Here is a 144,179-nt window from a genome sequence, read left to right as displayed (position 1 = left end):
CTAAACCAGCCACCTATACCCCGATAGGTCAGCCTACACACTGCCGCTAAAATTCGCAGGGCTACCCACATACTGAAAACAACGAGAGAAACTATAGCTGATGCTTTCTCCAGATCCAGCCCACTTATTAAATCAAAAACTGCCTCCACTCCCACCTGGCTCGCCATTTGTAAGGGGGCGGGGGCTTCTTTTAACTGGTTTATGGTAATTTACCTGGCCAGCAGCCTTTGCCTCTGAGCTCTGACCAATTTCCAATAAACCAATTTTCAAACAGCGGTTTCGAATCGCTACCCCTCCTTCAGTTCTGAGTGGAGGAACTTATAATTAATGATATTAAAACAGACAAGTGGTTTGGATGAGAGAAAAATCAAGTTTTATTACCTAAATAAACTACAATCAAAAGAATAAACTATACCACACGAACACAGTAATTACAGTAAAACTATATAACAGGGGTTGCAGACGGCGAAAATGAGGGATAAAATGGCTCCAATGTTACTTAAACAATCTTAGCAATTACCCTTAAATCACCACCCCTTAACTCCTTGCTAGGTTGTCTTGTTGAGGAGTCAGAACACCCTGCTCACCTGTGGTCCAGCAAAGTAAAAAAAGAGTGATAGCTTCTCAGCAGCTATCTTATATACCTGGTGAGCTCCTGCTGTTCTGCCCTGCCAGGGCTGTGTGCAAAATTCCCACCCAAAGGTTCCAATACACAAGAGAAAGCTGTGATTGGCTAACTCAAAGTGGTTAGACTGGGTTAATGTGTCTTCCGGAGCTCCCTGGGCTGAAACAAAAGGGAAATACAACTGCTCTATTGTCCAGAATGCTAGGTGATTTAAGCCCATTCAGTTCTTAAACAGTTCCCATTCAAGATACAAAAGTCTCCTCTGCAGTTTAGATTTATCCACTCAATATACAAACAAATGCTAATAGCATTCAATTGCTTTGTTAACAAAGCATTGTCCTTTGTCTTCGGCCATGTGGTGACAGCCATTTTTATCCCTGGAAATTTAAAAGCACAACGCCCAGGGATTCTTTAATCAAAAAAATTAATCTTCAGAACTGTAAATGATTGCGAATTCTTACAAGACAGATCTAAAATTGGTGAGCTGCTTTATTTCACAGACAGCAAGTGAACATACAGACAAACAGATATATAAAATTCTATCTGCTTAGCTCAAGACTCTCGACACCATCCATGACAAAGCAGCCCGCTTGATTGGCACCCCATCCATCACCTTAAACATTCACTCCCTCCACCACCGGCGTACCGTGGCTGCAGTGTGTACCATCTACAAGATGCACTGCAGCAACTCGCCAAGGCTTCTTCGGCAGCAACTCCCAAACCCGCGACCTCTTCCACCTAGAAGGACAAGGGCAGCAGGCACATGGGAACAGCACCACCTCCAAGTTCCCCTCCAAGTCACACACCATCCTGACGTAAATATATCGCCGATCCTTCATCGTTGCTGGGTCAAAGTCCTGGAATTCCCTCCCTAACAGCACTGTGGGAGTACCTTCACCACACGGACTGCAGCGGTTCAAGAAGACGACTCACCACCTCCTTTTCAAGGGCAATTAGGGATGGGCAATAAATGCTGGGCTTGCCAGTGACGCCCATATCCTGAGAATGAATAAAATAAAATCTCACCTCTGTCCTCGAAAATGTGGGAAAATAATAAAGCCAATGCCCCATCCCATTTGTGGGCTCACTGACCTTCCGTTCAGATTACTTCTAACTGCAAAAACTGCATCGGATCTTCTAGCTCTGGACCAAGGGCTGCATCACCCCTTAGTCTCGGGGTTTAAACCCTGTCTGTCTATGTAACATTTGACCCTATGACAACAACTGAGATTGAACATGTCCTTACCCGACATCCACACACAGACTCCGTAGCAGCTGTGGCCAATTTCCCGCTCCCTAATTCGGGAGTGCAGTGCACAATTGTAACCCTCCTATCTCTGGCGCAGGCTAACTCAGCACAGACAGGGTGCAGGACCTGGGGACGCCCCGGTTTGTAGGGATCAGAGGCCGCGTCCTTTGATCCCTATAAAGATCCTCGGGGAGGGTGAGGGTTGGGGGTGAAATTCGACTTGGGTAGTGACGCAAAAACAGGTGGTGTCGCATCTGCTGCCAGTTATACACCTGCCCCATCGCGGTACTGAATGTCAGGCGGGACGCATAATGAGCTATTATAGAAGTGTTTTGCTCCTTCGGAGAAATATGCGTATTCTTATCTCCATGATGTTTGGACCTGGTGCAAAAATTCTTTTCCGAATTCTCCACAGGAAAACAAACATCAGCACGAAAGGGAAGTAAAGTTTACAGGAGTTGAAAATGGCCCTTTTACATTTCCATTCAGACCACTCATAAGTTGCACAAAATGTGCAATTATACCGAAACCCAATGACAACACATTGGCCTCGATATTAATGCCCCGCCCCTCACAATGTGCAGGAGAGGGTCGGTGGAGGGGGAGTTAAAGAGTTCAATGTGGTAAACCACTGTTATAGTTATCACTGTATATTGTTCTCACTGTTCTCACTGTCACATCACTACACGAGGTCGCCTCTTGTCGCACTGTTATACCTGGGCTGACCACCTCCGACTCCGCCCATTACCTGCCCAGGTATAAAGGTAGCTGACTGGCTAGTATTCCTCCCTGTTGGATCGGATCACCCACGAGGGTGGGCTCTGTTATTTAGCCAATAAAAACCTTCAGTTACGTTCTTAACTCGTCGCCTTTTATTGGACTAATTGATAGGCATATCAATTTTATTGACTAAATTTTAAAGATGTCTGATAATGAACAGCAACAGCAAGGAGCTCACCCAGCAGCACAGCAACAGCAGCCTCCAGACAATGGGCCACACCAGCCGGCTTGGCTGCAAGCCTTGAAACCACCATACCTGGATCTAAACCCACAGGCACCAAACGCAGCCCTCAACTTCAAACACTGGCTGGACTGCTTCGAATCCTACCTGGAAGAATCCGGCGCCCCGCAGAGATCCAAACTAAGACTTCTGAACGCCCAAGCGAGCCCGAGAGTATACGCACTCATACAGGACACGACTACGTACGAGGCCGCTATCAACCTACTGAAACAGCAGTACCGCAGCCCGGTAAATTACATGTACACCAGGCACCTCCTAAGATCCCGCCCGCAACAGCCAGGAGAGTCTGTAGCTGAATTTTTACGGGCGCTAAGAGCACTCGGCAGGAACTGTGACTTTAAAGCGGTGACGGCTGTTGAAAATACGGAAGATAATATCCGCGATGCCTTTGTGAAAGGCCTACGGTCCGACTACTCACGGCAAAGACTGCTTGAAGCTAAAGACCTCGACCTGGACAAAGCTGAAGCCCTCGCTCTCTCCCTGGAGGTGGCCCATCAGGACCAGGAGGCGTTTTCCAGGTACTGCTCGCGACCCTGGGACTCGGGCCCGACCCCTACCGCAATACCCTTCGCAGCGCCGCCCCCGGGACCTACCTCAGCGTCGGCGTCCCGGACCCGACCGGGCCCGCCACCCCCGGTACCGGCTCCGACATCGGGCACCCGCGATCGGGCCGCCGGCTGCTTCTTTTGCGGCCAGGAGAAGCACCCGAGGTCGCGCTGCCCAGCCAGGAACTCTACCTGCACAACCTGCAGGAAGAAAGGCCACTTCTCTAAGGCCTGCAGGAGCGGATCTTCAGAGGCCAGCAGTGCCTCATGCGAACTGTGGGGGCGGCCAGCTTCTTTCACGGCAACTGAGGCCAGTATCCCCACACGTGAGTCATGGGGGCGGCCATCTTTGATCAAGGCAACCGACCCCAATAGTGCCTCATGTGAGTTATGGGGGCAGCCATCTTCTCCGCCATTTTGTCCTACCTCGTGGGAGACGCCATTTTACACACCACGCCCGACTGCCACCGGGCCCCCGGACCCGACGACCGCCTCGCCCGCAGACGACAACGACTCGCTTACCTACACGCTAGCCTCCGTCACTCTGGATCAAGCCCGCCCACACCACCTGTCCAAGTCGATGATGGACATCAAAGTAAACGGCCACGCCACGACCTGCCTGTTCGACAGCGGAAGCACGGAGAGCTTCATCCACCCAGACACGGTGAGCCACTACTCCCTCCCTGTCCTGCCAACGCGCAACCGAATCTCGATGGCATCGAGGTCCCACGCCACGGACATTAGCGGCTACTGTGCTGTGACCTTGTCGGTTAAGGGTACAGAGTATAAAAACTTTAAACTCCTCGTCCTCCCCCAGCTCTGCGCTGCCGTCCTACTAGGGCTGGACTTCCAATCCCACCTCCAAAGTGTAACCCTAGCATACGGTGGACCCCTCCCCCCACTCACAGTCGACAACCAGCGAAGGTTAAACCGCCCACCGCGTAACACCTGCAGCCTATCCACCCTCAAGGTGCCGCCACCTTCCCTGTTCGCTAACCTCACCCCCGACTGCAAACCCGTCACTACCAAGAGCAGGCGGTACAGCGCTGGGGACAGAGCTTTCATTAGCTCTGAGGTGCAGCGTCTCCTGAAGGAGGGCATCATCGAGGGGAGCAACAGCCCCTGGCGTGCCCAGGTCGTGGTCGTTAAGACCGGCGATAAAAATCGCCTGGTCATCGACTACAGCCAGACCATAAACAGATACACCCAGCTGGACGCATACCCCCTTCCCCGCATATCTGACATGGTCAATCAGATTGCACAATACCGCGTATTCTCGACCATCGACCTTAAGTCGGCCTACCACCAACTCCCTATCCACCCCGAGGACCGCCAGTACACCGCCTTCGAGGCGAATGGGCGCCTATACCACTTCCTTAGGGTCCCCTTCGGTGTCACCAACGGGGTCTCGGTCTTCCAAAGGGAGATGGACCGGATGGTTGACCAGAACGGACTGCAGGCCACATTCCCCTACCTAGATAACGTCACCATCTGCGGCCGCGACCGGCAGGACCACGACGTGAATCTGGAGAAATTCCTCCGTACGGCCCAACGGCTGAACCTCACCTACAATAAGGAGAAATGCGTGTTTAACACAGCGCGCCTTGCCATCCTTGGCTGTGTAGTAGAGAACGGAGTCATCGGCCCCGACCCCGAAAGAATGCGCCCCCTCATGGAGCTACCCCTCCCCCACTGTCCAAAAGCACTTAGGAGAACCCTGGGGCTTTTCGCCTACTATGCCCAATGGGTACCCAATTATGCGGACAAAGCCAGACCCCTCCTGAAAACCACATCCTTCCCCCTCACGGAAGAGGCGTGCGCGGCCTTCTCCCTCATTAAGGGAGACATAGCCAAGGCCACAATGCACGCAGTGGATGAGTCAATCCCCTTCCAAGTGGAGAGCGATGCATCCGACTTCGCCCTAGCCGCTACCCTTAACCAGGAGGGTAGGCCGGTAGCCTTCTTCTCAAGGACCCTACAGGGCCCCGAGACCCGACACTCGTCGGTCGAGAAGGAAGCCCAGGCAATTGTGGAGGCAGTACGGCGCTGGAGGCACTACTTGGCAGGCAAACGATTTACCCTCCTCACCGACCAACGCTCGGTTGCCTTCATGTTTAATAACAAGCTGAGGGGCAAGATCAAGAACGACAAAATCTTGAGGTGGAGAATCGAGCTTTCCACCTATGATTATGAGATCTTGTACCGGCCCGGTAAACTGAACGACCCCCCTGATGCTCTTTCACGCATTACATGCGCCAGCGCGCAAAGTGATAGACTTCAGACCCTCCACAATGACCTCTGCCACCCCGGAGTCACCAGACTCTACCATTTCATTAAGGCCCGCAACCTGCCATACTCCATCGAGGAGGTCAGGACCATGACCAGGAACTGCCAGATCTGTGCTGAGTGCAAACCGCACTTCTATAAGCCGGACAGAGCAAGCCTGATCAAGGCCACCCGCCCCTTCGAGCGTCTGAGCATCGACTTCAAGGGGCCCCTACCGTCATCCGACCGTAATGTGTACTTCCTCAACATCGTTGATGAGTACTCCCGTTTCCCCTTTGCCTTCCCCTGCCCAGACATGACCAGTAACACGGTCATTAAATGCCTGAACAAACTCTTCGCCTTGTTCGGGTTCCCGAACTATATACATAGTGACCGGGGCGCCTCCTTCATGAGCGAGGAACTCCGTCAGTTCCTATTGGAGAGGGGTATTGCAGCAAGCAGGACCACCAGCTACAACCCCCGAGGGAACGGCCAGGTGGAAAGAGAGAACGCGACGGTATGGAAGGCCACCCTCTTAGCCTTAAAGTCTAAGGGCCTCCCAACCTCCCGCTGGCAAGAGGTCCTCCCGATTGCGCTGCACTCCATCCGGTCACTACTTTGCACTGCCATTAACACCACCCCCCATGCCCGAATGTTTGTCTTCCCCAGGAAGTCGACTACGGGAACCACCCTACCAACCTGGCTGACCTCTCCGGGACCCGTCTTGCTGCGAAAGCACGTGAGGGCCCATAAAACGGACCCCCTGGTCGAGAAGGTGAACCTCCTGCACGCCAACCCCCAGTACGCCTATGTGGCTTACCCAGACGGACGGGAGGACACTGTCTCCTTACGAGACCTCGCACCCTCACCCCCCCCTCCCAACCCCCCGAGTCCAGCCGAGGTAGACGGCATGCCGGAACCCCACGAGCCTTTGCCGACTACGCAGACACCAGCTTTAACACCGGATAATGTAACACCGCCGCTGCGACGATCGGAGAGGCTAACGAAGCCTCCGGACAGACTGACATACCAGAGCTGGTAATACACTTCACCCCGCCGGACTCTAATCTAAACAAGGGGTGAATGTGGTAAACCACTGTTATAGTTATCACTGTATATTGTTCTCACTGTTCTCACTGTCACATCACTACACGAGGTCGCCTCTTGTCGCACTGTTATACCTGGGCTGACCACCTCCGACTCCGCCCATTACCTGCCCAGGTATAAAGGTAGCTGACTGGCTAGTATTCCTCCCTGTTGGATCGGATCACCCACGAGGGTGGGCTCTGTTATTTAGCCAATAAAAACCTTCAGTTACGTTCTTAACTCATCGCCTTTTATTGGACTAATTGACCCAACACCCCACGTACGCGTCTACCGCCTTTTTTACGGTGGCGGTATCAGGCCGTCTGGGTTTTTGTTACGAACAATTCCTTCCTATTCACTCTCCATATAGAATCCTGATCGACCAAACCCAATCCCATTTACTCCTACTGCGGAATTGCAATGATCCAAACTCCTTCCCATTCACTCCTATTGTATTGAGTCCCAATGATCCAAACACATTAAGTGTCAGAAGGTTGTGTGTTCAATCTCCAGTCTCGTATTAAAACACTATGGGAGGGAATGTCCAGGGGGGTCTCACAACTCACCTGCCTTTAGTGGACGTACCCAACTTGAAGTGAGGCTCCTGTGCTCATTCTTGACTCGGATTGGTAAATCTGTTTACACTAGTTGCGATGCACTGGTACTTCCACTGGTACCATGGGGATTGGGCGGAGAAGTGGAGTTGAGGTAGAAGATCAGCCATGATGTTATTGAATGGCGGAGCAGGCTCGAGGGGCCGTATGGCCTACTTCTGCTCCTATTTCTTATTTTATTTTATGTTCCAGGTCATGAGCAACCTCACCAGTGGTTCTCAAAGGGGCCGCTGGAGGCTGCTCAAAAAAAGGATCCAAAACTTACAGGAATGTGATATTTGTGGAGTCGGAAGGAGCAGGAAGGTTCCTCCTGGCTCCACTAAACAACTGTGGGTCACTGTCGCCCCTCTCTCACTACCCTCCCCACCCCACCTTCTGATCACCTCTGTGCCGAGTGATATTGGTTAGACCCCAATAGGCGAGCTGCTTCGGGGATTCTGATTGGCCCCCACTCTCATCTGCATCATTCTGATGAGGCCTGAGGAACTTAGGATGGTCCTCGGGCCTCTCTGCTCTGGGCTCACCATGACTGCGCGTTACTGCTTCCCTTTATATCTACCCGAGTTCTGAGCTTCCTCCTGGTGGTGAGAAGTCAGAGGCCTGGGTTTTGTCCTCCAGTGGCACACCTTTGCCTGTGGCTGTGTGCAAGTTTCTCCTTCAAGGAGAGAGCCGGCCAGGAAAGCTATGGAATAGTGAAGTCTAGATGTAACAAAGGCATGGATGAGGGTTTCAGCAGCAGAGGAGCTGAGGCGGGGCGGAGTCGGGCGATGTTACAGTGGTGGAAATAGGCGGTCTTAGTGATGGAGCGGATATGTGGTCGGAAGCTCATCTCGGGGTCAAATACGACAGCAAGGTTGCAAACAGTCTGGTTCAGCCTCAGAGAGTTGCCAAGGAGAGGGATGGAGTTGGTGGCTCAGGAATGGAGTTTGTGACGGGGACTGAAGACAATGGCTTCGGTCTTCCCGATATTTAGTTGGAGGAAATGTCTGCTCATCCAGTACTGGATGTCGGACAAACAGTCTGATAATTTAGAGACAGTGCGGAGGTCGAGAGAAGAGGTAGCGAGGTAAAGCTGGGTGTCGTCTGTGTACATGTGAAAACTGACGCTGTGTTTTCGGATGATGTCGCCGAGGGACAGTATGTAGATGAGAAAGGGGGCCAAGAATAGATCCTTGGGGGACACCAGAGGTAATGGTGCAGGAGCAGGTGATTCTCTGGCTATGATTAGATAGATAAGAATGGAACCAGGTGAGTGCAGTCCCACCCAGCTGGATGACGGTGGAGAGGCATTGGAGGATGGTGTGCTTAACTGTGTCAAAGGCTGCAGACAGGTCAAGAAGGATAGGAGGGATAGTTTACCTTTGTCACAGTCACATAGGATGTAATTTGTGACTCTGATAAGAACTGTTTCGGTACTGTGGCAGGACGGAAATCTGATTGGAGGGATTCAAACATGGAGTTCTGGGAAAGTTGGGAACAGATTTGGGAGGCGACAACACGTTCAAGGACTTTGGAGAGGAAAGGGAGGTTTGAGATGTGGCGGTAGTTTGCAAGGACGGAGGGGTCAAGGGTTGCTTTTTTGAGGAGGGGGTGATGACGTCAGATTTGAAGGCGAGGGGGACAGTGCCTAAGGAGAGAGAACCGTTAACAATGACAGCTAACATGGGAGCCAGGAAGGGAAGGTGGGTGGTCAGCAGTTTAGTGGGAATAGGGTCGAGGGAGCAGGAGGTGGGTCTCATTGACAAGATGAGTTTGGAGAGGCCATGAGTGGAGATAGGAGAGAAACTAAAGAAAGATGTGAGTTCAGGGCTAGGGCAGGGGGGAACCTTCAGGGAAGTTTGGCCTGGTGGGCTAGGGGAAGGAAGGGAAGTGGCAGAACCAGCTGAACAGATGGTCTCAATCTTAGTGACAAAGAAGTCCATGAGCTCCTCACACTTGTTGTCAGAGGTGAGGGTGGAGGCAGGGGAGAGGGGTTAAAGAAGATGGATTGTAGTGGAGAAGAGAAGCCGGGGGTTATCACTGCATTCCAGGATGATCCAGGAACAGTGAGCAGTTTTGGCCGAGGAGAGCAGGACCCGATAATGCTTTATGTGGTCCAGCCACATCTGGCGGTGAATGGCTAAACCGGTTGTCCGCCATATCCGTTCAAGTCTGCGTCCCTTGGACTTAAGGAAGCGAAGATGAGGGCTGTACCAGAAGGAACGGCCAGGGAGAGAGAGAGTAATGGTTTTAATAGGGTCTAGGGCATCAAAGGTGGAGGTGTTGGGGTGGTTAAGTAGATCGGTAGCTGCAGAAATGTCATGGTGAATGGAGGGCTAAAAATGCAGTTATAAGTGAATTGGGAGGGTTTTTTTCCAGGGGTGGACACAGAAGGAAGTAGGGTTGGGAGGGGGGAGGGGGATGTGAGTGGACAGCGATACAATGAGGTAATCAGAGATGGCCTTATCTGTAGTGTATGCACTTTGCAGAAGGAACTATATTCTGCAGCCCCTGTATACTGCAGTACCAGTAGTGACCACCCCTGTATATAAGCCTGTGTAGTAACTTTGCATAGTAGTTCCAGTTTGTCTCCACTCAGTAAAGACCTGTTATAACCAACTCCTGCAGTCCGTGTCTCAATTACACACCGACATAATACTGGCGACGAGCAGATCCGAACTTACCTACAGTCTGCACCACCTCATGGGGATCCATCCCTGAAGCGAAGTTGTCAGAGGCCGAGGCCAGAAGAAAGAATTTTTAAAAAACGATCAGAAGAAACGGGCGTCGACCGTGGGGCAACCGCCTCTGATTCATCGGAGTGAAAGATTTGCAAGAGAGGCCGTCGAGAGCGGGGCTTGGTTATCTTGTCGAAGGTGTTCCAGCTAATCGGGCTGGTGGCAGGTAGTACACTGATCCTTCCTGGGCTGCGGTGGGCTAGAGCTCGATCGGGTGGCTTTTCAACGGGGCCGAGCAGCGTTGTCGGGAAGAGGAGAGAGAGAGAGAGGGTGGAGCACACAGGGCGCGGCTGGTGCTACGAAGCCGGGCAGCGTACAGACCTGAAAAGAGGGAGGAAAGTGTCCCGCAGGGTTGCTCCGACGACGGGGAAATAAAATAAATTAGAAGCGCAGAAAGCCGCGAGGAGCTGCCGTTTGCCATGGGAACCGTGGAGTGCGGCGTTAGCAGCAGTGCCGGGGGAAGTGCGCGAAGACCATAGGGCGTCACCATTAAGGCATGAAACGCCAGCAACAGCGCTAGCAGCAGCGGAGAAGACGGAAAGCGCGGGAGGCGCCATTTTGTTAAATCGGGGAAGAAGGCGCCATCTTAGATTTCCAAGATGCCGAAGACTGGCAATATCACTGCCTTTGATAATGCAATAGAAGACTGGACCACATATGTGGAAAGAGTCGAAGTATATTGCGAGGCAAACGAAGTAGCCGATGAGAAAAAGGCATCGGTACTACTAAACTTAATGGGCGCAAGAACGTACGGCTTATTGCGGAACCTGATTACTCCAGCCAAACCGATGGCGAAGAGTTTTAACAAAATTGTTGATATCCTACAGGAACACCTAAATCCTACACCGCTGCTGATAACAGAAAGATTTAAATTCCACAGGAGAAATCAGCATAAAGATGAGAGCAATGCTGATTACCTTACGGAACTACGCAAGCTATCAAAGCTATCAGGACTGGCAGATACCCTACGGGACAAATTTGCCTGTGGACTCCTGAGTGAAGGAACCCAGAAGAGGTTACTCTCAGAGAAAGAGCTGACGCTAGATAAGTCTTTCAGCGTGGCAGTATCGTACGAAGCAGCAGCAAGGGGAGCTGCGGAAATACAGCAAAAGCCACAGGAATACGGCACCCACGAAATGACACGGAGATTTGAAAAATGTTATCGATGCAGAAGAACAACCCATGACCAGAAGGACTGCTGGTCCAAGGACAAAATATGCAGGCAATGCGGAAAGATGGCACACATTGCACGAGTTTGCAGGTCTGGGAAGAAGACTAATGACAACAAAAAGGCTACAAAGGAACAGTACAGGAAAGTACAAAAGATGAAGGACAGTAGTTCCGAAGACCAGATGAGCGACAGTGAATCCGGGAACAAGAGACTAAGCTGTCTCAAACTCCACAACGTAATTGCGAAAGAGGATCACTGAACCATTTGGGTCACCCTCACGATAGCAGGATCCCAAGTCAAAATGGAATTGGATACAGGATCAGCCCTGACCGTCATGAATCTACGAGACTACGAGCGACTATTCTCACACATACCCTTGAAAGAGACATCCATTGTCTTGAAGACATATATGGGGCAAAAAGTATACCCCAGAGGGAAAATAAGGGTGCCTGTCGAATACAACGGCAAGGAAATACAGAAATTGTATCTGTACATACTGCAAGATGGTGGACCACCATTATTGGGACGTGAATGGATCAGAAAGATAAGTTTAGACTGGCACTCCATTCAGGCACTGACGGTGGCTGGTAAAAAGGATGAAGACGTCACACCTGGTCGATTGTCAAAAATCTTAGCTAATGCCAAAGAGGTATTTCAACAAGAACTGGGAACTCTTAAAGGCGTAACCACCTCGATAAAAATAGAAGAGAATGCAATTCCCAAGTTTTTCAAAGCAAGACCGGTACCATATGCAATTCACCCAGCCGTCGAGGCAGAGCTGGAGAATCTGAAGAATGCAGGCGTGTTATCTAAGGTAGACTGGAGCGAGTGGGCGACACCCATCGTTCCTGTCATGAAGAAAACGTTAAACAATAAGTCTGAGGAGCCAAGGAAGGTTCGCATCTGTGGGGACTTCAAGGTGACGGTGAACCCAGTCCTTCACACAGTACAATATCCTCTCCCGAGGATAGAAGATATTTTCGCCTCACTATCTGGAGGGAAGCGTTTTACAAAAATTGACCTAGCACAAGCATATTTGCAGATGGAGGTTGAAGAATCCTCCAGGAAGTATCTCACGATAAACACTCACAAAGGTCTTTACCAGTATAATCGACTGGTATTCGGAGTAGCATCAGCTCCGGCGATATGGCAAAGAGCGATGGAACAAGTCCTGCAAGGGATTCCGGGGACTCAGTGTTACTTGGACAGCATCCTAGTGACAGGTGAAGATGACAGTGAACACCTTGGCAACCTAGAGCAGGTGCTCACTAGACTAAGACAACATGGGCTACGAGCCAATCGCCCCAAGTGCGAGTTTTTTAAGAAACAGATATCGTATTGTGGCCACGTGATTGATGAAGAGGGGTTACATAAGTCCCCTGACAAAATTGAAGCGGTAGTTAAGGCTCCAGCGCCTGAAAATGTGTCGCAACTGAGATCATTCCTCGGATTGGTGAATTACTACCATAAGTTTTTGCCGAATTTGTCCACAATTCTGCACCCACTAAACGCCCTACTACATACTGGAGGAGCATGGAAATGGAACGATGAATGTAAGCGGGCCTTTCAGAAGAGTAAAGACCTAATCACTTCAAGAGAAGTATTGGCTCACTACAACCCATCACTACCGATAAGACTGGCGTGTGATGCGTCTCCCTACGGCATTGGAGCGGTATTGTCACATAAATTCCTTGATGGTTCAGAGAGGCCGATAGCTTTTGCGTCACGCTCGTTAACTTCAGCCGAGCGTAACTACGCCCAGATTGACAGAGAGGCCCTCAGCCTGGTGTGGGGGGTGAAGAAGTTCAATCACTACCTGCACGGTCAGAAATTTACTCTACTAACTGATCATCAACCTCTTGTCTCCATTTTCAACCCTCAGAAGGGCGTCCCGATAATGACAGCACAATGGCTACAGAGGTGGTCCCTTTTCCTAGGGGCACACCAATATGACATCGAGTACAAAGGAACTAAACAGCATGGGAATGCTGATGGATTGTCGTGCCTACCGTTGCCGACGGTGGAAGAAGCACCTGCAGTGGATCCTGTGGAGATATTCCACTTGACCATAGTCGAATGTCTACCTGTGACGAATGCAAACATAGAAAAGGAAACACGAAATGACCCGACACTCTCCTGGGTCTATGATTTAATGGTGAAGGGATGGCCAGCACATGGCGAACCACTGTTGCCAGCATTCTCGCCGAGAAGAGAACAGCTGTCAGCGTGCAGAGGAACCTTGATGTATGGATCCAGAGTAATAATTTCACCCAAATTGAAGGATAGAGTGCTCAGTGAGCTTCATGAGGGTCATCTGGAAGGGGTAAAAATGAAGAACTTAGCCAGAGCGTTTGTGTGGTGGCCGGGAATCGATAGAGAAATCGAAGAGATGACCAAGAGCTGTACAGGATGCCAGAAGGTCCAAAACGCCCCACCACAAGCCCCTCTACATCCATGGGAGTGGCCCTCATCTCCATGGCAAAGGGTGCACATTGATTTTGCTGGTCCATTTATGGACTCGATGTTTTTAATTGCGATAGATGCACATTCAAAGTGGCCAGAGGTAATAAAAATGTCTTCAACCACCACGGAAAAAACTATCACAGTCTTACAAACCATATTCGCCAGAAATGGGCTGCCTGAACAGATTTGCTCCGACAATGGACCACAGTTTGTGTCTGAAGATTTCCGGAGGTTTTTAAAGAACAATGGTGTTAAGCATTACACATCCGCCCCATATCATCCAGCCACCAATGGATTGGCTGAGAGGTTCGTTCAAACATTCATGAAGGCTATCAAGGCAATGTGTAATGAAGATATACCCCTACAACACACGGTGGATAACTTCTTGTTTGCCGACCGGAATGCGACACATGCGGTTACCAACCAAACTCCAGCCATGATGTTCTTCAATCGAAGACTACGATGCCGCTTGGATCTGGTCAAGCCAAACATCAGAAGAGATGTGGAGAACAGGCAGTTTCAGAATATGAATGAAAGGCCGACCAGGAGTTTTAAGATAGGTCAACCAGTTTTGGCCCGGGACTACCGCACAGAGAAATGGCAGCCAGGAACGATCTGCACACGGCAAGGACCTCTAATGTATAGCGTGGACGTTGGAGAGAGCATTGTAAGACGCCATGCTGACCAGATTCTAGAGTCACTGGAAAACGTCAATTCCACACCACGACTCGATACACCTGGTGATGAAACCGAAGTACCAATTGCATCTACCTCAGAATCGGGAATATTGGAAGCAGACGAACCCAACAACGACGTTGATTCCGAATCAACTCTGCCAGAAGAACCTGATACCCCAAAGAGGCGTTATCCAGACAGAATCCGGAAGCCTCCTCAAAGACTGAACTTATAATTGCTTAACTTCAGCTAATGTGTATGACAACTGGAATTGTAAATATGTTGTTTAATTATTAATCGAATGTTATGTACTGTTTAGCTAAAAGTGGAGGAATTGTAGTGTATGTACTTTGCAGAAGGAACTATATTCTGCAGCCCCTGTATACTGCAGTACCAGTAGTGACCACCCCTGTATATAAGCCTGTGTAGTAACTTTGCATAGTTAGTTTCCCAGTTGTCTCCACTCAGTAAAGACCTGTTGTAACCAACTCCTGCAGTCCGTGTCTCAATTACACACGGACATAATATTATCTGTGATTGACACGATGGAAGTAGCGAGGCCACGGGAGATGGCAAGGTCGAGTGGGTGGCCGTGAATATGGGTAGGGGAGTTTATATGGAGGGAGAGATTAAGAGAGGATAGGCGGCTAGTGAACTCAGAGGAGAGAGAGCATGATGAATTGAGATGGAGGTTGAAATCACCGAGGCTGAGGGAGGAAAGCAGTGACGATATCTCGATGTGAAAACTTTTATGGTACTTGGGTGGGCGATAGAGAACGAAAACTTTAAATGAGTGGTGAGAGGGTTGGAATAAGGTGAGATGCTCAAAGGAAGATTAAGTGCCAGAGGAATAGGGGGACAGACCAAGGTGTGAATTGGTGATGAGAGACACACCGCCACCACGGCGGTCTGAGCGGGGCAAGTGGTGGAATGTATAGCCAGGCGGGGAGGCTTCATTAAGGGGGAAGGTGTCAAAATCCCCTCAGCCAGGTTTCCGTCAAGGCCATGATGTTGATGCAATCATCCACAATGAGCTCATGGATGGCAAGGGCCTTGTTCACAAGTGAATGGACATTCTGGAGGGAGATGCAGAGAAGGTCAGTGATAGCTGATCCGCTGGCAGAGTCCACAGGGTCAGAACAGATGTGAGTGGGACGGGAAGGAGGTAGGAAAGGTTTGCCCCCAGAGGGCGTGCTGGGCGAGAAGGTCGGCGAGAATAGGATGGGGCAGCTGGGTTTGCTGCTCGTGAGGAGGCAGCGACGAGTGCCTCGATGGGCCCTTCGGAGGATGCCAAGAGAGGCACAGAGGGAAGCTGTGGGCTTATCGAAGAGGGAGTCAAGCCTGGGAGGGCGGCAGGAGATTTGGAAGGTCGAGCAGTGCTGAAGTGTTGGGTAGGGTTTTGGGAGGGCAGAGTACCGAGCGGGGAGGAATGAAATGATGCATGATGACAGAAGTGCGGGGTCTAGGAGGGGTAAAGAGAAAAGAAGTAAAAAAAGGGTGAGAAAAAAAGTGGAAATATAAGTGATGGGCTTGGGTCTGGAGCAGCAGCCAAAACGCACACGTGAATGGACACAGGGAAAACTCAACTTACATAGGCCTGGTTATGTAGCAATTATCAGGATAAGTACTACAGAAATTCCGGTCGGAGGCTTCCCGCAGGCATAAGCCCCTGACTTGCACAAACGAACTGCGCCGACCGTAATGCTCTGGGCCGGCGTAGAGTTCCATTGCTGTGCCTGCTCTAGCTGCCGGTGTGCAGTGCTCGCGTATCCCAGGGGCGCAGCTAGTTCACAGCGTCCCTGGGATCACGTGGGCCATGGGGAGCCAATCAGAGCAGGGAATCTCCGTTCATAGATATGACAGGAAGACCTGTCAAATCTATGAATAGAGATCAGCCCCAAAACATAAGCAAAACTTCAAATAATTTTTTTTTTAATCACATTTTTAAAATGACTATAAATTACATAATTTAGCTATTTTAAACAAAAATTTAAATTTTTGAAAAAAATAATTAAAGTTTTTAACGGAGCTAAATATAAACTTACCTTTCTTTTAAGTATTTTAAAATGATAAATCTTTTCTTTTACTTTCTTCACCTCTTACCTTGTTAAAAGCAGGCCTTGCGCCTGCATTTCCAGGCGCAGCTGTTTCAGACTGACCTGGACTGCAGCATAGTATGAAAAAAACGGAAGTTCCAGCCGCACGCGCTGCCTCTCCGGTGCAGGCGTTTGTCCAGTGAAGCCCTTTCTTTGAAGAACGGAAGTTTCGGTTTCCAGTGCATGCGCAGTGAATGCATAAAACCAGCACTTCCGTTGGCCCAACGGGTGAGTACACAGCGCGTACACACCCGTAGGGAACGCAACTAATGGACCCATATGTCCTGGTGGAAAAGGGGAATGGAGAGGAGACAATAGGAGGCAGTCCATGGTAGGATAAAGTAGACATACGTAGGGTGAAGTCGGCACGGAGCCTCGACGAACTTGTCCAAGTTCGGAGACAGGTGTTTTTTTCTTGTTCCTGGGATGTGGGCGTCGCTGGTTTTGCACACAGCTCTGAACATCCCATTATAGGAAGGGTATTAACCTCTTGGAAAGGGGAGAGTGAGGACTCACTAGATTGATACTGGGAAAGAGTGGTTATATTTAGGAAGAAAAGCTCAAAAAAGTGGGACTTTCTCATTGGGACAGTGAAGATTATGGGGGATTTAATCGAGGTTGTCGGAATTAGCAACGGTTTTGAGAGGGAAAGATCATCTTTATTTGTTGGTAAATTGCTAACAAGGGAAACAGACTGGGGATCATTAGAATGAGGGCGAAGTTAGAGAAATGTTTCACGTGGGGGGTTATTAGATAAGGGACTGCTTTACCACAAGGGCAACATCATTTAAAATGGAATTGGATAAGGATTTGAAAAGGAATGAGATATGAGATATAAGGAAAGGGCAGGGAAATGGGATTGGAGTACAGAGAGTAAATCGTTCCAGTTAAGGATCCAGCATTAGCACAGACACAATGGATTGAGTGACACCCCCTCTGGTGCTGGATTTTCTGATTTTGACTGCAGCTCACTGAAGGAGTTTAACAAAGAACCACACTGTCATCTGGTGGATTTGTTCAGTAATGCTCGCACCAGCTCAAGCCATTAGCTGCATCGCACCCCATTCACCCCATGTGATAGAGTAACAGAGGAGCGAATTGTTGGCCGTCTACTGTCCCGTTTATCAGAGTGAATGGGGCGGCACTGAATCCCAGTCAGCTACTTGATCATGGCGTTGTAACGGTAGAGCCAGAACCTAACCACACACACACACACACAGATACAGACACACACACACACACACACACACACAGATACACACACACACACACACACAGATACAGACAAAGATACACACAGATACACACACAAAGATATACACATACACAGACACACAAACACAGGTATAGACACACACAGATATACAGTTACATGCACACACACACACACAAATCCACATACATGCACAAACACATGCATGCACACATACATGTACATGCACCCCAAACACACATGCGCACATAAGCACACAACGCATATGCAGACACACACACATGTGCAAGCACACATACAGACATACATACGCAAACACATGCACACACAGACACACACATGCACACACACACATACACGCAATCACACACAGACAAACACACATGCACTCCATAGGACTATTCTGAACATAGTATTGTCCTCACCACCAGGCCTCTCTCACTTCCCCCACAGACACTTCCCCACTCCCTGTAAAAGCTTTCCCTCCCCCACCCTTGGCTCCCTTTTCCCAGAGATGCCTCTACTCTCTCCACCACCGCCCCCCTCGACCACCTCCCCTCATCGAAAGTTGCCACCCACAGCCCCATCCACTCCTGTGATTGCACTGCACATCAGAATTTAATTTATGTTCTTTTGTTAATTTCTGTTTGTTAAATTAAACAGTGAAGTGGGACAGAGGGGTTTCTCTTTTTTTGTTAAGAACAAGGTTCTCTTCAGGTTTCGATGTTCTTTTCCCGGGGTTGTTTTATTTATAGATTAATCAAATCCTGATGGCAGACACCTCTGCTCCTCCGCAGCTGGCACAGACTCACGGAGCGATTCGAGGGCAGCACCAGGTCACATGACATCAGAGGAAGCATTGAATTGCCCTCGGAACTAAATACTCCCACTGGCAAAGATCTCTCAGACAAGTTCAGCTTCAGTATTTAATACTTATCATATGTTACACAGAAAGGATCCCCAGTAGGAAGCAGTGCCATACTCAGCACATTCCAGTAAAAATGGTCTTTGGCATGAGGTTCCTACACTGTACTACAATAAATACTGAAACTAACATAGTAACCCTGACCCTGCTAAATAAACAGCAACTCCATATAGTTACACAGTGAGTAATCCTTACCCTGCTGAATACACAGCAACTCATAGAAACATAGAAGATAGGAGCAGGAGTAGGCCATTCGGCCCCTCGAGCCTGCTCCGCCATTTAATGAGATCATGGCTGATCATCCAAATTCAGCACCCTGTCCCTGCTTTCTCCCCATATCCCTTGATCCCTTTAGCCTAAGAAATATATCTAACTCCTTCTTGAATATATTTAATAAGTTGGCCTCAACTGCCTTCTGTGGTAGAGAATTCCACAGGTTCACCACTCTCTGGGTGAAGAAATTCCTCCTCATCTCTGTCCTAAATGGCTTACCCCTTATCTTTAGACTGTGACCCCTGGTTCTGGACTCCCCTGCCATCGGGAACATCCTTCCTGCATCTAATCTGTCTAGTCCTGTTAGAATTTTATAAGTTTCAATGAGATCCCCTCTCATTCTTCTAAACTCCAGTGAATTTAAGCCCAATCGACCCAATCTCTCCTCATACACCATTCCTGCCATACCAGGTATCAGTCTGGTGAATCTTCGCTGCACTCCCTCCATGGCAAGAACATCCTTCCTCAGACATGGCGACCAAAACTGCACACAATACTCAAGGTGTGGTCTCACCAAGGCCCTGTACAATTGCAGCAAGACATCCTTGCTCCTGTACTCGAATCCTCTCGGTATGAAGGCCAACATACCATTTGCCTTCTTAACCGCCTGCTGCACCTGCATGCTTACCTTCAGCAACTGGTGCACAAGGACACCCAAGTCTCGTTTCACTTCCCCTTTTCCCAATTTATTGCCGTTCAGATAATAATCTGCCTTCCTGTTTTGGCCACCAAAGTGGATAACCTCGCATTTATCCACATTATACTGCATCTGCCATGCATCTGCCCAATCACCCAACCTGTCCAAACCATACTGGAGTTTCTCGGCATCCTCCTCACAGCACACACGCCCACCCAGCTTTATGTCATCTGCAAACTTAGAGATATTACACCTAATTCCCTCGTCTAGATCATTAATATATATTGTAAATAGCTGGGGTCCTAGCACCGATCCCTGCGGTACCCCACTAGTCTCTGCCTGCCACTCGGAAAAAGACCCATTTATTCCAACTCTTTGCTTCCTGTCTGCCAACCAGTTCTCTATCCAAGTCAGTACATTACCCCCAATCCCATGTGCTTTAACTTTACACACCACATCCACTGGTTCTCCCTTATCTATTCTACCAGTTACATCCTCAAAAAATTCCAGTAGATTAGTCAAGCATGATTGACTTTGTCCGATCCTGTCACTGTTTTCCAAGTGCTCTGCTATTACATCTTTTATAATGGACTCTAGCATTTTCCCCATTACCGATGTCAGGCTTACTGGTTTATAATCCCCCGTTTTCTCTCCACCACCTTTTTTGAATAGTGGGGTAACATTAGCTGCCCTTCAATCCATGGGAACTGTTCAAGAGTCTATAGAATTTTAGAAGATGACCAGCAATGCATCTACTAGTTCTAGGGCCACTTCCTTAAGTACCCTAGGATGTGGATTATCAGGCCCTGGGGATTTATCGGCCTTCAATCCCGTCAATTTCCCTAACACCATTTCCCTACAAATACTGATTTCATTCAGTTCCTCCCTCTCATTAGACCTTATGTTCCCCGACATCTCTGGGAGGTTATTTGTGTCCTCCTTTGTGAAGACAGAACCAAAGTATGTATTTAATGGGTCTGCCATTTGTTTGTTCCCCATTATAAATTCTCCTGATTCTGACTGCAAGGGACCTACGCTTGACTTCACCAATCTTTTTCTCTTCACATATCTATAGAATCTTTTACAGTCAGTTTTTATGTTCCGTGAAAGCTTACTCTCATACTCTATTTTCCCCCTCTTAATTAATCCCTTTGTCCTCCTTTGCTGAATCCTAAACTGCTCCCAATCCTCAGGCTTGTTGCTTTTTCTCGCCAATTTATATGTCCTCTCCTTGGATCTTATGCTATTCCTAATTTCCCTTGTTAGCAACGGTTGAGTCACCATTTTTGTTTTATTTTTATGCCAAACAGGGATGAACAAATTCTGTAGTTTATCCATGCAATCTTTAAATGTTTGCCATTGTCTATCCACCGTCAGCCCTTTAAGTAACGTTCCCCAATCCATCCTAGCCAAATTGCGCCTCATACCATCGTAGTTTCCTTTATTTAAATTCAGGACCCTAGTCTCTGAGTCAACTACTTCACTCTCCATCTTAATGAAGAATTATATCTTATTATGATCACTCTGCCCCAAGGGGCTTGCACAACAAGATTGCTAATTAATCCTTTCTCATTACATAATGCCCAGTCTAAGATGGCCTAATCTCTCGTTGGTTACTTGATATATTGGTCCAGGAAACCATCCCATAGACACTCCAGGAATTCCTCCTCCACAGTATTGTTACTAATTTGGTTAGCCCAATCTATATGTAGATTAAAGTCACCCATGATAACTGCTGTGCCCTTATTGCACGCGTCTCTAATTCTCCGTTAATTGCCAGCCCCAACCTCAGCATTACTGTTTGGGGGTCTGTATACAACTCCCACTAACGTTTTCTGCCCCTTGGTATTTCTCAGCTCTACCCATACAGATTCCACATCATCAGAGCTAATATCCTTCCTTACTATTGTGTTAATCTCCTCTTTAACCAGCAATGCTACCCCACCTCCTTTTCCTTTTTGCCTGTCTTTCCTGAATATTGAATACCCCTGGATGTTGAATTCCCAGCCTTGGTGACCCTGGAGCCATATCTCCATAAACCCAATTATATCATACCCGTTTACATCTATTTGCGCAGCTAATCCATCCACCTTATTACGAATGCTCCTCGCATTAAGACACAAAGCCTTCATGCTTCTTTTTTTAACACTTTTAGACCTTTTAGAATTATTATTTACTGTGGCCATGTTTAATTTACACCTTTGATTTCTCTGACTGCCACTTTTGCTTTTCTCCTTCCTGTCTTTTGCTTCTATCCTTGCTTCCCTTTCCTCTGTCTCCCTGCCATTTTAGTTTAAACCCTCCCCAACAGCACTAGCAAGCACTCCACCTAGGACATCGGTCCCATTCCTGCCCAGCTGCAAACCGTCCAGTTTGTACTGGTCCCACCTCCCCCAGAACCGGTTCCAATGTCCCAGGAATTTGAATCCCTACCCCTTGCACCATTCCTCTAGTCACGTATTCATCTGAAATATCCTTCTATTTCTACTCTGACTAGCACGTGGCACTGGTAGTAATCCTGAGATTACTACCTTTGAGGTCCTATATTTTAATTTACCTCCTAACTCCCTATATTCAGCTTTTAGGATCTCACCCCGGTATTTACCTATATCATTGGTACCTATATGCACCATGACAACTGGCTGTTCACCCTCCCCCTCCAGAATGCCCTGCAGCCGCTCCGAGACATCTTTGACCCTTGCACCAGGGAGGAAACATACCATCCTGGAGTCTCGTTTGCGGCCGCAGAAACGCCTATCTATTCCGCTTACAATTAGAATCCCCTATCACTATAGCTCTCCCGCTCTTTTACCTCCCATCATGTGCAGCAGAAACACCCACGGTGCAAGGAAGTTGGCTGCTGCTGCCTTCCCCCGATAAGCCATCTCCCTCAACAATATCTGTTTGAGAGGGGGATGGCCACAGGGGACCCCTGCACTACCTGCCTGCACCTACTACTCTGCCTGGCGGTCACCCATTCCCTTCCTGCCTGTGCAGCCTTTACCTGCGGTGTGACCAACTGATTAAACGTAATCTCCCCACAGTTACACAGTGAGTGACCCTTACCCTGCTGAATAAACAGTAACTCGTGTCGTTACACAGTGAGTAATCCTTACCCTGCTGAATAAACAGTGACTCGTATCATTACACAGTGAGCAATCCTTACCCTGCTGAATAAACAGCAACTCCGTACAGTTACACAGTTAGTACTCCTTACCCTGCTGAATAAACAGTGACTCATATCATTACACAGTGAGCAATCCTTACCCTGCTGAATAAACAGCAACTCCCTACAGTTACACAGTTAGTACTCCTTACCCTGCTGAATAAACAGTGACTCGCACCATCACACAGTGAGTAATCCTTACCCTGCTGAATAAACAGCAACTCCCTACAGTTACACAGTTAGTACTCCTTACCCTGCTGAATAAACAGTGACTCGCATCATCACACAGTGAGTAATCCTTACCCTGCTGAATAAACCGTAACTCTGGAACAATATGTTCTTCAACCAAGAAGAGAACAGATCATCTTAGATGTGGTAATGAGCAATGAGCCTGAATCAGTCAATAATCTAATGGTGAGGGAACACCAAGCTCACAGTGACCATAACATGATGGAATTCAATATTAGGTTTGAGAGGGGGAAGGTTTTAAATTCAAGTAAGGCCGACTTTGGAGGGATGAGGCAGGAATTGACCACAATAGACTGGGCAGAACTATTAATAGATAAAAATACAGACAAACAGTGGGAGGTGTTCAAAGAAGTATTTGGTAGAATACCAGAGCTGTACGTATCCCTAAAGGGTAAGAGCTCTACGTTTGTAATTAAACAACCTTGGTCAACAAGAGAAGTGAGAGATGGAATAAAACGAAAAGAAAGGGCTTATATGAAGGCAAAGTACAGTAAAGATCCCGCGGGCTGGGAGAGATATAAGGAACAGCAAAGGTGTAGTGTATGTACCCGTCTACCCTTAAGGAAATTATTGTATGTAACCGTTCACCTTTAAGGGAACTACTTTAAGTGTGGCACTACTTGTTTGGCTTCTGTATACTGTAATACCGACAGTGACCACACCAGTATATAAGTGTTGTGACAGGATAACTGGGGCAGATTCGCCCGGACCTTCGAATAGTAAAGACCTGTTTGTTGTTATTTCTGAAGTCTGTGTATTTATTAACTACACAACCCACAGACTTTACAGTGGCGACGAGTCCGATCGTACCCTGCGGCAAGATTACCAAAGGAAGAAGAGCGTCGAAGAGAGGCAACCGCCCTCGTCGTGCTGCTGGAAGAAAACACGAGGCTGCAGCAGGAGAAAGGTGGAAGACTTTAGCAACAAAAGCTTCCGTCTGCAACAGGCACTGACTACCCTTCTACCACGGTACAGAGTGAGCCGATCAGCAGGGAACAAGGCGGCCGAAGAGACTGTGAGTAGGGGAAGGTGTAGAGAATATCCGGAGGATAAGGGCAGAGCACTCGACCTCGGTCGAGGGGGAGCTGAGCCGGTCAAAAGTTGGGTCCAACGGTGTTGGGTGACAGCCAGACCGCGATCGGCGGGAAAAATCCGGGCAGCGACCGCAGCCACAAAGCGCTGAGCCTGTGAGTAGGCGCGGGAAGAGAAACCCAGCCGCAGCCGGGGAGGGAAACACCGGTCTGCGAGAGGGCTGGGGAGGCGAACGGGAACCGTGCGGGTGAGAGCCGGGTGCGGAGAGAGAGACTGCGAGGAGCCAGTCCAGCGGCTGAGCTGTTCTCCACCAACGGGGTACTCAGAGCCGGCAAAACCGAACGTGCGGGAGTGGGAGAGAGACACAGCCGAAAACGGGGTGAGAGACTGCGCGAGAGCCAGCCCAGCGGCTGAACTGTCCTCCGTTAACGGGGTGTACCCAGCGCCGGTAGAGCCGTGCGGGCGGGAGGAGAAGACAGAGCCGAGTAGGGGGAGCTGTGCGAGAGCCAGCCCAGCGGCTGAACCTGTCCGCTGCGGGGACAGCGTACCCCTTCCACCAGGGAAGAAACGCGGGAAGCCGCCATTAGGCGGAGGAGCCGACAGAAGCGGGAAACCGCCATTGAAGTGGGCGGGGAGAGAAAGGAAGAGCGGGAAACCGCCAAATTCGCGGGAAAAGCCGCCATCTTAGAAAAAAAAATACATAAGAATTTAAAGAAATATTTGTGTTGTACCCAAAGGAAGGAAGATGCCTAAGCGTGGGGACAGCAACGATTTTAACTCCGAAATAGAAGACTGGCCCACGTACGTGGAACGTATTGAGATACATTGTAAGGCTAACAAAATAGCTAAGGAGGAAAAAGCTGTAACCTTACTTAACATGATGGGTGCGAAAACATTCGGGTTGTTGAAACATCTTCTCTCCAGCTAAACCGGCGGATCAGACTTTCGAGGATATAGTAGCGGTGCTGAAGGATCACTTGAGCCCCACACCGTTGAAGCTGGCTGAACGATTCAGATTCTATGCGAGAACGCAGAAGAAAGACGAAAGCAACGCGGAATACTTGGTCGAACTGCGGAGGCTAGCGAAACACTGCCAGTTCGGAGGGAATCTGACAGAGGCACTGCGAGACAAGTTCGTATGTGGATTGTCCAAAGAAGGGATGCAAAAGTGACTACTGGAAGAGAACAACCTCACACTTGACAGGGCTGTCCTTATAGCCGCATCATACGAAGCCGCAGCAAAAGGAACGGCGGTAATGCAGCGGAAGGCGGTGGCACTAGGGGTGGACCACATCACCTCGAGGACTACGAAATGCTATCGTTGTGGGAAGACAACACACGACCAGAAGCGTTGCTGGGGTAAAAACCAAGAATGCCGGAAATGTGGCAAGATCGGGCACATAGCTAAAGTGTGCTGGTCAGGAACGACGTACAACAATAACGAGTCCTCACAAAAATGGTACAGAAAGGTACAAGAGGCGACTAGGAAGAGTCTGAAGGAACAGAAGTCGGACTCACACTCCAAATGCAAAGGACTGGACAGTCTGAGAATCCACAACGTGAGCAATGAAGCTGACCGACAAACTATCTGGATAACGCTACAGATTGCAAAGGTCCAAGTAAAAATGGAAGTGGACACCAGATCGGCGTTGACGGTCATGAATAAGCATGACTATAAGAAATTTTTCAAGCATATTCCACTACGGGATACGGAACTAGTACTACAGACATACACGGGGCACAAAGTATTCCCCATCGGAATGATAGAAGTCAAGGTGAGATACAAGGATAAAGATCATCACCGGTTGGACCTGTATGTATTGCCTGAGGGAGGACCACCACTCCTGGGACGGGAGTGGATCCGAAAAATAAAATTGGACTGGCAGTCCCTAAACACCATAACGGTGGATTCCGAAAAAGAGGATGTCAAACCTGAACGGTTGTCCAGAATATTGGACGAAGCTAAGGAGGTATTCCAGCAAGGACTGGGAACGCTGCGAGGTATTAAAGCAAAGGTTAAGGTTGCAGAAAATGCAAGCCCAAAGTTTTTTAAGGCCAGATCAGTTCCTTACGCAATACGACCAGCTGTGGAGGCAGAACTGGAAGAACTTGAACGATCAGGGGTTCTGTCAAAAGTGGACTGGAGTGAGTGGGCCACGCCCATTGTTCCCGTCATGAAGTCCTCACCGAGTAATAAGCCTGGGGGACCGGGGAAGGTCCGTATCTGCGGAGATTTCAAGATTACTGTGAATCCGGTGCTTCACACGGTACAATACCCGCTTCTGCGGATTGAAGATATCTTTGCTTCGTTGGCTGGAGGGAAACATTTCACGAAAATAGATCTGGCTCAAGCATATCTACAGATGGAGGTCGAGGAAGAGTCACGCCAGTACCTCACCATCAACACTCACAGAGGCTTGTATCGCTACAATAGACTGGTCTTTGGGGTAGCTTCGGCGCCAGCAATTTGGCAGAGGGCCATGGAACAGGTGTTACAAGGAATTCCAAGCATGCAGTGCTACTTAGATGACATTTTAATCACGGGAAAAGATGAGGAAGAACACCTCACGAATTTGAAACTGGTACTCACCAGGTTGAAGGAGTATGGCCTTCGGGTTAATCGCAAGAAGTGTGAGTTCTTCCAAAAACGGATCTCATACTGCGGTCATGTCATTGACCGAGAGGGACTGCATAAGTCACCCGAAAAGATAGAAGCGGTTGTGAAGTCCCCCGCCCCAGGAAACGTATCACAGTTAAGATCATTCTTGGGGTTGATTAATTACTATCACAAGTTTCTGCCAAATTTATCCACGGTACTGCATCCGCTGAATGACCTGTTGCGGAAAGAAACACCATGGAAGTGGAGTGAGGAATGCAAAAAGGCTTTTCGCAGAAGCAAGGAGTTGATTACCTCTGAAGAAGTGTTGGCTCATTTCAACCCAGCATTACCCCTTCGTCTAGCTTGCGATGCTTCCCCGTACGGAATTGGGGCAGTACTCTCGCATAGGCTACCAAATGGCTCGGAAAGGCCAGTGGCTTTCGCGTCCCGATCATTGACACCCGCGGAGCGAAATTACGCCCAAATAGATAGGGAGGCCCTCAGTCTTGTGTGGGGCGTGAAGAAATTCAACCATTACCTACAATGTAAAAAGTTCACATTGCTGACAGACCACCAGCCGTTGGTGTCCATATTCAACCCACATAAGGCCGTTTCCACCATGACAGCACAAAGGTTACAAAGGTGGTCCGTGTTACTTGGGGCACACCAATACGAAATTGAGTACAAAAGGTCTAAACAGCATGGAAATGCTGATGGGTTGTTACGCTTGCCATTGCCGATGGTAGAAGAAGCGAGTATAGTGGACCCAGTAGAGTTGTTCCACTCATCCATAGTGGAGTGTCTACCGATAACAAATTCAATGATTGAGAAGGAGACAAGGAATGACCCGACTCTTTCACGAGTCTATGATGTAACGGTGGAGGGATGGCCAGCACAGAGCGAACCAACACTGCAAGCATTTGCACAGAGGAAAGAACAACTGTCAGTGTGTCGAGGAACCCTGATGTGTGGATCTAGAGTGGTGATTCCACCCAAACTCCAAAAGAAGGTGCTAAAGGAGCTGCACGAAGGACATCTGGGGGGAGTAAAGATGAAAAATCTAGCAAGAGCGTTTGTGTGGTGGCCAGGCATTGATGGAGACATAGAGGAGATCACGAAGAACTGCCTAGGATGTCAGAGGGTTCAGAATGCGCCACCACAGGCTCCTCTGCACCCATGGGAGTGGCCCTCATCTCCCTGGCAAAGAGTACACATCGACTTTGCTAGTCCATTTATGGACTCGATGTTCCTAATAGCGGTAGATGCCCACTCCAAGTGGCCAGAAGTAATTAAGATGACCACCACCACGACGGAAAAAACCATCACGGTGTTAAGAACTATGTTTGCTCGGAATGGCCTGCCAGAACAGATCTGTTCTGACAATGGACCGCAATTTGTATCTGAGGAATTTAAGAAATTCTTAAAGAGCAATGGGGTTAAACATTACACGTCAGCCCCATACCATCCCGCCTCCAATGGATTGGCTGAAAGGTTTGTCCAGACCTTCAAGAAGGCCGTAAAGGCCATGAGTAATGAAGACATAAGTTTACAGCATAAGGTGGATAGTTTTTTGTTGGCATACCGAAATGCGACACATGCGGTCACAAATCAAACTCCCGCGATGATGTTTTGTAATAGACGCCTACGATGTCGGCTGGATTTACTCAAACCAAACGTCAGAAGGGACGTAGAGAACCGGCAATTCCAGGGCATGAACGAAAGGGCCACTAGATCCTTCCAGACCGGTCAACGAGTTTTGGCCCGGGACTATCGTACTGAGAAATGGCAGCCTGGAACGATTGGAAAAAGGCTAGGCCCGTTGATGTACACTGTGGACATTGGAGACAATATAATAAGGCGCCATGTTGACCAGATCATAGGGTCCGCCACAAATGGGCCCCCGACTTCACCACCTTACCCGGATAAGGTTGAGACTGAGTTACCCAGAACACCTACGTCCGATCTGGTAGTTCTGGAGTCAGAGGAACCTGACACTGTGCTTCGAGTCGATTCAACTTTACCAGAAACACCTACTAGCCCGCTTGGAATGACGACACCACTGCGGCGTTACCCGGACAGAATCCGGAAACCTCCCGAAAGACTGAATCTATGAACTGTCTTAAATAAATCTGTATATATATATGTGATAATGTATGTCCACTATGGACTCAGTATGTTGAAAGCTAAAAAGGGAGGATTGTAGTGTATGTACCCGTCTACCCTTAAGGAAATTATTGTATGTAACCGTTCACCTTTAAGGGAACTACTTTAAGTGTGGCACTACTTGTTTGGCTTCTGTATACTGTAATACCGACAGTGACCACACCAGTATATAAGTGTTGTGACAGGATAACTGGGGCAGATTCGCCCGGACCTTCGAATAGTAAAGACCTGTTTGTTGTTATTTCTGAAGTCTGTGTATTTATTAACTGCACAACCCACAGACTTTACAGAAGGGATACAGAGAACGTGGTAAGAGCTGTAAAAGGAAATACGAGAAAAAACTTGTGAGTGATACAAATATATTAAGAGAAAGAGGATGGCTAATAGTAATGTGGGGTCCTTAATGACAGACGAATGTGATACTGTAATTGAAAATCAGGAAATGTCAGACTTGCTAAATACTTACTTTGTATCAATCTTCATAGTAAGAATATAAGAATTAGGAGCAGGAGTCGGCCATACGGCCCCTCGAGCCTGCTCCGCCATTCAATAAGGTCATGGCTGAATTTTTGCATGAACTCCACTTTTCTGCCGGATCCCCATTACAACAGTGATGACACTTCGAAAGTACTTCATTAGCTGTGGAGCACTTTGAGACATCCTGAGGTTGTGAAAGGCGCTATAGAAATGCAAGAACTTTCTTTCCAGTTGGAGTGACCAAGCCATGGAACTAACCGAGGAGGAGCCGGGGAGATTTCCCAATGTCTCGGCCGATGTTTCACCCTCAACCAACACCTGAAACAAATGGTCTAGTCAGTAATTTCATTGCTGTTTGTGGGAGCTTGCTGTGCGGCTACGTTTCCCACATTACAACAGTGATGACACTTCAAAAGTACTTCATTGGCTGTAAAGTGTTTTGGGATGTCTTGCGAATTATCCTATAGAAATGCAAGTCTTTCTTTTGGGGTGACTGGCTGATTTTTCTTTCCCTAGGCTGATGCCAATTGGAGCTGTCTTGCCGCTGTCTCTGATGAGGTAAGCCAAGGCAGGATTGGTCAAGGAACTGACCCTGGGACCTGTGCAGCTCTGCCGGACACTAGCCGAGGTGTCAGTGGAGCTAGGGGATGGATCCCTAATGGAGGGCATTCCAGAAACACAGCTCGTCAACAGTCTGTACTTTGTGAGTGGAATCACTTAACAAGCTAGGCATCCAATTTACTGGGGAAATTCTGTGATTTATGTCATTACAAATTATTTACAGCAGAGAAACAGGCCATTCGGCCCAACAGGTCTATGCCGGTGTTTATGCTCCACACGAGCCTCCTCCCACCCTACTTCATCTAACCCCAGCAACATATCCTTCTATTCCTTTCTCCCTCATGTACATATCGAGCTCCCCCATAAATGCGTCTGTGCTATTCGTCTCAACCACTCCTTGTGGTAATGAGCTCCACATTGTAACCACTCTCTGGGTAAAGAAGTTTCTCCTGAATTCCCGTTTGGATTTGTTAGTGACTGTCTAATATTTATGGCCCCCAGTTCTGTTCTGCCCCGCAAGTGTAAACGTCTTCTCTACCTCTCCCCTATCAAATACTTTCATAATCTTGAAGACCTCGATCAGGTCACCCCTCAGCCTTCTCTTTTCTAGAGTAAAGAGCCCCAGCCTGTTCAATCTTTCCTGATAGTTATAACTTCTCAGTTCTGGTATCGTTCTAGTAAATCCTTTTTGCACCTTCTCCAGTGCCTCTATATTCTTTTTGTAATATAGAGACCAGAACTGTTCACAGTACTCCAAGTGTGGTCTAACCAAATTTATACGCAAGTTTAATATCACTTCTCTGCTTTTCAATTCTATTTCATGAGAAATGAACCCCAGTGCACTGTTTGCTACTTTTAGTGACCTGTGAATCTGTACCCCCAGATCCCTCTGTTCCTCTCCCTCATTTAGACACTGATTTTCCAAGCAGTATGTGGCCTATTTATTCTTCCTACCAAAATCTATCACCTCGCACTTATCTATATTGAAGTTCATTTGCTAATTGCTTGCCCATTCTGCAAGTTTGTTAATGTTTTCCTATATTTTGTGGCAGTCCTCCTCTGTATTAACTACACCCGCCGATTTGGTGTCACCTGTAAATTTTGAAATTGTACTTCTGTAATGATATATTATTGATTATAGAAGGAATATAAATTTTAGATTTTCAGTCATATTTCTAATCCTAATGAAATAAATGTTTGGTATTTGATGGAGCGAGATAGCAGAGTGAAAAGCGTACGGTCACCAGATCATAGAATGATACAGCACAGAAGGAGGCCATTCAGCCCATCGTGCCTGTGCCGGCTCTTTGAAAGAACAATCCAATTCGTCCCTCTCCTCTGCTCTTTCCCCATAGCCCTGCAAATATTTCCTTTTCAAGTACTGTATATATCCAATTCCGTTTTGAAATTTACTATTGAATCCACTTCCACCACCCTTTCAGAGTGCATTCCAGATCACAACAACTCGCTGCGTATAAAACATTCTCCTCATCTGCCCTCTGATGTCACGTGTCTAATGAGATCTGGAGACATTGTCCAAGGTCGGTGGGACACCACAAGGTGGACCCCTGACTGCGTTCCAGAATATTCTAGGGAAACCAACAGGAATTTCCCCCCCCTGTAAGGGGTTTTAGATCGCAGAGGTTTCTCTATCTAGAGGCCTCTCTCTCTTGCACAGTAAAACCGTGAGTGGTTCGACCCACTCGCCCCTTAGATTCTGTACTCTGGACTTTGGGGCGGGAACTACAATGTAGAGAAAACTCTTATAGACCAAGTTTGATGAAACGAAATGGAATTTTATTGCATAATGTAAAACAAATCAAATGCAAGCAAATAAGAGAGTACATGGGAGGGAAAAACACAAACAAATCATAACGACACAATACTAACTAAGGCAAATACAGGCTTAGTATACTCCACAAAAATCATCATGAAATAGGGAAAACACACGGAACATCGAGGGGCAACAACTCATGTTAATTATACCCTTAAATATCCACCCCCTTAAACCTATCTAGATCTGATTATGAAGGGCCAGAAACATGCTCACCAATCCAACTAGGAAGTACAAAGTTTTGAAACAGGTCTGTGTTTGATCCTTTCAGGCGTCCCGTCCCCTCGTGGATCATGGAGTCCCAGCGAGCTGCGCCACACCTCTCTCCTGAGGTGGGGGTCAGGGATGGCTGCTCGACCTCGGCTTCTTCTGTCGTTTTTTCTTGTCTCTTCTCCTGGGCCTGGAGTGGGTCGATGGCCTCTCGTTTCGTCAACGGCCCGGGGTTGGTCGATGATCTCCCGATGTTTTACCCCGGGGCGGGACGCCGGCTCGAATCGTCTTCCTCTCTGATGATGGCTGCTCTGTTTATGGCTTCCTCCCATTTTTTCACGATGCTTCCCTCGATGACTCTTTCTACCTCTGGGTTCCCAGATATACTTCTCACCAGAAGCCCTTATCTTGCGCCAAATAAGGTTAGTCTTTTGTTTTAATTTTGGCGGGCTGGGAGCACAACAGGGTAGTTATTATATTTTAAAATACTTGAGATGGCCGGTAAAGGGCCATCTCTGGTCTGGAATGACCTTCATTGTTTTTAATGCCCTGGTGATGTCTTTAATGGGTCCTTGATGCTCTTCTCATGAATATGAAACTGTTCCCTTTTGTCTGGGTCAACATTTAGATGGCCTTTATCTACAGGCCGATCTTGACTGGATTTGCATCCAATCTATATGTATATGTGGGTGTCTGGTTTCGTTCTCTCAGAAATGGCTTCCAGAACTTAATTTGGGCTGAATCCACAAAGCTGTCTGAGGATTTGCAGGAACCATTTTAAAGTGTCCCAATAAGTTGGTCACGGGGTCTGGCGGCCATTTTCTATGCCCCTTTTCCTGGGCTTCTTTTAAAATAGTCTTTAAAATCATGGCTGTAGTGTATGTACCCGTCTACCTTTAAGGGAACTATTGAATGTAACCGTTCACCTTTAAGAGGACTACTTTCGGGTGGCACTATTTGTTTGGCTTCTGTATACTGTAATACCGATAGTGACCACACCAGTATATAAGTGTTGTGGCATGATTGCTGGGGCAGATTCGCCCGGACCTTCGAATAGTAAAGACCTGTTTGTTTGTTACTTCTGAAGTCTGTGTATTTATTAACTGCACAACCCACAGACTTTACAGTGGCGACGAGTCCGATCGTACCCTGTGGCAAGACTACCAAAAGCAACGAAGAGCGTCGAAGAGAGACAACCGCCCTCGTCGTGCTACCAAAAGAAAACACGAGGCTGCAACAACAGAAAGCAGGAAGACTAACAACAAAAGCTGTATCAGCAACAGGCACTGACTACCCTTCTGCCACGGTGCGGAGTGAGCCGACCAGCAAGAAACCAGGCGGCCGAAGAGACTGTGAGTAGGGGAAGGTGTAGAAGTATCCGGAGGATAAGGGCAGAGCACTCGACCTCGGTCGAGGGGGAGCTGTGCCGGCCAAAAAGTCGGGTCCAATGGCGTCGGGTGACAGCCGGACCGCGATCGGCGGGAAAACTCCGGGCAGCGACCGCAGCCACGAAGCGCTGAGCCTGCGAGTAGGCGCGGGAAGAGAAACCCAGCCGCAGCCGGGGAGGAAAACACCGGTCTGCGAGAGGGCTGGGGGAGGCGAACGGGAACCGTGCAGGTGAGAGCCGGGTGCGGAGAGAGAGACGGCGAGGAACCAGTCCAGAGGCTGCGCTGTTCTCCACCAACGGGGTACTCAGAGCCGGCAAAACCGAACGTGCGGGAGTGGGAGAGAGACACAGCCGAAAACGGGGTGAGAGACTGCGCGAGAGCCAGTCCAGCGGCTGAACTGTCCTCCGTTAACGGGGTGTACCCAGCGCCGGTAGAGCCGTGCGGGCGGGAGGAAAAGACAGAGCCGAGTAAGGGGAGCTGTGCGGAAGCCAGCCCAGCGGCTGAACCTGTCCGCTGTGGGGAAAGCGTACCCCTTCCACCAGGGAAGAAACGCGGGAAGCCGCCATTAGGCGGGGAAGACGATTGAAGTGGGCGGGGCGAGAAGGAAAGAGCGGGAAACCGCCATTTTTGCGGGAAAACCGCCATCTTAGAAATAAACAAATAAATAAGAATACTTGAAGAAATACTTGTGTTGTACCCAAGGAAAGAAAGATGCCTAAGCGGGCGGGCATCAACGAGTTCAATTCTGAGATAGAAGACTGGGCCACGTACGTAGAACGTATTGAGATACATTGTAAGGCTAACAAAATAGCTAAGGAGGAAAAAGCTTTAACCTTACTTAACATGATGGGTGCGAAAACATTCGGGGTGTTGAAGAATCGTCTCTCACCAGCTAAACCGGCAGATCAGACTTTCGATGATATTGTAGCAGTGCTGAAGGATCACTTGAACCCCACACCGTTGATGCTGGCTGAACGATTCAAATTCTACGCAAGAACGCAGAGGAAAGACGAAAGCAATGCGGAATACTTGGTCGAACTGCGTAGGCTAGCGAAATACTGCCAGTTCGGAGGGAATCTGACAGAGGCACTGCGTGACAAGATCGGGCACATAGCTAAGGTATGCCGGTCAGGAGCAACGTACAACAATAAGAAGTCACCACAAAAATGGTACGGGAAGGTACAAGAGGTGACTAAGAAGAGTCTGAGGGAACAGAAGTCGGTCTCACACTCCAAATGCAAAGGACTGGACAGTCTGAGAATTCACAACGTGAGCAATGAAGCTGACCGACAAACTATCTGGATAACGCTACAGATTGCAAAGGTCCAAGTAAAAATGGAAGTGGACACCGGATCGGCGTTGACGGTCATGAATAAGCATGACTATAAGAAATTTTTCAAGCATATTCCACTACGGGATACGGAACTAGTACTACAGACATACACGGGGCACAAGGTATTCCCCATTGGAATGATAGAAGTCAAGGTGAGATACAAGGATAAAGATCATCACCGGTTGGACCAGTATGTATTGCCTGAGGGAGGACCACCACTTCTGGGACGGGAGTGGATCCAAAAAATAAAATTGGACTGGCAGTCACTAAACACCATGACGGTGGATTCCGAAAATGAAGATGTCAAACCTGAACGGCTGTCCAGAATATTGGACGAAGCTAAGGAGGTATTCCAGCAAGGACTGGGAATGCTGCGAGGTATTAAAGCAAAGGTTAAGATTGCAGAAAATGCTAGCCCAAAGTTTTTTAAGGCCAGATCAGTACCTTACGCAATACGACCAGCTGTGGAGGCAGAACTGGAAGAACTTGAACGATCAGGGGTTCTGTCAAAAGTGGACTGGAGTGAGTGGGCCACGCCCATTGTTCCCGTCATGAAGTCCTCACCGAGTAATAAGCCAGGGGGACCGGGGAAGGTCCGTATCTGCGGAGATTTCAAGATTACTGTGAATCCGGTGCTCCACACGGTACAATACCCGCTTCCGCGGATTGAAGATATCTTTGCTTCGTTGGCTGGAGGGAAACATTTCACGAAAATAGATCTGGCTCAAGCATATCTACAGATGGAGGTCGAGGAAGAGTCACGCCAGTACCTCACCATCAACACTCACAGAGGCTTGTATCGCTACAATAGACTGGTCTTTGGGGTAGCTTCGGCGCCAGCAATTTGGCAGAGGGCCATGGAACAGGTGTTACAAGGAATTCCAAGCACGCAGTGCTACTTAGATGACATTTTAATCACGGGAAAGGATGAGGAAGAACACCTCACGAATTTGAAACTGGTACTCACCAGGTTGAAGGAGTATGGCCTTCGGGTTAATCGCAAGAAGTGTGAGTTCTTCCAAAAACGGATCTCATACTGCGGTCATGTCATTGACCGAGAGGGACTGCATAAGTCACCCGAAAAGATAGAAGCGGTTGTGAAGGCCCCCGCTCCAGGAAACGTATCACAGTTAAGATCATTCTTGGGGTTGATTAATTACTATCACAAGTTTCTGCCAAATTTATCCACGGTACTGCATCCGCTGAATGACCTGTTGCGGAAAGAAACACCATGGAAGTGGAGTGAAGAATGCAAAAAGGCTTTTCGCAGAAGCAAGGAGTTGATTACCTCTGAAGAAGTGTTGGCTCATTTCAACCCAGCATTACCCCTTCGTCTAGCTTGCGATGCTTCCCCGTACGGAATTGGGGCAGTACTCTCGCACAGGCTACCAAATGGCTCGGAAAGGCCAGTGGCTTTCGCGTCCCAATCATTGACACCCGCGGAGCGAAATTACGCCCAAATAGATAGGGAGGCCCTCAGTCTTGTGTGGGGCGTGAAGAAATTCAACCATTACCTACAATGTAAAAAGTTCACATTGCTGACAGACCACCAGCCGTTGGTGTCCATATTCAACCCAAATAAGGCCGTTTCCACCATGACAGCACAAAGGTTACAAAGGTGGTCCGTGTTACTTGGGGCACACCAATACGAAATTGAGTACAAAAGGTCTAAACAGCATGGAAATGCTGATGGGTTGTCACGCTTGCCATTGCCGGTGGTAGAAGAAGCGAGTATAGTGGACCCAGTAGAGTTGTTCCACTCATCCATAGTGGAGTGTCTACCGATAACAAACTCAATGATTGAGAATGAGACAAGGAATGACCCGACTCTTTCACGAGTCTATGATGTAACGGTGGAGGGATGGCCAGCACAGAGCGAACCAACACTGCAAGCATTTGCACAGAGGAAAGAACAACTGTCAGTGTGTCGAGGAACCCTGATGTGTGGATCTAGAGTGGTGATTCCACCCAAACTCCAAAAGAAGGTGCTAAAGGAGCTGCATGAAGGACATCTGGGGGGAGTAAAGATGAAAAATCTAGCAAGAGCGTTTGTGTGGTGGCCAGGCATTGATGGAGACATAGAGGAGATCACGAAGAACTGCCTAGGATGTCAGAGGGTTCAGAACGCGCCACCCCAGGCTCCTCTGCATCCATGGGAGTGGCCCTCATCGCCTTGGCAAAGAGTACACATCGACTTTGCTGGTCCATTTATGGACTCGATGTTTCTAATAGCGGTGGATGCCCACTCCAAGTGGCCGGAAGTAATTAAGATGACCACCACCACGACGGAAAAAACCATCGCAGTGTTAAGGACTATGTTTGCTCGGAATGGCCTGCCGGAACAGATCTGTTCTGATAATGGACCACAATTTGTGTCCGAAGAATTCAAGAAATTCTTAAAGAGCAATGGGGTTAAACATTACACGTCAGCCCCATACCATCCCGCCTCCAATGGATTGGCTGAAAGGTTTGTCCAGACCTTCAAGAAGGCCGTAAAGGCCATGAGTAATGAAAATATAAGTCTGCAACATAAGGTGGATAGCTTTTTGTTGGCATACCGAAATGCGACACATGCGGTCACAAATCAAACTCCCGCAATGATGTTCTGTAATAGACGCCGGCTGGATTTACTAAAACCAAACGTCAGAAGAGACGTAGAGAACCAGCAATTCCAGGGCATGAACGACAGGGTCACTAGATCTTTCCAGATCGGTCAACGAGTTTTGGCCCGGGACTACCGTACGGAGAAATGGCAGCCTGGAACTATTGGAAAAAGGCTGGGGCCATTGATGTACACCGTGGACATTGGAGACAATATAATAAGGCGCCATGTTGACCAAATCATAGGGTCCGCCACAAATGGGCCACCGACTTCACCACCTTATCCGGGTAATGTTGAAACTGAGATACCCAGAACACCTACTTCCGATCTAGTGATACTGGAGTCAGCTGAACCTGACACGGCTTTTCAAGCCGAATCGACCTTGCCAGAAACACCTCCTAGCCCGCCTGAAATGACGACACCACTGCGGCGTTATCCTGACAGAATCCGGAAACCCCCGGAAAGACTGAATCTATGAACTGTCTTACATAAACCTGTATATATGTTAGAATGTATGTTCACTATGGACTTAGTAAGTAATAAGCTAAAAAGGGAGGATTGTAGTGTATGTACCCGTCTACCTTTAAGGGAACTATTGAATGTAACTGTTCACCTTTAAGAGGACTACTTCCGGGTGGCACTATTTGTTTGGCTTCTGTATACTGTAATACCGATAGTGACCACACCAGTATATAAGTGTTGTGGCATGATTGCTGGGGCAGATTCGCCCGGACCTTCCAATAGTAAAGACCTGTTTGTTTGTTACTTCTGAAGTCTGTGTATTTATTAACTGCACAACCCACAGACTTTACAATGGCCTCTTCTGCAATTCGACCCTTTATAATATAAAGTTGAATTTTGCGAATCCTACACCCCCCCAAAAAAAATATCAGAATATTTGAACAAAATATTTTAATATTACAAAGCACATTTAATTTTGCTTGCAAGATCCTGTGACAAAGGTGAGGCATTTTTGTCTAAGATTTGAAAGAATAATTTTGCATTGATAGAGCCCTTTCCTGTGCTCAGGATGTCCCAAAGAGCTTCACAGCCAACGAAGAGCTGTTTGAAGTGTAGTCACTGTCGTAATCTCGGGAAACACGGCAACCAAAATAGAACACAGTTATTTCTGTGTTTGTTTGCCAGACAGGCTAGGAATTTATCTCGATATCTCCGCAAATGGAAACACTGTCTGGAACAAAGGGAGCCAGGACTCACCGATGTGAATAATCTGTTACAGGGAAGCTAAAAATATCTCGATTTAAAAAAAAGCAAAAAGGAACCTCAAAATGTAATCAATCCCGTAGAACAGATTGCTATCATTCAGAGAGTTGGTTACCAATCTCTCCAAACACATAACAAGCTGCCTCTGTTTGGAGTGCGTATTGATCCTTGCATTCATTAGATTGTTAGGCTGTGCGCTAACAAGCTTTCTCTAAAGTCTGTTTCATTACTTCGTAAAATTATCTTCACAATAACAGCTTGAAATGAGTTCATTCTGTTCTCGGAACGTGGGCAATACTGACACGGTAGCATTTGTGGTCAACCCTAGTTGGCCGGAGGGCATTAAGAGGCAAGCACAGGTAAGACAGACCGCCCATGAAGAACGTCAGCGAACCAGTCAGGGTTTTACAACAATCCGGCAGCTTCCAAGGTCATTTTCTGGTACTCGGTCTCTTCAGTTCAGTTTTATGAATTACCCTGGTGGGATTATCAACTTATGACCTGCAGCTTGCTGGTCCAACGTCATAACCACGAGACCACCATTCCCAATTTATACAGACCCTCTCTCATAAAGAAATGCCTCAAGGTGCTTCCTGAGCATAAGGAAAATTAATATTCTCATTGACGAGCAGAGCAATTTGAAGGTTTTTTTTACTGTGTAAGACATCACAACTGTTTGATGTGTTATAACATTTCTTTCTTTTTCTCTCTCTCTCTTTCTCCCTCTTCCCCGCCCCCCCCGCCCCTCCCTCCCTCCCCCACCCTTGCTGGGCTTAACACTTTTGGTCCTACAGCTTCATGAATGTTGCCAGGGCCCATGTGTCAGCATTGCTGCATCCAAGTAACTTCCGCTGGACTCAGGGGAGGGGAGCAATGTTCCCTCTCATTTTGTTCCTGGGCTGCGCTGTATCTTTGGAGCCTATACTCTCTGGAGTTTAGAAGAATGAGAGGTGATCTCATTGAAACATACAAGATTCTGAAGGGGATGGACAGGGTAGATGCTGAGAGGTTGTTTCCCCTGGCTGGAGAGCCTAGAACTAGGGGGCATAGTCTCAGGATAAGGGGTCGGCCATTTAAGACTGAGATGAGGAGGAATTTCTTCACTCAGGGGGTTGTGAATCTTTGGAATTCTCTGCCCCAGAGGGCTGTGAATGCTGAGTCTTTGAGTAGATTCAAGGCTGAGATCAATAGATTTTTGGACTCTAGGGGCATCAAGGGATATGGAGACCGGGCGGGAAAATGGAGTTGAGGTCGATGATCAGCCATGATCTTATTGAATGGCGGAGCAGGCTCGAGGGGCCGTACGGCCCACTCCTGCTCTTACTTCTTATGTTCTTATGTTCTTTTCCAGAGGAACAGCTGGTAAGCAACCTGCGTGGGACCTCCCGATCAATGCACGGCCGTCCGCCTGAGCACGTTATGGGGAACGTTGGAGGGGAGTGACGTGGTGTTGGGTCTTTGCAGCATTGGGGGAGGGGAATTCTGAGAGTACATAAACTGCTGGATGTGTCTACCTATTATTGTAAAATTCTTGTAAACAAACTCAGTAGCACATCATCAAAATGTTTTATATTTGATAAATAAAGATAACTTCAGCTATAATACTAATTATTTCTTAAATTGTTTCAAGTTCTTGATGCTGCAGTCAGACATTCCATCCTCGCTGCTATTTTATGTCAAAGTCTCACTCCTGTCAGGGGAATTAAGATATAAACAGATGAATGATCTAAATCCAATTGCTTCTTAATCGCAGATAAGCACAAATTCTTGAACTTTTGCTCCACTTCAGAACGATGAGCATTTTGTAAAGTACAAATGACATATTAATTTCATTTAGTCAAAATAAAGGCCTTGTCAGTGCACAGCTCCAAGAAATGCTAACAGACATTAAAAGATATAGAACAACAACATGCATTTGTACAGCGCCTTTAACGTAGAAAAAGGTCCCAAGGTGCTCCACAGAGATTTAATCAGACAAAAATGGACACTGAGTCAAAGAAGGAGAGGTGACTAAAAGCTTGGTCTAAGAAGTAGGTTTTAAAGAGGGTCTTAAAGGAGGAGAGAGAAGTGGAGAGACGGAGTGGTTTAGGGGGGAAATTCCAGAGGTCAGGGCCTAGACAGCTGAAGGCACGGCCACTAATGGTGGGGTGAAGGAAATTGGGGATGCGCAAGAGGCCAGAATTGGAGGAACGCAGAGATCCCACGGGGTTGTGGAGCTGGAGGAGACTATGGAGATAGGGAGGAGCGAGGTCATGGAGGGATTTCAAATGTATTTTTGTTTCCATTTGTCTTAATTCTCTACAGCCTACTGGCTACTAGGTTTACGAGTATCAATGATGGAGGCAGAGGGAGGGGTAGAGGCAAAGGGGTTTAGGGAGGGAATTCTAGAGTGAGGGGCCAAGGCAGCTGAATAGTGGGGCAAAGGGAAGAGATGCGCAAAAGGCTTGAATCAGAGGGACAGAGAGTTTGGCAAGGTGGCGGGGGCGGCAGGGGGTGGAGTGGGTGGCATTGGGGGTAGGGTGGAGGGTACAGAGATATGGAGAGGCAAGGCAAGACAGAACTTGCAATGACATAGCATCTTATCACATCTGTCAGCACTTCACAAAGCACTTCACCTACAATGAATTACTTTTATGGGCAGTCATCATTCCTATGCAGCTGCAGCAGCCATTTTGTGAACAGCACGAGCCCACAAATGACAATGCTCCCTCGATCTGACTCAGAGGCAAAGATGCTAGCACCTGAGTCAAACCGACACCAACTGGGGAATTTTAACCTAAAAATACGGGTGGGTTTGGAGCTTGGGGGCAGTTAAATCGTTAAAAATGGGATTCCCGACCTGATCCCACCTCCAACCCGCCCACTTTAGATTTTAACGGGGGCAGGATGGGGGTGTGCAGCCAATCTGCTCCCAGGAGGGGCGGTGTTATGTTCATTAATAAATAGACATTCTTATTATGATCACAGCTAGCTTCTAGCTAGTCATTTATTCAGTACACGTTCTCTAGGTACAGTATCTGTAGAGATGCTGCATGTGTGCTCCTGTGTGCAGGCTGCCATCTTGACTGCTGCCTTGTGGGTAGCCTAGCCTCATGGGTAATGTAGTCTTAATGTATGTATAGCTGGGTAGTGTAGTTTTATACATACAGCTATATACAGCTCTACTGCTCCACCTAGTGTCCACCACAGAATGACATGTTATTGATCACTACAGGCGGGACATCAATTTAAATATTATAATGAGGCCGGAAGTCTCTTTTTTAACCTCCATTTTGTTTTTAACTGCATGTGGACGGTTTTCACACAATTCGTCAATCACAGAAGTTACAGCAAGGCAGGGACTACTGGATCCAGGAGGTAAGTGGCTTTATGCCTGTCTCCCAGATCCAGGGTCCCTGCCTAACCCACCCTCCCCCCTGTGATTGGCGACCCCCTCATGAGGCCTCCGATTGCCTTCCCGGACCCCGCCCCCCTCCCCCACCGATGATGCAGAGGTTGACCAAGATCCTCCGGTGGCTGGCCACCATCTTTTATTCACCACCCTGATCATCCGGCCCCAATCCTCTCTTTGCCGCTACCCACACCCCCCCCCACAACCCCCGATCCCTGGCCGACCACCGCCCCCACCCCTCCACATCTTATTAACGGCCCTGCCCGATCCCTCCCTCCCTCCTCTGTGCAGCCTAGTGCCGCAGTCCTACCAGCTCGCAGCCAGACAGCCTCTCAGTCTGGCTGGTTGCAGGCGGGAAACCAAGGCCTCGCATTCAAATCAGGCCCTGCCGTTAAAGTCGGCAGAGCCTGTGGGAAACCCGGCCCCCCCGGGTTTCCCGCCCGCCTCGGAGCACTCCCCACCCCTGCCCCCAACCCACCTCCCCATTAAAATCCAGCCCCCAAAGTAACATAGAAGAGCTTCCACTATTTGTTACATACAGTTATTTAAATAAGATCAAGGTGACATTTACAGGTAAAACCTTTTGAATTGTTAAGCCAGCTGGCCATGCATGTTACCCGCCCTCATCACAAGGTGCGGGTCTGCTGAGCTGCTCTGCTGACGCGTTTGCAGCCGGTGTATTTAAAGGGGCCATTTCACAATTAGATCTCACGTCATTACTGATGCTCCTGAGTGCTGGTGCACTCCACGATGTCTGCATAGAGACAAAAGGCAGCTCCCCGCTTCAACCATGACCATGTTCTTGTGGAGGGAGTCAGAGGATGTCGGGAGGTCCTATACCCAGGTGATGGAAGGAGGAAACCTCCTCAGCAGACAACAGCAGCCTGGCTGTGAATAGCTGAGGAGGTCAATGCCAGGTCCATGGTCAGACACACCTGGGTCCAACGTAGGAAAAGGTTCAAAGATCTGCTGCGCTCTGGAAAAGTGAGTATAAAAGCACACTTACCTTAATTCTCCTGTGCCTGTCATCACATCCCCATCACTCTGCATTGCCAACCCTACTCCTGCACATCCTAACTCACCCCAACATCCCTTGCACCATCCCCCATCCCTCTCTCCCTATGTACAGATTCACTTCCCCATCTTACTATGCACCCCTCACACCCACCCTCAAGGTTAGCAATGACAACAACTAACAACTCAAAAGGAGGGAACTTGGTAATGGCAATGCACTCCATCACAGTCTCCCTCTAAACATCGATCCTATCCATTCTTTACACTCATTCCATCACTCTCACTGAAACTCCACTTCGTTCCCTCATTGCAGGAAAAGAGAAGCTACATTAAGAGGGAGAGGGAGAGAGCGGGAGGAGGATGACCATCCTTCTCACAGCTCACCCATGCTGAGGAGGTGCTCTCGACATTGCGGGATCAGTGGAACAGCTCGAATTGGGGGACGGAGAGAGGGGCTCAGTAGAACAACCTGGTGACAGAATGCTTCTCCATTCATCTTATTTGGCTTTCATGAGTGACACATATGGGACCTGATGTCAGTAGATATTGAATGCTCATCATGTGTACAATGGGATATGTCTGCAATCTATATATCACATGTCTAACTCATGTCTTTACTCTCCCACAGGACCATCAAGAGCCCCCTTCCCCACTGTCCAGGAGGAAGACCAGGAGGACTCCTCAGAGGAAGCTGCATCCTCTGAGGGAGCAGCGTCAGCAGAAATGAGCGCACCCAGCACCAGTGCAGAGACGCACACGTCGGTGGGTCATTTGCGAGATAGTGTGGTGTTGTCACCTGGTGTATCACAACTCATGAGTGAGCAAGATCAGATGGTGGAGACAGGGACAGCAGTGGAGCGTCTTTGTCGGAGGCTGCAGGACACTCCTAGCTCTGCTCAGTTGCATGTAGACGCTGAGCCTCTGGGGCCATCCAGAAAGAGAGCGGTGCTGGAGCTTCAGGAACAAGTGCAGGAGGCTCTGACTGGGTTTGCAACCATGGTGACTGCGAGTGTGCAGAGAATGGAGGAGTCCATCTCAAACATGAGCACTACTGTGGCGCACGCAATGGCAAATGTAGGTACCACCATGGAAAGGATGGCAACCTCCATGGAGGACATAAACTGCCAGACTCAAACCAACATGGTAACACTTCTAAATAGATGGTCAGCTATGGAGGATAGATGGGCATCTATCGTGGAGAGGAACCAAAGGATAATGGATGTCCCTGTTATGAGGACTGTCAGTACAGAGACAGGTCCTTATGGCCCCACTGATGTGCAGCAAGGTGCTCTCCAGCTACTTGCTAGCAGAAAAGTGCGGGTGGCCCATGAGAGGGATGATGGTGGGAGGGGACATGCAAGTGGGGGCTCCTCTCCAAGCGCTCAAACTTCCATCCCCTTGCCAACCCCTAGGTAAGAGCCCCAGATGACTCCCCGAGCAGCGATGGCCGAGTCTGTCCCTGTGCAGCCGCAGGAGGAGCAGACTTTGGCAGGGCTTTCACAGGCTCCAAAACCCAGAGGACGACCGCCAAAGGCTTCTAAGCAGGCGCAGCAGGGAAGTGAGCAGTCTGCCTCTACATCTCCTGAAGCCACAGGGGTAGCACCACGTAGAAGCACATGTAAGAGAAAGCTGCCACATAAATAATCACCAGGGTACTCACTTGGTTGTTATGCTAGAAATCAATGTTAAATTTCTGTTCTTTTATTCTGTTGGAATAAATTAATGTTTGACATCGTTGCCATATGTGTGCTCACAATTTGAGGTGGCACAGTGAAGGGTGAGGGCACATTTTATGTCCAGCAATGGAGGTGACAGTGGATATAGAGTTAACACCACACACTTACAGCCTCAAGACAGAATGGGCTCGAATTTCCAAGCCCTGAGGAGGTGGGTTTGGAGGCAGGAGTGGTGGGAAAATTGCAGAATCGGGGGGGCAGGAACCCATCCCGCCCCCAACCCGCCTCCGTGCCAATGTCCCAGGAGGCGGGTATCCGACCTGTGCTGGGAGCCGCCTCCCTGAGGCGGGAAGCGGGTTAGTGCCTAATCACTATTTTTAGCCCTAAAGTGTGGGCTTTCTGACGGCTCCAAACCACACCAAGTTAGCAAGGCGGACCATCGGTCTGAAGGGGTTGGTGAGGTCGAGATGTCCGTTGTGCAGGTGAGTGATGGGTGCATGTGTGCAGAGGTAAGTGTGTGAGGTAAGTGTAAAGTGTTTTAATAAGTTTTACTTACCTTTACTTTCTCCTGCAGGCTTCCTCCCTTCAGTTCTCGGGAGTCCCTCAGCTCACCGACACAGAAAGCAGAATGGCCGCTGAACTGTCAAAAGCTGCAGCCTCTGCTTTCTGGTCTGGAGAGCTCCCTAACTGAGTCTGAGTAGAAGGACTCAGGTTAGAAGACAGATTGTCCGTGTTTGACAGCTTCACAGAGCCGTCAAATGCTGATTGTTCATCTGTCAAAAGTTCTTGACAGATGAAATGTCAATCACTGACGTCACCAGTAACCAAGTGTCCCTTAATTGGCCTGCTGAGCCCACTGGGCGGGCTTAACAAGGTCAATCAAGGGAAAATAGTGTGGGTTGGCCACAAGTCGATGGAGGCGGGACTACAACCAAAAAAGTGGGAGTCCCGCCTCCATCACGTCCCCATTGACAATATCCAGCCCAATGTGTCTCCCAAATCCTGAAACCAGCAACCTCTAACATTTGAAAGTGAACAGATGTGAGAGTGCAGCTTTTAGATTGCAGCTGTGAACTATCCAGCTCGTTGGTTCTCCCAATATACTTACCTGGCGTCATCTCCAAATGTCGTGAAACCCGTTGAAAATGTGGGAAAATAGGAAAAGGCTGTCAAAATAGCAGTTAACAAGCACTTAACAAGGAGTTAAGTATCTTAAATCGCTCACCCGCCGCTTGGTGTCGGGTCTGTTGTGAAATCGCAGACCCGACACTTTGGAAACTCACACAGAGGCGGGATCGCGGCGGGTTTCCAACCCGCCATCAATCATCTTAAATTTAACAGTTGACCTGCCTCCACACCCGCCCTCTGAGCCCCGTGAAAATCGCAACCTAAGAGTTATGGCAGTTTATACTTCAATACTGTCGGAATACACAGAATATTTTGCAGATTGGCCAGGGCTGTATTGACCTATGAGGATACTGCAAAAATTCCCACTGGGTTTACTAACTGACAAACTTTCTTTCTTGCTTGGGGCTGAAGGGCTGCCACTGAATAGGTTCTTGGGCCTTTGCTCAGGAAACACTGCATTTCTTTGCACTGATGCTGCCCAACAATCCACAACATGGACTGGGTTTGGGAAACTAATCAGGTCCGTGCTGCCATGTATCCACTTGTTGGAACCATAGAAACAAACACTCAGGTTATACCTGGGCAACCGAGGCTTCTCACCTGGCCACTGCTCGCCAGTCAACATCCGCTCACTGCATACTTTCTGATGGTACAGAAATCTATTGCCACTTGGAAGTTGTAACCGCAGCATGATTTTAGGATGTTAAAATATCTGCAGCCCTTCCAAAATGCCTTATTCGTGGCTTGAGAGGCAGGATTATAGTAACCTTTGCCAAATAAAGTTAAAACAATTCCGGAGGGAGGGTTGTCCAGTGTGGCGGGCCCAGTTGAAATTGACTTTCGTACATTGGTTACTTGCATCTCACTTTAGAATTCTGAGAGTCTTTTACATGACATATAAATGATGGACGTTTGGGTATCCCTGAAATGCTGGAATGTAGACGATACCAGCAGGAATGAAAGGAATGATATATTGGGTATAGATGCCGTGATTGAATGTAGGGCACTGCTGCAGTTATGCAATGTAAGGTGGACCTGTTGTGATGGTTTATTAGGCATACCTGTGTTGATTGAATGTAAGGTATAGCTGCATTTTAAATTATGACAACCCATGTCTCAGTGCACTTTCAGTGTAACTACCTGTTCTATACAGGAACGTTCTTGTGTTGTCAGTTGTTTTAAGAGCTGGATCATCATTTGCTAGTTTGGTGAGGTTGCTATATGAGTAACCGTGGCTGCTTCTGGTGAGGGAGGACACCTCAGGTGCATCGCTCTCAACCAAAAATTCTCTGCCTGGGATTTGTTTCAGTTCTGGAAAGGAAATGACCTGGAGCCTCGTACAGCAGACTCTCTGAAACAGAGTAACTCTCGTGTGACCCCGCATCAGAATTCAACCACTCTCATCATTCTCACAACCTGGTCATCGTGCTATTTATTCAAATCGGAGGAGCTACAATGTTTCATCGTACAGATAAATGATGTATAACAGGGATCAGAAATATCACAAATATCTGAAACATCCTGTGTCCTGCCCAAAGTCCATTCTGAGCACCAGAAAGGCCACGGGCAGTATTGTGATCCCCTCACTCCCACTCCTGTGTCTGCTGCTCCTGCCCCTGGGCTCAAGGGCTCCTGTGACAAGCAAACCTTCACTACTGGCCGCATGAAGATGCGCCAAGTGCTGACGGGAATCCCAGCTGCTACTGCCAACTGGGAACTAAACATCCGTGGGATGGATGTTCATCAGATTGAGAGATCTACAGCCTGTTCCTAAAGGTGGAAATGGTCAAAATGGTTTGGACCCGTCCCTTAGACAAGATGTCCCTCATTAATTCCACAGCATTTCCCCTCCCGCAGAAAAGGGATGATTCATGAGGATTGCTCCAGGCACCATGAGAACAGCAAGCCAAGACCAAGTGGGCAGCCCTGTGCCTCCCTTCCTGCTGCCTCAGATGTGGTCACTACGTGACACCACTATCTCAGCAGGTAGGACCACACTGACCAATTCATTGTCTCCCTGTTCGCTCTCTCAATACCGTGCAACCAAAATTCCCCACCATGTAAATAAGGGTAATGAAAGAGAAATGTGAACACAGGTTCATCAGCCATAAACACCCTCGGATTTTGTTTATTTGTTCTCGGAATGTGGGCGTCGCTGGCAAGACCAGCATTTATTGCCCATCCCCAGTTGCCCCTGAGAAGGTGGTGATGAGCCTCCTTCCTGAACCGCTGCAGTCCGTGTGATGAAGGTAGTCCCAGCTGTTAGGAGATAGTCATTCCCTGGCACTTGTGTGGTGCGAATGTTATCTGCCAATTATCAGCCCAAGCCTGAATGTTGTCCAGGTTTTGTTGCATGCAGGCATGGACTGCTTCATTATCTGAGGAGTTGTGAATGGCACTGAACTCTGTGCAATCATCAGCGAACATCCCCATTTTTGACCTTATGATGGAGGGAAGGTCATTGAGGAAGCAGCTGAAGATGGTTGGTCCTAAGACACTGCCCTGAGGAACTCCTGCAGCGATGACCATCAACCACCACAATCATCTTCCTTTGTGCTAGGTATGGTGAACAGGTTATTGGTGAGTAAGTGCTGCTTCATAGCACTGTTGACGACACCTTCCATCACTTCACTGATGATTGAGAGTAGACTGATCAGGTGGTAATTGGCTGGGTTGGATTTGTCCTTTTTCTGGACAGGACATACCTGGGCAATTTTCCACTTTGTCGGGTAGATGTCAGTGTTGTAGCTGTACTGGAACAGCTTGGCTAGAGGCGCGGCTCGTTCTGAGCACAGGTCTTCAAAACTACAGCCGGGATGCTGTCGGGGCCCATAGCCTTTGCTGTGTCCAATGTTCTCAATCATTTCTTGATATCACATGGAGTGAATCGAATTGGCTGAAGACTGGCAGCTGTGACAGTGGGGATCCCAGAAGACCGAGAAGGATTATCCACTCGGCATTTCTTGCTGAATATAGTTACAAACGCTCCAACCTTGTCTTTTGCACAGACTGAGGATGGGGATGTTTATGGAGCTTCCTCTTCTCATTAGTTACTCAATTGCCCACCACCCTTTGCAACTGGATGTGACAGGGTTGCAGAGCTTTGATCTGATCCGTTAGTTGTGAGATCGATTAGCTTTGTCTATAGAATGCTGCTTCCACTATTTATCATGCGTGTGTTGTAGAGTCACTAGGTTGGCACCTCATTTTCAGGTACGCCTGGTACTGCACCTGACACGTTCTTCTACACTCCTCACTGAACCAGGGTTGGTCATCTGGCTTGATGACAATGGAGGATTGAGGGATCTGCCGGGCCATGAGGTTGTCGATTGCGATGGAATAAAATTCTGCTGCTGCTGATGGCCTATAGCACCTCATGGATGCCCAGTTTTGAGCTGCTAGATCTGTTCTGAATCTATCCCCCTGAGCTTGGTGTTAGTGCCTCATGACACAAAGGAGGGTGACCTCAGTGTGAATACAGTCTCAACAAGGACTGTCTGGTCACTCCTCCCAGTACTGTCATGGACAGGTGCATCTGCGACAGGTAGATTAGTGAGAATGTAGGTTTTTCCCTTGTGTCGGTGCTCTTACCACCTGCAGCAAGCCTAGTCTGGCCGCTCTATCCCTCAGGACTCAGCCAGCTCAGTCAGTTGTGGCGCCACCGAGCCACTCCTGGTGGAGTTACGCTAACATTTATCTGGGTAACGGGCTGTGTGTCTTTAATGACACCAGATACTGAAGGAACTTATAGCTGTAGGGGTGCATTGAGTACAAACTACTTGCCCACCTGTCTTCCACATGAATGTTCTGACAACACCTCGCGATGCTGGAGGAAGTCTCACTCCATTCAGTGCCTGGTTGGAAGCGCTGAGTTGAGGCTGTGGTGTCTCTGAGTGAGGAGAATGGGGGAGGACAGGAGGGGAACTGAAGGCAAGTGCTATTCCCGTACTGTCCCAAGTGCTCTTTGACAGACTAATATAGGGGCCACTGGCACCATCTTCGGCTACACAAGTGTCAGGCCAGATGGAGGAAGAAAAGGGGGAAATGCACTCAAAATATGCCCCTCACCCATAAAACAGAGATTTAAATACCTCCAATCTAGCAGGATAAATCCTTGGTTTAGGAGGAACAGTTCCTGTGGCTAAAATGTATAGTGTTAGTCTAGATTTCTTTGGTTTGGTTCTTTTAGAGTGCGTTTACAATTTTCCTAAAAGTACTGAACAGTGGAAATCTTCACAAACACTTTTCTACTACACATAATGACCTGAGAAATTGTTAACCCTTAGTTGATGTTGCTGAACATTAGCACCAACTCAGAGAGGCCTCCACGAAGGCCCTTTCCTAAAGGTTGGCCCACAGTGGTCAATCGTTTTCTCAATTATTGACCACCTTCCAGTAAGATGTGAGCCTAGACATTAATGGTCCAATAATTCGGGTCGGGGGCTTCCCGCGGGTGCAAGCCCCCGACCTGCACTTACCTAGCGCGCCGGCCGTTGAGCTCTAGGCCCCTGTGGAATTCCGATCCTGGGCCTGCTCCAGCTGCCAGCGCGCAGTGCTTGCGTATCCCGGGGCGCAGTTAGTTCGATGCATCCCCTGGGATCACGTGGGCCATGGAGAGCCAATCGGAGCAGGGAATGCTCCATTCATAAGTCTGACAGGAAGTGCTGTCAAAACTTAGAAATACTACGGCCCCAAAACAGCACTAAATCTTCAAATATATATATTTTTTAATCACATTTTTAAAATAAACTATAAATTACATGAAATAACTATTTTAAACAATAATTTACATTTTTGAAAAAAATAATTTAATTTTCTAACGGGGCTAAAAATAAACTTACCTTTCTTTAAAGTATTTAAAAATAATAAACCTGTGGAAAAAAATGTTTTAATTTTAATTAATTCACCACTTACCTTGTAAAAAGCAGGCCTTACGCCTGCTTTTAAAATTTCTAACTTCTGGAGGCTTACCCTCCCGGGAAAACCTGTAAAAAAAAATGAAGTTCAATGCGCACGCGCAGCCTCTCCCGTGCATGTGTTCGACCTCTGAACCCCTGCTTTCAGGGGAACGGAAGTGCCGGTTTCCCGCGCATGCGCAGTGCATGCAAGAAACCGGCACTTCCATTGGGCTTACGGGTGAGTACCCCGTGCGTACTCACCCGTGGAGACCCGAATTAATGAGTATTGGAAGGCTATAGACCATGCCAAGGCACATGCACCTTCCAGCAGGAGTCACTGCAGAACAATCGGGAATTGTGGCTGATTTTCCTCCTCACTAACCCTTGCTACCAGCAGTGAAGAGGGTTTGATCCTCACCTTCTAGTGTCAGGTACACCCGGTCTAAATTTTCCTGAAATCTGAACTCGACTTTTGATGGAAGCTGAGATGGAAGAAGCACAAAGCCAACTGAATTCAAGGCGCCAGGACTCATAAAAAAAGAATCAAAACCTTCAGGCTGTCGGAGACCCCTCACAAGGTGACTGACGTAAGAAAACTACTCGACACTTGGTCTAAGTGTTAAACAAAGCTTTAATCAACTGTTTTACAACATGGGGATCTAGTTGTGTCCTTCATTAGTTCCTGTTAAGAATGTCCTGCGCAAGCTGGGCCCGTGCCCGAGTATTTATACTCTCCCTGGACAGCGCCACCCGTAGGCCGCTCAGTATTATTTCATAAATCTTTCTTTCATGAATGACTGATTCATGTCAGTGACTGTCCCCCTCAGCCCTGTTAGGGCATCGCGGCCCAGTTACATAGAACAGCTGACTTTGCCCATCCTCCTCCACTTCAGTATCTTCAGGAACGTCTCCATCTTGTGCGCGTCTTTTCTGAAGCAGTTTAAGGTCGCGTAGTCTCTCAGAATAGAGTGCAGAACCTGGGGATTCACTTCAAACCCCATCAATGGCTTTTCCAGCTCTGCTCTGGGACAACTTTCATCCAGCATCTTAATAAGAAAGGAATATGGTTAAACACATGGTTAAAAAAATATAATTTCACCATTCAGACACAACCACTATCTCACTGACCAGGCCCTGGCACCAACCACGATTCGATAGATACAGAGAAGCTATTTCCCCTGGTGGGGAATCCAGAAGGAGGGGACACAATCTTAAAATTAGAGCCAAGCGATTCAGTGGTGAAATCAGGAAACACTTTTTCAAACAAAAGCTAGTGGAAATGTAAAACTCTGTCCCCCTAAAGGCTGTGGATGCTGGGTGACAATTGGAGCTTTCCAGACTGAGATATGGGTTTTTGCTGGGTAAGGGTATCAGGGGATATGGCGCAAAGGCTGGTCAATGGAGTTGACGTACAGATCAGCCTTGATCTATTTAAATGGCCGAGTAGGTTTGAGGGGCTGAGTGGGCCCCTCCTGTTCCTGTGTTTCTATAGAACCAATAACGAGGTGACGCAGCAAAAGATAACCATTGCCCAGGATCTCTCCAACGACATTGTGGGCCAAGCATTGTGCGATGTGATACTGAGCATACAAACCAGGAAGATCTTAGGTTCCACTCGTAGTTTGCACTGAGTTAGCTGTTCTCAGGTGAGGCGAACCACCAATAGCCTCTGAACCCCTGGGAGAGGAAGAGACATAGCTGGCCATAGTTTCTGCTCCCGGTCACTGCCCCAGTGACTATGAGCCCGGCTCAGTAATTTGGGGGAGTGGGGGGCGGTGGGGGGGGTTGCTCAGTTATCTAGGGGAGGGCTCAGTAATGGTGGCTCAATAATCGAGAGGGGGAGATAGAGACTGGGGAATAGAGGCTCGGGGAGCAAGGATGACTGGGGATGGAGGAATCAGGGGTTGGGAGGGTGGGGGAGAGGAGTGGACTGGAGAATGGGGAAGAGAAGGGGCCTGGGGCTGGGGGATTGAGCCTCAAGCAGAGGGGGGAATGGGCTGGGGTGGGTGTGGCGACCAGCATTTCCCGCAGAGCCGGGAGCAGCAGCAAGGTGGTGAGTGGGAGCGACGCAGAGGGAGGAGCAGCCAGTAAAGGGGCGAGTGAAACCTGGGGCGCTCACTGTGGGTAAACAATGAAAGATTGCTTCCACTGGTGGGTGAATGGGGAACAAGGGGGCGGAGACTGAGGATTCTCATCAGAAGAATCAAGGGGAAGGGTGAAAGAAGGTTCTTAATCAGAGGGCTATTAGACCGTGGAATCTTCACCACATGTGGCTATTGAGGTAAAGACTAGAACATCATTTAAAAGGAAATGTGATAAGTATTTGAAAAGAAGGAATATAAAAGGATCTGGGGGGAATGGGGTTATGGGAGAGAGCGCCAGCCCCGGGGGTTGAGTGGCCTCCTCCTGTGCTGTAATTTCTATAATTCTATGAAAACTCTCCTTTAATGAGCCTGAGCTTTGGGAGTGGTTTAGAATTGTCGGTGCTGAGCTAAGTTTTGGACAACGTGCCCTGTGAGAAGTGCCCCAAACACCGAGCCCGCTGCCCTTTGTGCGATCTCTCGGTTTGGTTCAGGTCGGTCTGTACCGCCCGGGTTTGACGTGTGAAGTCCAAGTACAGATCGGCTCTGACTGAGGCTCCTGGTTCAGAAGTGTCACCTTCACATGGAACCGGAGTCCAAACCAGAGTCCAAGGGGATCGGGAGAGAGATCGGGCCTGTTAAAGTCACATCGACCGGGGAGCCTGACCTCACCTTGTGCAGTGCAGGGGGATTCTGGCGATAGTTTGAAGGGGAATGTCAGCGGGTTATAGAAAGAAAGAAAGACTTGCATTTCTATAGCACCTTTCACAACCTCAGGACATCTCAAAGCACTTTACAGCCAATGAAGTACTTTTGAAGTGGAGTCACTGTTGTAATGTAGAAACATGGCAGCCAATTTGCGCACAGCAAGCTCCCACAAACAGCAATGTGATAATGACCAGATAATGGCCCAGAACTTCGGGTCTCCACGGGTGAGTACGTACGGGGTACTCACCCGTAGGCCCAATGGAAGTGCCGGTTTCCTGCATGCACTGCGCATGCGCGGGAAACCGGCACTTCCGTTCCCCTGAAAGAAGGGGTTCAGAGGTGGAACGCGTGCGCGGGAGAGGCTGTGCGTGCGCATCGAACTTAGGTTTTTTTTGCAGGTTTTCCCGGGAGGGCAAGTCTCCAGAAGTTAGACATTTAAAAAGCAGGCGTAAGGCCTGCTTTTTACAAGGTAAGTGGTGAATTAATTAAAATTAAAACATTTTTTCCACAGGTTTATTATTTTTAAATACTTTAAAGAAAGGTAAGTTTATTTTTAGCCCTGTTAGAAAATAAAATAATTTTTTTCAAAAGTTTAAATTATCATTTAAAATAGTTATTTCATGTAATTTATAGTTTATTTTAAAAATGTGATGTTTTTAAAAAATTTATTTGAAGATTTAGTGATGTTTTGGGGCCCGTAGTATTTCTAAGTTTTGACAGCTCTTCCTGTCAAACTTATGAATGAAGCATTCCCTGCTCCGATTGGCTCCCCATGGCCCACGTGATCCCAGGGGACGCATCGAACTAACTGCGCCCCTGGGATACACAAGCACTGCGCGCCGGCAGTTGGAGGGGGCCCAGGATCGGAATTCCACAGGGGCCCACAGCTCAACGGCTGGCGCGCAAGGTAAGTGCAGGTCGGGGGCTTACACCTGCGGGAAGCCCCCGACCCGAATTTCTGGGCCAATGTGTTTTAGTGATGTTGGTTGAGGGATAAATATTGGCCCAGGACACCAGGGATATCTCCCCTGTTCTTCTTCAAGATAGCGCATCGGATATTTTACATGCACCTGAGAGGGCAGACGAGGCCTTGGCTTAACATCTCATCCAAAAGACGGCACCTCCAACAGTGCAGCACTCCCTCAGCACTGCACTGGAGTGTCAGCCTAGATTTTGTTCTCAATTCTCTGGAGTGAGTCTCCACAACCTTCTGACTCAGAGGCGAGAATTTTACTACTAGTAGTAATAGTAACTAGTAGGATTATTACTAGTTACAGGTAGATTATCAGGGCATTACACCAATTACTCCCAGTTACATATCAGTGAGTTACTGCATTACTGTTGGTTATGAGGGGAATCTGCTATTAGTATTACTATTAGTTATCAGCGCATTACCGTTAGTTACTGGTGGATTCAAAGTCCCTCCCACCTCTGGTTTGCCCTCTTCCCCTGCTTACGGGAGGCCTCCTGGTTCACGGAATTTCTCACACAACAGCTGCTGACATGAACCACGAACAAAGATTCCCAACAACAGCGGACCCAACCGTTATAAGGTAAATGCAGTAACATTTGTAGAAGTCAGGTGATCAGATGTCACGTGATCAGATGTCACGTGCTCATGCATCACATGGTCAGATGTCATTTGGTCAGAACATCACATGATCAAACCTCCAGGAATGCCTCCAACCAATGTTGCCAACCCTAGTCTCAGTAGCCCAATCTTCAGTGATGCTTCACCGGGCGAGATGCCTCTTACTCTGCGCAGCCTGAGGCCTAATACTGGGAGCACCTCGGGCGTCACCATTCAGGTACAGGGATCGTACCCGAAAATGGGCGCACCCAAATTTCTAGGCCGTCGGGCCCTAAAGAGATTGATAGAACGTACAATGGTTTAAACTCTGGCCTTTCACCTCCAGGATCAAATCAAGCTCAGATTGATTGGAATGAAAGCCTGTTACCTGTAATGACCTGGGAGTACTGGATACTCATACTGGCTGCCTGAAATAGAAAGTGTCCCATTATCCACCACTAACATCCCTCACCTGGATGAGCAAAGAATTGACAAGAGAAAGACCAGAACTATACAGGCCAAACTTGAAAACTAGCAAAAGCTGGCCAGCACCTTCAAAGAAGCTGATGCTGGCCCTCATTCAAAAACACCAACAGCTCAAAAAGAACCCAAATACAAGGGCCATAACATAGAAAATGTGGGACACACAGATCTCGTAATCGAGTCTGCCGGTATAGCCAACATTCCATTACTTGTATTACACCAAAGAAAGAAGATATATTGGCCGAGAAATTCGGGTGGTTTGCCCGTCCGCCAGCTGGTGTCATCTCAGATTTACAGCATCCACTCACAGAGGGAAGAGGAAGAAGCCGAAGAGGAGGAGACTGATGAGGAGAAAGCAGAAGGAAGGATACAACCCAGACAGCCCCTTTCAGGCTGGGATATCCAGGATGGAATCATCTGCCTGTGGTCCCAGTGACTACAACCCCAATTCCCCTTTCAACATTAGTCCCACACCTTACCTTCCCTCTGTTAGTGATCATCACAGAGTCCTCCTGGACACAATGCTGAAATAAAAGCCACAACAAAGCAAACTTTCCAATCCAACTTTACACATCTATCCATCCAATATGACATCAAGAAATCAACTCATCACCCTTATGCATTCTGTTAGTGAGTGTCTTGTGTGTGCCGTTGCCTATCCTACTGATGTCACACAGTGCTACCCCAGTGGCTGCAGCATGGCTGGTGGAAGGCTGCTGACTTTCAGTGGGGGACACGGCAAATGGCCTTGCTGGTCGACCTTGAGGTGTTGGTAGCTGGAAGTGTCAAATCAAGTGATGGTGTTTCAAGTTCTGATATAAGGTCATCGACCTGAAACTTTAACTCTGTTTCTCTCTCCACAAATGCTGCCTGGCTTGCTGAGTATTTCCAGCATTTTCTGTTTATATTTCTGATTTACGGCATCTGCAGTATTTTGCTTTTGTATTTGTGACGGTGTTCCTCCTCCTCCTCATCATCATTATCATCATAAGGATATATTGGCCTTGGAGGGAGTGAAGCGTAGATTTACCAGAATGATACCCAGACTTCAAGGGTTAAGTTATGAGGAGAGTTTAGACAAATTAGGGTTGCATTCCCTAGAATTTAGAAGGTTAAGGGGTGATACAATTGAAGTTTTCAGGATATTAAGGGGAACAGATCGGGTAGATAGAGAGAAACTATTTCTGCTAGTTGGGGATTCTAGGATTAGGGGGCATAGTCTAAAAATCAGAGCCAGATCTAAAAGGAGTGAAATTAGGAAACACTTCTACACACAAAGGGTGCTAGAAGTTTGGAACTCTCTTCCACAACGGCAATTGATGCTAGATCAATTGTTCATTTTAAATCTGAGATTGATAGCTTTTTGTTAACCAAAGGTATTAAGGGATATGGGCCAAAGGTGGGCATATGGAGTTAGGTCACAGATCAGCCATGATATAATTGAATGGCGGAACAGGCTCGAGGGGCTCAATGGCCTACTACTGTTCCTATGTTCCTATGTTCAGTGACGGCCTCGGTGATGTAGTCCCACATCCTTCTTTCTGGAGGGCCGCCTGGCCCCTGTGGGTAGAGGACATCTCTTGTAGTGTTGACCCCCTGCCCAAAGCTGGAATGCTGCGTGCGAGACCCTGTCTTGGCTTGCTGAGCTATTTGCTTTAGTGCTGAAGCACGTTTCCCATTTTTTGAGGTTCAAAAGGGAATTCAGCTTTAAGTGCGGAAGAATCCCATTTGGGACTTCTTTTCAATGTTTTTTTTAAGACAGTAAGGCAGAAACCTGCATTTTTTCACTTCATTTTAGTTCTTATTAGTTCTGAACGCATTGCCCCTTTAATTCACAGCCCCTTTAATTGCCAACAATTCCTTGCGAACTCCACAGCCTCGCTCCCAGAGGTTGTTAGAAGCTGGAACGCCGACTGTGGACGGGAACTTCGACTTCCAGGCCTGCACTAATGCCACCATGAGGGCGACTGTAGTGTCCGTGTGTTGATAAAGACACTGAAGACAGGAGTTGGTTCATAGGTATTTACTAAGCAAAGTCTGGGGGGGGTTCTAAAGGATATACACAATACACAGGCTTATATAGCCCAAGTGGCAATTACCGGCATTACGCACACCTGGGGCTCTTAAAGGCACATACACCACAATTCTTCCCCTTTTAGCTAACCAGTACATCATATTTTAAGTAATTATTAATTACATGTTATATGCAAAATAATATACATTGCTGTAATTAATGGCGAGCAAAATAAAGGAAAATCCTAAGATGTTTTATAAGTATATTAAGGGCAAGAGGATAACCAGGGAAAGGGTAGGGCCCATTAGGGACCAAAGTGGCAATCTGTGTGTAGAGCCAGATGATGTAGGCGGGGTTTTGAATGAATTTTTTGCATCTGTGTTCACTATGGAGAAAGACGATGTAGACATAGAAATCGGGCAAGGGGACTGTGACATACTTGAACATATTAGCATCGAGAGGGAGGAGGTGCTAGCGGTTTTAGCAGGCCAAAAAGTGGATAAATCCCCAGGCCCGGACGAGATGTATCCCAGGCTGTTGTGTGAGGCAAAGGAGGAGATTGCAGGGGCTCTGACACAAATTTTCAGAACCTCTCTGGCCACAGGGGATGTACCAGAGGACTGGAGAGCAGCTAACATAGTACCATTATTCAAGAAGGGTAGCAGGGATAAACCAGGGAATTACAGGCCAGTGAGCCTAATATCTGTGGTAGGGAAATTATTGGAAAAAATTCTGAGGGACAAAATTAGTCTCCACTTGGAGAAGCAAGGATTAATCGGGGATAGTCAGCATGGCTTTGTCAAGGGTAAATCATGTCTGACCAATCTGATTGAATTTTTTGAGGGGGTGACTAGGTGTGCGGATGAGGGAAATGCTGTGGATGTGGTTTACATGGATTTCAGTAAAGCTTTTGACAAAGTCCCGCATAGGAGAATGGTCAAGAAGGTAAGAGCCCATGGGATCCAGGGTGCCTTGGCGCGTTGGATCCTAAACTGGCTGAGTGGCAGGAGGCAGAGGGTGATGGTCGAAGGTTGCTTTTGTGACTGGAAGCCTGTGTCCAGTGGGGTACCTCAGGGATCGGTGCTGGGTCCCTTGCTGTTTGTGATCTACATAAATGATTTGGATGAGAATGTAAAAGGTATGATCAGTAAGTTCGCAGATGACACGAAAATTGGTGCGGTGGTAAATTGCGAGGAGGAAAGCCTCAGGCTACAGGACGATATAAACGGGTTGGTCAGATGGGCGGAAAAGTGGCAAATGGAATTTAACCCTGAAAAGTGCGATTTGATGCATTTTGGACGGACAAATAAGGCAAGGGAATACACAATGAGTGGTAGGACCCTAGGAAGTACAGAGGGTCAGAGGGACCTTGGTGTACATGTACATAGATCCCTGAAAGCAGCGGAACAGATAGACAAGGTGGTTAAAAAAGGCATATGGGATACTTGCCTTCATTAGCCGAGGCATAGAATATAAGAGCAGGGAGGTTATGATGGAGCTGTACAAAACGCTGGTGAGGCCACAGCTGGAGTACTGTGTGCAGTTCTGGTCGCCTCACTATAGGAAGGATGTGATTGCTTTGGAGAGGGTGCAGAGAAGATTCACCAGGATGTTACCTGGGATGGAGCGCCTCAGCTATGAAGAAAGACTAAACAGGCTGGGGTTGTTTTCCTTGGAGCAAAGAAGGCTGAGGGGGGACCTGATAGAGGTGTACAAAATGATGAGGGGCATAGATAGGGTAGATAAAGAGGAACTTTTCCCCTTAGTAAGGGGGTCAATAACAAGGGGGCATAGATTCAAGGTAAGGGGCAGGAGGTTTAGAGGGGATTTGAGGAGGAACTTTTTCACCCAGAGGGTGGTTGGAATCTGGAACTCACTGCCTGAAAGGGTGTTAGAGGCAGGAACCCTCATAACATTCAAGAAGCATTTGGATGAGCACTTGAAATGCCATTGCATACAAGGCTATGGACCAAATGCTGGAAAATGGGATTAGACTGGACAGGGATTGATGGACGGCGCAGACACGATGGGCCGAAGGGCCTCTTTCTGTGCTGTATAACTCTATGACTCTATGACTCTAGTCTCTCAGGAGGCTTCCTGACTCGGTCCGGATAACGCCTCGGGGGTGTAGTGGTTTCTGGTGGTGTAGTAGGTTCTTCTGGCAAGGCTGATTTGGCTTGAATGCCAGTGTCGGGTTCATCGGGTTCCAGTATCACCGGATCGGAGGTAGATATGGGTATCTCTACTTCATTGTTAGATGTATAGAGTGGTGGTGTAGGTTGTCCCTTTTTGGATGACTTTATGATTTGGTCAGCATGGCGCCTTATTATGCTTTCTCCGATGTCCACGGTATACATCAGTGGTCCTAGTCGTGTGCAGATAGTTCCAGGCTGCCATTTCTCGGTACGGTAGTCCCGGGCCAAAACCTGTTGGCCTATCTGGAAGGCCCTAGTTGGCCTTTCATTCATGCCTTGAAACTGCCGGTTCTCCACGTCCCTTCTGATGTTGGGCTTGACCAAATCCAGCCGGCATCTTCGGTTTCTATTGAAGAACATCATGGCGGGAGTTTGGTTGGTAACCATATGTGTTGCATTCCTGTATGCGAATAAGAAGTTATCCACCTTGTGCTGAAGTTTTATGTCTTCATTACCCATGGCCTTCTTGAAAGTCTGGACAAACCTTTCAGCCAATCCATTGGTGGCGGGATGGTATGGGGCGGACGTGTAGTGCTTTACCCCATTGTTTTCTAAGAACTTTCTGAATTCTTCGGACACAAATTGCGGTCCATTATCAGAACATATCTGTTCCGGCAGCCCATTCCTGGCAAATATGGTCCTTAATACTGTGATGGTTTTTTCCGTGGTGGTGGAGGACATCTTTATTACCTCCGGCCACTTGGAGTGTGCATCAAACGCGATTAAGAACATTGAGTCCATAAATGGACCAGCAAAGTCGAAGTGCACCCTTTGCCAGGGAGATGAGGGCCACTCCCATGGATGTAGAGGGGCCTGTGGTGGAGCGTTTTGGACCTTCTGGCATCCTAGGCAGCTCTTGGTCATGTCTTTGATGTCTCCATCGATACCTGGCCACCATACAAACGCCCTAGCTAGGTTCTTCATTTTCACTCCACCCAGATGCCCCTCGTGAAGCTCCTTTCGCACTTTATCCTGGAGTTTGGGTGGAATCACCACTCTGGATCCACACATCAAGGTTCCTCGGCACACTGACAGCTGTTCTCTTCTTTGCGAGAATGCTGGCAACAGTGGTTCGCCATGTGCTGGCCATCCCTTCACTGTTAAATCGTAGACCCGTGAGAGAGTCGGGTCATTTCTTGTCTCCCTTTCAATGGCAGAATTTGTCACTGGTAGACATTCCACTATGGTAGAGTGGAATATCTCTACTGGGTCTACTGTAGGTGCCTCTTCTATCGTTGGCAACGGTAGGCGCGATAAACCGTCAGCATTCCCATGCTGTTTTGACCCTTTGTATTCTATGTTGTATTGGTGTGCCCCTAGAAAAAGGGACCACCTCTGTAGCCTTTGTGCTGTCATAATGGGAACACCTTTTTTGGGTTGAATATGGAGATGAGGGGTTGATGGTCAGTCAACAAGGTAAATTTTTGTCCGTGTAGGTAATGGTTGAATTTCTTCACTTCCCATTCCAGGCTGAGTGCTTCCCTGTCTATTTGGGCATAGTTACGCTCAGCTGAGTTTAATGAGCGTGACGCAAAAGCTATCGGCCGTTCTGAGCCATCAGGGAATTTATGGGATAATACTGCTCCTATGCCGTAAGAGGATGCATCGCACGCCAGTCTGATTGGTAGTGATGGGTTGTAATGAGCCAAAACTTCTTCAGATGTGATTAAGTCTTTGCATTTATGGAAGGCACGTTTACAGTCTTCGTTCCATTTCCAAATCACTCCTGTCTGTATGATGCGCTATCAATTACTCATAAAAGACTGAGAGTTAAGAGAGTAACTAAAGGCTTTTATTAACAAAAGAATGAAGGTCTGCCTCGAGTGGTCGACCGGTCCAGAAATACAAAGGGCTGGGGAGCAGTCACCTTTATACTAGGACTTGTGGGAGGAGTCAGCCGAGGCATGTCCAGGCATGTACACAGTGGAATACAAACAGTGGTTTACCACATTCACCCCTTGTTTAAAATTGAGTCCGGTGGGGTGAAGTGTATTAAAAGTTAGTGTATTGGAGTCTCTCCGGAGGTCTTGTCTGCCGCTGTGATCGGCGTGGCGACGGCAGGGGTAGTGGAGCTTCCGGCGTCGAATCCTGCGTAGGCTGTGGCACAGGCGTGTCGTCCTCGTAGATGTCGAGCGGGTCGCGGGGCCCAGGCCTGCCGTCTGCTGGGGCTGGATATCGGATCGTGGGGGGGGGTGGTAGTGAGTAGTGGGTTACTGCGGCCCCCGAGGGTGCAAGGTCTCTTATGGAGACTGTGTCCTCCCGCCCGTCCGGGTATGCAATGTAAGCATACTGGGGGTTGGCGTGGAGGAGGTCGACCCTCTCGACCAGGGGGTCCATTTTATGGGTCCTCACGTGTCTTCTCAGTCGGACCGGCCCTGGGGACGTCAGCCATGGCGGTAGCGATGTCCCCGATGTGGACTTCCTTGGGAAGACAAACATTTTCTCATGCGGGGTGGCGTTAGTGGCAGTGCAGAGCAGTGACCGAATAGAGTGGAGTGCATCAGGGAGCACATCCTGCCAGCGGGAGGTTGGAAGGCCCCTAGACTTTAAGGCTAGCAGGGCGGCCTTCCAAACTGTCGCATTTTCTCTTTCCACCTGTCCGTTCCCCCGGGGGTTGTAACTGGTGGTCCTGCTTGTGGCAATACCCCTAGTTAGCAGGTACTGACGGAGTTCGTCGCTCATAAACGATGAGCCCCGGTCGCTATGGATATAGCTGGGGAAACCGAACAGGGTGAAGAGGTCGTTCAGACATTTAATGACCGTGGCACTGGTCATGTCCGGGCAGGGGATGGCGAACGGGAAACGGGAGTACTCATCAATAATATTGAGGAAGTACACATTGCGGTCGGAGGAGGGGAGAGGCCCTTTAAAATCAACGCTCAGGCGCTCGAAGGGGCGAGTGGCTTTTATCAGGTGGGCCCTGTCTGGTCTATAAAAGTGCGGTTTGCACTCAACGCAGACTTGGCAGTTCCTGGTCATGGTCCTGACCTCCTCAATAGAGTAAGGCAGGTTGCGGGCCTTGATGAAGTGGAAGAACCTGGTGACCCCCGGGTGGCAGAGGTCATTGTGGAGGGCCCGCAGTCTATCGATCTGCGCGCTGGCGCAGGTGCCACGCGATAGCGCATCCGGGGGTTCATTGAGCTTCCCGGGCCGGTACAAGATCTCGTAATTGTAGGTGGAAAGTTCGATTCTCCACCTCAAGATCTTGTCATTTTTGATTTTGCCCCTCTGCTTGTTGTTAAACATGAAAGCAACTGAACGCTGGTCAGTGAGCAGGGTAAATCGTTTTCCGGCCAGGTAGTGCCTCCAATGACGCACAGCCTCCACAATCGCCTGGGCCTCCTTCTCAACAGCGGAGTGTCTGGTCTCCGGGCCTTGGAGGGTTCGTGAAAAGAAGGCCACGGGTCTCCCCGCCTGATTGAGGGTAGCGGCCAGGGCAAAGTCGGACGTGTCGCTTTCCACCTGGAAGGGGATGGATTCGTCCACTGCGTGCATGGTGGTTTTGGCAATGTCCTCCTTGATACGGTGGAAGGCTAAGCGGGCCTCTGCCGTCAAGGGAAAAGAGGTGGACTTGATCAGCGGACGGGCCTTGTCCGCATAGTAGGGGACCCACTGGGCGTAATAGGAGAAAAACCCTAGGCACCTCTTCAGGGCCTTGAGGCAGTGGGGCAGTGGGAGTTCCATAAGGGGGCGCATCCGGTCGGGGTCGGGGTCGATGACTCCGTGTTCCACAACACAGCCAAGGATGGCGAGGCGGTTTGTGCGGAATATGCACTTCTCCTTGTTATATGTCAGGTTCAGGAGTTGGGCGGTGCGGAGGAATTTTTCTAGGTTTGCGTCATGGTCCTGCAAGTCACGGCCGCAGATGGTCACATTGTCCAGATATGGGAAAGTGGCCTGCAACGCATTTTGATCTACCATCCGGTCCATCTCCCTTTGGAAGACGGAGACCCCGTTGGTGACGCCAAAGGGAACCCTAAGGAAGTGATAGAGGCGGCCGTTTGCCTCAAAGGCAGTATACTGGCGGTCCTCAGGGCGGATAGGGAGCTGGTGGTACGCTGATTTCAGGTCAATGGTCGAGAAGATGCGGTACTGCGCGATCTGGTTGACCATATCAGCTATGCGGGGGAGTGGGTAGGCGTCCAGCAGGGTGTAGCGATTTATTGTCTGGCTGTAGTCGATGACCAGGCGCTGCTTCTCGCCGCTCTTAACGACCACAACCTGGGCTCGCCAGGGGCTGGTGCTGCCCTCAATAATCCCTTATTTCAGGAGCCGCTCCACTTCGGTTTTAATGAAAACCCTGTCCCCGGCACTGTATCGCCTGCTCTTTGTGGCGATGGGCTTACAGTCGGGGGTGAGGTTAGCAAACAGTGGGGGGGGGGGGTGACTCTGAGTGTGGAGAGGTTGCACCTGGTGCGCGGCGGGCAATTTGGAAGCTGCTGGCTGCGGACTGTGAGTGGGGGTAGGGGTCCACCGTACGCCATCGTAACACTTTTAAGGTGGCACTGAAAATCTAACCCCAGCAGGACGGCAGTGCAGAGGTCGGGCAGGACCAGAAGTTTAAAATGATTGTACACAGTCCCATCTACTACGAGTGTCACCACGCAGTAGCCGCCGATGTCCGCCGACTGGGACTCGGAGGCCATAGAAATCCGCTGGTGCGCAGGCAGGACTGGGAGAGAGCAACGCCGCACCGTGCCGGGGTGGATGAAGCTCTCCGTGCTCCCAGAGTCAAAAAGGCAGATTGTATCGTGACCATTTACCTTAATGTCCATTGTGGAACTGGCCAGCTGGTGCGGTCTCGCTTGGTCCAGTGTAACGGATGCCAGCGTAGGGGTCGGTGTGTCGCTGCGGGTATCAGATGAGGCGGTGTTGGGGGCCTGCTGCGTTCCGGCTGTCGTCCAAGATGGCGGCGTCCATGATCCCCATGTGGCTGGAGGTGTCCAAAATGGCTGCTGTACCGGTGGTTCGCACATGGCCGGGGAGGCCCAAGATGGCGGCCCGCATGGCCCACATGCGGCACTGCTGGGGTTCGGGGTGGCTTTGGCCCTGCAGACGCTAGCGTAGTGTCCCTTCTTCCCGCAGCCCGAGCAGATCGCGTTTTTCGCCGGGCAGCGCGCTCTGGGGTGTTTTGCCTGGCCACAGAAGTAGCATTTCTGGCCTTGGGGCACTGCTGTCTGGCCTTGGGACACTGCTGCGGTAGTTGGGCCGTTGCTGGGGTGTGGCTGGGGTGGCACGGCGCTATGAGGCGGTCCTACCGTGTCCCAGGCTGTCATTCCCCGCGGCGTCCACGGTGCAGAGGAGTAGGCATCCATGCCCCGGTAGGCTGCATCCAATGATAGTGCGAGTTCAGAGGCCTTGTTGAGGTCGAGGTCACTCTGCTCCAACAGTCGCTGTCGGGTGTAATTGGATCTGTGGCCCGCTACAAAAGCGTCCCGGATAAGTCCCTCTGTGTACACGGCGGCCTTTACATCCTTACAACCACAGGCCCGGCCAAGCACAGACAGTGCCTGAAGGTATTCCATGGTCGATTCCCCAGGTTGTTGTTTACGACTCCCCAGAAGGTGCCTGGCGTACACTTCGTTCACTGGGCGCGTGTACTGGTCCTTGAGGAGCTTGATAGCGTCCGCGTACGAGGTCGCGTCTTGGATGACCGAGTACACTCGGTGGTTCACTTTGGAGGTCAGGACATCCAGTTTGTCCTCGTCCGATTTGATTGCTGCGGAGGCGGTCAGGAATTTTTCTAAACACTTAAGCCAGTGAGTAAACTTGGTGGATGAGTCCGCCTCCCGATGATCTAAGTCCAGGCATGCTGGTGTTAGGATCTTCTCCATTATAAAAATTTTGTTAATAAAATTGATGCGCTATCAATTACTCATAAAAGACTGAGAGTTAAGAGAGTAACTAAAGGCTTTTATTAACAAAAGAATGAAGGTCTGCCTCGAGTGGTTGACCGGTCCAGAAATACAAAGGGCTGGGGAGCAGTCACCTTTATACTAGGACTTGTGGGAGGAGTCAGCCGAGGCATGTCCAGGCATGTACACAGTGGAATACAAACAGTGGTTTACCACACTGTAGAAGTTCATTAAGAGGGTGTAGAAGAGTTGATATGTTTGGTAAAAATTTATGATAGTAATTTATTAATCCCAGGAATGACCTTAATTGTGAAACATTTTCAGGTGCTGGGGCTTTTATAACTGCTTCAATTTTTCAGGTGACTTATGCAACCCTTCATTATTAATTATGTGGCCACAATATGATATCTGATTTTGGAAAAATTCGCACTTGGGGCGATTTGCTCGTAGGCCCCGTTCTTTCAGCCTAGTGAGCACCTGCTCCAAATTGGCAAGGTGCTCGTTGTCGTTTTCTCCTGTTATAAGGATGTCGTCTAGGTAGCATTGAGTCCCCGGAATCCCTTGGAGGACTTGCTCCATAGCTCTTTGCCAGATAGCTGGAGCTGATGCTACTCCAAAAACCAGTCGATTGTACTGGTACAGGTCTTTGTGTGTGTTTATTGTGAGATACTTTTTAGAGGCGTCCTCAACCTCCATCTGTAGATATGCCTGTGCCAAGTCAACTTTGGTGAAACGTTTCCTTCCGGATAGTGAGGTGAAAATATCTTCTATCCTCGGAAGAGGATACTGTACTGTGTGAAGGACCGGGTTTACAGTCACCTTGAAGTCCCCACAGATGCGAATTTTTCTCTGTTCTTCAGAGTTATTTTTCAATGCTTTTTTCATGACTGGAACGATGGGTGTTGCCCATTCGCTCCAATCTATTTTGGATAATACGCCTGCTTTTTCCAAATTCTCCAGCTGTATCTTCCACTTTTATTGAGGTGGTGATGCCTTTCAAGGTTCCTAGTTTCTCTTGAAACACTTCTTTGGCGTTGGCCAAGATGTCTTTTAATCGTTCAGGTATGATGTCATCATTGTTTTTTTCCTTACTGGCCACCGTCAGTGCCTGAATGGAGTGCCAGTCTAAACGTATCTTCCTGATCCATTCACGTCTCAACAACGGTGGACCACCATCTTGTATAGAATGTATAAATACAACTTTTGTATTTCTTTGCCATTGTATACAACAGGCACTCTTATTTTTCCTTTGGGGTATACTTTCTGCCCCGTATATGTTTTTAAGATAATGGATGTGTCTTTTAGAGGTATATGTGAAAATAGCCTCTCGTAATCTCGTCGATTTATTACGGTTAGAGCTGATCCTGTATCTAGCTCCATTTTAACTGGGGACCCTGCTATTGTGAGGGTAACCCAAATGGTTTGGTAATCCTCTTTGGCAAGTACATTATGTAATTTGAGACAGCTTAGTCTCTTGTTTTTGAAGTCGCTATCGCTCTTCTGGTCTTTGGAGCTACTGTCCGTCATCATTTGTACCTTCCTGTACTTTTCCTTATTGATTTTTTGTTTTCTGTCAGTGGATTTATTTTGTCCAGATTGGCATACCCGTGCAATGTGTCCAATCTTCCCGCATTGCCTGCATGCTTTGTCCTTGAACCAGCAGTCCCTCTGGTTATGGGTGGATCTGCCGCAGCGATAACATCTTCCGAACCCCTGTGTCATTTCATGGGTGCCGAAGTCCTGTGTCTTTTGTTGTATCTCTGCAGCTCCTTTTGCTGCTGCTTCGTATGATACAGCCATACTGAAAGCTTTGTCCAATGTTAAATCTTTTTCAGAAAGCAGTCTTTTTTGTGTTCCTTCACTTAAGAGACCGCAAACGAATTTGTCTCGAAGATAATCTGATAGTCCTGCCCCGAATTGGCAGTACTTTGATAGCTTTCTTAATTCGGTTAGGTAATCAGCGTTACTTTCATTCTTGTGTTGATTTCTCTTGAAGAACTTGAATCGTTCCGCTATCAGCAGCGGTGTTGGGTTTAAGTGCTCCTGCAGGGTATCAACAATTTCTTTAAAATTCTTGTCCTTTGGTTTGGCTGGAGTGATTAAGTTTCGTAACAGCCCGTATGTCTTTGCGCCCATTAAGTTCAGAAGTACTGAAGCGTTTTTTTCATCTTCTATTCCATTTGCAGTGCAATATACCTCTACTCTTTCCACGTATGTGGTCCAATTCTCTATTTCGCTATCAAAAGCATCAATATTACCAGATTTAGGCATTTCAGAAAAGATATGGCGCTTCCCGCGCTTTTTTTTTCTGTAGCAAAGATATGGCGCTTCCCGCGCTTTCCCGCCGCTGCTGCCGATAACAACGCTGTTTTACTGCGGTTTCCGCTTATTCACTGTTGGAGACTCGTTCCCTCCGGAGGTCTGAACGCTGACCTGCTTGCTGCGCCGGCTGTCTCCCGAGTGCTCCCTCCCAGTCCGTTATTGCTTTCCTCCGATTTCACTGCCTGTCTCAGCTGTAGAGCCAGCCGCTGGAGCCACAGCCTGACGCCCAGGAAGGATTAGCGCAGTATCTGCCACCAGCTTGGCCAGCTGGTGAAACACAGTTTCTCTCACTTCCTTGAGTCTTCTGGACGCCCAAGGAATCGATGTCCTTGAGGTGCTGCCGAATTGCAGGTAAGTCCGTTTCCACTTCGTCGCCACTGTAGTGTCCATGTGTTGATAAAGACACTGAAGACAGGAGTTGGTTCATAGGTATTTACTAAGCAAAGTCTGGCGGGGGGTTCTAAAGGATATACACAATACACAGGCTTATATAGCCCAAGTGGCAATTACCGGCATTACGCACACCTGGGGCTCTTAAAGGCACATACACCACAGCGACGCACAGCGCAAAGTTTTCTCGGGTATCACCGCGGCCGTTTTCAGCGGCCGTTAGCCCGAGTTGCCGGCATCACTGCTGGTGACCATGAATTTCTAGGCCAAAGATTTGCATTTCTATAGCGCCTTTCACCACCTCAAGACGTCCCAAAGTGCTTTACAGTCAATGAAGTACTTTTTGCAGTGCAGTTACTGATATAATGTAGCTACATGACTAAAATACACAGAAGTATGTTCGCTAGTAGGGGTGCTTTTAGATATTGCTGAAGAGGATTCACAGCTGTCAGCTTCTGGAGGCTCGAGCCTCGATTTTGAGCTGGTGCTGGAATCGGGGACTGACGTGGGTGACAGTCGAGCCGGGTGGTATTATCTCCCAGGCCTCCTCCCTCACTGACGCCCGCCCGAAATCAGCGGGGTTGATTAGAGGCTGCCAGGCAGAAGCAGGAAATCGTGCAGCTGCAATCAGTCGTCTGGGACCTATGGGAATGGCCCCTGGCGAGGTAAGTCAGGGCGGGAGGTGGGGCGGGGGGCCATATAAGGAGAGGGGAGAGCCCGGATCAGGGGAGGCCCAATGTTTCCTTGTTGACTGATAGCTCTCTCACCTCTGAGTCAGAAGGTTGTGGGTTCAAGCCCCACTCTGGAGACTTGAGCACATAATCCAGGCTGACACTCCAGTGCAGTACTGAGGGAGCGCCACACTGTCGGAGGTGCCGTCTTTCAGATGAGACGTTATACTGAGGCCTCGGCTGCTCTATCAGGTAGATGTAAAAGATCCCATGACACTGTTTAAAGAAGAGCAGGGAAATTCCCCCCAGTGCCTTTGCCAATATTTATCTCTCAACCAACACTTACAATCATAGAATCATCGAATGGTTACAGCACGGGAGGAGGCCATTCGGCCTGTCGAGCCCGTGCCGGCTCTCTGCATGAGCATTTCAGCGAGTCTCACTCCCCCGCCCTTTCCCCGTAGTCCTGCAAATTTTCTTTCCTTCAGATATTTATCCAACTCCCTTTTGAAAGATAAGATTGAATCTGCCTCCAGCACCCTTTCAGGCAGTGCATTCCAGATCTTAACCACTCGCTGCGTAAAAAGGTTTTTTCTTACGTCGCCTTTGGTTCTTTTGCCAATCACCTTAAATCTGTGTTCTCTGGTTCTCGACCCTTCTGCCAATGGGAACAGTTTCCCTCGATATACTCTGTCCAGACCCCTCATGATTTTGAACACCTCTATCAAATCTCCTCTCAATCTTCTCTGCTCCAAGGAGAACAACCCCAGCTTCTCCAGTCTATCCACGTAACTGAAGTCCCTCATTCCTGGAATCATTCTCGTAAATCTTTTCTGCACCCTCTCTAAGGCCTTCACATCCTTCCTAAAGTGTAGTGCCTAGAATTGGACACAATACTCCAGTTGGGGCTGAAGCAGTGTTTTATACAGGTTCATCATAATTTCTACACTTTTGTACTCTATGGGGTCGATTTTAACTGAGCTGTGAGGCGGGCTTTGAGGCGTGCGGGGGGTTAAAATCGCTAAAACTGGCGGGCGGGACACCCCCGCCTGGTTCCCGACCCCGAGCCATTTTAACCCAGGCGTGTCTGATGGTCCCGAATCAGTCCCGCCTCCAACAGGCGGGACTGGTCTTTAAGGCCCTTAATCAGCAATAATTGGCCTTTATAATGCCATTTTAAAAGGCCCTTGCATTTTTCACCCTTTTCCCACGTAAAACACGTCTGGTGGGGATCACGCCTGTGAAACCTGGCGGGAGCACTATTGGATTGCTGACTATCAACTGCAGGTCAACCATTAAAGAGGAGATTTGATCAGCCATGATTTGCAGGTGGCAGGACTTAGTGGTCTCAGGTCTGGGGCAACTTTTAGAAGGCTTAACCACACCTGTGGAAGGTTGGAGCCTCACACCCATCTCCAGTGTGACCTCCTGGGAAACCCCTCTCGCCACCTTCACTCAGCGCTTTCTCAATGGAGGCATATACCAGAAGCATGGGAGCTATTTATTTCCTTCCCATCTGGGCATTAGAGGAGCTCGAGCACCAGCAGCAGCACCAGCAGAACCAGGAACAACAGCAGCACCAACAGCAGCAACAGCAGGAGCGCTAGGCTGCTGCTCACCCACCTGAAGCTGCACAGGCCAGAAGGGGCCAACGCATGGAAGCCCGTCGGCGCAGGAGATACCCTCCAAACAGGGTCTACAGACACAGGGTCAGCTACCTCAACATGTCTGAGCAGCAGTGCCAAAGGCGGCTCCGACTTCCGCAAGAGGTAGTGACTGACATCTGCGCAATGCTACAGCAAGACCTGCTGCCCAGAGGACCAGGTGGACAAGCATTACCAGTGGCCATCAAAGTCACCACCACACTCAACTTTTTTGCCTCAGGCTCATTCCAGGGATCAGCAGCAGACATCAGCGGCATCTCCCAGGCGGCCGCACACACTTGCATCACGCAGGTAACCGGTGCCCTCTTTGCCCTCGCGCACAATCACATCCATTTCACCAAGGATCGAGCAAGTGTCACGGCGTGAGCGGTTGGATTAGCTAATCTGGCAGGCTTTCCAAGGGTGCAGGGCATCGTTGACTGCACACATGTGGCCCTTAGGGCACCCCATCGCAATCCAGGTATTTTTGTCAACCGCAAGGACTTCCACTCCCTTAACGTTCAGCTGGTGTGTGACCACAAGAAGGAAATTTTGCATATTTGTGCCATATACCCTGGCAGTTGTCATGACTCCTTCATACTGTGCCAGTCTAGTGTGCCTCCGTTATTCAGTCCGCCAGACCAACTTAACGGATGGCTACTTGGAGACAAGGGCTATCCCCTGAGGATGTGGCTAATGACGCTGTTGAGGAGGGCAGCCAACGAAGCTGAGGAGCGCTACAACTTCAGCCACATTTCCACCAGATCCATTATCGAGCAAACCATTGGTTTGCTGAGGATGCGCTTCAGATGCCTGGATAGATCAGGTGGAGCCCTGCATTACTCAGCAGCCAGGATCTCCAGAATCGTCGTGGTTTGCTGTGCACTTCACAACATGGCACAGCGTTGTGGCTTGCAGATTCCTGAGGACCAAGTGGCTCCTCACATATCCTCCTCAGATGAGGAGGAGGAGGAGGAGGAGGAGTGCGAAAACGAACATCCTGCAGAGGCCCATCAACCAGCGGCAGCATTACGCGAGAACACTGCTGCCCGGGATGCAATGAACGCACTCATCCTGGCCAAATTTGCTTAGCCTAGTCAATCAAACACTTTTGCCTCGCTGCTTCCTACCAGAGCTTTGACAATGGCCAAGAACCAGAGGATTCCTAGCACTCTGACCACCATACTGACAGTTGCAAGTATGCCTAAGGCCTCAATGTGGAAGTCCCAATAGCGAAATGACAGACGAAACAACTGCAACATTTGCCATCAGAAATTTTATGTACATTAACGAGGTGATGGCATTTTTGCTGCAGCCCCCTCACACTGCACAGTCAAGAAGCTTGGCAGTCTGCAGAAGAAACAAGGCTTGCTGTGGACCTTAAATGCAGCAGCAATGATGATGTCATCGGAGGGGACTTTCAGTCATGAAAAACCCATTTGCAAAGGCTTCCCACATGTTGAAAATCAATTGGCCACTTAAGTTAAAATTGCTTCAATCTCCCACATCCATTTAGATTCATGTGGATAACACGACACCATCCCGCACCTGAGTTAAAGTCCCCCCCTAAGCCTCTATTTATGAAGCCCAGGATCCCGTAAGCCTTTTTAACTGCTTTCTCAACCTGCCCTGCCACCTTCAACGATTTGTGCATACATACCCCCAGGTCTCTCTGTTTGTGAACCCCCACCAGGATTGTACCATTTAGTTTATATTTCCTCTCCTCATTCTTTCTACCAAAATGTATCACTTCACACTTTTCTGCATTAAATTTCATCTGCTACGTGTCCGCCCATTGCACCAGCCTGTCTATGTCCTCTTGAAGTCTATCACTCTCCTCACTGTTCACTATACTTCCAAGTTTTGTGTCATTTGCAAATTTTGCCTAGGCCCGTAGTGCCTAAAAAACTGGCGCTGCACAGCCCAAATTTAGCCCCCATTATCTGGTCATTATCACATTGCTGAGCATGTTTGTTTGCATGTGGGGGCATGTGCATGTGTGAATTTGTTTGTGTGTGGGTGCGTGTGTGCGTTTGTTTGCGTGTGGGTGCGTGTGTGCGTTTGTTTGCGTGTGGGTGCGTGTGTGCATGTTTGTGTGTGTAACTATGCGATTCGCACATAACTTGATTTTATGTAAAGGTGTACTGGTGACTTATCTATAGGCAGTTAGTTTGTCTGAGCAATCGGACCGAGCACATTGTCCATTCATTCAGACAAGAGATATTTCTTACTTTGGTCACTGCTGAAATGGGTCCCAGATGGCCCGTCGCCCTCGACATGCCGTTATCAGCTCACACTTCCAGCAAAAATTACAGGGCAAAGGTTTTTCGAACTGAAAGGTGAGGGAAAATGTCTAACTAATGGGGCTCGTCACAAGATGCCCCGCTCCTGCAAATTCTGGGCCAAATGCAACCTCTTTGGCACTGTGGACCACATGGAGTAGAATTATACCTGAAATAAAAATAGAAAATGTTGGAAATACTCAGCAGGTCAGGCAGCATCTGTGGAGAGAGAAACAGAATTAACGTTTCAGGTCTGTGACCTTGTGTCAGAACTGGAAAAAGTTAGAGATGGAACAGGCTTTAACCAGGCGCAGAGACAGGGAAAGGGGAGAAGGGAGGAAAGAACAAAAGGGACGGGCTGTGATAGGGTGGAAGGCAGGAGAGATTAAATGCTGCAAATGGGGATGGCAGAATCATCCATACCTGCTGCCTGTAAGATTCGCAAAATTAATATTGTCAGATAAGGGTCCCTTGGCAGGAGAGGCCTTTTCCTTTTAAAGACTGTTTTAAAAGAAGCCCAGGAAAAAGGGCACACAAAATGGCCGCCAGACCCCGTGACCAGCTTTTGGGACACTTTAAAATGGTTCCTGCAGCCCCCAGACAGCCTTTGTGGATTCAGCCCACAGTAAGTTCTGGAAGGCCGTTTCGGAGAAAACCAAACCAGACAGAACCCCATACATATGGATTGGATGCAGATCCAGTCAGATCGTCCTGTAGATAAAGGCCATCTAAATGTTTACCCAGACAAAGGGAAACAGTTTTATATTCATAGGGGGAGCATCAAAGACCCGTTAAAGACATCAAGAAGACATTCAAAACAATACAAGGTCATTCCAGACCAGAGATGGCCATCACCGGCCATCCCGAAAGTACTTTAAATATAATAACTACCCTGTTGTGACACCAGCCCGCCAAAAATTAAACAAAGACTAACCTTGATATGGTGGGAGATAAGGACCTCGATTGAGAAGTATAATTGGGGGTCCCGGGGAAAACTTGAGGCGCGCAACTGCACGGCAGCTTGACATGGTAGATTCATCAGGAGTAGAGGAGAGATTCACCAGGAAGCGTGGTGGACTCCTCAGGAAGACGAGCACGCTTAGCCTCGTAGCCAGAGAGAGAATCAGTAGTGGGAACGCCTCGGCCATTCCCGAGTCAAGAAGGTGATTCGAGTCTGCGTTCGGCCTCTGGGGTATTCGTCGGGAGATCATCGACCAAAAACCCCGGGCCACTGATAAAACGAGGAGAAAGTTGATGAGAAGAAGAGAGGATGAAACACCCTACAACATCAGGTGTCGGAGCACAGAGAAAAATGAGCTGTGAACAAAATGAGGGTCCGCTCGTCTTGCTGAAGTGGAGGAGCCATCAGCTTGAGCAGCCCACTGCTCCTACAGCCCAATGACCACGTGGAGACAGGATGCCTGAGAGGATCAAAACGCAGACCTTTCAAAACCTTGCAGTTCCTAACTGGATTGGTGAGCATGTTTCTGGCCCCTCATAATCCGATCTAGATAGGTTTAAGGGGTGGGTATTTCAGGGGATAATTAATTATGAGTTGTTGTCCCTCGATGTTCCGTGTGTTCCCCATTTCATGATGACTTTTGTAAAGTATAATATGCCTGTATCTATCTCAGTTAGTAATGTATTATGAATTTGTTTTTCCCTCCCATGTACCTTTTATTGACTTGCATTTGATTTGTTTTTCTCTATGCAATAAAATTTCATTTTGTTTCCATTAAACCTGGCCTATAGAGCATTCTCTACATTGTAGTTCCTGCCTCAAAGTCCAGTGTCTAGAACCTAAGGGGCGAGTGGGTCGAACCACTCAAGGTTTTGCTGTGCAAGAGAGAGAGGCCTCTAGAGAGAGAAACCTCTGCGATCTAAAACCCCTTACATGCCTGAAAAAATAGGGGCCGAGGTTATGGTCCAAAATTGTTGAACTCGATGCTAAGTCCAGAAGGCTGTAAAGTGCCTAATCAAAAGATGAGGTGCTGTTCCTTGAGCTTACGTGAGCTTCATTGGAACAGTGTAAGAGGCCGAGTACATCTATGACTTTTTCCAGTTCTGACGAAGGGTCATCGACCTGAAACGTTAGCTCTGTTTCTCTCTCCACGGATGCTGCCTGACCTGCTGAGTATCTCCAGCATTTTCTGTTTTTATTTCAGATTGCAGCATCCACAGTATTTTGCTGTTGTAGTAGAATTATACCTGAGTTGTGTGGCCACTTCTTCATGGTTTTCTACCTCTTTACCTTAATTCCTGCCCCATCAAGCATGGGATCCAAGTGAACACAATATGAAATATTGAACTGCAGTGGCAAAGTGATCAGTGCCACCAACACAAGGGCTCAAGAACTTGCGAGTTAGCACGGGATGGGTATGGTCCCCTCTGCTGATTTTCAAGAGGAAACATGGGAACAGTGGACAAAGCACTGATTGTCCATGTAAAATACGTATGTTTGCCGAACTCCAGGCTGGTTAAACACTACACATTACAACAGTGAACTCACTTCAAAAGTACTTCATTGGCTGTGGAGTATTTTGGGACGTCCTGAGGTTGCAAAAGGCGCTATATAAATGTCTTTATAAAGTCTATTTTCTTTTACACTGTACAGAATCGACTGTAGGGGGTACTGCTGACTATTCCAGGAATGTAGGATAGCACATGACACGAATGAAACCAATCAATATCTTGCTGTCCAGGACTCAGGTTTGATTGAGTATGATGATCGGGATTGTTTGCTGCGTGTGTGTTGCCATGGTGATGGGTGCTGAAGGCGGGTACATAACTATTTGTGGTTTTCTGCCTCCAAACTACCAATGCCTGAAAGTGTCCAAGGCACATTGAACAAACCATGCTCCCCATTAAAAGGGTCTCAGTTACAACACTCTGTTACACTCCACTTTCATTCTAAAGTTCTCCTTCCCTCTCTCTCTTTCTGCTTCCCTCTCTTTCTCCCTCTCCCTCTCCCTCTCTCTCTCCCTCTGATCAGAGTACTGGACTTTGGTTCTTGAGATTTCATGTTTAATAAAGTGCTTTATAATGTAGTACATAGCTTGTGATAATATGCAAGGAGTTGTAATAAAGGTGGATCATCTATTTCTTTGATTTGGAAAGTGTTGGTTTAATATGGATTAAGAACAGAATGTGGCTGCTGATTTTTAATTCTAAAATTAGCCCCACTGTACGTAGAATGTAATGTTAACCCAGATCAAGTATGGCCTCAAGTCACTCCATCCTGTAGTACCATTGCAGTTAGAACAAATTAAATCTAACAAACTGATTGGAATACTTTGAGGATGTAACCAATTTAGTGGATGAATTGCAATGCGGTTGATATTACATAGCTTGATTTTCAGACAGCATTTCACAAAGTCCCTCACAAAATACTTACAGCTATCCCCAAAGCTCGTGGGACCAAGGAGGAAGTTGTAAATTGGATGGAGAAATGATTGGATAATAGGAAACAGATGGTGATTGTTAATGGGAATAAACCTGCGAGGCAGTAATGACCAACAGAGTCTCAGAGATCAGTCCTGGGATCGCCGCATGGCTTAGTATCTTTAGTGCTGTCAGAAAAAAATGTGAGTTTGCAGATGATGATCCAATTGCGTGGGAAAGCAAGCTAAGGAGAAGGATACCTCTGAGGTAAGACAAACTGTGCACCTGGACCGGTGAACAATACTCAGTACGATTACATTCAGTTGGTTTATCATAGATTTGCAGATTTCAGTCAGTGCTTCAGTCGGGACACTTACAGTGGACCTCCGTTGTTACGTATTACTGGGTTATCAAGGTAAACATCAGCCAAGGTCTGATGGTTATCCAGTGACTTCCTGCCGGGAAAGGCGTAAGTACGGGTGTTCAATCAGTATCCTGTTCCCACTTCCGATGAGGAAAAGCTAAAAACAGTGGAGGTCCAAAGAGACTTGGGGTTTCAGGTACATAGATCATTAAAACGTCATGAACAGGTACAGAAAATAATCAAAAAGGCTAATGGAATGCTGGCCTTTATATCTGGAGGACTAGAGTACAAGGGGGTAGAAGTTATGCTGCAGCTGTACAAAACCCTGGTTAGACCACACCTGGAGAACTGTGAGCAGTTCTGGGCACCACCTTAGGAAGGATATATTGACCTTGGAGGGAGTGCAGCGTAGGTTTACCAGAATGATACCTGGACTTCAAGGGTTAAATTACGAGGAGAGATTACACAAACTAGGGTTGTATTCCCTGGAATTTAGAAGGTTAAGGGGTGATTATTTGTAGTTTTCAAGATATTAAAGGGAACAGATGGAGTAGATAGGGAGAAACTATTTCTGCTGGTTGGGGAGTCTAGGACTAAGGGGCATAGTCTAAAAATTGGAGCCAGACCTTTCAGGAGGGAAATTAGGAAACACTTTTACACACAAGGGACAGTAGAAGTTTGGAACTCTCTTCCGCAAACAGCAATTGATGCTAGATCAATTGTTAATTTTAAATCTGAGATTGATAAATTTTTGTTAACCAAAGATACTAAGGACCAAAGGTGGGCATATGGAGTTAGGTTGCAGAGTAGCCATGATTTCATTGAATGGTGGAACAGGCTCGAGGGGCTGAATGTCCTACTCCTGTTCCTACGTTCCTTTGATGGGATAGAGAGGGCGTGAAGCAATGAGGCTGCTTTCTGTGAGGACAGTCACCCCTACTCCACTCCCGATGATGTCACATGTGGAAGGATCAGTGCATAAGGATAAACCAAAAGCAAAAAAGGAGCCGATTGCAGGTCCTGAGAGAAAGGCCACCCCCATCCCAAGATGTTCATTGCAGCTTGGAGTGTCCATCCAGATCTGGTCCTCCGATAATACTTAGACGAAGTATTGAAGTGTATATGGTGGTGGAATGGTTATGTAACTGGATTAGTAATCTTCTTCTCTTCTTAGGCAGTCCCTCGGAACCAAGGATGAGTTAAATTAGTAACCCAGAGGCCTGGACTAGTAGCTCCGAGAAAGGCAAGTTCAAATCCTACCATGGCAGTTAGAGAATTCGAATTCAGTTTCAAACAAAGCTGGTATTGGAAAAAGTGACCATGAATCGAATTGTCTTAAAAACCAACTGGTTCATTAATGACCTTTAGGAAAGAAACCTGTCTGTCCTCATGCCTCTACGTGACTGCAGTCCCACACCAACCTGGTTAACTCTGCAGTGACTACTCAGTTACACCAATCCACAATTAAACAATCTGGATTGTTCAAGAAGGCGGCCCACCACCACCTTCTCAGGACAACGAGGGATGGGAAATCAATGCCGGCCTCGCCAGTAACGCCCACATCCCGAGAATGAATAATAAAAAAGGTCTGAGGAAAAGTAAAACAGTTAAGCAGGTAAATATTCAGTTAGGTTTTTTGAGTAATTGCAATGCATAATATTGTGAATTTTGATTTTCTGGAGACAGTGACAGAGGATGTCATCCTTCATAGTGACTGTAATGTGTCAGCTTGGATTTTTCCACCCCTTGTTGAGAGAGCGCAACCATTAAATCGGAACTACAGGTAACATGCTGTGCGACCATGCACTATCAAACACACAATAGTGGCGGAGCCACCAAAGGACTCAGATCGTTTGTATATAATTCCTTTAACAACATGTTAGCGACAGCCTGAGTCTGTATCTTTATTTATGCTGTTTAACTGTACAGAGCGTGGTTACTTTAACAGCGCGGTTAAAACGTGATGACATCACGTGATGATCCCCCACTGGCAGGAAGAACGTGATGACGTGATGACGCCAGCCCGGGACTGCCCTAGGCAGTCCTCGTGGAGCCTCTGAAGAGAGCAAACCTACATTCGATGTTATCCTGCAGTTACTTGTTAAAACCTGTTTGTTTCATTAAAGTTCGTTTTGTTTAATCGCCTGAGTAGAACTCAGTCTTTTAGTTAGGAACCCACGTTCCTGCATTGGTGACCCCGACTTTCGTGAATGGTTTTCGCGGAAGATCTTCAGCATGGAAACGAACGCCGTGACTCTGAAACTGCCACAGTTCTGGGAGCAACAACCAGCCGCGTGGTTCATCCAGGCTGAAGCCCAGTTCGCCATCAGGAACATCGTCGTGGATCAGACCCGTTATTACTACGTGGTCTCCGCCCTCGATAGCGCCACTGCCTCGTGGATCGTCAGCCTTCTCGGTAGTCCACCTACTGACCGCAAGTATGATACGTTAAAGGCGTGGTTGCTACAAGTCTTCGGGCTCTCGAAGTCAGGACGCGCTCGCTGGCTCCTCGCTATGCCCGGCCTCGGGGACTCCAAACCATCAGAGCTCATGAGCCAAATGCTCACGCTCTTGGGTGCCGAACCAGAATGCTTCCTCTTCCGAGAGCTATTCCTCTGCCAACTGCCGGAGCAGGTGCAGGCTGCCCTAGCCAGATCCGAGATTACAGACTGCGCCGAGATTGCTGCCGAAGCAGATAAGATGTTCACAGTAACCCAGCAATGCTGCGTGGCCATGAGACGCCCATCCCCCACAGACGCAGCTCCAGCTCCTTTTGCAGCAGGCTGGTGCTCCTCCCACGCCCGTTTTCGCCCCAAAGAAACCAAAGCTCCTGCAGCGTTCCTGGCGAAGGAGGACCGGGTCTAATGGGTGCTCCGCGGCTGCGACGGCCATCGGATCTTCAGGGAAACATCTTTTCATCACCGACTCCCTATCGGGTCGACGTTTCCTTTGCGACACCGGGTCGCAGTATAGCATCCTACCTGCGTTGAATCTCGACATTCAAGCTGGGGGACACAGCCTTTCCCTCGAGGCGGTTAATGGCACAGCCATTCGAACTTTTGGAAAGCGGCGGGTCCAAGTGTGTTTCGGCGGTCAGCGTTTCCATTGGGAATTCGTCACGACCAAAGTCTTGCAGGCCATCCTAGGGGCGGATTTTCTGTGTGCCAACGGCCTCCTCGTCGATGTCCGGCACCGCTGGTTGATCAACGTGGCCACCTTCCACTCGATTCCGTGCCACCGCGGTAACGCCATGCCGTGCACTGTCTCCTGTGCGTTCCCATCTCCGGACGACTACACGCGGCTCCGCGGAGAGTTCCCGGAGCTGACCAGGCCCACTTTCTCCTCCTCGGCCACGAAGCATGGTGTTGAACATCACATCACTACCACTGGCTCCCCGGTTTATGCACAGGCTTGAAGGCTTGAACCCAGAAAGCTCGCGGCTGCAAAAGCGGAGTTCGACACAATGGAGTGGCTGGGGATTATTCGCCGGTTTAATAGTCCCTGGTCTTCGCCTCTCCACATTGTTCCGAAACCGGGCGGCGGCTGGCGGCCATGCGGCGACTACCGACGCCTGAACGATGCCACTACTCCTGACCGGTACCCGATCCCGCATATTCAGGATTTCTCTGCCCATTTGGCGGGAAATTCCATCTTTTCATAAGTCGACCTCGTCCGTGGGTATCACCAGGTTCCCGTGCACCCGCAAGATGTCCCGAAGACCGCAGTCATCACCCCATTCGGCCTTTTTGAGTTCCTGCGGATGCCGTTTGGCTTGAAGAACGTGGCACAGGCTTTCCAGCACTTAATGGACTCCGTGCTCCGAGACCTAAACTTCATCTTCGTCTACCTCGACGACACCCTCGTCGCCAGCGCTACCAAGGAAGAGCACATCTGCCATTTGCGTACCCTCTTTACACGCCTCAGTCAGCATGGTTTGATCATCAACCCGGCCAAGTGCCAGTTCGGCCTGCAGCGGATTGATTTCTTGGGACACCGCATCACTTCAGACAGCGCCGTCCCCTTACTGACGAAGGTGGAGGCTGTTACCTCTTTCCCACTCCCGCCAACCATCAAGGCCCTGCAAGAGTTCCTCGGGATGGTCAATTTCTGTCACCGATTCGTCCCTAAGGTGGCTCTGCTTATGCAGCCTTTGTACGAGGCCCTCAAGGGCAAGTCCGGGAAGGATCCAATCATCTGGACGGCCGAGATGGACCAGGCGTTCGTCAACACCAAGAGCGCCTTGGCCAATGCAACCATCCTGGCGCACCCGCTTCCAGGTGCCACCATCGCCCTTACCACCGACGCGTCAGACTGTGCCATCGACGCAGTGCAGGAGCAGTGGGTGAACAGCACGTGGCAACCGCTGGTGTTTTTCAGCCGTCAACTACGGAGAAATGAAAGAAAATACAGCACTTTCAATCGGGAGTTGCTGGCCCTTTTTCTAGCCATCCGCCATTTCCGGTTCTTATTAGAAGGACGTCCCTTCACGGCTTTTGTCGACCACAAGCCACTAACGTTCGCCATGGCCAAGACGGCCGAACCGTGGTCAGCTCGTCAACAACGTCACCTGACGTTTATTTCTGAATTTACCACGGACATTCAACATGTGTCTGGTAAAGACAACCTGGTGGCGGATTGCCTCTCCCGCGCGGTGGTCCATGCGGTTCACCTTGGGATTGACTACGCCCTCATGGCTGCGGATCAGGCCTCGGACCCAGAGGTCCAATCATACGGAACCATCCCCTCTAGTTTCCAAGCAGCCGACGCCAGTTTCCAGGCCGCAGGCACCACGCTCATTTGTGACATCTCCATGGGCGTTCCCCGACCTATCGTGCCAGTCGCATGGCGCTGGAAAGTGTTTGACGCCATACACGGGTTGTCGCACCCTGGTATGAAGGCTTCACAACGGCTAATGTCGGCGAAATTCGTCTGGAAGGGTATGCACCTGGATGTCCGTGACTGGGCCAACAACTGCGTGGTCTGCCAGAAGGCCAAGGCCCAGCGTCATGTAAAAGCTCCAGTGGCTACGTTCGCTGTTCCAGAGCGTCATTTCGACCACGTGCATGTGGACCTTGTGGGGCCACTTCCACCTTCCCATGGTTATACGCATCTCCTCACCATGGTGGACCGCACCACTAGGTGGCCAGAGGCAATTCCTTTGGTATCCACCACTTCGGCAGACGTCGCTAGAGCTTTCATCTCCTGTTGGGTTGCTCATTTCGGGGTACCAGCGGACATCTCTTCCGATCATGGCCCACAATTTTCCTCGGAGCTCTGGAATGCTGTAGCTCAGGGGCTCAGCACCAAACTTCATCGCAGCACTGCCTATCATCCACAGGCGAACGGCCTGTGCGAGCAATTCCACAGGTCGTTTAAAGCCGCCCTACGGGCCAGTCTTCAAGGTGCAGGATGGGTGGACAGATTCCCATGGGTCCTTTTGGGTCTTCGTACGGCGCCCAAAGAAGACCTGCAATTGTCCTCGGTGGAACTCGTTTATGGCCAGCCACTCCGAGTACCAGGGGATTTCCTCCCTTCTCCCACAGAGCCATGGTCCGCCTCCCAGCAACTCGTCAGCCACCAGGAAGCGGCCAGATGCTTCGCTCCGGTGCCTACATCAAATCATGGCCTACAGAACTCCCACGTGCCGGCTGAGCTGAAGAGCGCTGAGTACGTATTTATCCGCCATGACGCTCACCGGGATCTGCTCAAACCCCCTTACACTGGTCCTTTCCGCTTCATCGAATCGGGAGACAAATCCTTTTCAGTCGACATCGGAGGAAAGCCGGATCACATTTTGGTGGACCGGTTGAAGCCGGCTCACTTGGACCTGGACCGCCCAGTCGTCATCGCTCAACCGCCGAAACGTGGCCGACCGCCCGCAGCCGCCATGCCAGATCAACCGCAGCCGCCCGCCAGCTTGACCACACTCGCTGCGCCAGCTCAACCACAGCCGCCCGCCAGCTCGACCACCATCCATCAGCTTCCTCTGCAGGGTTACCGAAGTCGCTCAGACAGACTTGTCAGGCCTCCTCGACACCTCACTTTTGTTGGTAAAGACAATTCTGGGGGGGCGCACGTGGCGGAGCCACCAAAGGACTCAGATCGTTTGTATATAATTCCTTTAACAACGTGTTAGCGACAGCCTGAGTCTGTATCTTTATTTATGCTGTTTAACTGTACAGAGCGTGGTTACTTTAACAGCGCGGTTAAAACGTGGTGACGTCACGCCGTTCATCACGTGATCCCCCACTGGCAGGAAGAACGTGATGACGTCATGACATCAGCCCGGGACCGCCCTAGGCAGCCCTCATGGAGCCTCTGAAGAGAGCAGACCTACATTCGATGTTATCCTGCAGTTTCTTGTTAAAACCTGTTTGTTTCATTAAAGTTCGTTTTGTTTGATCGCCTGAGTAGAATTCAGTCTTTTAGTTAGGAACACACGTTCCTGCACAATGACATATAATTCATAAAGTAATCTTACCTTTTGAATTAAAATGTTGATTCCTTTCTCTAATCTGGGCAGCTTGGCTGCCACCCACTTGATTCTGTTGACCAGGGAGATGGGCACAGTGTTGTCCTGCTCCAAGCTATTGTGGCGATAAAGGACAGGTTCAACCCACGACTGGACCATCACCAACACGGCGTGCAGCAACCACTGATCCTGTAAGATGAGTTACTCAACAGGTCGTCATGTTTGATTAGCACTGAGAATGACTACAGCTTGATATTCAACTCCCAGATTAGATAGTGAAATCACATTGCTGTTTGTGGGAGCTTACTGTGCGCAAATTGGCTGCCGTATTTACCACATTACAACAGTGACTACACTCCAAAACTACTTCATTGACTGTAAAGTGCTTTGAGATGTCTGGTGGTCGTGAAAGGCGCTATATAAATGCAAGTCTTTCTTTCTGTCTGGACATGGACCAGATAGGGAAGTGAGGAGGAAATCGATTTGTTTTAGTAGGGCTTCGACCTCCGCACCCATGATGCAAATGTAGCTTAAGTGCTACATTGGCATCATGGGGAGACCCTATATTTTAAATATTTTTCAACAGCACGAAAATCCTTGGACACAGCTTTGTATGCAGCTTTGGTGTCCTCTGCACCAGTCATCAGCAATGGGACACACTGGGTACCTTGGGGGTGTTACAGGGCTCAGATCTCCACAGCTAATTGTCAAGGGAAAAGATTAACACCTCATGCACTCCATAATGCATTATCAAGCCCTGGGTGTCTGAAATGGAAAGGGTTCCATTCCCAAACACTAACGTCACTCATTTTGAGCAGCACACAATGTTCACAAACTTTGGTGAGATCTGATACAGCGTCAAGTGCCTTACCGAAATGTGCCATATTTCTGACTTGGAGTGAGGCATCGGGACTGCTCTGACATAACAAGACACAGCCCTTCTCCTTTTTTGCAAACGTACAGGGATAAAACTCTCCTCCTGAAACAGAAGTCCCACAATTAGTGATCAGCAGTTTATCAGAACCTTACCGTCCTCTGGCCTCAAGCTCAGTCTGTGCGAAACAGAAAGCAATACACAGGGAGACTGAGTAAATACTTTGCTGATACAATTTCAGATACTTTATTGGACCATTTTCTCTCTTAATAGCTGAAGAGCAGATCTCGTTAGTGGAGCTTGTCCTCAATGATTCACAAGCTGTGCCTTTTGCAGTTATCTGCTGTTGCACAGCTGTCAAGAATGAACAATTTATATTTATATCTAGTACTCCTCAGACCGCAGTGGGGAGAGGTGGATGTAGAACATAAAGTGAAGGAATTTAAGAGGTAGTACAGATCAAAAGTATGGCTTAAGATACAACTTTTTAGAAATCTATTGAAAGGAGCTAGAGAGGAAGCAATGCAAATATTGGAATAGAATTTTAGATGGCAGGGGTGTAACGGCTTAGAAGTTGGCCTCTGATTGTTCCTTTTCGGATGACTCTATGATTTGGTCAGCATGGTGCCTTATTATGCTTTCTCCGATGTCCACGGTATACATCAGCGGTCCTAGTCATGTGCAGATAGTTCCAGGCTGCCATTTCTCGGTACGGTAGTCCCGGGCCAAAACTTGTTGACCTATCTGGAAGGGTCTAGTTGGCCTTTCATTCATGCCTTGAAATTGCCGGTTCTCCACGTCCCTTCTGATGTTGGGCTTGATCAATCCCAGCCGACATCTTCGGCTTCTATTGAAGAACATCATGGCGGGAGTTTGGTTTGTAACCATATGTGTTGCATTCCTGCATGCGAACAAGAAGTTATCCACCTTGTGCTGAAGTTTTATGTCTTCATTACCCATGGCATTTATGGCCTTCTTGAAGGTCTGGACAAACCTTTCAGCCAATCCATTGGTGGCGGGATGGTATGGGGAGGACGTGTAGTGCTTAACCCCATTGTTGTTTAAGAACTTCCTGAATTCTTCGGACACAAATTGCGGTCCATTATCAGAACAGATCTGTTCCGGCAGCCTATTCCTGGCAAATATGGTCCTTAATACTGTGATGGTTTTTTCCGTGGTGGTGGAGGACATCTTTATTACCTCCGGCCACTTGGAGTGTGCATCAACCGCGATTAAGAACATTGAGTCCATAAATGGACCAGCAAAGTCAATGTGTACCCTTTTCCAGGGAGATGAGGGCCACTCCCATGGATGTAGAGGGGCTTGGGGTGGAGCGTTTTGGACCTTCTGTCATCCTAGGCAGCTCTTGGTCATTTCTTCGATGTCTCCATCGATACCTGGCCACCATACAAACGCCCTGGCTAGGTTCTTCATTTTCACTCCACCCAGATGCCCCTCGTGAAGCTCCTTTAGAACTTTATCCTGGAGTTTGGGTGGAATCACCACTCTGGATCCACACATCAAGGTTCCTCGGCACACTGACAGCTGTTCTCTTCTTTGCGAGAATGCTGGCAACAGTGGTTCGCCATGTGCTGGCCATCCCTTCACTGTTAAATCGTAGACTCGTGAGAGAGTCGGGTCATTTCTAGTTTCCCTTTCAATGGCAGAATTTGTTACTGGTGGACATTCGACTATGGTAGAGTGGAAAATCTCCACTGGGTCTACGGTAGGTGCTTCTTCTACCGTTGGCAACGGTAGGCGCGATAACCCGTCAGCATTCCCATGCTGCTTTGATCCTTTGTATTCTTTGTTGTATTGGTGTGCCCCTAGAAAAAGGGACCACCTCTGTAGCCTTTGCACTGTCATAATGGGAACACCCTTTTTAGGGTTGAATATGGAGATGAGGGGTTGATGGTCAGTCAACAAGGTAAATTTTTGTCCGTGTAGGTAATGGTTGAATTTCTTCACTCCCCATACCAGGCTGAGTGCTTCCCTGTCGATTTGGGCATAGTTAAGCTCAGCTGAGTTCAATGAGCGTGACGTAAAAGCTATCGGCCGTTCCAAGCCACCAGGGAATTTATGCGATAATACTGCTCCTACGCCGTAAGGGGATGCATCGCACGCCAGTCTGATTGGCAGTGATGGGTTGTAATGAGCCAAAACTTCTTTGGACGTGATTAAGTCTTTGCATTTATGGAAGGCACGTTTACAGTTTTCGCTCCATTTCCAAATTACTCCTGTTTGTAGCAGTTCATTAAGAGGGTGTAGAAGAGTTGATAAGTTCGGTAAAAATTTATGATAGTAATTTATTAATCCCAGGAACGACCTTAATTGTGAAACATTTTCAGGTGCTGGGGCTTTTATTACCGCTTCAATTTTTTCAGGTGACTTATGCAACCCTTCCTTATTAATTATGTGGCCACAATATGATATTTGATTTTGGAAAAATTCGCACTTGGGGCGATTTGCTCGTAGGCCCCGTTCTCTCAGCCTAGTGAGCACCTGCTCCAAATTGGCAAGGTGCTCGTTGTCATTTTCTCCTGTTACAAGGATGTCATCTAGGTAGCATTGAGTCCCCGGAATCCCTTGGAGGACTTGCTCCATAGCTCTTTGCCAGATAGCTGGAGTGGATGCTACTCCGAAAACCAGTCGATTGTACTGGTACAGACCTTTGTGTGTATTTATCGTGAGATATTTTTTAGAGGCTGTTAAGTCTATGTGTTCTAGTTATTGTTAATAAGAATCACTGCACACAGACCACAAGAATAAATTCAACAGGTCTTTACTAGGCGAAGGTCAGGCTGGACTGCCCAATAAATCATTACACAGCACTTATATACCGGTGTGGTCACCACCGGTATTACAGTATACAGCAGCCAAGATAAAGTAGTGCATCTCTTAAAATAGTTCTCTTAAAGGTGGAACGGTTACATACACCACAATCCTCCCTTTTTAGCTTAACAGTATATATTCCCCATTTAACATAACATAATAACATATATACACAACTTCATGTAAAAACAGTTCACAGATTCAGTCTCTGAGGAGGCCTCCTGATCCGAGACGGATAACGCCTTTCAGGGGTCTCTGGTTCTCGTTGCTGGGGTGACTCATCTAGTTGATCCCCTATGGATAGGACATCATCATCAGGTATATTCACATCTGAGGTAGATGCTTCAGGTTCACTAACTTCCTCCACGGTTGTCTCTGTCGTAACCATGGGCTCGACCCTTGTTCTCGATCCCACCAGTTGGTCAGCATGACGTCGCATTACGTTTTCACCAACATCTACCGTGTACATCAGGGGTCCTTGTCTGGCCCGAATTGTTCCAGATTGCCATTTCTCGTTTTTATAGTCCCTGGCTAACACCGGTTGTCCTATTTCAAAACTCCGAGTGGGCTTGTTATTGATATGCTGGAACTGTTTGTTTTCGACTTCCCTCCGCACATTTGGTTTTAACAAGTCCAACCTGGACCGCAACCTCCTGTTATAGAACATCATGGCAGGACTTTGGTTTGTTGTTGCATGGGTGGCGTTTCGAAATGCCAGTAGGAAATTGTCCACCTTGTGTTGCAGTGGAATCTGATCTTCGCTCATGGCCTTTATTGCCTTTTTGAACATCTGTACAAACCTCTCGGCCAGCCCATTCGTAGCTGGATGATATGGGGCAGAGGTATAATGTTTCACCCCATTCTTCTTCAGGAATTTCTGGAATTCCTCTGACACGAACTGTGGTCTGTTGTCTGAACATACTTGCTCTGGCAATCCATTTCTTGCAAATATCGTTCTTAGCACCGCGATCGTCTTCTCCGAGGTAGTGGTAGTCATTTTAATCACTTCTGGCCATTTAGAATGTGCGTCCACCGCAATTAAAAACATGGAGTCCATGAATGGACCAGCAAAGTCAATATGTACACGTTGCCATGGGGTTGAAGGCCATTCCCATGGATGCAGCGGTGCAATTGGAGGTGCATTTTGGACTTTTTGGCACCCTGAGCAGCTTTTCGTCAGATCCTCTATCTGTTGGTCGATACCCGGCCACCACACATAAGCCCTAGCAAGGCTTTTCATCTTGACTCCCCCCAGATGACCTTCATGTAGTTCTTTTAGAACTCTCTCTCTTAACTTAGGAGGGATAATCACCCTTGTTTAGTGAGCCAACAAGTGGGCGGCACGGTGGCATAGTGGTTAGCACTGTTGCCTCACAGCGCCAGGGACCCGGGTTCGAATCCGGCCTCGGGTGACTGTCTGTGTGGCGTTTGCACATTCTCCCCGTGTTTGCGTGGGTTTCCTCCGGGTGCTCCGGTTTCCTCCCACAGTCCAAAGATGTGCGGGTGAGGTTGATTGGCTATGATAAATTGACCCTTAGTGTTAGGGGGATTAAATACGTGGGGTTACGGGGATCGGGTGGGATATGTGTTGGTGCAGGCTCGATGGGCCGAAATGGCCTCTAACTGCACTGTGGGGTTTCTGTGAACTTCTGTGAACACTTCCTCTGAGGTGATCAATGCCTTGCTTTTGCGAAAGGCCTTCTTACAGTCCTCGCTCCACTTCCATGGTACTTCTTTCTGCAAAAGAGCGTTCAGCGGGTGCAGCACCGTGGATAGATTTGGCAGAAACTTATGGTAATAGTTAATCAACCCTAGGAACGACCTCAACTGGGATACATTTTCCGGAGCGGGAGCCTTCACAACAGCTTCGATCTTGTCAGGTGACTTGTGCAGCCCCTCCTGGTCAATGACATGACCACAGTACGAGATCCGTTTCTGAAAGAACTCACATTTCTGGCGATTAACTCGAAGTCCATATTCCTTCAATCTGGTGAGCACCAGTTTCAAATTTGCAAGGTGTTCCTCATCGTCATCTCCTGTAATCAGGATATCGTCCAAGTAACATTGAGTGCTTGGAATTCCCAGTAATACCTGCTCCATGGCCCTCTGCCAAATTGCTGGAGCCGAAGCCACTCCAAAAACCAGTCTATTATATCGATACAAGCCTCTGTGCGTGTTGATTGTGAGATACTGGCGCGACTCTTCCTCAACTTCCATCTGTAAGTACGCTTGCGCCAGGTCTATCTTGGTGAAGTGTTTCCCGCCAGACAATGAAGCAAAGATATCCTCAATCCGCGGAAGCGGATATTGCACCGTGTGAAGCACCGGATTAACCGTGATCTTGAAGTCTCCACAGATGCGGACCTTCCCCGGTTCCCCTGGCTTGTTACTCGATGAACGCTTCATGACGGGAACAATGGGCGTGGCCCACTCACTCCAGTCCACCTTAGACAGTACTCCTGAACATTCTAGCCCTTCCAGCTCAGCTTCCACAGCAGGTCATATCGCATAAGGTACCGGTCTGGCTTTGAAAAATTTTGGGTTTGCATGTTCTGCAATCTTGATTTTTGCCGTAATTCCTCTCAGTGTTCCCAGTCCCTGTTGGAACACCTCTTTAGCCTCATCCAATATTCTGGACAATCGTTCAGGTTTGACATCTTTTTTTCCGGAATCTACCTTTATTGCTTTTAGGGAGTGCCAGTCCATATTTATTTTCCTGATCCACTCCCGTCCCAGAAGTGGTGGACCTCCCTCAGGTAGTACATATAAGTCCATTCCTTGGTGTTCTTTGTCCTTGTGTACCACCTTGACTTTTATCTTTCCGATGGGGTATACTCTTTGCCCCGTGTATGTCTGCAATACTATCTCCGTATCCCGTAGGGGAATATGTGTGAATAACCTTTTGTAATCTTGCTTATTCATGACCGTCAACCCCGATCCGGTGTCCAATTCCATCTTCACTTGGACTCCTGCTATCTGAAGTGTGACCCAGATAGTTTGTAGGTCAGCTTCCTTACTCACATTGTGAATTCTCAGACTACCCAGTTCCTTGCTGTTGGAGTCTGAATCCGAATTCTGTTCATCTGAACTCTTCTCAGCCACCTTATGTACCTTTCTGCACTTTTCCTGCGGTGACTTTTTGTTGCTCGTCTTCTTTCCTGACTGGCATACTTTAGCTATGTGACCAAGCTTGCCACATTTTCTACATTCCTGATTTTTAAACCAGCATTGGTTCTGATCGTGTGTTGTCTTTCCACAACGATAACATTTCGCTGTACCCAAAGCCATTTGATCTACGCTGAGTACCGCTGCCTTCAGCTGCATTTCCGCAGTGCCTCTCGCTGCGGCTTCGTGCGATGCTGCAATAGTGACAGCCTTATCAAGTGTAAGATCATTCTCTTCAAGCAGCCGCTTTTGTGTTCCTTCTTTCGACAATCCACACACGAATTTGTCTCTCAGTGCCTCTGTCAGTCTTTCCCCAAACTGACAGTATTTCGCTAGCTTACGCAGTTCAATTAAATACTCCGCGTTGCTTTCCTCTTTCAGTTGCGTTCTCGCATAAAATTTAAATCGTTCCGCTAACATCAGCGGTGTGGGGTTCAAATGATTTCTCAGGACAGCAACAATATTAGCGAAAGCCTGATCCGCTGGTTTAGCTGGTGATAGAAGATGCTTCAATAGCCCGTATGTCTTCGCACCCATTGAGTTTAGTAAGGTTAGTGCTTTATCTTCATCTGATATTTTATTTGCCTTACAATAAATCTCTATGCGTTCGACATACGTGGCCCAATCTTCAACATCGGCATCGAAATCATTGATGTTACCACGCTTAGGCATCCTCGCAATCTTCTTGAGAAACAAAAATAAATTTTTCTTTTCTTTTTTTTTCAAAATGGCGGTTTCCCGCGCTTGTCTTCTTCCCCCGCCTACGAAAATGGCGGCTTCCCGCGTTTGCCTTTCTCCCCCGCTGGCTGTAATGGCGATTGCTGTATTGCTGCGTTCGCCCTCCCCAGCGGTTCTCAAATTGTGCCTCCCAGCCCCTCTTGCAGTCCGGTCCTTTCCCCCGGCTGCGGCTGAGTTCTCCGCGTTTTAAAAATTTTTTTAAATTATTTTTATTTTCTCCCGCGCCTCGCGGCCTCGGTAGCTGCCCAGCCTTTTTCCCCGGTCGCGGTCAAGCTCTCTCTCGATGCTGTTGCGTCTCCCAGCTCGCTTGCAGCCCGGTCTTTTACACCGGCTGTGTTTGCATTCACCGCGGCTCCCGTGCCTTACGCTGCCCCAGTCTCAGCGCCTCTGGCCCCGACTTCTGTCCGGCTCTTTTCCCCGGCCGTGGTCGAGTTCTCCGCCCTTATATCCTCCGTTTTTCCCTCCCCTACTTCACAGCCAACGTGGCTGACTTGCTGCTCGTCGCTGATCGGCTTACCCACCACCGTGGTAGAAGGGATGATCACTGCCTGTTGCTGATGGAAGGCTTCGTGTCAGGATTCTTCCTTGCTCTTCAGACCCGAGTCTTTTCTCAGCAGGATGATGAGGGCGGATGCCTCTTCTCGACGCCCGTTAAACTGCCTTGGATATATCTCTGCCGCAGGGTAAGATCGTCATCGTCGCCACTGTTAAGTCTGTGTGTTCTAGTTATTGTTAATAAGAATCACTGCACACAGACCACAAGAATAAATTCAACAGGTCTTTACTAGTCGAAGGTCAGGCTGGACTGCCCAATAAATCATTACACAGCACTTATATACCGGTGTGGTCACCACCGGTATTACAGTATACAGCAGCCAAAATAAAGTAGCGCATCTCTTAAAATAGTTCTCTTAAAGGTGGAACGGTTACATACACCACAGAGGCCTCTTCAACCTCCATGTGTAGATATGCCTGTGCCAAGTCAATTTTGGTGAAACGTTTCCCTCCGGATAGTGAGGCGAAAATATCTTCTATCCTCGGAAGAGGATACTGTACCTTGTGAAGGATCGGGTTTACAGTCACCTTGAAGTCTCCACAGATGTGAATTGTTCTCTGTTCTTCAGATTTATCATTATTCAATGCTTTCTTCATGACTGGAACGATGGGTGTTGCCCACTCGCTCCAGTCTATCTTGGATAATACGCCTGCCTTTTCCAAATTCTCCAGCTCTGCCTCGACTGCTGGACGAATTGCGTATGGCACTGGTCTTGCCTTAAAAAACTTGGGAATTGCTGCATCTTCCACTTTTATTGAGGCGGTGATGCCTTTCAAGGTTCCTAGTTTCTCTTGAAACACTTCTTTGGCGTTGGCCAAGATGTCTTTTAATCATTCAGGTATGACGTTATCATCATTTTTTTTCTTACTGGTCACCGTCAGTGCCTGAATGGAGTGCCAGTTTAAACGTATTTTCCTGATCCATTCACGTCCCAACAGCGGTGGACCACCATCCTGTAGAATGTATAAATACAACTTTTGTATTTCCTTGCCGTTGTACACAACAGGCACCCTTATTTTTCCTTTGGGGTATACTTTCTGCCCCGTGTATGTTTTCAAGATAATGGATGTGTCTTTTAAAGGTATATGCGAAAATAGTCGCTCGTAATCCCATCGATTTATGACGGTCAGAGCTGATCCTGTATCTCGCCACATTTTAACTGGGGACCCTGCTATCGTGAGGGTAACCCAAATGGTCTGGTAATCATCTTTGGCAATTACATTATGTAATTTGAGACAGCTTAGTCTCTTGTTTTCAGAGTCGCTATCGCTCTTCTGGTCTTCGGAGCTACTGTCCGTCATCATTTGTAACTTTCTGTACTTTTCGTTATTGATTTTTTTTTTCCTGTCTGTGGATTTTTTTTGTCCAGATCGGCATACCCGTGCAATGTGTCCAATCTTTCCGCATTGCCTGCATGCTTTGTCCTTGAACCAGCAGTCCCTCTGGTCATGGGTGGATCTGCCGCAGCGATAACATCTCTCGAAACCCTGTGTCATTTCATGGGTGCCGAAGTCCTGTGTCTTTTGTTGTATCTCTGCAGCTCCTCTTGCGGCTGCTTCGTATGATACAGCCATACTGAAAGCCTTGTCCAGTGTTAATTCTTTTTCAGAAAGCAGCCTTTTCTGTGTTCCTTCACTTAAGAGACCGCAGACGAATTTGTCTCGAAGATAATCTGCTAGTCCTGCCCCGAATTGGCAGTGTTTTGATAGCTTTCTTAATTCGGTGAGGTAATCAGCGTTACTTTCATTCTTGTGTTGATTTCTCTTGAAGAATTTTAATCGTTCCGCTATCAGCAGCGGTGTTGGGTTTAAGTGCTGCTGTAGGGTATCAACAATTTCTTTTAAATTCTTGTCCTTTGGTTTGGCTGGAGTGATTAAATTTCATAACAGCCCGTATGTCTTTGCGCCCATTAGATTTATCAGTACTGAAGCTTTTTTTTCATCTTCTATTCCATTTGCGGTGCAATATACCTCCACTCTTTCCACATATGTGGTCCAATCCTCTATCTCGTTATCAAAAGCATCAATATTGCCAGACTTAGGCATCCTAGAAATAAAATGGCGCTTCCCGCGCTTTTCTTTCTTTTCTGCAGAAAAGATATGGCGCTTCCCGCGCTTCCCCGCCGCTGCTGCTGATGACAACGCTGTTTCCCGCGGTTTCCATTCTTTTTATTTATTTATTTACAGTTGGAGACTCGTTCCCGCTGGACTCTCTCTCTAGGTCTGAACGCCGGCCTGCTTGCCGCGCCGGCCGTCTCCCGAGTGCTCCCTCCCCGTCTGTTACTGCTTGCCTCCGCTTTCGCTGCTTGGCCCAGCTGTAGAGCCAGCAGCTGGAGACCCAGCCCGAAGCCCAGGAAGGATTATTGCAGTACCTGCAACCAGCTCGTCTAGCTGGTGAAACCACAGCCCTTTCTTTTTCTTGATTTTTCTTCATCTTTGGACGCCAGAGGAATCGATGTCCTTGAGGTGCTGCCGAATTGCAGGTAAGTCCGTTTCCAATTCATCGCCACTGTTGTGTCTGTGTGTTGATAGAGACACTGAAGACAGGAGTTGGTTTCATAGGTGTTTACTAAACAAAGTCTGGAGGGGAACTAACGGATACAACACAATATACAGGCTTATATAGCCCGAGTGGCCATTACCGGCACTACAGTACACCTGGGGCTCTTAAAAGCACATACACTACAGCCTGCTGCACCTGCATGCTTACCTTCAGTGACTGGTGCACAAGGACACCCAAGTCTCGTTGCACTTCCCCTTCTCCCAATCTCCTTTTCACTTTGGACGTCCAATGCCTCTACAGCTCCACCCCCCACCAGGATGGCCTGAGGGCACTCCACTTCTTCCTTGAACAGAGGCTCAACCAGTCCCCATCAACCACCACCCTCCTCTGCCTGGCTGAACTTACTTTCAAATTAAACAATTTCTCCTTTGACTCCACTCACTTCCTCCAAATTAAAAGTGTTGCTATGGGAACCCACATGAGTCCTAGCTATGCCTGCCTTTTCATGGGATATGTGGAGCATTCTTTGTTCCAGTCCTACTCAGGCCCCTTCCCTCACCTCTTTTTCCTGTATTGGTGCCGTTTCCTGCTCTCGCCCTGAACTAGAAAATTTCATTCACATTGCTTCCAATTTCCATCCTTCCCTCATCTTCACATGGTCCATCTCTGACTCTTCCCTTCCTCGACTTCTCTGTCCCCATTTCTGGGGATAGGCTATCAACAAACATCCACTATAAGCCCACTGACTCCCACAGCTATCTGGACTACACTTCCTCCCACCCGGCTTCCTGTAAGGACTCTATTCCATTCTCCCAGTTTCACCGTCTCAGCTGCATCTGTTCTGATGATGCCACCTTCCATACTAGTTCTTCCGATATGTTTTCCTTTTTCCTCAACCGAGGATTCCCCTCTACCGTGGTTGACATGGCCCTCGACCATGTCCATTCCATTTCCCAGACTTCTGCTCTCACCCCTTCCCCTCCCTCCCAGAAATGATAGGGTTCCCCTTGTCCTCACCTTTCACCCCACCAGCCTCCACATTTAACAGATCATCCTTCGCTATTTCCGCCACCTCCAACGTGATCCCACCACCAAACACATCTTCCCCTCCCCTCTCCTTTCAGCATTCCGAAGGGACCGCTCCCTCTGTGACACCCTGGTCCACTCCTCCATCACCCCCAACACCCACTCCCCTTCCCATGGCACTTTCCCGTGCAAGCGCAGGAGCTGCAACATCCATCATTTTACCTCCTCCCTTCCCATTGTCCAGGGCCCCAAACACCCCTTCCAGGTGAAACAGCAATTTACTTGTACTTGCAATTTAGTATACTGTATTCGCTGCTCATGATGCTGTCTCCTCTCCACTGGGGAGACCAAACGCAGATTGGGTGACCGCTTTGCGGAACACCTCCGTTCAGTCCATAAGCGTGACCCTGAGCTTCTGGTCGCCTGTCACATTAATTCACCGCTCCACTCACACTCTGACCTCTCTGTCCTCAGCTTCTTACACTGTTCCAATAAAGCTCAACGTAAGCTCGAGGAACAGCATCTCATCTTTCAATTAGGCACTTTACAGCCTTCTGGACTCAACATTGAGTTCAATAATTTCAGACCATAACCTCTGCGCCTATTTTTCCAGATGGCAGCTGTTGATGATTCTGTCATTCTGATTTACACCTCTTCTGGACTCATCTTTTGTTTCTTTACTTGTCCCATTACCATCTCCTTTTGCTTTGTACAATCATCCCTTTTGTCATTTAATCTCTCCTGCCTTCCATCCTATCACAGACCTTCGCTTCTGTTCTTTCCCCCCCTCCCCCCTCTCCCTGCCCCTACACTTGCTTAAAATCTGTTACATCTCTAACTTTTTCCAGTTCTGACGAAAGGTCATCGACCTGAAACGCTAACTCTGTTTCTCTCTCCACGAATGCTGACTGACCTGCTGAGTATTTCCAGCATTTTCTGTTTTCATTATAAAAGAAAGGGAAGCTGGGTGGTCATGAGATGGGTTGAAATGTTGTCAAGGGAGCAGCTGGTGGGCAACATGGAAGAAATTAGTTTAATGAGGGCTGCAAGTGGAGATGAGGAGCTGCAGAATATAGGGGGGTGGATGGATTAGATGAGGGGTAAGAATGATTGGACTGGTGGAAAAGAAAGATGCAAAGAGGGCAGAGATGACCAAGGAAATTGACTTGATTTTGCAGACAATAACCTTCATAAGCTCCTCACACCTAGAATTAGAGCTGAGAATAGATTTTAGCTATAGACAGGCGGAGGCAATAATTGTTGATGTCTTCAACAGAGATCCACCCAGATGACCATTACCTGCACTATACTCTGGCCTATGATGTGGCTGGTGTGACCAGGGTGAGCACTGTGGGTGAGACCATCAAAGGAAATAAGAGGGGCAAAGTGAGAATAGATTAGCGGGTAACATAAAAGGGAACAAAACGTCTTTTATAAGCATATAGATAGTAAAAGGGTAGTCAAAGGAAGGATGGGGCTGATTAGGGACCAAAAAGGAGATCTGCTTGTGGAAGCAGAGGGCATGGCTGAGGTACTAACTAAGTAACTTGCAGCTGTCTTCACTAAAGAAGAGGATGCTGCCAGTGTCACAGTAAAGGAAGAAGTGGTAGAGATACCGAATGGGGTAAAAATAGACAGATAGAAGGTACTTACAAGGTTAGCAGTGCTCAAATGATATAAGTCACCGGGTCCGGATGGGATGCATCCTAGGTTTCTGAGGAAAGTAAGCATGGAAATGGCAGAGGCCACAATCTTCCAAACCTCCTTGGCTATGGGAGCAATGCCAGAGGACTGGAGCTTTGCAACTGCTACACCCCTGTTCAAAAAGGGGGAGAGCGATAAACCCGGCAACTATAGGCCAGTCAGCCTAACTGTTAGAGACAATAATCCGAGTCAAAATTAATTGTCACTTGGAAAAAATATGGATTAATAAATGACAGCCAGCATGGGTTTGTGAAACGTAAATCGTGTTTGACTAACTTGACTGAGTTCTTTGATGAAGGAACGGTGAGGGTTGATGAGGGTAGTGCGGTGGCTGTTGTGTATATGGACTTTCAAAAGATGTTTGATAAAGTACCACATAATAAACTTGTTAGCAAAATTGAAGCCCATGGGATTAAAGGAGCAGTGGCTGTGTGGATACAAAATTAGCTAAGGACAGAAAGCAGAGAATAGTGGTGAACAGTTGTTTATCAGACTGCAGGGATGAATACGGTGGTGTCCCCCAGAGGGCAGTATTGGGACCACGGCTCTTTTTGATATATATTAATGACCTGGACTTGGGTGTACAGGGCATCATTTCAAAGTTTGAAGGTGAAACTCAGAAATGTAGTAAACAGTGAGGAGGAAAGTAATAAACTTCACAAGGACACAGACAGACTGATGAAATGGGCAGACACATGGCAGAATAAATTTAACGGAGGGAAGTGTGAATTGATTCATTTTGGTAGGAAAAATAGAAACATAGAAACATAGAAGGTAGGAGCAGGAGTAGGCCATTCGGCCCCTCACACCTGTTCCGCCATTTAATGAGATCATGGCTGATCATTCAAATTCAGTACCCTGTCCCTGCTTTCTCCCCATATCCCTTGATCCTATTAGCCTTAAGAAATATATTTAACTCCTTCTTGAATATATTTAATGAATTGACCTCAACTGCCTTCTGTGGTAGAGAATTCCACAGGTTCACCACTCTCTGGGTGAAGAAATTCCTCCTCATCTCAGCCCTAAATGGCTTACCCCTTATCCTTAGACTGTGACCCCTGGTTCTGGACTCCCCCGCCATCAGGAACATCCTTCCTGCATCTAGTCTGTCTAGTCCTGTTAGAATTTTATAAGTTTCAATGAGATCCCCTCTCATTCTTCTAAACTCTAGCGAATATAAGCCTAATCAACACAATCTCTCTTTATATGTCATTCCTGCCATCCCAGGTATCAGTCTGGTGAATCTTCGCTGCACTCCCTCCATGGCAAGAACATCCTTCCTCAGATAAGGCGACCAAAACTGCACACAATACTCAAGGTGTGGTCTCACCAAGGCCCTGTATAACTGCAGCAAGACATGCTTACTCCTGTACTCGAATCCTCTCACTATGAAGGCCAACATACCATTTGCCTTCTTTACCGCCTGCTGCATCTGCATGCTTACCTTCAGCGACTGGTGCACAAGGACACCCAGGTCTCGTTGCACTTCCCGTTTTCACAATCTATTGCCATTCAGATAATAATCTGCCTTCCTGTTTTTGCCACCAAAGTGGATAACCTCGCATTTATCCACATTATACTGCATCTGCGATGCATCTGCCTTACCACCCACCCTGTCCAAATCATACTGGAGTTTCCCTGCATCCTCCTCACAGAACACACGCCCACCCAGCTTTGTGTCACCTGCAAACTTGGAGATATTACATCTAGTTCCCTTGTCTAGATCATTAATATATATTGTGAATAGCTGGGGTCCTAGCACCGATCCCTGCGGTACCCCACTAGTCACTGCCTGCCACTCAGGAAAAAGATCCATATATTCCAAATCATTGCTTCCTGTCTGCCAACCAGTTCTCTATCCAAGTAAGTACCTTATCCTCAAACCCATGTGCTTTAACTTTGCACGCTAATCTCTTATGTGCGACCTTATCGAAAGCCTTCTGAAAGTCCAAATACACCACATCCACTGGTTCTCCCTTATCTATTCTACCAGTTACATCCTCAAAAAATTCCAGTAGATTAGTCAAGTGTGATTTACCTTTTGTAAATCCATGTTGACTTTGTCCGATCCTGTCACTGTTTTCCAAGTGCTCTGCTATTACATCTTTTATAATAGACTCTAGCATTTTCCCCACTATCGATGTCAGGCTTACCGGTCTATAATTCCCCTTTTTTTCTCTACCACCTTTTTTGAATAGTGGGGTAACATTAGCTACCCTCCAATCCACGAGAACTGTTCTAGTGTCTTTAGAATTTTGGAAGATGACCAGCAATGCATCTACTATTTCTAGGGCCACTTCCTTATGTACTCTAGGATATAGATTATCAGGCCCTGGGGATTTATCAGCCATCAATTTCCCTAATACCATTTCCCTACAAATACTGATTTCATTCAGTTCCTCCCTCTCATTAGACCCTATGTTCCCCAACATCTCTGGGAGGTTATTTGTGCCCTCCTTTTTGAAGACAGAACCAAAGTATGTGTTTAATTTGTCTGCCATTTCTTTGTTCCCCATTGTAAATCCCCCTGATTCTGACTGCAAGGGACCTATGCTTGACTTCACCAATCTTTTTCTCTTCACATATCTATAGAAGCTTTTACAGTCAGTTTTTATGTTCCCTGAAAGCTTACTCTCATACTCTATTTTCCCCCTTTTAATTAATCCCTTTGTCCTCCTTTGCTGAATCCTAAACTGCTCCAAATCCTCAGGTTTGCTGCTTTTTCTAGCCAATTTATATGTCATAGAAACATAGAAGATAGGAGCAGGAGTAGGCCATTCAGCCCCTCGAGCCTGCTCCGCCATTCCTTGGATCTTATGCTATCCCTAATTTCCCTTGTTAGCCACGGTTGAGCCACCTTTTTTGTTTTATTTTTATTCCAGACAGGGATGAACAAATTCTGTTGTTCATCCATGTGATCTTTAAATGTTTGCCATTGCCTATCCACCGTCAACCCTTTAAATAATGTTCCCCAATCCATCCTAGCCAACTCGCGCCTCATACCATTGTAGTTTCCTTTATTTAAATTCAGGTCCCTAGTCTCTGAGTCAACTACTTCACTCTCCATCTTAATGAAGAATTCTATCATATTATGATTAGGAAGAATGAGGCGAGGCAATATAAACTAAATGGTACAATGTTAAAGGGGGCGCAGGAACAGAGAGACCTGTGGGTGTATGTACACAAATCATTGAATGTGGCAGGAGAAGCTGAGAAGGCTGTTAAAAAGATGTATGAGATCCTTGGCTTTATAAATAGAGGCATAGGGGGAAATTTTCTGATGTCGCAGGAGGTGGGTTTGAAGGTGGGAAAGGTGGGAAAATTAGATTCAAAGAAGCCTGGACTCTGTGTTCCAGGAAGTAGTCACACCAATTAGATTAACTAATTCAGATGTAGTCTGTGGTCAGGGACAGGAGGGTGTGACTATGAGTGAGGCAGGTACGGGGATCCAGGAGGTAGTGTTGGAGGAGCCGCAGCCTTTGCTATTGTCCAACAGGTTCGAGGCTCTTACTCCCTGTGAGGACAGGAGCAGGGACTGCAGGGAGGATGAGCAACCTACCACAGCACCGTGGAACAGGGGGCCATTCAAGTGGGGGGAGTAAAAAGAAATGTTGTAGTGGTAGGGGATAGTATCATAAGGGGGATAGATAGGGTTCTTTGCAGCCGAGAGCGAGAGTCCTGAAGGTTGTGCTGACTGCCCGGTGCCAGGGTTAAGGACATCTCCTCTGGGCTGGAGAGAAACTTGGAGTGGGAGGGGGAGGATCCAGTTGTCGTGGTCCATGTTGGTACCAACGACATAGATAGGACAAGGAAAGAGGTTCTGCTGAGGGAGTATGAGCAGCTAGGGGCTAAATTAAAAAGCAGAACCACAAGGGTAATAATCTCTGGATTGCTACCTGAGCCACGAGCAAATTTGGCTAGGGTAAATAAAATCAGAGAGTTAAACGCATGGCTCAAAGACTGGTGTGGGAGAAATGGGTTTTGCTTCTTGGGACACTGGCGCCAGTACTGGGACAGGAGAGAGCTGTTCCGTTGGGACAGACTTCACTTGGCCAGTGCTGGGACTAGAATCCTGGTGAATCGAATAACTAGGGCTGTAGAGAGGGCTTTAAACTAATTAGTGGGGGGGAGGTTTCAAGAGAGCGAAAAATAAAAATGTCAGCGGAGAAGGCAATAGAGCAAATTAGCAGTGGGGAAATTAAAAACAAGAGCGTGTCAGGAAGGGACAGAATATATAAAGATAAAGGTAAAGTAGTAAAGGGGGTAAAAGCAGGAATAAATTGTCACAAAACATATTTAAAAGTTCTTTATCTGAATGCACGCAGCATTCGTAACAAAATAGACGAGTTGACGGTACAAATTACTACACATGGGTATGATCTGGTGGCCATTACAGAAACATGGCTGCAAGGTGACCATGACTGGGAACTAAGCATCCAGGGGTATTTGACTATTAGGAAGGACAGACAGGAAGGAAAGGGAGGTGGGGTGGCTATGTAAATAAAGGATGGAATCACTGCAATAGTGAGAAATGATATTGGGTCAAAGGATCAGGATAGTGAAACAGTTTGGGTGGAGATAAGGAATAATATGGGAAAAAGTCACTAGTGGGCATAGTCTATAGGCCTCTTAACAGTTGCAACTCTATTGGTCGGAGTATAAATCAGGAAATAGTTGGGGCTTGTAATAAGGGAAGAGCTATAATCATGGGAGATTTTAACTTTCATATTGACTGGACAAATCAAATTGGGCAGGGCAGCCTTGAGGAAGAGTTCATAGAGTGCATTAGGGACGGGTTCCTTGAGCAGTATGTTACTGAACCAACCAGGGGGCAGGCAATCTTAGATCTGGTCCTGTGTAATGAGACAGGATTAATAAAAAATGTCCTAGTAAAGGATCCCCTTGGAATGAGTGACCATAACATGGTTGAATTCCAAATTCAGTTGGAGGGTGAGAGAGTTGGATCTTAAACCAGCGTACTAAGCTTAAATAAAGGAGACTATGAAGGTATGAGAGCAGAGTTGACTAAAGTGGACTGGGAAAATAGATTAAGGTGTAAGACGGTACAGGAGCAGTGGTGTACATTCAAGGAGATATTTCACAACTTTCAAGAAAAATATATTCCACTGAGGAAAAAGGGGCATAAAAGAAAAGACAGCCATCCGTGGCTAAGTAAAGTAATAAAGGTTAGTATCCGACTGAAAACAAGAGCATATAAAGTAGCCAAATCTAGTGGGAGGATAGAAGATTGGGATGCATTTAAAAGCCAGCAAAGAATAACTAAAAGATTCATTAAGAAAGGGAAGATGGATTATGAAAGTAAACTAGCAAAAAATATAAAAACAGATAGCAAGAGTTTCTACAGTTATATAAAAAGAAAAAGCGTGGCTAAAGTGAATGTTGGTCCCTTAGAGGACAAGACCGGGAAATTAGTACTGGGGAACATGGAGATGGCAAAGATGCTGAACAAATATTTTGTATCAGTCTTTACAGTAGAGGACACTAAAAATATCCCAACACTGGACAAACAGGGGGCTATAGGGGGGGAGGAGCTAAACACGATTAAAATCACTAAGGAGATGGTACTCGGTAAGATAATGGGACTTAAGGCGGATAAATCCCCTGGACCTGATGGCTTACATCCTAGGGTCTTGAGAGAAGTAGCGGTAGGGATTGCGGATGCATTGGTGGTAATTTTCCAAAATTCCCTGGATTCAGGAAAGGTCCCAGCAGATTGGAAAACTGCTAATGTAATGCCCTTATTTAAAAAGGGAGGTAGACAAAAGGCTGGAAACTATAGACCAGTTAGCCTAACATTTGTGGTTGGTAAAATGTTGAAGTCCATTATTAAGGAAGCAGTAACAGGACATTTGGATAAGCATAATTTAATCGGACAGTCAGCATGGTTTTATGAAGGGGAAATCATGCTTGACAAATTTGCTCGAATTCTTTGAGGATGTAACAAACAGGGTGGATAAAGGGGAACCAGTGGATGTGGTGTATTTGGACTTCCAAAAGGCATTTGACAAGGTGCCACACAAAAGATTACTGCACAAGATAAAAAATCACGGGATTGGGGGTAATATACTGGCATGGGTGGAAGATTGGCTATCTAACAGAAAACAGAGAGTGGGAAAAATGGTTCATACTCGGGTTGGCAATCAGTAACTAGTGGTGTTCCGCAGGGGTCAGTGCTGGGACCCCAACTCTTTACAGTCTATATTAACGATTTGGAGGAGGGGACCAAGTGCAACGTATCCAAGTTTGCCGACAATACAAAGATGGGAGGGAAAGCAGTGAGTGAGGAGGACATAAAAAACCTGCAAAAGGACATAGACAGGCTAAGTGAGTGGGCAGAAATTTGGCAGATGGAATATAATGTTGGAAAGTGTGAGGTTATGCACTTTGGCAGAAAAAATCAAAGAGCAAGTTATTATCTAAATGGAAAGAAACTGCAAAATGCTACAGTACAAAGGGATCTGGGGGTCCTGGTGCATGAAACACAGAAGGTTAGTATGCAGGTACAGCAGGTGATCAGGAAGGCCAATGGAATCTTGGCTTTTATTGCAAGGGGGATGGAGTATAAAAGCAGGGAAGTCTTGCTTCAGTTATACAGGGTACTGGCGGGGCCACACCTGGAATACTGCGTACAGTTTTGGTTTCCATATTTAAGAATATACTTGCTCTCGAGGCAGTTCAGAGAAGGTTCACTTGGTTGATTCCGGAGATGAGTGGGTTGACTTATGAGGAAAGGTTGAGTAGGTTGGGCCTCTACTCATTGGAATTCAGAAGAATGAGAGGCGATCTTATCGAAACATATAAGATTGTGAGGGGGCTTGATCGGGTGGATGCGGTGAGGATGTTTCCACTGATGGGTGAGACTAGAACTAGGGGGCATAATCTTAGAATAAGGGGCTGCCCTTTCAAAACTGAGATGAGGAGAAACTTCTTCACTCAGAGGATGGTAAATCTATGGAATTTACTACCTCAGAGAGCTGTGGCAGCTGCGACATTAAATAAATTTAAAACAGAGATAGACAGTTTCCTAGCTGATAAGGGAATTAAGGGTTATGGGGAGCGGGCAGGGATGTGGACGTGAGTCTAGGTTCGGTTCAGCCATGATCCTATTGAATGGCGGAGCAGGCCCGAGGGGCTGTATGGCCTACTCCTGCTCCTACTTCTTATGTTCTTATGTTCAGAATCCGCCTCCAACCCGCCTCCGTGGGATTTTGCCGGTGCCGGATTTGGAGATCGGGAAATGCTCCCGCCTCTAGCTGGCCATTGAGCTAATTGTTTGTTAAGTGTCTCTCTAAGCCTATTTTGAGAGGCCCTCGTGATTTTTCCAGCTTTTCGGCTTGATCCACGCAACTCCTGAACCACGCCAGGTAAACCTGGCGGGTTGACTCGTGGGTGGCCTCCTCACTGCTGCAGGTCTAACAAGAAATCATTTATTGCAGCAAGGATTACTTGCAGGTGCCAGACCCAGGCTTTAAAAGGTCTCTGAGCACTTTTAGAAGGCCTTCCGACGTCGGAGGTGCTGCAGCTTGACTCCATCAACTGTGGGACCTCCTTGGAAGACTCTCTCCCCGCTTGCAATGAGCGCTTCTCCAAAGGAGGCATCTACAAGCAGCATGGGAACCATTCATTTTCTTTCACCATGGACCTCAGATGAGGATGAGGACCATCCAGGGCAGCAGCAGATCCAGGCAGCTCAGCAGCAACATCAGCAGGAGCCCCAACCTCCTGCTCAGCCACCTGATGCTGCACAGGGCAGGAGGCACCAGTGCATCGAGGCACCTTGCCGCAGGAGATACTCCCAACAGAGGGTTTACAGACAAAGGATGAGCTACCTCAACATGAGTGAGCTGCAGTGCTAAAGGAGGCTGAGACTTTCGTGAGAGCTTGTCCGAGAGATCTGCGAACTGCTGCAGCAAGACCTGTTGCCCAGAGGAACGGGTGGACACCCCTTACCAGTGGCTGTCAAAGTCACCACCGCACTCAACTTCTTTGCCTCAGGCTCCTTCCAGGGATCATCAGCAGACATCAGTGGCATCTCCAATTCAGCCGCCCACAGTCGCATCACCCAGGTTACCGATGCCCTTTTTGCTAAGGCCCACAATTATATCCAGTTCACAAGGGATCAAGCAAGAACAACCGCCCGTTCGGTTGGATTCGCAAATATGGCAGGCATGCCAATGGTGCAGGGCATCATAGACTGCACACATGTGGCCCTTAGGGCACCCCATCACAACCCAACTATCTTTGTCAACTGAAAGGGCTTCCACTCCCTCAACATTCAGCTGGTGTGTAACCACAAGAAGGAGTTCTTGCATGTTTGCGCAAGTTCTGTGGAAGTTGCCATGACTCTTTCATCCTGCGGCACTCTAATGTTCCTCCGCTTTACAATCCACCAAACCAACTTAATGGATGGCTCCTTGGTGACAAAGGCTATCCCCTGACGAAGTGGCTAATGACGCCGATCAGGAGGCCAGCTAACGAAGTTGAACAGCGCTACAACGCCAGCCACACTTCAACCAGGTCCATCATTGAGCAAACCATTGGGTTGTTTGTAGTGTATGTAACCGTTCCACCTTTAAGAGAACTATTCTAAGGGTTGCACTATTTTATCTTGGCTGCTGTATACTGTAATACCGGTATATAAGTGCTGTGCAATGATTTATTGGGCAGTTCCGCCCTGACCTTCGACTAGTAAAGACCTGTTAAAATGTACTCTTGTGGTCTGTGTAGTAATTATCAATATAACACACAAACTTAACAGTGGCGACGAGTACGATCTTACCCTGCGGCAGAGATACATCCAAGGCAGTTTAACGGGCGTCGAGAAGAGGCATCCGCCCTCATCATTCTGCTGAGAAAAGACTCGGGTCTGCAGAGCAAAGGAAGAATTCTGACACGAAGCCTTCCATCAGCAACAGGCAGTGATCATCCCTTCTATCACGGCGGTGGGTAAGCCGATCAGCGACGAGCAGCAAGTCGGCCACGTTGGCTGTGAAGTAGGGGAGGGAAAAACGGAGGATATAAGGGCGGAGAACTCGACCACGGCCGGGGGAAAGAGCCGGACAGAAGTCGGGGCCAGAGGCACTGAGACTGGGGCAGCGTAAGGCACGGGAGCCGCGGTGAATGCAAACGCAGCCAGTGCGAAAGACCGGGCTGCAAGCGGGCTGGGAGACGCAACAGCGTCGAGAGAGAGCTCGACCGCGGCCGGTGAAAAAGGCCGGGCAGCTACCGAGGCCGCGAGGCGCAGCGACCGGGTCAGCGTAAGGCGCGGGAGAGAAAAAAAAAAACCGTGGAGAACTCAGCCGCAGCCGGGGGAAAGGACCGGACTGCAAGAGGGGCTGGGAGGCACGATTTGAAAACCGCTGGGGAGGGCGAATGCAGCAATACGGCAATCGCCATTACAGCCAGCGGGGGAGAAAGGCAAACGCGGGAAGCCGCCATTTTCATAGGCGGGGGAAGAAGACAAGCGCGGGAAACCGCCATTTTGAAAAACAAAAAAATAAAAGAAAAATTTCTTTTTGTTTCTCAAGAAGATTGCGAGGATGCTTAAGCGTGGTAACATCAACGATTTCGATCCCGATGTTGAAGATTGGGCCACGTATGTAGAACGCATAGAGATATATTGTAAGGCAAATAAAATATCAGATGAAGATAAAGCACTAACCTTACTAAACTCAATGGGTGCGAAGACATACGGGCTATTGAAGCATCTTCTATCACCAGCTAAACCGGCGGATCAGACTTTCGCTAAAATTGTTGCTGTCTTGAAAAATCATTTGAACCCCACACCGCTGATGTTAGCGGAACGATTTAAATTTTATGCGAGAACGCAACTGAAAGAGGAAAGCAACGCGGAGTATTTAATTGAACTGCGTAAGCTAGCGAAATACTGTCAGTTTGGGGAAAGTCTGACAGAGGCACTGAGAGACAAATTCGTGTGTGGATTGTCGAAAGAAGGAACACAAAAGCGGCTGCTTGAAGAGAATGATCTTACACTTGATAAGGCTGTCACTATTGCAGCATCGCACGAAGCCGCAGCGAGAGGCACTGCGGAAATGCAGCTGAAGGCAGCGGTACTCAGCGTAGATCAAATGGCTTTGGGTACAACGAAATGTTATCGTTGTGGAAAGACAACACACGATCAGAACCAATGCTGGTTTAAAAACCAGGAATGTCGAACATGTGGCAAGCTTGGTCACATAGCTAAAGTATGCCGGTCAGGAAAGAAGACCAGCAACAAAAAGTCACCGCAGGAAAAGTGCAGAAAGGTACATAAGGTGGCTGAGAAGAGTTCGGATGAACAGAATTCGGATTCAGACTCCAACAGCAAGGAACTGGGTAGTCTGAGAATTCACAATGTGAGTAAGGAAGCTGACCGACAAACTATCTGGGTCACACTTCAGATAGCAGGAGTCCAAGTGAAGATGGAATTGGACACCGGATCGGCGTTGACGGTCATGAATAAGCAAGATTACAAAAGGTTATTCACACATATTCCCCTACGGGATATGGAGATAGTATTGCAGACATACACGGGGCAAAAAGTATACCCCATCGGAAAGATAAAAGTCAAGGTGGTACACAAGGGCAAAGAACACCAAGGAATGGACATATATGTACTACCTGAGGGAGGTCCACCACTTCTGGGATGGGAGTGGATCAGGAAAATAAATATGGACTGGCACTCCCTAAAAGCAATAACAGTAGATTCCGGAAAGAAAAAAGATGTCAAACCTGCACGATTGTCCAGAATATTGGATGAGGGCATATGCGGCAGTGACAGTGACAAAGCAGAGAGTGAGAACTCGGTGAAGACAATCAGCTCAGACTCTGGAACTGATGATGGTAAGACCAGCCCATGTGCAAAAGACAAGTCTAAAATGGACTTGCAGACTAATGATGGAAAAACGAAGGAGTGCATAAATGCTTCAGAAGAGAACAAAGTATCAGAACAGAATTCCACTGAACAACAACAACATAGTTTGACAGAGAATTCTGAGTCTGTCCAGTCTACAGACATGCACATTTCTGAGGAACACCGAGCTCGAACTCAACTCAATCTCAAACTACAACAGCAATTAGAACAAATGATTCGCCGTTTTGAGCAAGAGATGAATGCAAAGAAAAAGTTCTTTGACACAGAGTTGGAGAATCTGGGAAGACAGCAGAAGCAGCTGATTGAGAAAATGGATCAGGAACACACAAACCGTCTGCGCGATGAGGCCAAACGAATCAAAGCTGAGCAAGAAAGGGAATATGTCAAATTCATCGATCAGTTGAAAGCTAAGAAGAAAGAGCACCCTTTTGTGAGCAGTGTCAGCAGTAATAAGCCACTCAGGGAATTGGTGGCAGAGGCAAAAGCTGAAGTGATGGAGGAAATAGAAGACAATAGAGAAGAAGCAGAAGATGATGACTCATCTGAACCATTATCACCCCTACCAGGTCACGCACGTGGTCCCTCCGAACTGAGCCAAATCAGTCTGGAAGTAGAAAAACTTCCCAAGGTACTCGAGCCTTTAGAAGTCAGCAATGCTGGTTCTGAAGTTACGAAAGTTCAAGCTGTTAAGTCCAGTGAAGGACTATTAGATGAGTCACCCCAGCAACGAGAACCTACTACACCACCGAGAACTATTACACCACCGAGGCGTTATCCGGACCGAGTCAGGAGGCGCAGGAGGCGCCTCCTCAGAGACTGAATCTGTGAACTGTTTTTCCATGAAGTTGTGTATATATGTTATGATGTTATGTTTAATGGGGAATATATACTGTTAAGCTAAAAAGGGAGGATTGTAGTGTATGTAACCGTTCCACCTTTAAGAGAACTATTTTAAGGGTTGCACTATTTTATCTTGGCTGCTGTATACTGTAATACCGGTGGTGACCACACCGGTATATAAGTGCTGTGCAATGATTTATTGGGCAGTTCCGCCCTGACCTTCGACTAGTAAAGACCTGTTAAAATTTACTCTTGTGGTCTGTGTAGTAATTATCAATATAACACACAGACTTAACATTGTTGAAGATGCGCTTCCATTGCCTTGACCGATCAGGTGGAGCCCTGCAATATACACCATACAGGGTCTCCAGAATGGTCGTGGTCAGCTGTGCACTGCACAACATGGCACAGCGTCATGGCTTGCAGCTTCCTGATGAGCAAGCGGCTCAGTTCCAGCCCTCCTCAGATGAAGATAAGGAGGAGGAGGAGGAGGAGAAGGAGGCTGAGGAGGAGGAGAATCTGGAGGAGGAGGAGCAGGAGGAGGCCAGAGCGCTGGTGTATCGACCAGCGGCAGTGGCAGCACGCAAGCACATGGCTGCCAGGAATGCAAGGGATGAACTTATTGTAGGATTTGCAAAATCCAGAAAATACAGTCTAGATTGGTAAAACCCCTGAAGTGGCCACATTGTGAGAACACAAGATGGAGTTGGCAGTTCTCATGGCTCAGTTCAAAAGGACACACCAGCAGTATCTTCCAGCAGCCTGAGTCATCACCGATTAGAAGATTCCAGAACTTACTGCTATTGATATGATAATATGGTTACAGCAGTAATGAACTCGTAAACAAAAATATTTGCAACTGGAGGTGCGCTAATTGCTAGCAAAATGCAAACCCATCTCTGAAATCACTGAGCACAGAAAAAAAAACATTATCTGTACCAAACTCAGAGGGACACAGGACAGATCCCATCAGAAATAACAACAGAAAATGCTGGAAAAACTCAGCAGGTCAGGCAACATCCGTGGAGAGAAATTTGAGTTGACGTTTCGGGTTGGACCCTTCTTCAAAACTGGAAAGAAAAGAAACTAGATCGGAGGCAGGGCTGCGATCGGACAAAAGAATAAAAGAAACAAAAGAAGTAAAAGAGATTAGAAGCTAGACGAGATGGTAACAGGTTGGGATTAGGTGTAAAGTGTACTGGCAGGGCAAAAGATAGCTGCCAGGTGTGAGAGAGAAACAAAAGGAAAGGGTCAGTTTCATTTACAAGACATTAAAATAAAGTACTTGCTTTTGTCAAAGCAGCCTGCCCATTACCTTGACAAAAGAAAACCCCTGATTTGGCGCCGAGATAAGGCCAAGGAAACAGTATAGCTGTGGAGGGAAAATCGACAGCAAGTCCACTTCTTCTTTTTCATTCAGTGAGATTCAGACAGATCCATCACAGTTTCACACAGACACAAGGTCAAGGACAGAGCGAGGAGGACCCACAAGATTGTGCAGGAGAGCAGATTCAGAAGTTCAGTCCAGATCCAAGACCATCAGGAGTTCGAAGGCCGAGTGGAGAGGAGACGGTTCGAGGAGTTCGGAGGACTTTCAAGATTGTGCAGGAGAGAGATTCAGCCAGACTCAGACAGATCCACAAGATTCACCAGAAGCAGTGAAGTCCAAGTCCAGATAAGGAGTACCAAGGTCCAGGAGGGTTTTAAAATTCTGGTGAGCATAAAGGCCCAACTCTAGCTAACTGACGTAGTTGAGGTATATTTTAGCAACGGGAGGGTTTGTAACATTAAGGGTTTTGTAATTCAGGAGTGTGATTTATCTCTCGATGTGTTCGTGCGCTTTTCCCACCCCCGTTTTAGTATACCGCTGATTAAGAATTGTTGTATGATTTAAGATAGTCAAAGTTATTCCTTGTGTGTTAAATTTTAGTTCCCATTGGTGACGTGCTAATGATTTTTGTCTAAATTGATTCTTGCATTCTCTGTGTTTATTCTCCTTGAAAATAAAGATATTTCTGATTTAAAACTCACCTTGTCTCACCTGATCCATTTGTCTTCCGAGTCATAAGTTGGGCCACACATCAAGGTTGTCTGGCAATAAGCCCAGTGTCTAGAACCGGTGAGGGGGGAGCGCTTCGGAACCGCTCACGAGCAGTGCGAAATCAAAACCGATCTAGCACACCATAAACTCGTTAAAACGACCCCTTACATTATCACGGCCAGATTTGCATAGGTTGCCCAAGTTGGCACATGTCCTTGGCTCCATCCTAGGACTTCATTGACAATAGACATGGCTCTCTGGCCTCCTTTCACTCAGGCCACCAACCTGACAACGCAAGTGTGGCGGTGCCCGCAATGTGGAGCTTCCTAAGTTGAAAGAACAGATGGCATAACGCCAACATTTTGGCTTCAAATCATTTTAATGCTTTCCAACAGGGATGGCATTTCATCAATACACAGAAACAGTCTCCCAATCTGCACTCAGATCTGGAGGTTATATCCCTTGCCAGCTGTACCCACACAGCCTTGGTTTCTTTGGCAGGCCTCTTCCTCCGAGATGAGTGGAAGAGCACCTCCATGCTAGCTGTCACCCCCTCAAACAACATTTGCAGCGCCTCACCTGAGAGCCATGGGTAGGCCCTTGCCTTGGAATTGGACATAGGTATCTCAAAAGATGTTGGAGGTGGTGCTGGAGAAGCAGAAGTGCTGTGGAGTGAGCCAAGGGAGCAAGAAGCCATAAAATCAGACTGGAAAAGTGCTGTCAACAGAGGCGAGTTTCAGTCCCAAAACACTAATTGAGCGAGGGCATCCCGCACCTCTGAAATCAAGTGGCCAATCATGGGAAAATCGCAAAATTTTGAAACCTATCAGGGAAGGCGAGTTTCAAACCCACCCAAACTGAAACCCGCCTCCATCTCACCTCCAGTGGGAAAATCGCCCCCACAGAGCACAAAAACAAAGAAGTTATGCTAAACCTTTATAAAACACTGGTTAGACCTCAGCTGAGGCTTTGTGGTCAATTTTAAGCACCACACTTTAGGAAGACTGTCAAGGCCTTAGAGAGTTTGAAGAGTATATTTACTAGAATGCTACCAAGGATGCGAGACTTCAGTTGTGTACAGAGACTGGAGAAGTTGGGATTGTGCTCCTTAGAGGAGAGAAGGTTAAGAGGAGATTTGATAGAGTTGTTCAAAATTATGAAGGGTTTTGATAGAATAAATAAGGAGAAACTGTTTGCAGGAGCAGAAGAGTCAATAACCAGAGGACACAGATTTAAGGTAATTGGCAAAAGAATCAGGGGGCGATGAGGAGACATTTTTTTGAGTAGCAAGTTGTTGTGATCTGGAATGCACTGTCTGAAAGGGCGGTGGAAGCAGATTCAATAGTAACTTTCAAAAGGGAATTCGATAAAAACTGGAAGGTGAAAATTTGCAGGGCAATGGGGAACGAGCAGGGAAATGGAACTAATTGGAAAAGCTCTTTCAAAGAGCCGGTACAGGCACGATGGGCTGAATGGCCTCCTTCTGTGCTGTATCGTTCTATGATTCTATGATTCTTTTACGATCTTGTGGGGACATTAGCAACAAATATGCTGGTCCGGTAGTTGTCAGCAGATTAATGGCAGTACCAATGTCAGTATAGGTGGAAGTCCAGAGGATTTGGAAAGGGCGCTGATGAAGGATTTAAGGAAGTTTTTTTTCAGGTGTAATAGGAAAGGATGAAGGGGTTAGAGGTGAACAGGAAGATGTGTATGGTGATAAGGATGAAGAAGTGAAGTTTTGAGCATGCATTGGTATGAGTGAAAGTGTGTATGTTCAGGGAAGAAAAGAGGGTGTAGAAATGGGAGGAGACAGGAATGGCTAAATTCAGGTGCAGATTAAAGATGCTCAGAATGCTGAGAGAGAACAGAGGACAAAGGAGGAGATTTCAGAAAGGAAGGCATCAGAGTGGCTTTGGGAGATGAGATCTTGAAGGAAATGTGAGAAGGAACGGAGAGAATGAGATGTTTAAATGAAGAAAAAGTGCTACAGGACCATCGGGATATTCCATGATGAGACCTTGAGATGAGTGTCACATGATGGTGGTTGGATGGGGGATGTGATGTGTAGTCAGATAGGGTGGTCTTAGTGATCAGAGAACATTTGTTGTGGATCAGCCTAGTTTTGATCAGACCCAGTATGCCAATGCACTCATCTTGAATGAGGCTGAGGGTGGGAGGGCTTAGTTTGTGAAAAGTAGACATTTAGCAGGGTTATATGGAGGAGATAATGGCCCAGAAATTCGGGTCTCCACGGGTGAGTACGCACGGGGTACTCACCCGTAGGCCGAATGGAAGTGCCGGTTTCCTGCATGCACTGTGCATGCGCGGGAGACCGGCACTTCCGATCCTCTGAACGAAGAGGTTCAGAGGTCGAACTTAGTTTTTTTTTACAGGTTTTCCCAGGAGGGTAAGTCTGCAGAATTTAGAAATGTAAAAAGCAGGCGTAAGGCCTGCTTTTTACAAGGTAAGTGGTCAATTAATTGAAATTAAAACATTTTTTCCACAGGTTTATTATTTTTAAATACTTTAAAGCAAGGTAAGTTCATTTTTAGCCCCGTTAGAATATAAAATTAATTTTTTCAAAAATTTAAACTATTGTTTAAAAAAGTTATTTAATGTAATTTATAGTTTATTTAAAAAGTGTGATTTAAAAAAAAAAATATTTGAAGGTTTACTGCTATTTTGGGGCCGTAGTATTCATAAGTTTTGACAGGTCTTCCTGTCAATCTTATGAATGGGCTTCTCCCTCCTCTGATTGGCTGCCCATGGTTCACGTGATCCCAGGGGACGCATCGCACTAACTACGCCCCTGGGACACGCAAGCACAGCGCGCCGGCAGCTGGGCCAGGCCCCGGAGCAGAATTCCACGGGGGCCCACAGCTCAACGGCCAGCGCGCAAGGTAAGTGCAGGTCGGGGGCTTACACCCGCGGGATGCCCCCGACCCAAATTTCTGGGCTGATCGCTGAAAACTCAGTGGGATGCCCAGAGAGGGTGGACTCAGTGTGGTTTCAACACATGGTGTGTTGCCAGGCCAGGCTCTTGCTAGTTTCATGCAGGTAATTGATAAATTAGATCATGGCCCAGAAATTCGGGTCCCCACGGGTGAGTACGCGCTGTGTACTCATGCGTAGGGCCAACGAAAGTGCCGGTTACATGCATGCACTGCGCATGCGCTGGAAACTGGAACTTCTGTTCCCTTGAAGGAGGGGATTCACAGGTCAAACGCGTGCGCCAGAGAAGCAGCGCGTACGCCTGGAACTTCCGATTTTTTCACAGGTTTCTCCGTGCGGGTAAGTCCCCAGCAGCTGCGCATGGAAAAAGCAGTCGTAAGGCCTGCTTTTAACAAGGTAAGAGGTTAATTAAGTAAAATTAAAACATTTTTTCCACAGGTTTACCATTTTAAAATACTTTAAAGAAACATAAGTTTATTTTTAGCTCCGTTTAAAACTTTAATTAATTTTTTCAAAAATTTAAATTTTTGTTTAAAAGTTAATTTATGTAATTTATAGTTATTTTAAAAATGTGATTAAAAAAAAAATTATTTGAAGTTTTACTGAGGTTTTGGGGCCAATCTCTATTCATAGATTTGACCTCTCTATGAATGGAGATTCCCTGCTCCAATTGGCTCTCCATGGCTCACGTGATCCCAGGGTGTAAGTTGCAGGGTTCTCAAAATTCCTGCACTCCCTGAGTTATGGATCAAGGGACCCTGTTTTGGACAAGTTATTTAAAAGCAGGGTACCCAAAATGGCTTCTGTAACCCTCGTGACCAAAATTGACAGGATTTTAAAAAGCAAGACTCTGCAGACAAGCAGGCTCAGGGACGATATTTAAAATGCAGGAATCTGTGAACAGGGTCTCTTTGGAGCCTGCCAGACAGAGTAAACACAGAATACGCATTTATTCGACTTGAGTCCAATCAAAGTAGAATGGGCCTATAACCGTGGCCATTAGCTTTCTGCATGTTTAATCGATAATAGCTCACTGTTGCCATCAAGGTAGGATGGGGACAATTAAGTCTTATCTATGACAAAGCAACCAGGACATCGGGGCCATTAGACCCAGAGACAACCACTCCTAAAGTCGTTAAAACAAATGGTTGTAATCATTTAAACCAAGCCCGCCAAAAGTTAAACAATGGACTGACCTGATTTGGCGCGCAGATAAGGAGTGGAAGAATGGGTATAACTGTAGGCCCATCAGTAGCAATCGCTCTCTCTGGCTTTGACTCTTGTCTGTGGCCTTGGCCTGCTGCCCTGGCCTCGTGGCAGGTTCTCTTCTCGCTCCCCGCACCGCTCAACAACCAAGGATGCCCATTACACCGGGACCAAATGCGGGAGGAGAACGAGACCCGAGTTCAAAGTCACACAGGACACACAGGCCACGAACGGGCAGACGAGACGAGACGAGACGAAGAAGAAGGTAACACCAACAAGAGCAGAGAAGGACAGCAAAAGACACATCGGTAAAAACCAAACGCCTAGTTATAAGCTGGCGTTTGGGAAAGAAATTAGCAGTGTATGCTTGGACAGTGAGGACAAGTTGGCATTTGAACACTGCGAATAAACAGGCATTAGACGCGAGTGTCCACGCCCGCGACCAATATGCTAGTGTTCAAAGCATGGGAAGTAAAATCTTGTAAGCAGTGAAAACCGCCAACCGATCCATGACTGCAACGTTACCGCCGACGACCGCCCGAGGGAGAAGAAGAAAACCCATCGCGACGAGACGATGACGGTAGCTGAGGAGAGGGAAGGTGTGTCGCATCAACAACTCCAGCGCTGTGCCCTGAGACCATATGGTGACGGAGTACCCCAAAGGACAGAAGACCAAACCTCAAAACTCACAACGTTAAAGCAACAGGTTTTGGATTGGTGAGCATGAATTCCTGGCCCCTCATAGCTAAATCTAGTTAGGTATAGGGGGTGGGATAAGGATAAGGGGGAGTGTTAATGTAGTTGTTTTCCCTCGATGTGCCGTGTGTTCCCCATTCCCTGAATAAGTGTAATTGTTTATGCCTGTGTTTTATACCAGTAATTCTCTTAAGACTGTGTTTTTTTATTTCTGTTTTAATAAAATCTTGGTTTTCTTACACCAAACCACTTGTCTACTGGATTTTCTGCATCGCCGCCTGTACCTAAGTGCGGTGTCTAGAACCCAGGGGTGTGGGAGCGATTTGAACCGCTCAAGGGACAGTCAGAGGCAAAGCTGACTGGGCACCACAACGAAACCACCCCCTACAAGAGGACGCTGCGAATTAACTGCGCCCCTGGGATACGCAAGCACTGCGCGCCGGCAGCTGGAGGAGACCCAGGATCGGAAATCCATGCGGCCCCACAGCACAATGGCAGGCGCGCTATGTAAGTGCAGGTCGGGGGCTTGCGCCCGCGGGAAGCCTCCGACCTGAATTTCTGGCCCCACATGTCTGAATAATGCAATCCTGTTGTAGTTTCTCAAAATCAGTGCAGTCAGCTATTTCAGAGTCAGAGCAGAACGACATTTTCACTGCGAAGCCAACAAACGTGCCAATTCTTTTCCTCTGTTGCCAGCTTTGTCTTCTTTTCTATTGCCCTCTTTTTTCATCTGCTTCACCATTTTCTCATCTGCTATATCTTGTCTTCATTTCCTTATATCCCCCTGCTCAGACCGCAAGTTAATATTGCAGTCAGGACCCAATGATGTCATCGAAGCCCGAATTGCATAATCAAAGAAGGATCCCATCAGCTTTGGGTGGGTGTCCTGGCCGCTTGCAATTAAAACACTTCAGTATGCCAGATTGGGGGTTAAGTCAGTGGACAAGTCTCCTGCTCCATTTTAACTGTTTCCACCAAGCAGTGTGTTAAAATTAGGCCCTGGGAATCACACCTTGTGATGCTGAGACCAGCAGGTTTCAACAGCAGATGAGCTGAGGCAGCGGCAACACATACCAACATGCAATAAAAGGCTTAATAGCACAGAAATGTACATTTTTGTTTGTGAAGATTCAGTCGATTCATAAGTTTCCAGACAAATCGGCCTTTTAGCTAATGTGTAATTATATACTTACAATGGATACACAATTAACATGTTCAAATTACAGGAAACCTCAACTCATTAACTAGTTACATCAAGGAACCAATTTGATCTGCAATTTAAAACCCTGCTGTAGACTGAGGTTAAAACCCCGTTGAAGGTGGCAGGGCAGGTTGAGAAAACAGATGAAAAGGCTTACGGCATCCTGGGCTTCATAAATAGAGGTGAAGAGTGCAAAAGTGTGGAAATTATGATGAACCTGTATAAAACACTGGTTTGGCCCCAACTGGAGCACTGTGCCCAATTCTGGGCACCACACTTTAGGAAGGATGTGAAGGCCTTAGAGAGGGTGCAGAAATGAGGGACTTCAGTTATGTAGATAGACTGGAGGAGCTGGGGTTGTTCTCCTTGGAGCAGAGAAGGTTGAGAGGAGATTTGATCGAGGTGTTCAAAATCATGAGGGGTCTGGACAGAGTAGATAGTTCCCATTGGCAGAAGGATCGAGAACCAGAGGACACAGATTTAAGGTGATTGGCAGAAGAACCAAAGGCGACGTAAGAAAAAACTTTTTTACGCAGCGAGTGGTTAAGATCTGGAATGCACTGCCTGAGAGGGTGGTGGAGGCAGATTCAATCACGGCTTTCAAAAGGAATTATGTATCTGAAGGAAAGAAATATGCAGGGCTACGGGGAAAGGGCGGGGGAGTGGGACTAGATGAAGTGCTCTTACAGAGAGCCGGCACGGGCTCGACGGGCCGAATGGCCTTCTTCCGCGCTGTAACCACTCTATGATTCTATAATTTAACCCTTTAAAGCCCGGTAGAGTTCCACAGGTGCTCAGGGACATAGGCGGACTAGCTTCCCCCGAAAGGGCACGGGGTTCTCACGGAAAAAGAGTTTGCCGATAACACAGCACTTTAGAACCATTTATGGGGGCATTCAGGAAATCTCCTCATTTCCTATATGGCCAGTCTGCTCCTGCCCAGGGACTGTGCTCAACCGACCCTTCTTCATGTGTACGCTGGGCAGTGAGCAGCAGCAGGCTCGTCCACTGTGAGGAGCATCACAGCTAAGGTCAGGCTGTCCTCACCTGATGTGCACACCACAACTGCACACTTTCCAACAGGAATCACTAATTAGAGATCAGGAGCAGGGACCCTGGCCAATTTTTCCTTTCCTTAACTGTGGCAGTCCAACTGCTATCATGGATGAGATCAGCTAACAGCACAGGCCAAGAATCAAACCCAAGATCTTCCGGTTTATATGGATTCGTACGACAATGGGTGGCACCTTTCTCCACTAAATCATTGTCAGAGCTTACCCAATCTTAGAATTACATGTAATTGTAATTGTATTTGGATGGAACGCCAAACACGCTGGTTACTCACAAAGATAGTGAGTGACTCTTCAGACATCTTGCAGATATGTTCAGAGTACTGGATGACTCGGTTCAGGATCTTCTCCAATGAGATGACTGGCCGAGATCTGTGAGGACTCTGTGTATCTTTACAATCCACTAAGGGAGATGGTGCACACATAAAATGGTAGAGAATGACAGCAGAGAATCCGATCTGCAGGACTGGAACAATAAACAGCAGCTCAATCAACTTTTCCAACAGTAAATATTGGTTAACTCTAAAACTGAGGCATGTTACCACATGAGAAGGAACGAGAAAAGGTCAATTAAGCCCTACTAACCTTTGCTTTTTTTCAGGGATTCTCCCCACCTACTCACCTGCTCATCACATCCTTCAATCCCTTCCCTCTTCAGAAACACATACAAATCATAAGAACATAAGAAATAAGAGCAGGAGTCGGCCATACGGCCCATCGAGTCTGCTCCGCCATTCAATAAGATCATGACTGAACTTCTACATCAACTCCACTTTCCCGCCCTATCCCCAGATCCCTTGATTCCCTTAGTGCCCAAAAATCTATCGATCTCAGCCTTGAATATAATCATCGACTAAGCATCCACAGCCCTCTGGGGTAGAGAATTCCAAAGATTCACACACCTCAGTGAAGAAAGTGCTCCTCATTTCAGTCCTAAATGGCCTACCTCTTATCCTGAGACTGTGACCCCTGGTTCTAAACTCTCCAGCCAGGGGAAACAGCCTCTCAGCATCTGCCCTGTCAAGCCCTCTAGGAATTTTATACGTTTCAATGAGATCATTTCTTCTAAACTCCAGAGAAAATAGGCCCAATTTACTCAATCTCTCCTCATAGGACAGCCATCCCACCCCAGGACTAAACCTAGTGAACCTTCTTTGCACCCCCTCCGAGGCAAGTATATCCATCCTTAGGTAAGGAGACTAAACTGTGCACCGTACTCTAAGTTGAATTTGTTGAATCCATTCATACTGGTCCAGTGGAAGTGCCCAGGCAATTTATTCCATGACTCGATTACCTTCTGGGTGAAAACATTCTACCCAACTTCTTTTCTTAACTCCTGACTCCTGCTCTATGGCTCTTTCCCCATAAGAAAACAGAATCGAATCTGAGAAAATACAGATGGCAGAACAAGACTCTGTATGTCATTCATTTTTGGTAATTTTGTTTTTGTTGTTGTCCTGAAGCATGTGATGACATTCCTGGACAATGAGATATTTTTCCGTACTGTGCACCCAGTTTCAGCATCAAGCACTCCTTGTACTTGGATGTAGGGGGCATAATGCTCAAATTTACTGACAAAGCAGAAGTTTGGGGATTGGCAAACAACAACAAAGAATGTAAAAGACTTTAGGAGGATAAAGACAAGTTAGCTCATTGGGCAGACAGGGGGCAGATGCAATTTAATGCAGAGATGTGTGAAGTAATATCTTTTGTGAAGGAATGGGATTGTGAGTTGAATGGAAAGAAATTGAATGGTGTAGAGGATCAGAGACTCCTACGGGTTCAAATATACTATTCCCTAAAAGTGTGAGTACAGGCAGATAAAACTATACAAAGGCCAATAGTATTTTGTGTTTTATAAATAGAAGCATAAAGCCTCAAATTTCAATCGGGACCAGAGACCAGAAAACAGTGGAATTAGGTTTGCCTGGATTCCACCTTGTGTTTTTGTTCCAGCCATTTTCCATGGACAGATTTTGCATCAAGGGGGCATGTTAGGGGAAGGGAGGGGATCTGGGCTACTCTGGGAATTCTGCCTTTCAGGCCCTTAAGGGGTTTGAGTGGAACTCTCACCAGCTGAGCGTTGAGTGCTGGCATGAGTCCCACTGAGGCCGTGAAAGAGTCCAGATCCTGGAGTGATTGACGACATTATGCTGCAGGGTTATGGATCCCAGTGAAGCCGAAGATCGTTTGGTGCAGCTCCTTCTCCAGCCTGAAAAATACCTCGGGGTTGCCTAGCAAAGTGGCTGGGTGCCACTCTACCTTCCAGCAGGCATTCCTGATGTATCTTTACAGGTGTGGACCAACCACTTCACCCCTGTTAATGCCCCCGTCCCTGGACAAGGGTATTTGTCCTTCCATTTGGCTGGCCGTGTATTTTGCTCAAACCTCAATTATTCTGGCGGAGTGGGTCATTGGAAATTCAATAGAGAACAAAAGTAAACTGGTATTGATAAAGTAATGCCAGTTTGTGTTGAATGATTGGAATTTTTGACCATTAGCAACTGGATTTAGACTGCGCCAAATTCATTCACTTAACCTGCTGAATAAACAGCAACTCAGTACAGTTACACCGTGAGTAGCCCTTACTCTGTTAAATAAACAACTCCTTACAGTTATACAGTGAGTAACCATTACCTGTTGAATAAACACCTCTGTACATTTACATAATGAATAACCCTTAATTTGCTGAATAAACAGTAACTCCGTACAGTTATATTAAGAATAACCTTTACCCTGACGATTGAACAGAAACTGTTTGGTGCCACAGTGTGTGATGTTAGTCAGGGGGAACTTGTCAACAGCTGAGGTAGAAGAGCTGAAACTGCACAACGCAGGAGAAGGATGAAGTAGTGAAAGAAAGAACTTGCATTTATACAGCGCCTTTCACAACCTCAGAACATTCCAAAGGGTTTTACAACCAATGAAGTTCTTTTTTTAGTGTAGCCACTGTTGTAATGTAGGAAATGTGACAGTCAATTTGCACACAGCAAGTTCCCACAAACAGCAATGAGATAATGACCAGATAATCTGTTTTAGTGATGTTGGTAGTGGGATAAATATTGGCCAGGACATGGGGAGAACTCCCCTGCTCTTTTTATCTGAGAGGGCAGGCGGGGCCTTGGTTTAGCAAAGATGACACCTCTGACAGTGCCGCACTCCCTCAGTACCACACTGAGTGCCAGCTGAGATTATGCATTCAAATCTCTGGAATGGGACTTGAACCCACGACATTCTGCCTCAGACAAGAGTCACGGCTGACAGTAGTGACTGTGCATAATCCGAGACTTGGGTGACAGAACATCCAATTTTCCTGCTCTTTTGCTACATGGCATAAAAGAGTGGGCAATTTAATCTGAATAAGGCAGAGCCTTAACTAAGGACAGCTCTGGTCTGGCAGAAGACTGGTATCAGTGTAGTGCTCTACCAAACATTGCCCCCTTGCAGGTGTATTACAGTCCAGTGGGGAGTAGCATGGAGAAGCAACCCACAGCAGACAAGAGGGACAATGAAAACTGATACAGTATCGCAATGAAGGTGATGAGCAATGTCGGTACCCTGGCCAAATGTTCAATAAGTACAGCAGCTGACCTTGATAGATAGAACACCAGCACTGGCAATGCGAGAGTGACTGCATCTATTGACATTGCTTATTGTATTTGAGAAGTTATAGAATTGTAGCAATAGTGAGAAGTCTATGAGTGTGCATCACTGATTACGCTGTCCAAGGTCATCTAAGAATGAGTAAAAGGAGAGTCTCATTCCACAGTTCAAATGTTAGAGCTCATATTGAACAAGTATTCTTAGTGCACAACCATTCCCACTCATGTAAAATATTAGTGTAAAGATCCCAAACTGTAGAAAAGACAGAGGAGGAAGTCAGTTTACAGGCAGTACCATAAGGAGGTAAGAACAGAGGTGGCCATTCAGCTCCGCGAGCCTGTTCCCATTCAATTAGATCATGGATGATCTATACCTCAACATCATTTCACAGAATCATCGAAACATACAGCATAGAAGGAGGCCACTCGCCATTGGCCAATCGTGCCAGTGCCGGCTCTTTGAAAGAGCGATCCAATTAGTTCCACTTCCCTGATTTTTCCCCATAGCCCTGCAAATCTTTCCTTTTCAGGTATATATTGGCCCAGGATTTGCTGGGGAAGGGCATCTCATGGTGTACCCTGTTAGTTAGACTTCTTCCTGCAACCTTCAGCGCAAAACATCTTTGCCCACAAAGTTGCTGGAAGTGCGAGCTGATAACAGGGCATCTGGGACATTGGTGAACAATGTAAGGTTCGCAAGAATTTTGGAAAATTTCTACAGCCCCCGAAGATTTTTTTTTTTGATTAAAGGAAACCTGGGTGGAATATACCTTAAAAACCCAGGGTATCAAAATGGCTGTCAGGCCTCGTGGCAGAAGACAAAGACAGCCTGCCTGAATATCTCCCATCGCTGGCTGACAAAAGGATTTGAAAACACCAGCCTGTGTGAATATGTTGAAGTACTTGAAACTGTCAATCAACTGCAGTTTAGGAAGTTTCACTCACAGGACAAAGGGTTGTTTGTTTATAAGCCCTCTACAATATTGACTCAAGGGCTTAAGTACTTAAAGCTGTCAATCAGTTGCGGTTGGGCGGTGACCGCAGGACAATGGATTGTTTATAAACCACTTGAGTGCTGTTGACTGAACACTTAAGGATTCAGTGAGACATTTCAAGCTGGTCGCAAACCAGTTAAAATGAATGGGTAACACATTCAAACCCATTACAGTCAATGGGGACAGTTCAGTCCCTTTTGTAGAGCCCAGATACATCCAGATTTGGGCGCGAAGACAACGGCTCCCAATGGGGTATAAAGATAGCCCCTCAGGAAACCATTCTCTCTCTCTGCTGCCTCACCTCCATGCCCTGCCTACAAGGGGAACAGCTCAACAGCCCACCCAAAGAAGTGGAATACCAGCAGTTACTTTTGAATTACTGGGGTATCTCTACTTCGGGGTGGTGAAGAATCCAAGACAGACCGCAGGGGCATGGAGCAGGCATTTACTGGTGAGCATAAAACTTTCTGGCCCTTTACAAGGCAACCTAGATAGGTATTAGGGTTGGGAATTAAAGGGGAATTCTGTTAAATTGTAATTTTAGTCAATTTTCCTCGATGTGTCCGTTTCTCCTCCCCTATTAAGTAAAAGTGTGCTGTATTAAGCAAAAGTGTGCTGTGTTAAGCAAAGGTGTGCTGTATTAAGCAAAGGTGTGCTGTATTAAGCAAAGGTGTGCTGTATTAAGCAAAGGTGTGCTGTGTTAAGCAAAGGTGTGCTGTGTTAAGCAAAGGTGTGCTGTATTAAGCAAAGGTGTGCTGTATTAAGCAAAGGTGTGCTGTATTAAGTAAAAGAGTGCTGTATTCATCATTATTTTCAATTTATTCTTATTTTCAATAAATACTGGTCTTCTTTGCACCCAACCACGAGTCTCGTTTTGTCTACATCGCTACTGAAATAAGTCCGACGGTCAGAATCAGAAAAGGGGAGCGATTCGAAACCACACGGGGCTCTGGAGCAGCTCAGATACTTCTGACTGGCCAGAGACAATAACCGCATTACACCAAAAACACCCCCTGTATTTTCTACAACAGGACAAAAATGTGTATCTCACCAACGAGATGAAAGGATTGAGAAATCACCCCTTAATCTTCTCTGCTCTAAGGACATCCATCCTAGAGTGTGGTGCCCAGAATGGGACACAATGCTCCATCTAAGGCCTAAACAGTGATTTATAAAGGTTTAGCACAACTTCCTTGCTTTGTATTCTATGCCTCTATTTATAAAGCCAAGGTTCCCGTAGGCTTTTTTTTAAAAAGCCTAATCGATTTGTCCTGCCACCTTCAGAGATTTGTGTACGTAAACCGCCAGGTCTCTCTGGTCCTACACCCCCTTTAAAATTGTACCATTTCATTTATATTATCCTTCCTCATTCTACCTTCCAAAATGCATCACTTCACACTTCTCTGCATTAAATTTCATCAGCCATGTGTCTGCCCATTTCACCAGTCTGTCTATGTCCTCCTGAAGTCTGTTACTATCCTCCTCACTGTTTACTACATTTCCAAGTTTTGTCTCATCTGCAAACTTTGAAATTATGCCCTGTATACCCAAGTCCAGGTCATTAATATGTATCAAATAGAGCCGTGGTCCCAATACTGCCCCCTGGGGGACACCTCTAGAAACTGTGGAGCAGCAAAGGGATTTAGGTGTCCATTTAGGTGTTGTATGGAGCCTTGGTCAGACCCCATCTGGGGTACTGCATTCATTGAGGTGTTTAAAATAATAAAAGGATTCGACCGAGTAGGTACAGAGAAGCTTTTTCCTCTGGTGGGGAATCCAGAACAAAAGGGCACAATCTTAAAATTAGAGCCAGGCTGTTGAGGGTGAAATCAGGAAGCACTTTATTATGTGACTCTTGATCAAATGCCTTTTGAAAGTCCATATACACAACATCAACTGCACAACCCTGTCCGTTATTTCATCAAACGCAATCCAGTTGGTTGAGATTTGTGTACGTAACCCGTCAGGTCTCTCTGGTCCTACACCCCCTTTAAAATTGTACCATTTAACAAATCCATGTTGCCTGCCATTTATTAAACCATATTCTTCAGGTGGCAATTAATTTTGCCCCGGATAATGGTCCTTGAAGTCTCCCCACCACCGACATTTACCAACCTTTTCATCCACAATCCTTTGATACCCTTACCTAATAAAAATCCATCAATCTCAGTCTTGAAAATTTCAATTGACCCCCAGGATCCACAGCCTTTTGGGGAACAAATTCCACATTTCCAGTACTTTTTGTTTGAAAAAGAGCTTCCTGTTTTCACTCCTGAATGGCCTGGCTGTAATTTTAAGATTGTGCCCCTTTGTTCTGAATTCCCCACCAGAGGAAATAGCTTCTCTGTATCTACTCAGTCGAATCCTTTTATTATTTTAAACACCTCAATGAATGCAGTACCCCAGATGGGGTCTGGCCAAGGCTCCACACAACACCTAAATGGACACCTAAATCCATTTGCTGCTTCACAGTTTCTGCTGTGACCAAGTGGCGGCTTCAACAACACGCGTCGAAGCAGGCTTCCAGCGCCAGCTCAAGACCGCCGTAGCACTCAAGGACCTGTCAGCGGCGCATAACACAGTATGGAAGCACGGACTGCTTTTCAAGCTCGCCACAAGTTTACCCTGCAGAACAACGATCCATTTTCTCAACTCCATGCTTAGCAACCACCGCTTCCGTGTGTACACTGGCACCCATAAGAGCAGATATTGAACAATGAAGTGATGCATTTTGGAAGGAAGAATGAGGAGGGGTAATATGACTGAAAGGATTCTGTCCTGGCACCCATATACTTCAACGTTTACACCAGTGACCTGCCAGAAACAGAGTCCCGTAAGTTCGTATATGCTGATGACATTGCATTGGCCACGCAAAACATGAATCTGTCCATCACCGAGGAGACCCTGACCAGTGATTTACAGAGGATGGAGGCCTACTTCCTCCGATGGTGACTTCGGCTGAACCCGCAAAAGACCATCACCTCAACACCCAGCAAGCAAACCAAGCTTTGAAAGTCTCCTCCTGCGGCGCAGAGGTAAACAATGCCAAAAAATCCTCCTATTTAGGAGCCACGCTTGATCGCATCCTGTCATATAGACAACATCTCCAGAACCTTGGGAAGAAACTCAAAAGTAGGGTCAACCTGATCCAGAAACTCGGCGGATCCACATGGGGAGCAGACGCTCAAACCCTCCATACGGCAGCACTCGCCCTGGTGTACTCTACAGCAGAGTACTGCTCTCCGGCATGGCTATCGAGTCCGCATGTCAAAACCATTGTTGTACAGCTGAATTCTACTGTGAGAATTATCACCGGTACGCTTTTATCGACACCAACACCTTGGCTGCCAGTGCTTACAAACATCGCACCACCACACCTACACCGCGAATATTCAGTCTCCAGAGAATACAACCGCTACACCGACAAAGACATGCCGATCCAGGCCGACTTGAACAACCTCCCACCAACCCATCTCAAATCTAGACGGCCATTTTGGACCATCGCCAAAGCCCTTCAGCAATCTGAGAAACACAGAAACATAGAAAAATAGGAGCAGGAGTAGGCCATTCGGCCCTTTGAGCCTGCTCCGCCATTCAATATGATCATGGCTGATCCTCTATCTCAGTACCATATTCCCGCTCTCTCCCCATACCCCTTGATGCCTTTTGTATCTAGAAATCTATCTATCTCCTTCTTAAATATATTCAGTGACTTGGCCTCCACAGCCTTCTGTGGTAGAGAATTCCACAGGTTCACCGCCCTCTGAGTGAAGAAATTTCTCCTCATCTCAGTCCTAAATGTATCCTGAGACTGTGACCCCTCGTTCTAGGCCCCCAAGCCAGGGGAAACATCCTCCCTGCATCTAGTCTGTCTAGCCCAGTCAGAATTTTATACGTTTCAATGAGATCCCCTCTCATACTTCTAAACTCGAATGAATACAAGCCTAGTCGACCCAATCTCTCCTCATACGACAGTCCTGCCATCCCAGGAATCAGTCTGGTGAACCTTCGCTGCCCTCCCTCTATGGCAAGTATATCCTTTCTTAGGTAAGGAGACCAAAACTGCACACAGTACTCCAGGTGTGATCTCACCAAAGCCCTGTACAACTGTAGTAAGACATCTTTGCTCCTGTACTCAAATCCCCTTGCAATGAAGGCCAACATACCATTTGCCTTCTTAACTGCTTGCTGCACCTGCATGTTTGCTTTCAGTGACTGGTGTCCAAGGACAACCAGGTCCCTCTGTACATCAACATTTCCCAATCTAGCACCATTTATATAATACTCTGCCTTTCTGTTTTTCCTACCGAAGTGGATAACTTCACATTTATCCACGTTATACTGCATCTGCCATGTATTTGCCCACTCACTCAACTTGTCTAAATCACCTTGAAACCTCTTTGCATCCTCCTCACAACTCACAATCCCACCTAGTTTCGTGTCATCAGCAAACTTGGAAATATTACATTTGGTTCCCTCATCCAAATCATTGATATATATTGTGAATAGCTGGGGCCCAAGCACTGATCCCTACGGTACCCCACTAGTCAACGCCTGCCACCCCAAAAAAGACCCATTTATTGCTACTCTCTGTTTCCTGTCTGTTAACCAATTTTCAATCCATGCCAGTATATTTCCCCCAATCCCATGTGCTTTAATTTATAACAGACTCTAGCATTTTCCCTACTACTGATGTTAGGCTAACCGGTCTGTAGTTCCCTGTTTTCTCTCTCCCTCCTTGTTTAAATAGTGGAGTTATATTTGCCACCCTCCAATCTGCAGGAACTGTTCCATAATCTATAGAATTTTGGAAGATGACAACCAATGCATCCACTATTTCCATGGCTACCTCTTTTAGTACTCTGGGATGCAGATTTTCAGGCCCTGGGGATTTATCAGCTTTCAGTCCCACTAATTTTTCCAGCACTATTTTTTTACTAATACTAATTTCCTTTAATTCCTCCTTCTCACTAGACCCTTCATTCCCTAGCATTTCTGGGAAGTTATTTGTGTCCTCTTCCATGAAGACAGAATCAAAGTATTTGTTTCATTGCCCGGCCATTTCCTTGTTCCCCATTATAAATTCTCCCATTTCTGACTGTAAGGGATCTACATTTGTCTTCACTAATCTTTTTCTTTTTACATACTTGTAGAAGCTTTTACAATCACTTTTATGTTCCTTGCAAGCTTATCTCTTACTCTATTTTTCCCCTCTTAATCAAACTCTTGGTCCTTTTTTGCTGAACTCTAAAATGCTCCCAATCCTCAGGCTTGCTACTTTTTTTGGCAAATTTATATGACTCCTCTTTGGATCTAATACTATCCTTAATTTCTTTTGTTAGCCATGGTTGGGCCTCTTTCCCTTTTGTGTTTTTGCGCCAGAAAGGGCTGTATAACTGTTACAATTCATGCATTCGTTCCTTAAATGTTAGCCATTGCCTATCCACCTCCACCGTCATGCCTTTTAATGAAGCTCCTCAATCTATCATAGCCAACTCACTCCTCATACCTTCGTAGTTTCCTTTGTTTAGATTTATGACCCTAGTTTTGGATTGGACTTCTTCACTTTCCATCTTAAAGAAGAATTCTATCATGTTATGGTCACTCTTCCCTAAAGGACCCCGCACAGCAAGATTATGAATTAATCCCTTCTCATTGCACAATACCCAATCTAGGATAACCTGTTCCCTAGTTGGCTCCTCAACGTGCTAAAAAACCATCTCGTACACACTCCCATCCTCCACAGTATTATTGTTAATTTGGTTTGGCCAGCCTATATGTAGATTAAAGTCACCCATGCTTACTGTAGTACCCTTGTTACATGCATCTCTAATTTCCTGTTTGATGCCATCCCCTACATTACCACTACTGTTTGGAGGCCTATAGGCAACTCCCACCAATGATTTTTGCCCCTTGATGCATCTTAGCTCCACCCAGACTGATTCTACATCTTTATTTTCTGAGCCAATATCCTTTCTCACTATTGCTCTGATTTCATCCTTTACTAACAACGCCACCCCATCTCCTTTTCCTTTTTGCTTGTCCTTCCTAAATATCGAATATCTTTGGATATTCAGCTCCCAGCCTGGGTCACCCTGCAGCCACGTCTCCGTAATCACAATTATATCATATCCATTTACATCTATTTGCGCTGTTAATTCATCTACCTTATTACAAATGCTTCGTGTATTCAGATACAGTGCCTTTAGATTTGTCTTGTTAGCAATTTTTAGACATCTTGACATTTTTTGTACTATGGCCCTATTTGTCTTATTACCATTTTTTCTTACCCGGACCCTATTTGTTAGTGCACTCCTTTGTTTGTACGCTCTGTCCCTTCCTGACACAATCTGGTTATCCTTACCCCAATCACTTTCCTGCACTGCTTCCTTGTCTTTTCTCTTTAGCATTCTAGATTTCTCTCCACCAGGACCGCCCCCCCCGCCTTATTTAGTTTAAAGCCCTATATACCTCCCTAGTTATTTGATTCACTAGAACTGTGGTCCCAGCATGATTCCCTCAGCCTTGATGACCAATGGCAAAATGCTTGGAAGAACTGCGACATACGGAATGGATTCCTTACAGAGGGCCCCCCAGTACAACCTGAAGGATCAAACCTTCCTCGCAAACAGTGGACAACCATCAACCGCCTCAGAACCGGCCACGGTAGATGCTGCCACCTTCTCCATAGACGGAAGATTAAAGTATCCCCATCATGTGACTGAGGAGCTCCTAATCAGACCCTGGAGCACATCATTGAGCACTGCCCTCAGAGGAAATTCGCAGGCAGCCTACAAGATATCCAGGCTGTTACACCAGAAGCTTTGGCCTGGATATCTGACTTACATATTGACATTTGATTTGCTTTGCTACTGCCATACAAAAGAAGAAGAGAAGAATACAGTTTTTAGTCTCTTTCCATTAAGAAAATACTCCGATTTGTCATTCTTGGATCCAAAGTGGATGATGTCACACTTCCCCATATTGATCTCCATTTGCCACAGTCTTGCCCACTTACTTAATCTGTCTATGACCCTTTGTAACTTCCTGCTCCCGTCTACACAATGCACTGTGCCTCCTAATTTAGTGTAATCTGCAACTTGCATATATAACTCTCTATTCCTTCATCCAAGTCATTAATATATATGATGAAAAGCCGAGGCTCTTCCCTGGGGACACTACTTGTCACATTCCTCCAATCAGAGTATATTCCCTTTATCCATACTCCCTGGGGGAGAAATTGGGTGAGTAGCGCCACCTGTTAGCGCCTAAAGAGGCAGTCAGTGGCTGTAGCGCCACTGGCTGCGTCTCCTGCGATATTCAGTGGGGGCGCTAATGGTGGCGTTAGGCATTTGCGCTGCGCCACCACTGATGACGTCATCGGTGTGCGCAGCGCCCCATTCGTGCCCCATTCGCGATATTTGGTAGCGAATGCCGCAGTTGCGCCGCTCGCTACCCGCGCCCAGTTCACGGGGCCTTACTGTGCCGGCAGCGGCGCAAGTTAAGGTGGAGGTGCAGGGCGGCCGCTTTTTCGGCGGCCGCCTGCCAGCACCTCCGTCCCCGGCCTCCTAACCACCCCCTCCACGGCATTGCCGGCTGTTTCTTCGAGAGCCCGGCACTTCTCCTTGCTGCCGGGCTCATTTGCCGGCACTCGCGAGCGGGGATCGCGCTGTTGCAGGCACCTCCCCCTTAACAGTGGGAGGAAGGCCTGCAGTACCACAGCGTGCCGTGCCGCAGCACGTTGCGCTGCGATAATCAGTTTCAGTGCCCTAAGAGGGACGTGGAGCGCCTCGAGCCTCGCCCTGTCTCCCTCGAGGGGCACTGAAACTGAATTTCTGGCGGTCGGTATCACTCCGATCGCTGTGCTAAATCCTGCGCTCAGGCGACTTTTGCGCCACTTTGGCGCCCCAACCCAATTTCTAGGCCCCTGTCTCCTATCTCCCAATCAGCTTCCAGCCCATGTCACAAAGTTAAATCCAATTTTATGCGCTCACATTTTTGCTAATAACCTCGTGTGCAGGACCTTATCAAATGCCTTCTGGAAGTCCAGAGCAATAAGATTCACCCACTTTCCCCTGTCCACCATGCAAGTGATTCCCTCAAGAAATGCAACTACATTAGTCAGACATGACTTACCCTTCACAAATTCATGATCCTCTTTGATACTTGTCCAAATGCTCAGTCACTCTGTTCCTGATGATAGATTCCAACAACTTCCCACAACCGATGTTAAACTGAAAGGCCTGTAGTTTTCAGCTTTGCCCCTCTCTCTTGTCTTAACTAATGAAATGGCATTTGCAAATTTCAAATCCAAAAGCACAATTCCTGAATATAAAGAGCTTTGGAAAATTATGACTAACACATCTGAATTTCATTACCGTTTTTTTAATATCCTAAGGTGGAAACATCCGATCCTGGAGATTTATATATCTTCAGTCCCATTATTTTCTCCATCACCTTTGTTTAAACTTATATTAGATCAACTAAGTTCCTCCCCTTGACTTACATTTAGGTTCACTTGCACCACTGGTATTTTGTCCCCTTCACCCACTGTGAAAACAGATGAAAAAAAAGCCTAGATATTCAGGTGCTCAATGGGCGCCTGATCTCCCAGTATGCCGGGAAGGAAGCATGCACTTATTACAACTTAGAAGTGCACCACCCACCATTTAGTATAGGCAAAAGAATAGATGTCCAGGGCTCAGGCCTGAAACCAGTTATATGCCATTTGTATTTGCAAATAATGGGCATTTGCAAATCTTCCCCATTAGAGATGTAAAACGAGCTGCCAAGCACTACTGTGAAGCACTCTGGGACGCCCTGAGGCGGGCAGGCAGGCAGGCTGGCTGGCTGTCTGTCTTTCCCTAACACCCATTTAACACTATCAGCCAAAATCAAAATTACCCCCTTGACTTCAAATTCCACAATGGCAGTTTGATTATTAAATTCAGTTTCAGAAAATAAATCTGGTAAAAGTGACCATGAAGTTGTTGAATTGTCATAAAAACCCAACTAGTTCACTAATGTGCTTTAGGGATGGAAACATGCCATCCTTATCCAGCCTGTCCTATATATGACTTCAGTCTCACACCAACATGGTTGACTGCCCTCTTAACTGCCCTCTAAAGTGACCTAGCAAGTTGAAGAAGGCCCACCACAACCTTCTCAGGTCAACTAGGGATGGGCAATAAACATCGGTCTTGCCAGCGATGCCCACATCCTGAGAATGAATAATACAAAAAACTGTCTCTGTTGTTGAATGACCTCATTCATTTCTTTGAGGTCTGATTGGGGTAGAGTGCACTGTTTGTTTGTGAGGCCCAGAGACAGATGTGTTCACATGAAGGACTTGGAGCAGCCATGAATGAGACGTCGTGATGGGTGTGTAATCAGGGGAGTGATGCCAGTCCGGGACATCGGACTACTAATTTGCTGATGTATTTCCCTAGCAGTTAGGACAATAGCCTCTTCTGTATCAATATCCTTTTGATGTTGACTTCCAGGTGCCTCCATCACCTTTATGTCTCTTTTTTAATTGTGAAGTTGTGTTGTAGGGCACACCATTCTGTGAAAGACCTGCTCGTGAGTGTAATCCAAGACTCCTCCAGATCTATCAAGGAAGCAAAGTAGTTCCTCCTGCACCCAAATCATTCTCTCAATGACCATTCCAGTTTATAAATGGGCCTCATTGTGCTAATGTTCAGCTGCTGAAGATAGCACTCAAAGCGGAGTCATGGGCCATGAAAGGATACACTTTGACACTTTGAACCCACACCAGACACTTAACCGTCTAACCCAAAGACATTGGGAGTCTAAACTGCCTCTTTATAAAAGTGTTACGACCACTCCTAGCAAATCTGGTATTCAAAGAGAATTTTTTACTGCTGGTTTCGAATTATTTGAACACTCAGGGAATGGCACCTCTTTCAATGAAGGAAATTCAAAGAGTTGGGTTCCATCTATTGCTGCTGAAATTTGGGGGGTGGAACAACATTATAGAACTGAATGACCCTTTCATGTTGCTGCCCTGGTGCCAATCCAAAATGGATGAATTCCGCAGCCTTCCTAAAGACAGTACCTGTGACCTGGTGCATATGTGAAGGAATAAGCCATATAGCCTATTCAGAAAAATACACCATTCTATGAAAGAATTCTGGCTTTATTAAAACATGACAAACTGGGTTTGGAAATCTAGAAACCGAACTATGAAAAAGCTGTGATAGCATTCTGGCTATTGAGATAAGGTAGCTGTTGACACTGAATCAATAACCTTATTGAAACAGAAAGTAAAAGGCTCCAGTAGTCTGAATGAATCTTTCGGAATAAAACAATGGTTCACCCTGGTTAAGGTGTTTGAATTTACACTTCGTAAAGAAGCACATAAAATTAAGAAACATCTGCCTTTGTAAAAATGACATCAAGTAAAGCGCACCTACTGTTACACGGTTTTTTATGATAAACTTAGAACACCTAGAGGAGAGACATGGTTCTGTAGTGCTACCAGCTGAGGTGACTGTAAGAATTGCAGGGGTCAGCAGAAAAATGACTAGAGATAATTAGCTTACATCAGCAGATAACCTTAAAGGAAATACCACTGGAAAAGGGTATAAATATTGAACTCTCAAATGGGATAGTAGACTCACTTTAAAGGGGCAAAGCAATTCTCGGCTTCAGAGGCAGCTCAGTAAGCCTCCAACTCTTTGTACCTCGAGGATCAAAGGTATTTGATTTTGATGGATATCCTGTAGAAAACTAAGAACTGTAAAACTGCAGCGAAGTTAAGATTTGAGAGTAAGGATCTCTGATAATAAGATTGTAAGCATTCTCTTTTTGGAACTGTTAATATTGCGATTGACTCACCAACTTTAAACTGCATGCCGGTTCTTTAATAAATCTATATATTTTTAGAATTGTCTCACATAAGACTTCTGTATCAAACTCGCAAACTCAATTTCTGTACACTCTTTGGTGAGGAGTTGAAGAATTCTGGGGGAGTTTTCCGGACCCTCATAATATCTGGAACGTTACAGTCTAGCTAAACTTATTAAAAGTGCTATCTGGAGGTAACATTTTCAGGTTGTTCCTTTCCTTTAGGGAGAGATAGTCCAGACCTTTCGACCCAATTAAGCATCTTTAGGATTCGGCTACCTCCAACTTTAGTTGAAAGTGAATGCCTGATCCGGGGTAGCCCTAAAGGGGCTAGGACTAGTAATTATTCCTTCACATGTAGGCCTGGATGGCACACTGGGTGATGTTACACAGGTCCCCTGTTGCAAACTGGACGGAGCCAGTGGCATAAATGTTGAGAATGGTACTCATTTTGACTGCCACTGGAAGAGCTGCTTGGGCACTGGATATTGCCTGCAGGTCTATTTGCAGAGGCTGGTCGAGGGGATACAGGGCTTTCTTGGTGAATCTAAGTCTACAATTGGCATATCTCATTCATGCCCTCATAAGAGCTCTAGGGCTTATTGACTCATACCGGGGGTCGTGGCTGTGATGGGGTGGGGGGTGTTGGGGGCGGGGGGAGGCTACTGGTGGTTTGGTCTCACCATTATCCTATACGGTCAGACTGTCATTTGTTCCTCCTCCTCTTCCATTAACATGATGTATAGGGGAATTCTCATTGGGAAACCCACGGTGTTAAGAAGTATCCCTTGTTGTGGGCGGGGGTCGAGAAGTTTCAGGTGCCTAGAGAGTCCTTCACTCTGGCAGTTTGAAGCCCAGTTCAGCAGCTTCCCAAAGGGAAAAAAAAGGAACAAGCTGCAGATAAACTGGGATATGATCAGAATTTCTCAAAGCTCTGAGCTTCTTTTCAATAAGATCATCCTGGCAAGCACAGTACCTCTTTTATCAGTTGTAAGTTACACACAGTGCAGTGGGGATGGTAATGACAAGAATTTTGATGTAAGATGTCATCTGTTAAGATCATTTATCATGCATGGCCATGCTGCAAAAGGGGTCAGTGGACAAAGGAACCATCCCAACATTCATTGGTAACTTCATCAGGGCAAAATGGGGCAAAGACCAGGCTAGGATGTATCCCGCACAAAACCTGATCCTCTGAATGGTCCCATGCCGCCATTGTGCCCTGATATCAAAAATATCCAGGAAATTTGCAACCATTGTAAGAAAGGTTCTTCATTGCTTTCTTTGTGAATTTTGAGCTCATCAAGTTGAAGTATTTTAGTGCTGGGGGACGGAACAGTTTCCATTTCTGCACCCATGTCCAAATGCAGTAGTTAGATGCTCGACACTGTCCCATCAAACATTCTCAGATCAGATACAGCACAAGTAATAAACTGAGTAGAGCTAAACTGTCCCATCAAACACTTCCAGGGCAGGTACAGTACGGGTTAGATACAGAGTAAAGCTCCCTCTACACTGTCCCATCAAACACTCCCAAGGCAGGTACAGCACACATTAGATACAGAGTAAAGCTCCCTCTACACTGTCCCATCAAACACTCCCAGGGCAGGTACAGCACAGTTTAGATACAGAGTAAAGCTCCCTCTACACTGCCCCATCAAACACTCCCAGGGCAAGCACAGCACAATTTAGATACAGAGTAAAGCTCCCTCTACACTGTCCCATCAAACACTCCCAGGGCAGGTACAGCACAGATTAGATACAGAGTAAATCTCCCTCTACACTGTCCCATCAAACACTCCCAGGGCTGGTACAGCACAGGTTAGATACAGAGTAAATCTCCCTCTACACTGCCCCATCAAACACTCCCAGGGCAGGTACAGCACAGTTTAGATACAGAGTAAAGCTCCCTCTACAGTGTCCCATCAAACACTCCCAGGGCAGGTACAGCACAGGTTAGATACAGAGTAAAGTTCCCTCTACACTGTCCCATCAAACACTCCCAGACCAGGTACAGCACGGGTTAGATACAGAGTAAAGTTCCCTCTACACTGTCCCATCAAACACTCCCAGGGCAGGTACAGCACGGGTTAGTAAAGGTCCTTCTACTCTCCCAAAAAAATGTAACTTAGTGCCAATCAATATTGCCTTTAAGCTGTGTGGCCGCCCATGCAACCAGTGAGCCGGATTTTAAATATAAAACCTGAGTATGTATGGAATCCCTTAAAGGGGCCGCGCGGGCTAAAACAAAATTAGAGGGAACATTGGTGCCAATCTCAGAAGAATGTCCCCTCTGAACTAATGGGGCAGTTTTTCCATTTCCCACACCCGCCATCCTGTGGCCTTTCTGAGTGAAATTGACATTTTTTGTTTTACTTAGTGCCAAATTGGCTCAGTTTTGTCTTGTGAGCTAATGGTGCCATCAAAGTGATGGAGAATACCCCAAATAATTTCAGGTAGGACCCTTACATCTAGTTAGATTTTACCCCATTAATTTGGGCTGAACTTGAACCTAGATCCCGAGTGTAAGGTCACTGTCCAGTCCACTGGGCAGCCTGGACCCCAGGAATGCTTTTTACTAAAGTGACTTATGTCACATTTCATTCTGTGGCTGTACAAAGATAAAAGGAGGGAAACGGCTCAGCATTAGTACATCAGAACACTGCTTTCACCTGTGTTCTCGTTGAGCCCACTCCAATAGGATGATATTCTCCTCTGTCTGTCAGCCGTAAGTGTCCAATGTGATATGAGTTAGGGTGTTTTGAACCAAGGTTCATAGAATCATAGAATGATTACAGCACAGAAGGAGGCCATTCGGCCCATCGAGCCAGTGCCGGCGCTCTGCAAGAGCACTTCAGCTAGTCCCACTTCCCCGCCCTATTCCTGTAGCCCTGCAAGTTTTTTTCCTTCAGGCACTTTTGAAAGCCATTATTGAGTCTGCCTCCACCACCCTTTCAGGCAGTAAATTCCAGATCATAACCAGTCGCTGAGTAAACGTCACCTTTGGTTCTTCTGCCAATCACCTTAAATCTGTGTCTTCTGGTTCTCGACCCTTCCGCCAATGGGAACAGTTTCTCTCTATCTACTCTGTCTAGACCACTTATGATTTTGAACATCGCTATCAAATCTCCTCTCAAACTTCACTGCTCTAAGGAGAACAACCCAAGCTTCTCCAGTCTATCCATGTAATTGAAGTTCCTCATTCCTGGAACCATTCTTGTAAATCTTTTCTGTCCCCTCTCTAAGCGCTTCACATCCTTCCTAACGTGCAGTGCCCAGAATTGGACACAATACTTCATTTCACATAAAGAAACCTTCTAACAGGGAATGGAATTAATTGATTTTGGTAAATGACCGTTAGCATTCACCACCTTCTGTCCGTCTCTTCAGTTGTCCTTTTCCCACTCTCTTTCTCTCCTTGAGTTTCTGTATTTCACTGACCATTTGTTTCTCTGTTTAACCAGGATACATTTCTTTTTAACTCTCCCTCTTCCTGAACCATTCACGCCACATCTCTCTCCTCCTTTAAAAACCTGCCTTTAGACTGTACATTCTGTCACCTCTCCTGACCCTTTCACTGGTGCTCAGTGCCATTTCTCCACAGAGTACTGCCTTGGGATATGTACAACATTAAAGCTGCTGTATAAAGGCAGCTGCAATTGCCTCTTCTCTTGCTATTGGTTTTACTTATTGATTCTTTTCAGATTCTTCTCATTCTTAGACGTTATGATTTATCTTTTAATCTCAACTCTGTTGGAATATTTTTCTGGTAAGTTTTTGAAAAATAAATCCTACTTTTCTCCCTTTTCCTCCCTTCTTCTCCTGAAAGCATTGCCTCTTGCTGGGTTCCAGGTCCGTGAGTATTAGCTGTTCTCCAGTGCCTCATAAGTGGCCTCAATGTGGTCATTCTTCATCCGTGGCCCTTAACAATAAGTGCCAGTTGGCTATTCTAGCACAGAGGCATCACAGTCCGGCCAAATCCCATTCTCAACCAAGCTTACACACATGTACTTCCCACCAGGGCTCATTGGATGGTGATCAGGAGCAGGAAGCCGAGCTCACTTTTCCTCTCCTTTGCTCAATGGCACTGAGGCCAACCAGTACTGGTGGCCCCGCTGAGATCAGTTTACTCAGCACAAGCAGAGAATTGAAACTGAGGTCTGCTGGTCTTATAACTGCATGGGATGGGGTCATTTATAAGCCCATTGAGGGGATTTTCATCTTTCATAATGGCTATTTCATCCAGGGCCACGTTAAAAATTCTTGGGGCCCTGGGAACCTTCCCCCTCACATCCCCCGCCATTGAAACACAAACGTGTAACAAAATGTCTAAAGATTAAGGGCTAGAAATTTGGTGGGCTTTGCGCCCAGTTACAGCCCAAAGAGGGCTTCTGCGCCAGTAGGGGTGGTAGCGCTGATTTTGAGGGCCGCGGTAATGGCGGTGGTAGCCGGTAGCGCTGCGCCGGCACCGATGATGTCATCGGTGTGCGCAGTGCCCCGGTTCCGCCCCGCTACCGCCCCAACCCCCATCTTCAGTAGCGGCTGCCTCTTCCGTGGCAGCCGCTAACAACATCGGGAGACCGGGTCCTTACTGCAGCCTTAGCGGGGCGCTTTAAGGTGGAGGTGCGGCCGGCTGCTTTTTCGGCGGCCGCCTGCCCGCACCTCCTTCCCCGGCCTCCTCCACACCCCCCCGCGGCATTGCCGGCTGGGTTCCGTGGAGCCCGGCACTTCTCCGTTGTGCCGGGCTCTTTTGCCGGCACTCGCAATCGGGGCTCCGGCTGTTGCAGGCACCTCCTCCTTAAGAGAAGGAGGAGGCCTGCAGTACCGCAGCCTGCCGCACCGCATCGGGTGGCGCAGCGGCAGCTAGAGCGCTGAAATTCAGTTTCAGCGCCCCAAGCGGGGGCGGGCACACCCTGGAATAGTGCCCGGTTCCGACTTGGGGCGCTAAAACTGAATTTCTGACGGTCGCAACTGGCTCCGCGCCCAGCGCTAACTTTTGGGCGCTAGCCAGCTGGCAGGCCCAAACTGAATTTCTAGGCCTAAATATCCAACCCTGTGAAGAGCTGCAGAAGTATCAAAAGGTTCTTCCACCTCATCTTCCCACCCCGCTGGGAGGCTCTGATGGCGCCTTCCACCCTACCCACCCTGCTCATGGGCTTCTTTGACCATGCCTTCCTGCCACAGGGACCACCTAATGCCACCATCAAGTAAATAAAGCACACCCACCCCTCCCCAGCACTCAAATCTCACTGCCTGCCGTGCATTGCCATTGACCACTGGCGGGGTATCCATCATTGGCTGGAGCTACAGGTCGACACATTAATACTTTGCAGGCGTCAACTCCTCAACGCAATATCCACCTTTGCTGAATGAATTTCCCTCTTTCATTCTCCCGCAGCATCAAGGTGTGTGTTACTGTTCATGGCATCTTAAGAAAAAGCAGCCTGGGGCCCACAAGATTGGCACGCAGGAACCTTAGTGTCCTTCCTCTAGTGACCAACAGCTGTGCTGCTTTGTGCAGTCAGTCCTGGAGCTCACTGATTATCATTCAAAGTGAATCATTCAACCAGTTTTACAACCCTCCGAGATTTCTGCGCTCCTCCAATTCTGGCCGCTTGCACTTCCTCGATTTTATTTGCTCCACCATTGGCGGCCATCCCTTCAGCTGCCTAGGCCTCTGGAATTCCCTCCCTAAACCGCTCCTGTGAAGATTTTACGACACAGGTGCTATATAAATGCATGTTGTTGTTGAATTTGTACAGCCAATTGCTGCAATCACTGAAAAAATAACATTTGTTAAAAGGTCTTAGATTTAAAGAGATAGAATCAACCAATAAATTCTTTCAATGTTGCATTTCTTTGAGGGCCTAGGAACTAAAGACTTTGGGGTTGAATTCCGCAGAGGTTCTCCCAAGCATCCTGCGTAGCTTTGGCCGCACACCTCACAGAAATCACAGAAACCCCACAGTGCAGATAGAGGCCATTTCGGCCCATCGAGCCTGCACCGACACATATCCCACCCGATCCCCGTAACCCCTACACCAACACATATCCCACCCTATCCCCGTAACCCCACGTATTTAATCCCCCTAACACTAAGGGTCAATTTATCATAGCCAATCAACCTAACCCGCACATCTTTGGACTACTGTGGGAACCCCGGAAAAATATGGCGTTTACACCAGTTCTCCAGGGCCTCTGTGGATCTTCTGCCAAAGAACCCCCACAGAAATTAATGGCGATTGCCTCAGGATCTACTTCTGCTCTGGGTGGGATTGGCTGATCCCAGCTGGAGGTTGATTGACATGTTAGAGTGGCTCTCAGTGCCCATGGGCTAGGAGGGTTAAATGCCAGGTTTCACTCCTGATCACGATCCAATGATCCCAGCTGGAAATATGCGCATGTGGATATTGGATTGTTGTGTCGGTACCTTTCTACCTAGACACAATTTAGGACTCAGAACTCAGAGATTCAAACATAAAGGCCTAGAAATTCAGTTGGCGCCGCGCCAGGGCTTTAGCGCCGGAAATTTAGCGCCGGCGCTAAGTCCCCCTGCGCGCGCCAAAAATTCAGTAGCGCCGCGCCCAAACGGCTGCCGGCGCTACAGGAGGGTGTCAGCGCCTCAAAATGGGCGCTGACTGCCGCATTGCGGCGCAATTCCGGCGCTGCGGCACCCGATGCGGTGCGGCAGGCTGGGGAAGTGCAGGCCTCCTCCTTCAGTTAAGGAGGAGCTGCCTGCACCCGCCCGCTGGCCGTTGAAATCTTGAAAAAAATGAGCCCGGCACCTCGGAGAAGTGCCGGGCTCGCAGGCCAGACGCATCTGTTCTGCGGGGGGGGTGGAGGAGTCCGGGGAGGGAGGTGCGGGCAGGTGGCCGGCGGGAAAGCGGCCGGCCGCCGTGCGACCTTAATGCGCCGGCGCTAACTCGCGTAGGACTCTGCTGAAACATCGTTAGTTGCGGCTGCCACGGGCGAGGCGGCCGCAACTCAATTTCGGCGTTGGGGCCCGTCACCACGGCAACCGGGACGCTGCGCACACCGATGACGTCATCGGTGCCGGCGCAGCGCAACCGGTCTAACGCCGATGGCAGGGCCCCACTGAATTTACAAACCGGCCATAACTCCGGCGCGAGGCCCTCTAGCGCCTCAAATGGGGCACTAACCCTACTGAATTTTCAGCCCAAAGTGCTTTATTCAGGAAGGACAGGAAGTTCTGGAAAGTTCCAAACAAAGAGAGCTAAACTTAAACAAGAGAACACCCAACCATTTATCTGCTGTGACAGCGCCACCACAGGTGGGAGGAGAACACACAATACATAACATATTCCTCCCCTCTTAAATGAAAGGTCCACATTATTGCTCAACAGGTAAGTTACTTTCAATACACTCACTAACCAAGGGTAGAGGAAGACTGCCTCAAACCCTGACTTTACCCTGGGGTTTATTCTGCCCCAGTCTTGTGGGTAAGTCACTAAGCCTACAGATCCAAGCGTCTTGGGGGCCGCCGCTCCCTGACAGGATACCGGCGGTCATCGCTGGCTTGCACAGCAGTAGGCATTGACACAGGCCTGGATGGAGAAGGTGCCTGTGTCAGTCGAAAGTCAGGAGTTTGCACAGGTGGAACAGTCTCTATGACTTCCTGTGTTGGAGAAGAGCACTGTGGCAAAGGATGCTGGTTTGCGGTATCATCCGGAAACAGTTCAGGCCAACCAGCCATTGGAGCCTCTGTGGCTGTCTCTGCTGCTAGCAACAGGTGATCTGTGTGTCTTCTCCAGACGACGTCCTCAGCAGTCTCAACTGTGTAAGACACAGGGCCCGTCTGCGTGATCACCATAGCAGGAACCCATTTCGGTCCAGTGTTGTAGTTTCGAGCTAGGACGTGCTCTCCAGGGTGAAACCATCTCTCCTTGGCTCTTTTCTCTCTCTTTTCAACTTGAGCTTGTTGTTGACAATGGACAACCTGTTCTGCCCTTGGAGGTTTGAGTAAGTCAAAACTTGTCCGCAACTGCCTCTTCATCATGAGTGAAGTGGGGAAAGTTTTGGTTGTGGCATGCGGCTCGTTCCTGTAGGACAACAGGAAGCTGTTCAGACATTGGTGGATAGAGCCCTGACCTTGCGATGCCTTCAAGGCGTGCTTCAAAGTTTGCACGAACCTTTCTGCCAGGCCGTTAGTAGAGGGATGATAGGGCACAGACCTGATGTGTTGGACACCATTCACATGCAGGAAGGTTGCAAACTCCTGTGATACAAATTGTGGACCGTTGTCACTTACGAGTTGTTCCGGTGAGCCACAACGGCTGAACATCTCACCAAGTTTCTCAATTGTTTTCTCTGCTGTGGTAGACCTCATCACAGTGACCTCCGGCCACTTGCTACGAGTGTCCACAACCACCATAAACATCTTCTCTTCGAAAGGACCGGTGAAGTCCACATGTACTCACTGCCACACTTCTGCAGGCCAATCCCAGGGGTGTAGGGTTGCCAGCTGTGGAACATTCCGGACCCTTTGACATGGGGAACATGTTTTGGCTTTCTCCTCAATATTTCCATCAAGACCTGGCCACCAGAAGTAGCTTCTTGCCATTTCCTTCATCCGAACCATCCCACTGTGGCCTGTATGAAGTTGTTACAGTATAGGTTCCCTCAGAGGTGGCGGAATGATGACACGGCGTCCCCAAAGAAGACACCTGCCTGGACGGAGAGCTCATTTCTGTTTGAAACATAAGGTTTCAAACTAGGAGAATCTCCTATAGCTCTCCTTCGAATGACATTGTCCATTACCTCAGACAGGACTGGATCGTTGCGGGTGTACCTTCGCACCTGAACTGCAGTGACAGGTGCTCCCTCCACTTGTCTAAATGTAAGGGGTTTTCCTTGAGAGATTTCCCTGAGGTTTCTCTCTCTGGAGGCCTCTCTCTCTTGCACAGTAAAACCTTGAGTGGTTCGACCCACTCGCCCCTTAGATTCTGTACTCTAGACTTTGGGGCAGGAACTACAATGTAGAGAAAACTCTTGTAGACCAAGTTTGATGAAACAGAATGAAATTTTATTGCATAAGGAAAAATATCAAATCAAATGCAAGCAGATAAGGGAGTACATGGGAGGGAAAAACACACAAACAAATCATAACGACACAGTACTATCTAAGGCAAATACAGGCATCTTATACTCTACAAAGATCATCATGAAATAAGGAAACACACGGAACATCGAGGGACAACAACTCATGTTAATTGCACCCTTAAATCCACCCCCTTATTAAACCTATCTAGATCTGATTGTGAAGGGCCAGAAACATGCTCACCAATCCCACTAGGAAGTGCAAGGTTTTGAAATCGAGTCTGCGTTTGGTCCTTTCAGGCGTTTCGTCTCCACGTGGATCATGGAGCCCCTGCGAGCTGCGCCACACCTCTCTCCTGAGGTGGGGGTCGGGGGCGGCTGGACACCGGCGGGCCTGGATGTCGGCGGGGTCGAGGATCGTCGGCTCGACCCTGGTTAGAGGAGCCTTGGGCTGGCTCCCATCGCTTCTTCAGTTTTCTTTTCTCTCTTCTCCCGAGCCGGGGTGGCTGGAAGATTTCTTCTCTTGGGACTTTTATTTTTTGTCTTTTCTCCCAAGTTGGGTCGATGGCCTCTCGTTCTGGCAACGGCCCGGGGATGGTCGATGATCTCCCGATGTGTTTCCCCGGGGCGGGACGCCGGCTTTGAGACGGCCTTCTCGATGTTGGCTTTCTTCTTCCTCCTGCAAGTGCCTGCTTCTTCTTCTGAGTGTCCGGATTCAAACTCGACCGCTCTCCAGCTCCAACTGTCTTCAAGCTTGCAATTCTTCCAGCTTGCCCCAACTGCCGAAAAGCCTTCCAGATATACTTTTCTTCCAGAAACTTCCATTTCCCACCCAAAATCTTTGTTTTATTTTTGGCGGGCTGGGAGCACAACGGGGTAGTTAATGGGCCAGAAATTCGTGACCAAATGCGTGAGTACGGTCTGGGTACTCACGCATCTGGCCGTTGGAAATGCCGGCGTTCAGCATGCACAGCGCATGCGGGGAACGCCGGCATTTCCAGACCTCGAAACGAAGGGGTTCATAGGCACAGTGCGTGCGACTGCACAGGCAGCGCTTGCGCAGTGAACTTCGTCGATTTCATTCATGGATTCAGTGAGGGTAAGTCCTTACAAGTTACACTTGAAAAAAGCATGTGTAAAGTTGTTCCAAGGCTGCGGAGGAAGATATATTTTATTGTGGAGCTTCTGAAAGGCAATATTTTTGTTTGGGAAAGGGAGGGAAGTTATTTTAAGAAATTTTAAGTAAGTTTTAAAGTTTAAATTTTTTTTTTTAAACGGGTTTTCAGAACGGTAGGTAGAAGGAGCAATTGCGGCTGTGTGAATTGAATGTGAAAATGAGTGTTCTAAAATGAGTAATGTAACATTTCCAGCACTTTTAAGAAAGAAACTTTTCATCAGTAATAAGTAATTATGTATGTATGTCCGCATATATTCCTTTACGTATATGTATGTATGTTTTATATTCCTTTACTTATGTGTATGAATGTATGTTTTTAATTGTGATTTTCCACTAAGTTACTTTCTCTGAAAGTCATAATTAAATAATACATTCATACACATAAGTAAAGGAATATATACATAACACGCAAAGGAATATATACAGACATACATACTTTCAGAAGCTCCACGATAAGAAATATCTTCCTCCGCAGTCTCTGGAGCAACTGTACCCATGCTTTTTTCATGTGTAAGTTGTAAGGACTTGACCTCACTGAAAGCATGAATGAAAGCGGCGAATTTTACTGCGCACGCGCTGCCTGTGCAGTCGCACGCGTTCTGCCTCTGAACCCCTTCGTTCAGAGGACAGGAAATGCCGGTTTTCCCCACATGCACTGTGCATGCTGAAAACCGGCATTTCCTCCGGCCAGACGCGTAAGTCAACACGGTGGCATAGTGGTTAGCACTGTTGCCTCACAGCGCCAGGGACCCGGGTTCAAATCCGGCCTCGGGTGACTGTCTGTGTGGAGTTTGCACATTCTCCCCGTGTTTGCATGGGTTTCCTCCGGGTGCTCCGGTTTCCTCCCACAGTCCAAAGATGTGCGGGTTAGGTTGATTGGCTATGATAAATTGACCCTTAGTGTTAGGGGGATTAAATACGTGGGGTTACGGGGATAGGGTGGGATATGTGTTGGTGTAGGGGTTACGGGGATCGGGTGGGATATGTGTCGGTGCAGGCTCGATGGGCTGAAATGGCCTCTATCTGCACTGTGGGGTTTCTGTGATTTCTGTGATTTCTGTGATACCCCGACCGTACTCGCGCATTTGGAAGGGAATTACTGGGCCAACATTTTACATGTCAATAAAATGAAAAATTTAACAATTGCACGATTTGCCCCCTCGCATCTGCGACTGAGGGTCCAAGGAGGTGCATTGCGCAAGAGGTCATCGTCGTACGTATCCTCACACTG

General features: G+C 47.6%; 1 protein-coding gene across 1 annotated transcript; it reads right to left on the bottom strand.

The window, feature by feature from the left end:
* Positions 1–51,371: 51,371 nt before the first annotated feature.
* Positions 51,372–119,397, bottom strand: smtlb (somatolactin beta). Its single transcript, XM_085968237.1, has 5 exons — positions 119,322–119,397; positions 117,524–117,714; positions 83,823–83,930; positions 82,961–83,140; positions 51,372–51,566 (listed from the first exon to the last, which is right to left on the bottom strand). The coding sequence occupies exons 1-5, from the start codon at positions 119,395–119,397 to the stop codon at positions 51,372–51,374; spliced, it is 750 nt and encodes a 249-aa protein (XP_085824363.1).
* Between the last annotated feature and the right edge of the window lie 24,782 nt (positions 119,398–144,179).

Source organism: Somniosus microcephalus, chromosome 26, assembly GCF_052327205.1.
Source record: "Somniosus microcephalus isolate GS21.2 chromosome 26, FLI_Smic_1.0, whole genome shotgun sequence".
NCBI lineage: Eukaryota > Metazoa > Chordata > Chondrichthyes > Squaliformes > Somniosidae > Somniosus > Somniosus microcephalus.
This window is presented reverse-complemented; position numbering and strand designations above follow the sequence as displayed.

Excerpts from the sequence above, each read along its gene's own strand:
- smtlb (XM_085968237.1), bottom strand. The coding sequence starts at position 119,397 with ATGTCGTCAATCACTCCAGGATCTGGACTCTTTCACGGCCTCAGTGGG. Across the intron at positions 83,931-117,523 it reads AAGAGTCACTCACTATCTTT|GAGGAGAGTTTTATCCCTGT; the intron begins GTGAGTAACCAG and ends CTTCTGTTTCAG. Across the intron at positions 51,567-82,960 it reads TCAACATTTTAATTCAAAAG|ATGCTGGATGAAAGTTGTCC; the intron begins GTAAGATTACTT and ends TTTCTTATTAAG.